Genomic DNA, 144179 nt, shown 5'->3' with positions numbered 1-144179 from the left:
TGCGGCCACCTCCTCTGCGCTAAAGATCTCCTGGGCTGTGACTTGCTCTCCCCTCAAACGCCCGAACGAGAGCCGGGCACGGGGTGCGGGACCCTTCCCCTTCTCAGGCTGCTTCCCGACTCCCTTTACCATGGTCTGGGCAGAAAGGAAGGTAAATAATAAATAACAAATAGAATAGGGAAGAAGAAAGGAAAAGAGTTTAAAAAAGTAGTTTAAAATTAACCAAAAGTAGCAGAAAACACAAAAATATAGAGCTAGAAAAATAGAGGGATAGATAATAAGTAAAATAGATTAAAAAAACTTCAAACAAGCAAAGGATGGCAGAGATTGACAGAGGATACAGAAAGCATGCCCAGAACCATAGCAATGAATGAGAAACAAGATGGCCACGCCCGTTCACGGCCACGTGGGTAAGTTTGCGCGAGATTTCCCTTGCAATCACACACAAACTTGTACTTGCGAGCCGCACACTTTGCGAGATTACACATAGCGCCCGGAAACGGAAATACGTCAACCAAACAAGCTGGCCGCACCCGTGTACGGCCGTGAGGGTAACTTTGCGCCGTTGCGCTACAAGCAGCTCGCTAAAACGCAAAAAACCTTGCAAACTAACACGCCGCAAAAAAACAAATCGCATATTAGCACGAATTCGCGGCTTCCGAATTAGATCTCGCGCAAATTCGTGCCCCGCGAATCCCGCGAAATTGCAGAAAAACGATTTTTGCAAAACTGAAAGCACTCAGCAGGTGCAAAAGTTCAAACTCATCATTAGTAACCATTCCCTGTAGTGCTTCCTGAGGGACCCCTCCAGAGTTCAGTTGCCTGCTTGTAACTATTCTATGACCCTGCTCTGACCCTCACAGCAAGCTCAGAGAATAGCTGCAAGTATGCCACAAAGGTCCTGTTAAAAAAAATTACACTGCAACAGAAAGCAATTATTACAGATAAGGAAGCAGGTGCCAGACTGGAAGTTCAAATTCAGTGACACATTAAACAACCCCTAATTCATTCATGTCAGTTGAGGTAGGGCAGGTGTGCTTATCCCTCCATAATCTACAGTGATGAACCAGAGGGTGGCAGTGGTGTACCAGAGAGTGGCATGGGTGAGACAGAGGGTGGCAGTGGTGAAACAGAGGGTGCTGTGATGAACCAGATGTAGAAACAACATGGTCGCGACCGTTGCGACCTGACAAGTAAGTTTGCGTTTGCGAACTGGTACAATACCCTTGCGAACTGGCAGAAACCCTTGCGAACACAAAAAAAAGAAAAAATTCGCAAATTTGCGAGAGTTCGCGGATTTTGCGGATTGCGAATTTTGTGAATACGCAAATTCGCAAACCGCAAATTCGCAAAACTCGCCCATACTTAGTTCTCTGGTGTACTAGGGACACCAGGTGGGGAGTGGCCAGGTGGTGCCCCTACAGCCCAAGATTGAAACCATCCTGGCTTGGGAGCCCCCAAAGACCAAGACACAGGTGAGAGCCTTTTAAGGACTCGCGGGTTATTACAGGAGGTTTGTTAAGGGGTATGGCAACATTGTTGCACCATTGACTGAGCTGACTTCTAAGAGGCAACCAAGATTTGTGAACTGGACTGACACCTGTCAGAAAGCTTCTGACGCCCTGAAGACTGCCATGTGCACCGCACCGGTACTTCAGGCACCCAACTTTTCAAAAGAATTTGTTGCCCAGACAGATGCTTCAGAGCATGGTGTGGGGGCCGTTCTGTCCCAGATCAATGAGGAGGGCCTAGACCAACATGTAGCCTTCATTAGTAGGAGGTTACTTCCACAGGAACAGAGGTGGAGTGCAATTGAGCGAGAGGCATTTGCTCTGGTCTGGGCACTGAAGAAGCTGAGACCATACCTGTTTGGGACTCACTTCCGTGTTTAGACAGACCACAGGCCCCTCAGATGGTTGATGCAGATGAGGGGAGATGAGGGAGAGAATCCAAAGTTGTTGAGGTGGTCCATTTCCCCACAGGGTATGGACTTTACGGTGGAACACCACCTTGGTACAGAACACGCCAATGCTGATGGTCTGTCCAGATTTTTCCACCTTAGTGATGAGAACTCCCAAGTGGGTGGGTAGTTCTCCCCACATTTCAGCCGGGAGGGACGCACACTAGACTTGGCACCATTGGCAAGGGTCTCCCTTTCATTTTTTGCTCTGTGTTTGCTGGTGTTAGATGCTCTGGGTGCTGTGCCACTGCCATTCAGTGCCACAGCTCGTATGCTGCCTATTGTAAATTGACTGTATGAATTGGTATAAAATTAACTGACCCAAGGAACATGATAGGAAAGTTGGGTTTAGTGTGCCTCAGCTCCAAATATTAAAGTGCATCTTTTAGTGACGATTATTTTAATATTCTGTGTTTAAAACTACCATTTTTGTGAAGTAGGTATTTTCTTGCCTAAGCCTTCCAGTGTGCTCTGCTGTTATGTGTATTGGCTATCTGGTTTTAGAGGGTCAGGGCAGGCTGAGCCCGACCTGGGTTGAATAGAGAGATCTGAGTTGGAGTATGGGGAGGGGTGACCCTTTGATCTGAGCAGGGCTGTGCCTGGCAAGGTGAATGATGGCTCCACCTCCCACTGTGCATCTAATGGTAGACCCCCTCTTCCTGAAAGGCAGGATGCAGCCTCGTAAATAAAGTGCTCCAGGACAACACCAAACTGGTTCTGGCTGGGTTCAGTGATTTGTGACTTTTTGAGAACAAAGACTTTTTGGGGTATAAAGATCTGTGCTGAAACCCCTACAGGGTGTGTTACTTCCGTATGTCAAGACGAACCTCTGTCCGTGTAACTAGAGGGAAAGGACTTTGAAACTTTCATCCATCTTGCTGCAGCAACTACCCAAGGGCCTGATTTGAGCTTGCCACCTGCTGAAGTCTCATGGACATTCGTCTTCATCCATCAGTCGTCCAGATTCCTATTTGAGGGGGATTCTACTCGCAGGTAGAGGCCTCTATTGAGAATTCCAGAGCCCCTAGTTCTACAGCGGGGAAAGCGGGCTAAAAGTTATCGCATTGCTACTGTGGCCCGCCCCAGCTGAGGAGCTGTTGCCGCTGAGAGTCCTCATTTGCCTGTGTTACCAAAGTCATTGTTATCGCTATTTTGGGCCGCTGCAGCTGAGGAGCTGTTGCCGCTGAGAGCCTGCATTTGCCTGTGTTACCAAAGTCATCGTTATCACTATTGTGGGCCGCCGCAGCTGAGGAGCTGTTGCCGCTGAGAGCCCGCATTTGCCTGTGTTACCAAAGTCATTGTTATCGCTATTGTAGCCCACCGCAGCTGTGGAGCTGTTGCCGTTGAGAGCCTGCATTTGCCTGTGTTACCAAAATCATCGCTATCGCTATTGTGGGCTGCTGCAGCTGAGGAGCTATGCTGCTGAGTGCCCGCATTTGCCGTCCTACGAGAATCATCGCAATCACTTTTGTGGGCCGCTGCAGCTGAGGAGCTGTGCCGCCAGGTACCCACACTAGTCACCACTTCGATTACCACCTGCTTTTGCTGTGGGGTGCCCGCCTTTAAGCCCCGTCCCAGGATTATCGTGAGTGCACACCGCAGGCTGTTACAGCAGGGAGCTGTGGCTGCTGCGAGTCTGCCTGTTATCACCCTGGCTTCCTTGTGAGGCTGCGTGCCGTGCCTCCTTTAAATCTCAGGCACATTGTGCATCACCAGGTTTTGCGACTATGGCCTTGAACTAAGTTCGTTCCACGCTCTTTTTGAGTGCCTCTATTGCTTTTGAAGTGAATCTGTAATTATGTGCATTATGATTTCTTGATTGCTTTCGAGTCTTGTGTTAAGCTTATATAAAGATACTTATTTTTCTATAGCTACTTATGTGGTGGCAAAGTAAATATACGATTTTCACCAAAACTAATAAAATATATATATTTTGTAAATGAGGGAGCTAAATGGACTCATATAGGGGCTGAGTGCCGAGCCCTGTGGAACTCCTTGTTGGAAGCTTTAAAATTCGGAATGACATGAGGGGACGGTGACAGCCTGACACCAACTCGACAGATAGGATTCCATCCACCTCTGCAATTGAGGCTAGCCAAGCCACGAGGATTTAGCGGTTGACCGTGTCAACGGCAGCCGACAAGTTGAGCATAATCAATACCGTCAACTGGCCACAATCCACTCTCATCCATAACTCATCACTGACAATGAGTAAGGCTGATTCCGTGCCATGTCCAGTTCAGTCCCTCCAGGAGGGAATAGGTTTCCAGGTATTGGGATTGCCTCCTACTTAAATATCGCAAAACAGTTTGCTTCAATCCAGCAGATGGACTGTAAACATGCTACCAACAATGATTCTGGTGAAATTAATAAATGTTTACAGTCAGGGCACAGAACGTATGAAGAGCCTCTGGTGTCATTACTATCTCCCCGGCCTTCCTTATCCCATCCACTACTAATGAGCGAGTGTTGTCACTAGAAGACATGTACACAAAGCTATCTCCTGTAAAGATTTTTCCCTTTACCTGTTAATGATAACCCAATCCTTCTGGATTTGACCTTCTCTGTGACCTTTGAAACTACCTGCAATATTAAGTGAATCAGGGAACTGACGACGCAATGCTGCATTTGATGTACTGTATTCGGTTATTCCAGCAGTTTTGCGCTGAGATCTGCTCAGACAACTCACAACAGAATTACTCTGTGAACTTTGTCATTAAGGCACTTAAATTTAAGAACAGTTCAGGCAGAAGTAGTTGACTAGTTATTGCATCTCGTAATTTAGCTTATTTTTATTTCTAAGGGCAGGGTCACAAACATAATATTCTTAAAGGAAAAAAGTAAATGAAAAATGCAAAAATGTCAAAAAAAAGTCAACGTTATAAAATCAAAATCAGAAAAATGCAATCAAATGTCTCTGGCGAAGGTGGCGGAAAGACATGTGCACAGATCAATCTCTGACTTCATTGAGAATAACAATCTGTTGCACAATACTCAATCTGGGTTTCGTGCGAATTACAGCACAGAGACCGCGCTACTTGAAGTCACCACTGCCATCAGAGAGGTCTTGGATACTGGAGGAAAGGCCATGTTGGTTATGTTGGACCTGTCGACGGCGTTCGACACCGTTCCCCATGATACCCTCCTAATTCGACTCTGGGATTGTGGTCTTCGGGGGACGGTGTGGAGCTGGCTTAAATCATTTCTAGCCTGCCGTCGACAAACGATCTGGGCGCCACCTCAATCCGCAGCTATGGCACCTCTGGAAGTGGGGGTCCCTCAGGGGTCTATTCTTAGCCCCCTGCTCTTTAACATCTTCCTGGCCCCCCTTGCAGAGGTTGCGGAGTCGTTCGGCGCTCAGATCGTGTCTTACGCTGACGACACCCAGCTCTTGTTCACATATGACAAGAATGAGGTGTTCGATGGGATCCGCATCAGAGGCTGCCTAGAAGCAGTCTTTGATTGGTTCAAACGACACGGCTGAAAATGCAACTCCGATAAGTCGGAGCTGCTCTTTTTTGGATGTGTCTCTGAACCAAACTGGAAAAGTTGGTGGCCACAAGACCTGTTTCCACCTGCAAACGCAAGTACCAAGGCTAAAAATCTAGGTATCATTGTTGACAATGAGTTAACCTTTGGGCCTCAAATAGCCTGTCTTTCGGGGAAATGTTTCGGGATCCTTCGGATGCTCAGGAAATTTCTCCCCTTGATCTCTATTAACCATCGAAGGGTCATTGTTCAAGCACTTGTTGGGTCGCGTTTAGACTACGCCAATGCCCTCTATCTAGGACTCCCTAAATATCTCGTGAGGAGACTTCAAGTAGTCCAAAATTCAGCTGGCAGGGCTATTTATGGACTCCCTAGACGAGCTAGTGCTTCTGACTTGTTAAAGGAACTGCACTGGCTTCCTATAGCCAAGAGGGTTCTTTTCAAAAGCCTGACGCTGACCTACAAGGCCCTTCATGACTCAGGCCCTAGGTACATTAGGAAACGCCTTGCTCTTTACAAACCAAACAGAGCCTTGCGATCTGCCTCCTTGTCCAAAATGGTCGTTCCGTCCATTAAGCGAACCAGACACAGGGGGCGCTCTTTTCATTACCTGGCCCGTGCGCCTGGAATGAGCTTCCCATTTCTCTCAGACAGGCTTCTAGTCTGATGTCTTTCAGAAAGGCTTTAAAAACCTGGCTTTTTACCAGCTAACTTCGCTGTTCCTTATGTTCTGCAGTTATGTCTCCTCTCCCTAAAGGACTTCTTCTCCAAAGCGCCGGGACACTCCTACTGGAGTAGCCGTTGCGCTATAGAAGAATCAGATAACATAACATAACATAACATAACATTGTGGGTTTCCAAAAATAAATAATAAAAAATGCAATTTCAGACCAATGTTTTTAGAGCCCTATTCATTGAAAGCCATGTAGGCTGGCAGAGTAATTGAGCTGATGGAGTGGAACACCAGAGCATAAGCAGAAACTGTCTGACTAAACCTTGGGGTGTCCAGGCATCTCAAGTCTTTACTCCTGTTGGATCTCAGGTATTCTGCAACCTGGAGTTCACCTGCAAGGTAACTCCTCTTCATTATGATTGTGCTTTGTTCAGATCAGAAACATCTTTATATCCATAAAAGTAAATCACATTAAAAATATAAAAACAAATATAAATACAAGTTTAATACAAGGTAAAACCCCTATATCTGACATGATAAATGTTGGGCCAAAAACAATCTATAATCACTATGATTTTGTCAGATTAATTTTAATCAGTAAGCATTGTGAGTTGTGCTCAAACGTCCATTTTGAGGAATGAGCCTACATGTACACAAGTCTCCAGATCTGACATTTGCATTACAAAACAAAAAAACCCCTAAAATTCCAAATATCATGCTTTTTAATAAGAAGTAGAAAGAGCTTTATATATTTTAAATAAATACAAAATATTGCAAAGTGCAGCATAGTTTGACCAGAGCTCCCTTTGCAAGAGCACAAATCAAGATATGGTTGGTAGCCCAATGGAAAACATAATAGATATTTGAACGTGCCAACCCGAACTTGAAACAGCAAACTGTGTTCCCAGAGCCCCCTCACTAAATAGATAGATAGAAATAATTTGGTAGACGTGCTGGGAGCAACTATACTTAGATACATTGCCATGGTTGAATTCCCCCTTTCTCATTCAGTCTCATGTTCCGCTCAAAGTTAAGCCGGGGGTGATGCACAGAATTTTTATTCACATCTGCAATACTTTCAAGATCCGAATGAATATGATACAGAACAGTCTTACGAATGGCATACTTCACTTCTGCTCACCATGAGATGTGGTAAACACATCCTTAATAACATTTCTGGTTAGAGTGGCCTCTGGGTTCATCCATACTGCTAGCCACAGTAGGGGTGGACACGTGTTTTAATATAATCTGACACATATGTTAAACCCAGTTCTTCATGACAGACCACAGACAAAGATGAAGTGGGGGCCGGCATCCCCCTTCTACAAAACCTGTTTTCTTCAGTTTGGATGGGATCGCTGTTAGAGGACCCCGTATCCCTGCCCCATACATTGCAACAAGAATATATATTTGTTTTCATAAATGTGCCCCCTCAGCGGCTGGTGAAGATTGTATAATGAACATGACATCTTAGACATACTCTGAGAAACACTGGATATCCAGGATCCTGATGCAGAGAAACTAACCCGATATAAGAAAAAGTGCTGGTACATCTTAAGCTGTTTGCGCCAACAGCAAGGGTTGTTAGCTGCTTACTCCTCGGGCCACATGCCATAAAATAGGATTTCGAGAAATTGGTTTGCAAGTTCAGAGTGCCCATAAAGTTCACAAGGGCATTCACTAACAATCGCAGAGCCTTTGTGGGCTAGGCCATCAGCACGGCATAGTCTGGATAAAGAAGGGACAGGAGCGGTAGGCCTTTGATTTTGGGTACACCTGGGGTAGCATTGACTAAATAGGGGTGAAGCATGTCAATATATAAAGTAAATAAAATAGGAGCCACAATACACCCTTGCCTCATCCCCGTGAAATTTGTATATCATTAGACTTCTTTCTGACCATATTGATTCTGACTCTGGCCTTCATATCTCTGTGCAAATATGCTAAAAAGTGCGCCAGTGCATCATCTATCCTACGAGAGAGAAGGGTATCCCATAATTTTGTGCAGTTAACTTAGTCGAACGATGAAGTCAGGTCCATAAACGCCGAGTGTGAAGGAGTATACCATTCCCACCTGACTTCTAAAACCCTATTGACAGGGATATAAGACGGACGAGACCTGTGCTCACTTTGATTCTGTTATACAGCACTACAGCACTCTCCCTAAGATCTTGACAGATGAGTCTATCAGGGAGATCAGCGTGTAGTTTCCCGGGAGAAACTGGACTCTCCTCAAAAAATATGTCGGAGTTTTTCCAAAAGCCAGGTAATGGGGAGGTAGCAAGATTGTTAAAAACATTAGGCAAAAGGGGTGGCCAAAATTCCAAATCAGTTTTTATGAAGTCAATTAATGCCCCATTCAGGTCCAGTGGATTTGCACCGATACTCTGGCTAATTGTGTCCTCGAGTTCGGATACAATTTCCTGGATGTCTGAACACTTAATAGTGGCCACAACGGGGACCATATCGGCTGATGTAGAGCCACAGACTTTTGTGAATTGTGCCTACCATGACTCACTAGGCAAGTGACAACTCATTGGGCTCACAGTTAGATTTGGTCATCACATTTCCGCCACAGTGGACAAGAAGGCTTTACTATTCATCCAGTCTGCAGCCTATATAAGAGAGTCCCATTGCTGTAATGTCTCTTCCCTCCGGCACTTGTGGAAACTAACTTGTAATACTTCCACCGACTGGCCACTACCAAAGGAACCTGAGTATTTGCCATGAGTGCCTGACGAAGATGACGATTTGCCTCTCCGCATTCGTTGGTGAACCACCTTAGAGTAGAGTGTGCAGGCAGAAAGGTTTCAATATAGCTTTCCCAATGTTTGTGCACAAATCAATAAAAGCACCCACCACTTGCTGACTGAAATCTGCGTCTACCAAACAGGGTTCTACGAATCCTAAATTCTCCTTTATCACTTGAAGAAATAATTGGAGTGGCTCGCTTAATCTTCAACCCATCTAAGGTTATCTGTCAACTGTTGTAAATTCCTCACCCCACTATCCACTCTATACTGTGCTTGGGTGACATTAAAAAGACAACTTCAATGGGACTGTGGTCTCAAGATTCTGTACGGACTACTTTCCCATACACAAAGTACTCTGTTAAAGGAGGCAGGATGAAAAAGTAATCGATCTAAAGGTTGGCACGAAGCGACTATTAGCCTCCGTGACTTGAGGAATGTAATAGGTGTGGCCTGTGCTAAGTAACTCTGACACTCCAGCCCTTTAGAATGGCGACTTTCTGAGATGTTTTCTGGCAGGCTAGTTCAAGCTCTTGTAACAACATAAGATAGACTACTCTGCATAGCGAGCTTTGTATTACAATCCCCGGCTACACACAGAAATACGTCCTGCCCTTTATTAACAACATCACCCAGTACTGAACTGATATAATCAAATAAAACTGGGAATTTAGAGTTAGGGACATTAATGAAATCATTATTATTAAAATTAATTAGGTAATGATTCATTCCAATGAGCCAATTATCACATAAGTCATGGCAAGGTAGGATAATCTTCCCAAATTCCAATGTCAGATTGTACCCCAATTTAGACACCTGAGGGGAACAGATATGGTATTCTTACATTTTCACTGAAAAAATATGCAAATTGAATGTTAGATGGCCAAAGAATATTTTCATTGCCCAATAATCACAAGCTATCAGCATATGTCACACAACTTAGGGGCCTAATATGATGGCGGACGGCTAGCCCCCACCGGCCCGGCGGGGCGATCCGCCCGCCATCCTACCATGAATGACCCTCCACCACATTAGGATGGCTGGGGGTCCACGGTGGACAGAAAGACCGTCCACCGATTTTCGGCTGGTCGACTCGTCGACCGGGCGGAAAGCGTGTTTAATATGGTGGCGGTGTCTGCAAGACACCGCCATCCATATTAGGATCATGGCGGTGAGCAGCCTTTCCATGGCGTTGCTGCCATGGAAAGGCATGCAGTGTCTGCTTTTGGGGGCCCGTTGCGGGCCCCCTGGGTATTGGGGGTGCACTTAAGGGGTACCTGTGGTACCCCCCCTACATTGGCATGGACAAGGTGGCAGGCGCCAAGCGGTGCCTGTCACATTGTGCATGCCAATGCACAAAGTGCATTCTCAGCATTGTGGTGTAGTAAATTAACAGCGATTAGATTAAGCATTAGCAGAAGACATTCGGTATTTTGAGACTATCTTGCCTGTTTTACGGAATCCATTTTGTATTTCTGTCGGCCGTTTTATATGCCATGTGCTCTGTCCTACCTTCCTGTCAACTGCTCTTGAAATCTGCCTAGAGACAAGATATGTTTAGTCTCCTTTGCACATGCCCAGTAAAGCTTACAGCTGTCCCTAACTTGTAACTGTCAAGAGATGTCCACCAGAATTAGGTTACTGTCAGCCCTTCCCACTTGTTGCTAGCACACTCTCTGTATGTCCTTATACGTATTTGAAACCAATACTCTGTGCCTTGTACCGCCTTCATTTCAGCCCCTGTGTGGGTATTAAAGGACCAAGCTCCTTCCAGTAAGTGTGCTACCTCATACTATACCGAAGGGTGTTGTGTGATTGTAGTTCCACCTCAAGAGGTTTAATAAATTCTGTCTTTTCTATTCCAGTTTCTGTGCCAACTTCTTACCATTGGTCTAAGGACTCTAAGCAGAGAAGGGCGAATCCCTTGCACTAGTAGGCCTGGTTGGGGCTTGCTACTACAAATTGGCGCATCCAACGTGGGGATCATCTGCGACTCGGATGGCCGAAGGATCGGTCGAGACGAAGGATTATAATCTCGCTTTGGATGTGATCACTGCCAGAGGAGACCAAAGTCTTGGCATTCACAGCGTTTTCCCTTTCTTTCTGATCTGACCATCCAGGAGGCGCCGGTCTTCGACTGAGATCTTTTCTGTTGATTCTCTGTGTAGTGACCGTTTGGTTGATTTGAGAACTTGGCAGGAGGAACCTGGACCATTTCACTGGTAAGAGCCGTTTTATGGCACTTGCTGCAAGTATGACGCCTTGTAATTAGTAAGGTAGTTTAGATACGCTTACTACGGCAATTTTCCATGTATTGGCCAAAAGTTTGAAATTATTCTATGTAAAGTTTATATATATCTTGCAACACATATAGGCAGGTAATGAGGAGATTTTTCTCTACTCCGATGAAATTCGAACTGCGCAACGTACAAAGAGTACTTTAAGCGCTTCTTTTTTATAATACTGCATATTTTGCACTATTTTCTGCATGCCTGTTTTTAGCACACTTCATAAGTTGTGTTGCTTTTCTAGTGGTACTAATTTGAAACTTGATGAAGCACAACCGCTCCACCCGGAGGGGACGCCTAATAAGGATATGTATATTAAATATGGTATTTCGTCCATAATGTACAGCAAATTGTGGAATAAATACACTCGCAAGGATCCTGAGTTGCGTTGGCCTATGCATGGGTCATTTGATTTGCGAAAGATTCAGTATGTCGAGCAACAAATGTTTAAGCGAAAGACTAGGCAAGATATGTTTGACTGTGTGTGAAAGTGGGAGAAAGAAGATCGTGAGCGAATGAAGCGTGAACAGGCCTTGATTGAAAAAGAACAGCGTAAAAGTGTGCATGCAAAAGCCGTAGATATGAAAAATAAAGAGATGAGAGAAACTAAAGAAAGGGAAGATAGGGAATGTCAGTTACAGGTAAATGGCCAATATGCTATTCGTAGGCCTCTCTATCCTATTCTTAATAAACCCCAAGATGATTCTTTCTTATTAGATCGTTCTCCACCTTCGTATATCTTCCCTTCTGCTCCTAGTGAGTCAGATGAGGACTCTCCTACAGATCAGGATAAAGCCCGAGACATTCGCTCAATATTAACTACCAAACGTTCCTCTGAGATTAGATCTGCGGTGCGAAAAGCCGATCGTGGTACTCTCACTGCTTCTGAACTTCTAGATACTATTAAGAATTGATCAAACAACATTGATCAACAAAGTGCTTTGTTTGTACTAGCGCAACGAGAGTGTGCTGCTGCTTTATCGGCTCCTACCGACGGACTGTGTTTCTACCTCAAGCTTCCCACCTCTCGCGGCCCTCGCTTCGCGGGCGCCGCTCGTCAAGCCATCTGTGTGGGAGTGCTGCTATCGAGTCCCAGAGGTAGTGAGGAATTGAATCAGCCAAGAGACTACTCTTTGGACGCTCAGCGGGACTGCGAGGACCAGCGTGCTGTGCGGCTGGGATCTGCCGCAGCTGGTCCTCTTCCCGCCCTTCCCTGCAGTTTAAAAATCTCGCCAGGACTGTGAGTCACCGGGTGCTTTGTTTGTACTAGCGCAACGAGAGTGTGCTGCTGCTTTATCGGCTCCTACCGACGGACTGTGTTTCTACCTCAAGCTTCCCACCTCTCGCGGCCCCCGCTTCGCGGGCGCCGCTCGTCAAGCCATCTGTGTGGGAGTGCTGCTATCGAGTCCCAGAGGTAGTGAGGAATTGAATCAGCCAAGAGACTACTCTTTTGACGCTCAGCGGGACTGCGAGGACCAGCGTGCTGTGCGGCTGGGATCTGCCGCAGCTGGTCCTCTTCCCGCCCTTCCCTGCAGTTTAAAAATCTCGCCAGGACTGTGAGTCACCGGGTGCTTTGTTTGTACTAGCGCAACGAGAGTGTGCTGCTGCTTTATCGGCTCCTACCGACGGACTGTGTTTCTACCTCAAGCTTCCCACCTCTCGCGGCCCTCGCTTCGCGGGCGCCGCTCGTCAAGCCATCTGTGTGGGAGTGCTGCTATCGAGTCCCAGAGGTAGTGAGGAATTGAATCAGCCAAGAGACTACTCTTTTGACGCTCAGCGGGACTGCGAGGACCAGCGTGCTGTGCGGCTGGGATCTGCCGCAGCTGGTCCTCTTCCCGCCCTTCCCTGCAGTTTAAAAATCTCGCCAGGACTGTGAGTCACCGGGTGCTTTGTTTGTACTAGCGCAACGAGAGTGTGCTGCTGCTTTATCGGCTCCTACCGACGGACTGTGTTTCTACCTCAAGCTTCCCACCTCTCGCGGCCCCCGCTTCGCGGGCGCCGCTCGTCAAGCCATCTGTGTGGGAGTGCTGCTATCGAGTCCCAGAGGTAGTGAGGAATTGAATCAGCCAAGAGACTACTCTTTTGACGCTCAGCGGGACTGCGAGGACCAGCGTGCTGTGCGGCTGGGATCTGCCGCAGCTGGTCCTCTTCCCGCCCTTCCCTCACCTACTATTTACATCAGCACTTCTCCGCGCACGCGGGACGCGCGCGGGCGACGCCAGGCTAAGCCCGGGCAAAGGGCGGGCCGTCTGTGGCCGTCCGTGGACGATCGAGGACGGGACGGGCCACCCTACTAAGTACCATCAATATAAGTGTCTGGTATGTACTTAGGTTTGCCCAATCATAAATTGACACATTTGCTAATTGTGAGTTCATCTGGGATCTAAGCCCCCCGAAAACTCTTCTCAAATATAACAAACCCCAACAGTACTAGAGCCGATAAAAGGGATCCATTACCCCTGTCAACTATCGGTGCTCAAATGGGCTTCAAGAAGTTAAGATCTCGGACAGTTTATATGAAAAGAATGGGTACTGAAAATGCAGTACGAATCACCACGGATAAGGCTGTTAAACAAGGTCGCTTAACCCATACACCAGCTATTACAGCTTATTTTTCCACACTCATACCTAAAGAGATCCATGATACTCAATTATTAAGCAACGACACTAACCCCGAAGTAAAAGTCTCCGTTGGGGAGTCAAAACAACTCATATCTAAATCTACCCAAATGAAAAATAGCTCACAAACAAAGGAGGGATGTTTGGACTTAGACTTAAGTAACAAACTCTCAAGCACTCCGAAAGACTTTCTTCAGTCATTTCTTGAAACGAGCGACCTGAAAACTGTAACCCCTATAAAAAACAGTGGGGGTGCAAATTTATTTAACGATCTAAACCTTAGCAAACAATCTTTTACAATAGAGAAAAAGGATCTAGGAACAACTAATAATACCTCTTCACCTAATGTTTTGCTTGCTCCCTCTCTTGGTCCCTTCGATCTCAGAAATAAGAATAATACTACTGATAACGTCCCTCCAATATCTAGAGCTTTATTCTCTCTACAAGAGATACTGGAATCTGTTCTTTCATTTCTCAGTAACATTCTTGCAAACTCCGATCAAACATTGGATGTCCAAATAGGTATTTTAAAGCACTTGGTAGAAGAAAAAAAGAACAAAGATTCCCACGTAGCACAGAAAATCAATACGCCACACAAAACTCACCTTGAACCGCAGAGAATCCAGAAAGACTGCGAAAAACCTCAAAAGAAAAAAACGTGTGACCAAAATACTCAAACTGTAGGCATCCAAAAGCAAGAAACACAAAAAATCGACAGCTCAAATGATTCAGTGATATATTCTTTAAAAAAATTATTCAAAGAAAAACACCAGCAGAAATCAAAACACTTTCCAATATTTTCCAAGACTGTGGCAGAGAATAAATCAACAAACACTATTGCTCCTGATATTCAGGAATCCAGAACAAGTATCACTAATGAAATGAGTGAAAGAAATGAAGAAAAACAAAACAACAAGAACCAAGAAAAGAATATGGCATCAGGGACAAAAAATATAAGAAAGCCTCTGAGAAGGATCCAAAAACGGAATAATCGTAAACTAAAATTTCAAAAGCATGTAATCTCAAATGAAACCAAAGAAAATCAATGCGATAATAACAGAGAATCGCAAGACGATAAAAAACCAGTTGCAACCAGTAACAACTGTGAAAAGGAGATGCTTCAACTAGACCCGACAGCAAAGGAATACATCCCTACCAAATGTTTCAAGCAATTAGATCGAAGCAAAAATATTTACACAGAAGAAAACAACAGCTACTTTAGAAAGGGGGAAGGACCATCTACTAAAACTCTACAAATTGAGGAACTCTTCCCCATTGACGCGGCACCACTTAACAGAGGAAGGATTTTAAACCTACTACGACATATAAGGGCGCTAGATTCAATGACTAGCAATGAAATCCATCTTGTGTCCTTTCCAAAAAAACAAAACAACAAATTGACACTGGTTACCTTTTGGTCAACAGTTCTCCCAGGCATAATATTAAAGGAAAAAGAAATATTACACAAACACGGTTACGATGTAGTGGAAGCAAAAGAACCAACGGACTTTAATACCCCAAACGGGTATAATGCTCAAATACAGGCTATCACCAGCTCTGTAGTTAATAATTACCAGCGAACAAATAACACGACTGAAGATCGAGATATTTCAAATCTCAAAATTCTGGTGAATAAAGGCCATAGGGCAGTATGGTGCAAAACTGATAAGAAGTCTGAAGAGCATACAACTACTGAGTCCTGGGCTTGGGTTTCCGAGATTCTAAATAGCAATAAAATTTCTAACCTTGGTCAACATTCTGTTTAGCACGGGACTAAGGATAATATCGTGGAATATTGCTGGCAGAACCGCAAACAAATTGTCCTTGGTTATGAGAAACCCCCCAGACATATTGCTTCTACAAGAAACATGGGGCACTGTATCTTTCACGCCTAAAGGGTACTTTTTATATGAAAATTTAGCACTGTCAATCAACCGAGGTCATGCAAAAGGAGGTTTAGCTATACTGCTAAGAGAAGATTATTTGTGGGATCAAGAAATAATAGACACAAAATCTAACAACTTGCAGTGCATTCAGATATCTGTAAAAAAACACAACACTGCTCTATTACAGGCAATCTTAATATTTAATGTCTATGCTCCTCCCGGGAATGAAAATGACATCATCTTTCTGGATATTATAGAAACGATCTCGCACATCATGGAGAACCATACCGATGCATCCTTTTTAATAGCGGGGGATTTTAACAGTAAAATCTCCGATTCAGAAATTAATAGGTGGGCAAGTTTGTATGCAGAAGTAGGTCAAGACATCATAATCCCACTATTCCCTGAAGGTCTAGTAACCAACAAAAGAGGTAGATTGTTATTATCGGCAATAATAAATCTTAATGGATCACTACTGAATGGAGCAATTGAGGGAGATACTCCTGCAAAGTTTACCAGGCAAGGCAATGGGTCTTCATCCATTATAGACTACATCATAAGCAGCAAGGACTTGTTCGATACTGTTTTGTTATTATCCAACCAATTTTGTATGGAGAGTGATCACGCAATTATGCAATTGACAACTAATTGGATACCTAAAAACTCCGAACCTAGCCATATGATTTACATCAAAAGTTCTGTATTAATGGAAAGTGTACGGAGACGTATCTATTGGAATTCTTCGACCATGGAAAAAATCATGATAAAAATTGATCACTCTAAACTTTTGGAACAAAGATTCTCCAAAAATCCTATAGAAAATTTTGAAACAATAATTAAGGATTTTAAGAAACTTATCCAAAGTATGATTTCACCAGGTGCTAAAAGCAAAATTAAAAAGAAGGAGGGAAAAAATGGATATTCCCACAAGAACTCCGAGATCAAAAAACAGTTAAACAAACTCATCCGTGCCCAATATGTGAAATCTTCAGTAAACGTTAAGAAAGAAATAAACAGATTAAAGAACCAACTGAGGCGGGAGAACCAAAAGGAAAGAAGGGCTATTGAGGATCATAATTGGGTGGAAATTCAGACCGCTGCAAAAACATATAATCAACGTAAATACTGGTCCTTAATCGCGAAAATAACAGGCACAAAGAAAAATCTACAATCGATCCCGGTTCCCCCGAATGATTGGGAACTATATCTCTCAGATCTCTATAAAGCAAACCCAACAAAACTCGAAGTAAGCAGCAAAGATTTGAAATATGAAAATGCCGAGAGTTTTTTAATACAAACTACAATCATTTCGGTGGAATACAATATACGTAAAGCAAGATCTACAGGCGCATCTGGTCCAGATGAGATCCCGATAAAGGCGCTACAAGTTGCACCGAAAGAATGGAGCAAATTATTATGCCCTCTCTTTAATTACATCTTTGAGACTGGACAAATTCCAAAATCCTGGCAGGGGAGCATAATTATCCCAATTCATAAAAAGGGAAGCAGAACCCAAGCTGGAAACTATAGACAGATCGCGCTCATGGACGCAGTCGGCAAAGTGTTCGCGGCAGAGGTGTTAGATCGCTTGAAAGAATGGGCCTTTACGTCAGGATTGATACCCATGTGTCAAGCGGGCTTTAGGCCTAAGCATTCGGTTACGGATAATATAGCAGTAATTCAGGTAATCTTTGATAAATATATTACCCTGAAATCCCAGGTAGTCTATGCCGCATTTATAGATTACTCAACGGCATTCGATCGGGTCGATCGACCTACCCTATGGAAAAAACTTAGGGGGCTTGGAATACAAGAACAACTGTTGCAAGCAATAATAAACCTTCATACTACTACCTGGTGCCAAGTCCAGATGGGGGGAGAAAAAGGACTTACAAAAAGAATTCCAACGGAGAACGGTTTAAAACAAGGGTGCCTTCTCGCCCCGCTCCTTTTTTCCCTCTACTTAAGTGATCTGCCTAACCGATTGCAAACTGGTTCTAATTTACCGCCAAAGATCGCCCAACAAAGTGTAATTTCATTACTATACGCTGACGATATAGTATTATTAGATCTAACTCCTTTCGGACTGCAGACATCATTGGACATTTTGTTTCAATATTCAAAAGAAAATTACCTCATACCTAATATAAAAAAAACCAAAGTGATAGCTTTCTCAGGAAGAAAACGTAGCGCCAAGTACACCTGGAAGATCGGGGAAGAAAAGTTAGAAGAAGTAGTTAATTATCCTTATCTCGGGAGGATTCTTTCCAAAAATCTAACGAATACAACCCAGGTTACTAACCTGCAAAGGAAAGCTGATATTCATGTCTCTGCTCTTTTGAAACTATACAGTGCAACAGGGAATAGACATCTTTCTGCACTGTTGGGGACATATAGAGTAAAAATACCTCCTGTGTTAACCTATGCGACAGAATACATTCCCATTAAGCAATGGGCTTTCATGGATCTAAAAGAGGGGAAAATTCTTCGAAGGATCATGAAAGTTTCCGATGCTGTTCCTGTGCAGGCACTGAGACTAGAATTATCAGTCGTAAGCTCTTACGCAATAGCTATCGCCAACGTAATAAGATGGGCCTACAATTTGATACATGCAAAAGAGAATACTTTAAGGTCCGCCTTAAAAAAAGAGACTTTTTGTGTAGAGCCGAAAAAACAAGTATTTTTGGAAAATTTGGCTGTGGCATTTCGGCTGGCACACATTGATATTGAAATGTTGAGCTTTTGGACTCCGGCGCAACTAAAATTGTTCTTAAAAACTTTTACCCCTAAACTGAGCTACGAACTGGACTGCTCACACTGCAACAAATTGTCTATTTATAAGCCATTTGTGGAAAAGCTAGAATATAAGCAGACCCAAACTTATATTGGGTTTGCTCTGCCACATGGAGTAAGAAGAGCAATCACAATGTATCGGTTGGGCATTCTACCTGTCCTTGTATTTACTTCCAGATGGCTCCCAGGAGGATCTCCTATGTGTACCTTGTGCACTGGTGGTGATCAAAGTATAGAACATTTGCTGCTTGTGTGTCCCAACCATAAAGTAACCCTAGCTCGTACCAGATATCTTAATCCAATATTTCGCTCTTGCAGAATTACTAGGGGGAGAGAACTTTTGGATTTATGTGGACAACCTTTGAATGAATTTGTTTGTTACAACTTGTATAAATTTTTAAAAGAATTTTTATCTTTGTACTAATTGTGCAGCATTTTTTGTATATGAAATGTAAAATTTTATTGTGGTCCTCTGTTGAGTACCAACACAAATAAATTTTTGACTTTGACTTTGATCAAACAATAGATTGAGGACTTGCACAGCGGTAATTCAAATTCTGATCAACAGTGAGATTCTGTAGCGTGCGAACAGGGTTGGACGCTGTCTGTGCCTTCCAGCGAAAGTATGAACTAATGCAAAGCACCTCCCATTTGGAAGGAGACACACTGTTGCACAGCTTAAAGTTCAGACGAGTAAGTCTTTACAATTGGTCATCAAAATTAATTCCACCTCATATTGGGGTTCCAAAAGTATTTAATTTTTCATCAAAGTTTCCACAAAACTCAAAGTTCCGGTAGTATATCAAACATCAACATAATCCAGTATAATTCCTTCCCCAATGCATTTCGGGCTGATTAGAAAGCCCTTCCTCAGGGGACAACTCTACAAAAAAGGAACAAATCAACATATCACTATGTGTGTCAAAGATGGTTTCTATACACTAATCATTTAGCATCATAAAATTCATAACGTTCACTTCATGTCAGTCAGAGAGTGCCAGGATATCCATACAAACGCTAAGGTGCCATGCGTGTATTGTGAATTTCATATCGTGTTTCTAGGTCACCCGGTAAACAAATGCCAAAAATGTGCGTCCTCGAAATGTGTCAAACAAATAAACGTACGTCGCGTACAAAAATAACCACATGCCCCGATCACCGAATAGTGTAACTAAACAGATCCAGATTTTCTACAAAGACGCTAACGTGAGACGAATACTCACGGACTGTTTCAAAGAGCTGCGACGCGGTATCTGTAACACAACAGAACAGCGCGTGTTACCATTAAAATGTCTAGCTCGTGTGCTCATATAGTAACGTGGTCTCCTGAATGGAGTACTTACATGGTGGTGAAGCTGAAAGAGCGCATAGCCGTCTCTATGTCGGGAACCCCAGAAGTGTTCTCGCTCAATGGTGTATTTACCGGCTCGTGTTTGCATGCAAAAAGTGAAGACGGACTTACACAGTGAAAAACAGGCTCAAACAAAAACGCGGCGGCCATATTGAGTGAGGAATTTAAAATGCAAATAAAAAATATTGGTGTGAGGAGAGTATATGAATGGTGGCATCACATAGAATTGATGGACATTCACACAACATGAAGAAATGCATGTAAAACAGAACATTATGGATTACAAGTAACACAAAAACTCCATCCGATCATTCAGACCGTGTGGCTGCATCGATGCCATATAGCGAATCCAAAAGTTTTCTCTTTTGAGCAATGTCTGTTTGTTGTTGTGAGTGGGTGTGATTTGTTCTAGTATCACATATTTAAGTTGGGCTACAGAGTGTTTTTGTTCAACAAAGTGTGCAGCAACCGTAGATTTCATATTTCCAGTCCTTATATTACTTTTGTGCTCTAGTAGACGGATCCTGATCTTCCTCTCCGTGTGTCCAATGTAGCACTTGCCACATGGGCACTTGAGCATGTAAATTACATTGGTTGAGTTACAGGTGGCATTCACTCTTAATTTCACAGGATGACCCTTCATGGGGTGACTGATGGTGTTCCCTTGGATGCAATTGTTGCAATTGCTGCAATTGTAACAAGGACGTAAGCCTCTAAATGTGGTTGGCTCACTGTCTTTGATGGGTTTCTTCAAGATTTCTTTCAAATTGCGACCCCTGGTATACGCAAACATGGGTGGTTGATCAAAAATACCTCGGAAGTCCGGTTCAAAGCTCAATAGTGACCAGTGTTTGCGAATGATGTTCTTGTAGCAATTACTCAGAATGCTGTATTTGGAGACCACCACCATTCTGGTGTTCACTGGTTTGACCGTGGTTTGTAACAGATCTTCTCGTTTCATGTCTCCGACAAGGCTGACTGCTGTGTCTAAAGTTTGTTGTGGATACCCACGATTTTTGAATCTTTCAACCATGTTGGTGACTTCCTGTTGCTCTACTTATTAAAAAAGGAATGCAACCAGAAATTACATGCATCCACGTTAGTGCGGTACCATCGCGCCCAGCGGATCCCCAGGGGCCTACGGGTTCTCTTGAAACCTCTTTTGTGCAAAAATAATGCGAAATTTGTTGAGCGGTGGTTCGCTATCCTCAACAAATGTTCGCTAGATCTTATACTTCTGATAGTGGAGGAACTATCTAAATCTCTGCAAGAATTGACCAAAGATATAAAAACCATTAGGGCGGAACTGGACGAGGCCATGGACCCCACGGAATTAGCCACCCTGTTGGAAGATGTGAACGCTCAACTAGAGAAACATACACGTGAAACCCAGGAACGGAAGCTACGCAAATACAAGAGGGACACCATTGATTACAAGCTCGGCGAGGTGTACACTTGGGCAGAAGTGTACGCCCGCCGACGCCCCAACCGTGCGTACAATCCCTACTCGGAGAATGAGACATCCTCCTCAGATGGTGACAACAGAACAACAAAAACCACGAGGGTTACAACTGAGGTGACACCCATTGAACAACAACCAGGTACTTCTACATCTACGGTTCATTTTTTAGAGGAGGTCCAAAATCAAACCACAGACCCAGGAGGGGCAAAACCCGTAGAGGTAGTAAAAGAACAGCCAAAAGTCAAGAAACCTTACCGTCGGAGGTGAGCACCAAGGACAATCTGGTGATTAACATTTCTTCTACGGTACTATCACAGGAAGAACTACAAGTATTACAGAAAGGACAGACATTTGTACCAACAACAAAAACCAACACGTTAGAACTCGAGGTGAGCACGTTTAAATTCGTTCGAAACATCAGACTACGTCATTACTTTGAGAACATAGTAACCTCACCTGACACTGATGATGACATGCTACGAGGACTTCGACCACGCAGTACATTTATGGCTCCAGTGAGTCACAAAATCATCGATATATTCAAAAGTATGGTGAAAAATGATCTATTGAAAATGCCATTCCAAACCAAAGCCAAACGTGAGAATTTGACGATTACCGAAAGAAACACGTTACGGAAGATTGCCAACAATTCCACCATAGTGTGCCAGACAGCAGATAAAGGTGGCGCGTTAGTCATCATGGACGCCAAATTTTATCAAGAAGAAGTATTGGCTCACACAAGTGACACTAACACATATGCCCCCTTGAGGGCTGACCCCACTAATGAATTCTTGACAACACTACTTGAAATCATAAAGAAAGCGTTCAATAAGGGAACCATCAATGATCAGACACGACGTTACCTCACACCGGAGAATCCCAAACCACCGACTTTGTATATGTTGCCCAAGATGCACAAGCATCCAACTAGACAACCGTTTAGACCGATAGTATCCACCAAAGGTTCCATACATGAACACATCGGTAAATTCTTGGACAGATACCTCCAAACATTTGTGCTGAACACCAGATCACATATAAGGGATACAACAGATTTCCTTGTGAAATTGGAAGAAGTGACCAAAACATCTAAGGATGAAGATTTATTAATGTGTACAGTGGACGTCTGTTCACTCTACACATCAATACCGCATGACATGGGCATAACGGCCATTGAACAAGAATTGGCAAATTCGGATCTGGACCCAGAAACGAAAACACTGATCATGGAATTGATGATTTTCACACTTTTTCACAGTTACTTCACGGTGTTCAACCAATGGTTTCACCAATTAAATGGGACCGCCATGGGAAATTGTGCCGCACCGTCCTACGCGAATATTGTGATGAAAGCGTTCGAAGAAACGCATATTCTCAACCAGAACACATGGTTAAGACATGGAAAAATTTTCTTGAGATTCATCGATGATATTTTCATCCTTTGGAAAGGAACAGAGTTGGAGTTGACAGAATTTCTTACTACATGGAATTGCATCAACGAACGAATACAATTTACCTGGAACATGGACAGAACATGTATACACTTTTTGGATGTGGAAATACAATGCGACAATAGAAATTGGAACACAACGATCTTTCGGAAACCAACAGACAGGAACTCACTCTTGCACCACCAGAGTTTCCACAGACCTGGGTTGAAACGCAACTTACCTTTGTCCCAATTGATGCGAATGAAACGAATAGTATCCTCGGAAAACACTTGTCAACAGGAAGTCACCAACATGGTTGAAAGATTCAAAAATCGTGGGTATCCACAACAAACTTTAGACACAGCAGTCAGCCTTGTCGGAGACATGAAACGAGAAGATCTGTTACAAACCACTGTCAAACCAGTGAACACCAGAATGGTGGTGGTCTCCAAATACAGCATTCTGAGTAATTGCTACAAGAACATCATTCGCAAACACTGGTCACTATTGAGCTTTGAACCGGACTTCCGAGGTATTTTTGATCAACCACCCATGTTTGCGTATACCAGGGGTCGCAATTTGAAAGAAATCTTGAAGAAACCCATCAAAGACAGTGAACCAACCACATTTAGAGGCTTACGTCCTTGTTACAATTGCAGCAATTGCAACAATTGCATCCAAGGGAACACCATCAGTCACCCCATGAAGGGTCATCCTGTGAAATTAAGAGTGAATGCCACCTATAACTCAACCAATCTAATTTACATGCTCAAGTGCCCATGTGGCAAGTGCTACATTGGACACACGGAGAGGAAGATCAGGATCCGTCTACTAGAGCACAAAAGTAATATAAGGACTGGAAATATGAAATCTACGGTTGCTGCACACTTTGTTGAACAAAAACACTCTGTAGCCCAACTTAAATATGTGATACTAGAACAAATCACCCCCACTCACAACAACAAACAGACATTGCTCAAAAGAGAAAACTTTTGGATTCGCTATATGGCATCGATGCAGCCACACGGTCTGAATGATCGGATGGAGTTTTTGTGTTACTTGTAATCCATAATGTTCTGTTTTACATGCATTTCTTCATGTTGTGTGAATGTCCATCAATTCTATGTGATGTCACCATTCATATACTCTCCTCACACCAATATTTTTTATTTGCATTTTAAATTCCTCACTCAATATGGCCGCCGCGTTTTTGTTTGAGCCTGTTTTTCACTGTGTAAGTCCGTCTTCACTTTTTGCATGCAAACACGAGCCGGTAAATACACCATTGAGCGAGAACACTTCTGGGGTTCCCGACATAGAGACGGCTATGCGCTCTTTCAGCTTCACCACCATGTAAGTACTCCATTCAGGAGACCGCGTTACTATATGAGCACACGAGCTAGACGTTTTAATGGTAACACGCGCTGTTCTGTTGTGTTACAGATACCGCGTCGCAGCTCTTTGAAACAGTCCGTGAGTATTCGTCTCACGTTAGCGTCTTTGTAGAAAATCTGGATCTGTTTACTATTCGGTGATCGGGGCATGTGGTTATTTTTGTACGCGACGTACGTTTATGTGTTTGACACATTTCGAGGACGCACATTTTTGGCATTTGTTTACCGGGTGACCTAGAAACACGATATGAAATTCACAATACACGCATGGCACCTTAGTGTTTGTATGGATATCCTGGCACTCTCTGACTGACATGAAGTGAACGTTATGAATTTTATGATGCTAAATGATTAGTGTATAGAAACCATCTTTGACACACATAGTGATATGTTGATTTATTCCTTTTTTGTAGAGTTGTCCCCTGAGGAAGGGCTTTCTAATCAGCCCGAAATGGATTGGGGAAGGAATTATACTGGATTATGTTGATGTTTGATATACTACCGGAACTTTGAGTTTTGTGGAAACTTTGATGAAAAATTAAATACTTTTGGAACCCCAATATGAGGTGGAATTAATTTTGATGACCAATTGTAAAGACTTACTCATCTGAACTTTAAGCTGTGCAACAGGCTGTCTCCTTCCAAATGGGAGGTGCTTTGCATTACTATTAAGAATTGGTCAGAAAAGGAACAGAAATATTTTACTGAGATATTGGCTACAGAGGTTGTTGAGCGATTAAGGAAACATTCGGTGAAAGTAGAGCCAGATGATATAGCAGCTGATTGTAAGCAATTACGTAAAGGTTCTTTTGTCTTTTCCCAGGTGACTGACACGATCAGAGGCTTTGTTAAACTACGTGATGAAGCAGTCCATTTGTGGGAGGAGAAAAAGGCCGCAGACGCAGCTGCACAAACATCTCGAATTAATATAGCACGAGCACCGACGCCTATAACAGATAAGAATGTTGTAAATGTGAAACCCATGCGGGAAGCTCCGCCTTTATATGTTCCTCCTAAAGGAACAGGCACAGGTGATGATAAGACTTCTATTGACGGGAAAGGGTATTTTATTTATAATTGGGTTTACACTCCTTGGAATAGAGCAGATGTCATGGCCCTTATGCATTGCCTGATCCGCGAAAGAATCAGACAGCCTTTTATGAAGAATTTGAGGGTGCCATTAGCTCTTGTATTATGACTTTGACATTGATTTGTTTTTTGGATTAATATTACCACCTGATATGTGGAGAACTGTGCGTAAAATTGACGATTGTGCCGTATTTGGAGCATTGTGGTCAGTTATAGAACAATCAGATAAAGATAGAGAACCTGCACAAAAACCGTGACGGCAAATTTTAGATCTTCCAGCATCTATCTTGGTTAAATTAAAGACGATTATTCCCCCTAAAAAGATAGATTGGACTATGTTAGCATCCCTTTAAGCAAAAGACGGATGAATCGGTTTCAGACTTCTTTACACGCTTTGAAGAAGCATTCCACGATTTTAGTGGTCAGACATTGACAGATGACACGGGCAGGCATCTGTTCATCAATAAATATGTCACAAACCTTTTGCCAGAAATAGCTAGTCGCCTAAAAGCTAGCGAAAGTTCATGGACTACCTCCTCTCCGGCTTCTCTCCTAACTATGGCTCAGTATTATGAACAACAGGAATTAGAAGCAAAAAGTAAGGAGGATAAAAAATCTAAAGAGTTAAAAAGAAAGTTTATAATGGCTCAAGCTTACGGCCCACCTTTTAGAGGTGATAATAGAGGAGGACGTGGATCTTATGGTTTATCTTTCCCTCCCTCTCCTCGTGTAAATGTGACTATTAATCAGTGTGCGTATTGCAGACAATTTGGCTATTGGATTTCTAATTGTCCGGTGCTACGTACCCAGCAGGGTTCACGTGGTCGGGGACAAATGAGAAATCGCTGATGATATTCAGGGCCTAGAGGAAATACAAATGATTGTGCTAGGTTTGACGCTAATACAAGTGGACAAGAGGGGGCTAATACTTTTGACAGACGGAATCAATATCGAATGTCTGATTATGAGCCGTCTGATTTGCAAGATTCTGCTTATGCATAGGATAGCCTAGGATGGGGTAAGGAATCAGTTGAAGTTCCAGTAGATCAGAAGGGTCCCTATGTTACAGCACATGTTTTGGGTTCTACTGATCAGTTTCTGGTTGATACAGGAGCTACTCGTAGCGCCTTGTCTAAACACTTGATTCCAAGGGCTCCCCTGTCTGGCTTAACTATTACATCGATAGGTTTCGATGGAACACCTCCCCTTAGCCCATTGTCACAACCACTTGCACTCCATGTTGATAATTTTATTGCTCCATGTTCATTTTTGCTTTTTCCAAATACACCTGACAACATTGTGGGTTTTGATATGCTCAAATATTTCAGGGCCACGATACGATGTTTTCCGGAAGGAGTACGGGTTATCTTAAATGACAATCACCCCATGATTGAGAGATCCAGTATTGTTAAAGAGGACATTGCCCTAGCTTCACTCCCTAGTACTTTGTGGGCTACTTCGGATAAAGATGTAGGACAAATGGTTATTCTACCAGTACATATTAGTGTCAGGGAGGGAGCTATACTGCCGAGATTGCCTCAGTACGAAATTTCCTGAGAAGGAGAAGAAGCACTTACATGTATTGTACAAGACCGGATTGAAGTGGGGGTGGTGGAAGAAGTTCCTTATAATGTCTGTGATAGTCCGATTCTCCCCTTTTTGAAAAAAGATACTGACACTAAGATTTATGGATTTATCATAGATTTGAGAGAAGTCAACAAGATTGTAGTACCACAGTACCCTGTAGTATCTGACATAACAACACTGCTTACCCTGGTCCCTCCAACGGCAACTACATTTTCAGTAATGGATTTGAAGAACGCTTGCTTCTCGATTCCTATTCATCCTGATAGCCGATATTTGTTTGGTTTCACCTTAAATAAAAGATCATATAGATATTGCAGAGTTCCTCAAGGGTACACTGAAAGTCCGAGTATCTATAGCCAAGCCTTAAAAAGACAACTCAATTCTTTTACTTTGTCTGAAGGAGTGGCTCTCATACAATATGTCGATGACATCTTGTTGGCAGCCGATACGCCTGAGCAGTGTAAAAAGTGTACTTTGTCTTTACTTTCTTTCCTTGCTACACACAATCATAAAGTATCACAGAAGAAATTGCAATATTGTAGACCGAAGGTGACCTACTTAGGTCATCTTCTGTCTAAGGAGGGACGTGCATTGACACCAGATCGCATTCAAGCAATTTTAGACACTCCAGTACCTTCCACACAGAAAGATGTCCGTGCATTTATTGGTTTGACTTCGTTTTGTAGGCAATGGATATTAGGGTTTTCACACATTGTTAAATCTCTGCTAGCGCTTTTGACTAAGAACACTCCGATCCACCTTCCATGGACAGAAGAATGTCAAAATGCTTTTCTTCAGTTAAGACAAGCTCTTTGCTCTGCACCAGTGTTAGGCACACCAGACTACATGAAAGCTTTTACACTCTATGTACACGAGAAAGATGGATGTGCATTGTCAGTTTTAGTACATACACGGTGACAAGCAGCGTCCCTGTGCATATTTTTCTGCAGTTCTTGATCGTGTTGCCCGTGCGTTGCCTGGATGTTTCCGTTCAGTTGCAGCGACAGCTGTGTGTATACGTCAGAGTGAAGGGATAGTTTTGTCACACGCTGTGGGTGCTAGGACCCCATGCAGTAGAAGCCCTTTTGAATAGACTAGAACGCAGCATTTAACTAGTGCTCGCTTGACAGGATACAAATTGACATTCTTAGCACCTCATATTACATTGAAGAGATGTGCTACACTAAACCCAGCCACTTTGTTGCCATATCCTGTGACTCAGTACCAGTCAAAGGAACCTCATGATTGTATATTCCTTACTGAGCAACAGTCGCATCGATTTGCAAGATACGCCCCTTTCAGATGTAGATGGGAAACTGTGGGTTGATGGGTCTTGTTTGAAGTTACCAGATGGCACGACCTCACCCGCATATGCAATCACCACACTTGAAACAGTAGTGGAAACAGCTCGCATACCTCAGAAGTCAGCTCAAGCAGCAGAACTAATAGCTTTGACACGAGCGTGTGAACTTAGCACTGACGTATGTGTGAACATTTGCACGGACAGCCGCTATGCTTTTGGAGTGGCCCATGATTTTGGCCTACTTTGGAAGGAAAGAGGCTTTCTTACATCCCACGGAATGCAGATAATGCATGGGGAACTGGTACATAACCTTTTGACTGCACTGACAGATCCAAAAAAGATAGCAATTGTGAAGGGTAGTGCACACAAGAAGATCACTGACAAAATAGGACAAGGAAATGCTTTTGCAGATTGTGTAGCTCGTGAAACTGCGATGCAACGAAGCACTACTTCCATGTATGTAGTGAAATCTCAAGCTGAACGATGGCATGATGTTAGAGAAGAGGTATTAGATGTACAGAGATCTGCCTCTGTAGCAGAACTTGAGCAATGGTCCAAAGAAGGAATATTGGACGATGAAGGTTATTGACGCAACAAAGATATGGATACGTGGAAGTTACCTGCAGCCTATTTACAACCTATGGTTCAAATGGCACATGGGCTGGCACATGTTGGAGCTCTAGCGATAACGAAACTACTTACACGAGTTTGGGAGCATCCTGAGATTGCCAGCACAGCTAAGAGAGTAGTACAGTCCTGTTTGATCTGTTGGCAGTACAATCCTGGAAAAGGGACACAAACCCCTACAGGAGGGTTTGCTACACCAACCGCAACTTTTGAAGTTTTACAGATGGATTACATCCAGCTTGAACGCTGTAATAATCTAAAATATGTCCTAGTGGTGGTATGTGCCTTCAGTAAATGGATAGAAGCATACCCTACGAAGGATAATACAGCACTCACTACAGCCAAGGTGCTTTTAAAGGAGTTTTTCCCACGGTATGGTGTTTGTAAAATTTTGTGGAGTGACAACGGACCTTATTTTATTGGGCAAGTTGTTGCTTATGCCATGAAAGGATTAGGGATCAAACAGAAATTCCATGCAGTCTTTCACCCACAATCAGCAGGGTTGGTGGAAAAGTATAATGCGACCTTGAAATTGAAGCTGGCAAAAATAGTGGCTTCCACGTCCCTAAAGTGGCCGGATGTATTGCCTTTGTTATAAGAAAACAGTGAAACCTAGCTTATTCAACTAATATGGTCGTTTTAAAACTTCAAAGTCCGTCTATGGGTGGCTGCACTTTAAGTCTCGTGCTAGCATCGGAACCTGAAGTATGGAAACATCAATGGTGCCATACTTTTGTATCAGAATTTCCAACTTTTATTCTTTTGAAGTTACAGTATTCTGGCTTGCCTAGCCCTGGGCTTCAACAATGTGGATAACGGGAGTTCGTCAGGATATGACATCCGCCTCTCCCAGGGGTGCTCGGTCGATGCCGGATTCCTTTGAAGTTTTAAAACGACCATATTAGGACAACCATCAAACTCCTTATAAACGTGTGTGTAACCTCAACCACATGGCTTTGCTCATTCAGGCATGTTTTGCTACTTAAATAAGTCCTGATGATGATCCCGTGCATCTATTAGAGCGTTTAGGGATCGAAACGTCGACACCCAAGAGTGGGTTGACACTTGTAATATTCTCAAAAATTTGGTGTAAATTCCACTCCAGGCGACACTGGCAGCAATCTTTGCATTCTTTGCAGTGCCCTGTCTTTGCTCTCTTTCATTGCCTGAAAATCACCCTCTTTCTCACCCTATATCTTTTTCCTTCCTCTTTGTCAGTACGGCACAGGCTTGTGTCTTGAAAAATTGTATTGTATATTAAACATTGTTTGTAGGTAATAAACTCCTGTCCCGGCTGGGTCAGGACAACCTGAATTGTATAGCTTCCATTGAGTTTCTATACTATATTTTGTATTTGTTGAATAAGCTAGGTTCCACTGTTTTCTTATAACAAAGTTATACCCATGGCTCTTAGCTATCCGTTGGGTTCCCCTTGTTTCAAATAAAAGGATGTATTGCCTTTGGCACTGCTATCCATAAGATCTGTACCACATTCACGATCAGGTCTCACACCATATGAGGTGGTATTTGGAAGACCGATGAACATTTGGGGAGTTCCTAAGCCACGCCCTATACATGATGTACCTTTGGTTCTGTTGAATGATTATTTGGCACAGCTAACTGACAGTTTGACTTCTATTCACCAACAGGTTAGAGAAGCCCTTCCTGATAGTTCTACAGGTGAGGCCCATGATCTACGTCCCGGTGACCAGGTGATGGTCAAGGTCTTTGACAGATTGAACAGCTTGGAGCCGAGGTGGCGATGTCCGGAGCAGGTGCTGTTGGCCACAAGGACAGCGGTTCGAGTGACGAACAAAAAAAACTGGCTCCATACCACGCACTACAAGCATGTATCGCCCGCCTTAGTGGAACCTGCTGTGCTGACCGACCATCGAGAGATTCTGGAAACGGAGAAGGGTCAAGCTATCTCATCTGATGAGTCTACGGAAGTCTTCCCGGACCACACGATTCCTGGAACAGAGCAATATAATTTGAGACCGAGGAAAGAATCTGCAGTTTTGAACGAGACTGGTTGAGCTACCGCCCTGGGTTTGTGAAACGGAGAGCCAATGAGGCAGGGGGGGGGGGGGATCATCCCTGCATTAGTGAAGTGACACCGGTCTTGGCCCGTGGTGAAGAAATCAGCGGCTACCCGAGGGATAAGAGCTCCAATGATTGTTTTTCAATAGGTTCTTAGGAAGATCGAGTATTATTTTCATCAAAAAGAATAGGAAATTGATTTGTGCTGTAGGGTTTGTTGTTGCCCTGGTGGTTTTGGCAATAACCACTTGGTTCATTGAGAAAGAAGTTCCTGCTCGACAGCTTTTTGTTGCAACCACTCCAGCTCCACTGGAGCATCATTACTACACTCTTCCTTATCATGAGCAGAAACATCGACAGTCCTATCTGAATAACACATTCATTCAGATGTTGCATCATACCCATAATGCTACAAATACTACCAATTGTTGGGTGTGTGGGATGATACCTGCGCACCAGAAGAAAGGAGGAACACCTTTTATTCCTCTACCCTTTTCCCATAAGGGTTCATGTCAAGCTCGGTATGCCTTTTGTTTGCTTATGGAAAGCCTTCAGTAGGTGGAATCATTTTTCAGTTGAATAAAGAATGTTACCAAGATGAAAACGGTTCTCCTAAAGCCAAAGGGACTAAATGGGAATGGTATGAATACCAACCGGACAATATTTCAACACCATATGTCTTCACAAATGTGAGGAATATGAAGAACATTGGACCCTTTGTGATTTCTGTAACCAGAGCAAAAGCAGATTCATGTATTAGCAGTACTGGGAGAATTCCTGTAGGACGAAGCAAATGTACTACTGTCTTAAACATTGAGAGTGTTAACAACAGTAGCTTTGTAGCGTCTCACAATACCTACTTCGTATGTGGTAATAAAGGATATTACCAATTACCTATTGGATGGTCAGGAATATATTACATACCATTATTGTTACCCCCTGTGTTTTTAGCGCCTGCATCATATCATTTTAACTTGAAATTGTATAATGACATTTCCAAAAATAGATATAAACGGACAACAAGTACTGATGAGATTGATCAGACAGACACCACTCTGCAACAATATGTTGATTTCAATTTGGGTTTGTTTTTCTTCATGGGTGCTGCATTAAATAGTAGAAAGATCAGACAATTGACTCGTGTAGTGGAAGCTGTCACCAATCAGACAGCTATGGCACTTGGGACCATTACAGAAGAACTGCAAATTGCAAGAATTGTAGCACTTCAAAATCGGATGGTGCTCGATGTGATCTTGGCTGATCGTGGTTGTGCATGCCGCATCATCGGTAGCAGCTGTTGTGTCTTCATCCCAGACCATTCGCCTTCAGTTTATGACGCAATCTCTAAACTGCATAAGATTGCTGCAGACATTCACCTAGAGACTGGTACATGGACATTTTCAACCTGGATATGGACACTCTTTGTTGCTTGGGGCTGGAAACTACTGACTTTTCTATGTATACTACTGATGACACTATTTACATGCTGTACTTGTATACAATGTGGTCCCATGATTTGCTCTATGTGCATTACTGCTTGTACACCTGCCAAGAGAAGAGTTACAAAAGAACAGCAAATGTTAAGCAAAGAGTTTTCTGATATGATGAATATCAATGTACAAGATGCAGATCCAGATTACCCTAGACCTGTGGTTCCCAAACTGTGCGCCGCGGCGCCCTGGTGCGCCGTGAAGGGAAACTAGGGGCGCCGCGCACGATGTGGGACGAAGTGTTTAAGTCTAACTAAGAATGTGTCACTTTCGCCCCCCCCACCTCCGTGATAAATAGGTTGCTCTGCCCCTAGTGTCTGCCTTTCTGAAGCAGAGCATCACGGCGGCGGGGGGTGCACAAACAGCGCACACAGGACTCTGCTACAGATCCAGGCACTTCTTACTCAAAGGCAAAAGATGATGCCCATAATCCCGCATTTTGGCGCCTGGCAGTTCTAACCATTAAAAAAGGCAATTAACTCTTTCGCTGCTGATGAGCTGTGAAAGAGATGCTGGTCAGTGGCAGAAAGGAAGGTGTTGCAGCACAGGAGGGGGTCATGCTCCTTGTGGAGCCATGAGCACCTTCGGTTATTTAGATGCAAATAGCATTGAAAGATTAAATTAAACTAATGTTTTCATTTTTCCCCCTCAATTTTGATATAGAGCAAACCCCACCCAAACATATTGGAGTGCTTTATATGAGCACCAATGACATGTTACTTTTTTAGATACAGTGGGTCTCATTTATGAAGGCCTTGCGCCACTGGTGCGTCACTTTTTCCCATTTTAAAAGTGACGCACTGGCGGCGCAAGACCTTCATAAATAAGGCCCGGAGAGATTAAGTTATTTGTCCAGGATCACAGGATGTTGAGCCAAAACCAGAATCAAACCTGATTCCTCAGTTCCAAAGTGGTAGCTCTGACCTCAAGCTCCATCTTCTCCCCTCCTCTACCCATGCTCAGGACCTGTCCAGGGAGTACACTCTTAATATCTATGTAATACATCTGTGGTTCCCAAAGTGTGCACCGTGGCACCCTGGTGTGTCGTGAAGGGAAGCCAGGGGCGCCGCGCCGCTGTGCAGGATGTGGGTCTGAAAAAAATATATAATTATCCTCAAAATGTAATGAAACTGCGAGCTGCCAATTTTGGAGCTGGGGAACCGGCTTCGACCCTCAACGTCGGCTCAGAATCCTGTGTCATTCTGGGCAAATCACTTAATCTTCCAGCGCCTACAAAAACAGAATACATGAATGTATCCTTGTGTAACGTGACTGGTGCTCTTCAGGTTGAGTTTGCGCTATATAAATCTGCAGCAAAAAAAAAACAAATCCATCCGACCAAAACACAGAAAAAGGGTAAAACTTTTCAACTGTCAAATGACATTCACGAACGTTCCTATTATGACGGCTTTTTCAAATTCATGGGCAACGTTGTACCAAGTCCATTATCAAGCAGAAAAATCACATTATTGATGACATATATTTTGGATTCTTTAAATGGTGGAATAATTTAATGATTGGGAGAGAGAGAGGGTGTTCGTGCGCGGCTTAATAAACCTGTGGCGGTATCCCAGTGTTCTCTCTGGGAGCACAGATACACATAAAATGACTGTCTTTAACCTCCATTGGGTGGGTGGATGCAGGTCAGCTCAGGTCCTTTTGGAGAGCATTGGGTGGGTGGGTCAGGGGCCTGGTAGGGAGCGTTGGGTGGGTGGGTGCAGGGTCAGGGGCCTGGTGGAGAGCGTTGGGTGGGTGGGTCAGGGGCCTGGTGGGGAGCGTTGGGTGGGTGGGTGCAGGGTGAGAGGCCTGGTGGTGAGCATTGGGTTGGTGGGTGCAGGGTCAGGGTCCTGGTGGAGAGCGTTGGGTGGGTGGGTTCAGGGTTAGGGGCCTGGTGGAGAGCGTAGGGTGGGTGCAGGGTCAGAGGTCTGGTGGAGAGCGTTGGGTGGGTGCGGGGTCAGGGGCCTGGTGGAGAGCGTTGGGTGGGTGGGTGCAGGGTGGGGGGCCTAGTGGAGAGTGTTGGGTGGGTGGGTGCAGGGTGGGGGACCTGGTGGAGAGCATTGGGTGGGTGCAGGCTCAGGGGCCTGGTGGAGAGTGTTGGGTGGGTGGGTGCGGGGTCAGGGGCTTGGTGGAGAGCGTTGGGTGGGTAGGGGGCCTGGTGGAGTGCATTGGGTGGGTGCAGGCTCATGGGTCTGGTGGAGAGTGTTGGGTGGGTGGGTGCAGGGTGGGGGGCCTGGTGGAGAGCGTTGGGTGAGTGCAGGTTCAGGGGCTTGGTAGAGAGCATTGGGTGTGTGCAGGGTGAGAGGCCTGGTGGAGATAGTTGGGTGGGTGCCTTATGCCCTGATGCAGCCGCACTCTGCCAGCTTCTGTCTTTGCCTCATTCCTTGTTGAGGGTCATCACTAGTGACTGCTGCTTGTTGGAGAGTGTGAGGGGAGAATGGTGCAAGGCAGAGGGGAGAAGGGTGCAAGGCAGAGGGGAGAAGGGTGCAAGGCAGAGGGGAGATGGAAGGGTGCAAGGCAGAGGGGAGAAGGGAGGGTACAAGGCAGAGGGGAGAAGGGTGCAAGGCAGAGAGGAGAAGGGTGCAATGCAGAGGGGAGAAGGGTGCAAGGCAGAGGGGAGAAGGGTGCAAGGCAGAGGGGAGAAAGGTGCAAGGCAGAGGGGAGAAAGGTGCCAGCCAGAGAGGAGAAGGGTGCAAGGCAGAGAAAAGAAGGGTGCAAGGCAGAGAGGAGAAGGGTACAAGGCAGTGGGGAGAATGGTGCAGGCAGAGGGGAGAATGGTGCAAGGCAGAGGGGAGAAGGGTGAAAGGCAGAGGGGAGAAGGGTGCAAGGCAGAGGGGAGAAGGGTGCAAGGCAGAGGGGAGAAGAGTGCAAGGCAGAGGGGAGAAGGGTGCAAGGCAGAGGGGAGAAAGGTGCAAGGCAGAGAGGAGAAGGGTGCCAGGCAAAGGGGAGAAGGGTGCAAGGCAGCGGCGAGAAGGGTGCAAGGCAGAGGGGCAAAGGGTGCAAGGCAGAGGGGAGAAGGGTACGAGGGGAAGGGGGAGAAGGGTGCAAGGTGGAGGGGGAGAAGGGTGCAGGTGGAGGGGGAGAAGGGTGCAAGGTGGAGGGGGAGAAGGGTGCAAGGTGGAGGGGGAGAAGGGTGCAGGTGGAGGGGGAGAAGGGTACAAGGGGAAGGGGAGAAGGGTGCAAGGTGGAAGGGGAGAAGCGTGCAAGGTGGAAGGGGAGAAGGGTGTAAGGCAGAGGGGAGAAGGGTGCAAGGGAGAGGGGAGAAGGGTGCAAGTCAGAGGGGAGAAGGGTGCAAGGCAGAGGGGAGAAGGGTGCAAGGCAGAGGGGAGAAGGGTACAAGGGGAAGGGAGAGAAGGGTGCAGGGCGGAGGGGGAGAAGGGTGTAAGGCAGAGGGGGAAAGGGTGCAAGGGGGATGGTGATGAAGTTAAAAATTTGCCCCCCCCACCGAAAACATTTCTGCGGATACCCATGATCAGAGCCCACCTCACGTAAACTTCTTGTAACGCCACAGAGCTCCTCGGGCCTTTCTCTAGCCTGGTTACTTTTAGTGGGAGTGCTTTATACTACTCTATGTATGCATTGAGATGTACTTTATAAGATCTTTGTGATTGCAAATATAGATTTATGACCGTGATGGCGACTCTCTGAATCCTTCATCACGTCTAGGCTTGATTCTTTATGTAGACCAGTGGTTCCCAAAGGGTGCGCCGCGGCACCCCAGTGCGCGGGTAAAAAAATGGTGGGGAGCCACGGCCAACTGCCAATTAGGTCATGGGAGCCACAGGTCGGAAAAGTTTGGGAACCACTGCCCTAGACAGACAAATGTCTTCAGCAAATGCTGAAAGGGTCATTTGTAGTAAATTAACAGCAATTAGATTAAGCATTAGCAGAAGACATTCGGTATTTTGAGACTATCTTCCCTGTTTTAGCGAATCCATTTTGTATTTCTGTCGGGCATTTTATATGCCATGTGCTCTGTCCTACCTTCCTGTCAACTGCTCTTGAAATCTGCCTAGAGACAAGATATGTTTAATCTCCTTTGCTTTGCACATGCCCAGTAAAGCTTACAGCTGTCCCTAACTTGTAACTGTCAAGAGATGTCCACCAGAATTAGGTGACTGTCAGCCCTTCCCACTTGTTGCTAGCACACTCTCTGTATGACCTTATATGTATTTGAAGCCAATACTCTGTGCCTTGTATCACCTTCATTTCAGCCCCTTTGTGGATATAAAAGGACCAAGCTCCTTCCAGTCAGTGTGCTACCTCATACTCTACCAAAGCGTGTTGTGTGATTGTAGTTCCACCTCAAGAGGTTTAATAAATTCTGTCTTTTATATTCCAGTTTCTGTGTCAACCTCTTACCATTGGTCTAAGGACTCTAAGCAGAGAAGGGCGAATCCCTTGCACTAGTAGGCCTGGCTGGGGCTTACTACTACAGTGGCGGGTGGTGCTGTAAGCACGGCCTGCCACAGTGCTGAGAATGGGAGATTCCACGGTGGCATCCTAATTGCAGGTGTGGGACCGCAGCAAACCTGGCAGACAGCCTGGATACCATTACGGTGGCAGACTGACTTTGTCCGCCCACCATCGTAATGGTACCCTTAATCTGGAGTCCAGATTGGCCCATATGTCCTAACATTAAGACCAAAGTAATTTTTTTTCTCAGATCACCTAGTAACGCTCTTCACAATTTCTCCCACTAATTCGATACAAAACCATTCTATTGGGGATGCTCGGTGTAATCTTGCGTTTATATCAAGTGTGCATTCCGTTCGCTTCTTCAAAATCTATCCTGCTGATTCAATAGAAAACACTCCCAGCCGTGTCTTGAAATCAGAAAGTAACACTCCATCTATTATGCGCTTGTCGGTAAATCCTCACAGGCTAAAATCCTCAGAGATGGATAAAAGGATCGGTAGTGGTGTATCCAAAATTGGAAGAAACCGCACATACACTGGTGATAGTATATTGGAAAACAATGCTGGAAAAGTCAATACAATCTTTTGAGTATCAAAGACGGAGTGATACATAGACCGCTATCCCTCACTACCAAGAGGGATCAAAATGTCAAAACAAGAGATTCACAAATGAACAACTAGACAAAAGAGGTCAAAGAGAGCACAATCCTAAAGTACAAATCCATATGAGACTAGTGGGTTATGTAGTCATAACAGTATTAATTCTAAATATAATATGTAGCTTGTGATGCAGGACAGAACAGATCAATAGATAAAGTTCATATTTGTGTAATCTTTTTCTTTATTAGAAGATCCATAAAATATTCTTTTCTCAGTTGATAAAAAGACAGCCGACACCTGTTTCGTCCGAACTCACAATAAGTACTGAGACTTTTTCAAGGCTGTAAATACAAAGGTAGGGAAATATATACAAGGTATTACAGCACTGCAAAAAATAAATTTTAAAAAGTCCAGCATTCAGCGGGCCTAAACATTACATAAATGAGAAATGTTTTAATGATGATAGATAAAGCATAAGTCCCCACAAGAAAACAAGAAACGTGCTGAGTGATGATGAAAAGTGGATCAAGTGGTTTTGTAGAAAAGGAGAGAAGAGGAGATGAAGATCAACTATCAAGTAAAAACAATAATCTGTCCAGTAGAAAATAGAACACCCAGTGTAAGCATGCTATGGAATATAGTGTTATGCAGTGCAAAGTAAGACTCTCACCAAGAAACGTACCATATTCAGAAAAAAGAGACTGACCTAATAAGAATGGATTAAACAGCACATGTGTCATCAAATACTACGATTGTGGACATGATCATAAAGCTCCTGTATCAAATGGGAAAAGAGAAGTATGCATAAACACCAAGTCAAGCGAAATATAAGTAAACCAACAGAGGACACAAAGGTGTCCGGAAGTTCGATTGGTACACACATCATTTTATCAAGAAGGATTGTAACACGTCTAGGTCAGATAAGTATATAAACCTTAATAAAGAAAGTTGTAGTTAAAAAATAATATATATGCACAAGTGAAAAAACATGACTATAATAATAACATGTTGAGTACAAGAACTCTCACCAAAGTGAATAACAAGAGTCCAGAGTATCCAAATGAGTCAAACGCGGTGAACTAACGTGGTGGATGGCAAGGTAAGGTAACCAATTCGAACTCTATGAGGGAAAATATAAATTTAAGTGAAAAGCATGATGTGGTGTTAAATACACTTGGATATATCCCACAAAAAAACATCAGTTCATGATTCGATGACCAATTAGTTAGGCTAAAGTCTAGCAGAGAGTGCTATTGGTGTGGCTAGTTACTAGAGGTGGACATCACAATCAATCAAACCGTAGTCAACTATATATAAAAATAGCCAGCATAAGTATCTCGACTCCAAAAGCTCTATCTTAATCAAGTATGCTATCTTAATATATCTATTTCACAATGTAAAAAGGTTATGGAGTCTAATGGTAAAGAGACTGTAAGGGAAAAGAAGCTAGTAGCTAATCTATAACGTGACCATATTGGTGGTCAGGTATAAGAAGCCAAACGCATGGGAAACTTACCAGCACAGGCTAAATATATTCCTCATTTGGAAAAAAAATTAGTCAAAGAAGAGCATTATTCATGTACCTGTGTGAAGAAATAAGTTGACAATAATAAACCACCGGTTTGAAGAGCCCGAGTTACAAGGTAGATCATAGGTAGCAGGCTGAAAAGTGCCTAGAACATAATGCATTAATGCCATATGACCTGGGTCCATATGTAGCTATCAAAAAACGTTTTTAGAGACATAAAACACCCATGTTTTGTATACTACTAGTAACAGCGCAAAAACAAAATAAGTGTGACTGGTAGAGTATATGAACAAATTACGTAGTAAGAGTGCATACCAAGTAAGTAATGATCAATAGACTTCCAGAATCGTAATAACGACCCAATCCTGGGTCGCAGTGGCGTGTAGTAAATAAGCTGTTGCACAAGCGTACTGCAAAGTAATAAATAAAACACACAAAATAAGAAACGTAAATGAATCAGTCTCAACAATAACAAGACTCTATAACCAGGGGCCAGGCTTACCTATAGAGTCGCCTCGGTTCTACCTGAGGCTGTTTGGAAAACAAAACAAACACGCCTAAATGAAATACTGAGTATGAGCAATGGCAATACTCCGTCTCAAGAATATCTAGCACTCCGCACACAAGCGCGCTTACCAAAGAGATGTGTCCGGCACCACCTGATACTGGCACCCTGCGAGAGGCCAAAATCCGTTAAACAGCCGTAATATATACGGAAGAAAAAGCGGGCATCGGTTATTGTAAAATCCCGCGCACGACTTGTAAAGTATCGTCGCAGTAGTTAATGGTGACTGAAAATAGAGACGAGTGAAAAATCACCATATTGAAATGTATAAACAAGACAAGTTCTATATGCAAGAGCAACAAACAAACGCAAAAATAATATAAAGCTATCAATTATAGCTCATAATAACAGAAAGAATGATAAAGTATTTACAATTGGTGGCACGAAAAAAAGTATATTGAGTTGGATTAGATAAATAAAAATAAATAGAAAATGCTAGATTCATAAACCTAGCCAAGCGGCTCGAATATTGAAGACAGTAAAAGCCGGCAATGTAGGTTCTGGCTGGGATGGCTAAACTGAATTGAATTTTACTAAAAGTTGACAGTCTAAATCGTATAAGAGCGCTCAATGGTGAAGCCATGTGAATTGAGAAAAGTAGAGAATTGATTGCAGGATATAGACAACTTCAACCCAAGTGAACAGACATAAGTGATTAATACATTATCCCATATAAATAAATCATTGCAATAATCATGTAATTGCAATTAGGTTGGATTCATAAAAAGCATTATAAGCATATTATTTTAATTTCACATCAATATATATTATAGGTACAAGAGTCATTTAATAACAATGTAGTTTTAAATGTTAAAAAGATTTGGGTTCATAATTTCAATTCTACAAACTTGGTATGAGAATAAAAAACATTGAAGTGTGGACTAATATCGGTTTCATCTAGATCAGCACAAGTATATGTAATCTAGCACAATATTATCATTATCCATCCAAATGAATTAAAAAAAACAGCCAATTGAGCATGAATCAGATAATATGTCATGCTTAGATAATAATAAACAGTTGCAGATATTTACTAACAGAACTCCAAGGAACAAAGATACAGTACTCGTGACATATGAAGGTAAGTGGGCGAGATGGTTTTTTAGCCAAAGACATGCATTTCTCTGTCAATATTTGACCCCTGATCTACTGCTCTCAATTTAATAGGCCATTGTGTTTTCTAATTTCCTGAGGGCAGTTGTTTTATTACCGCCGATAGAGTCATGTTTAAGAATAGCAATGCCATGAAACTTGATATTATTTAATTCAGACAATTTGTGTTCTGTATTATAATGGACTGCTAACGAATAATTAGAATTATTATTGCGGGAATGCCCTAATGTGTTCCTGTATGCTTTCTTTAAGTGGACGGATAGTACTCCCTATGTAAATCTGTTTACTTTGGCATATAATACAGTAAACAACAAATTTCGTATTACAATTGATGAATTCATGTATTTAATAAGTTTTCTTGGTGTTATAGCAGAAAGCCGTAGTTTTATTACATGCAAATTGGCAAACATTACACATGGTGGAACTAAAGAAACCTTTAGGTTTCAAGGGAAGCCGAGTCTTAGAAACAAGAGTGTTGGTATTGCAACCGGTTGGTCCCAACAGATTGCGTAGGGTTTTGCCTCTTCAATATGTCATTTGTGGTCTCTTTTTAATGAACGGATCTAGATCATGGTCAAGTTGGAGCAGGTGCCAGTGTTTACGCAATATACAAAAGATCTCATTACTGTAGCAGTGATATTGTGTGATGAAAGTTGCACGACTCTGGTTGGTAGTATTGTCCTTTCTGCTGTTGTTTTTAAGTAAATCACTTCGTTTACTTTGTTTAATCCTGGTATTTGCTTTTTTTTTAATTTCAAGACCATAACCCCTTTGGAAAAACCGTTTAGTGAGTTGATCTAGCTCATTTTTAAAATCATGATTGCTACTGCAATTCCTCCTGATGCGAGTATTCTCGCCAAAAGGGATGGCATTGATTTGACTGGTGGGATGGGCACTGCTCGCTTTCAAAACCGAGTTACACACTGTTGTTTTACGAAAAAGTTTCGTTTGTAAAATTCCATCCGTGACATATGTCACATCAAGGAAATCAATTTCCTTTTTATCATGGCTATAAGTAAAACCCAGATTATAAGTATTGTTCTTGAGATATTCAACAAAGTGGACAAGAGAATCAGCATCACCACTCCAAATTAGTAGCACATCATCAATGAAACGTCCCCAATAGATGATGTTATTAGTTAAGTGATGTGGACCGTCTCTCCAGATATGATGTTGTTAAAAAAAAACCATGTAAAGGTTTGCAAATGAAGGGGAAAATATAGCCCCCATTTCCACCCCAGAGTGTTGTTTAAACCAAGTAGACTTGTGTTGGAAGTAGTTGTTGTTTAGTGTCAGTTCAGTGAGTTCTAATAGCATTCTAGTGTGATCATAAAGAGAAGCATCCCTTTTGGAAAGAAAGAATCTAAGGGCCTCCATTCCTTTATCTAGTGGTATACTAGTATATAAAGCGTTGACATCAAGAGTGACCAGGGTGTATTCGTCAGACCAAGGAAATTGTTCCAATTTGTTGAGTATGTCTTTGGTATCTTGGATAAAAGCAGGAAGTTGAATGACTAGAGGCTTGAGAAATATGTCTATAAATTCGGAGATATGTTCTGTGAGTCCACCTATCCCCGAAATAATGGGTCTACCCGGGGGTCGGGTCATGCTCTTATGGACCGTGGGAGTATATATATATATACTGCCCTGGGCGTGGGATTGAATAGATATTTGAATTCCAAATCGGTCAAAAGACCAACACTAAGCCAGTATCGAAGGGTTTTCTCTATTAATAAAATGGTGGCAATAGTGGGGTCGTGTGGCATCATTGTATAAGACTTGGTGTCCGCTAATTGTCTCTCAATCTCGTCAAAATAGAGGTCATTGTCCATAAGGACAATGTTTCCTCCCTTGTCTGCCTCTCTGATGGTCAGGTGTGTATAACTTCTGAGTTGTTCTAATACATTTCTTTCCCCAGTTGATAAATTGTCTTTGAATTTCCACGATTTATTCTGTAATTTATCCTCTAATTTATAAAGATCTGATGTCACTGCTTTATAAAAGCAATCAATCATGTTATCAGGGGTTAGAATAGGAGTAAATGTGGACTTGTTCTTAAGTCCACTATTCACTTGAAAGTCAGTAGCGATGTTGAGGTCAGCTAAAACGTCTTCCATGTTGGGTAACACGTCAGAACTATCATCCAGCGAGAGTCTGGTTAGTTCAATGTCTTCAATGGTTTGACCACATTTAGCAGTATTATATATAGGCATGGGACACTCATTGTTTTTGTTTGCACATTTTTTTTACATTTTAATCCACGAACAAACCTAAACAGATCTGCATGAATTTGAACATAATCCGGTTTTGAGAGAGGACAGAAGTTCAAACCTTTTTTCAAAACTCCAATTTCATGTACATTCAACATTTGTCCAGATTGATTGAGACATCATCTATGACATTGTTAGTATCATTAGCAACAATGAATGAGTTAGTACTATCAATCACTTTCTCTAGTTCTTTGACACTGATCTGGTTACTCTTTTGTCGTCCTCTTGATCTGTGTTTCCTACCCCCCTCCTGGTTCTCTTCTTGGCAAGTCCTCAGAGCTAGAACAAAATTTCAATATTTATAACCATCCAAACTCATGGACTCTTGGTGGCCGAAGCCACCACCAACAAGCCATGGAACAAACTGATCAAGTGCTACTAATCAGCACTGAGCGATATTTCAAGATGTTGCAACACATTTAATTAAAGTACACATTATGCAACATTGTATCTAACAACAACACACTAGCCGTACTATAAAGACCCAGAGACTTCAATATCCCAAAAACATGAGGCTATATTACCAGCCGTAATGTAATAAAGCACATGTATTTTATTTATTTATTTTATTTTGAAAGGTTTATATAGCGCGAACAAGATCTTTGCAGATATCAGAGCGCTTTACAAGGGCACGGGGGTGATAGTCAAGGTACAGGTGCATAGTTACATAGTTGAGGTAGGTAGGTACAAGGTGCATAGTTACATAGTTATATAGGTAGGTCAAAAAACAAACAGGAGGTAGGTCACAGGTGAGGTAGTGTCTGTACAAGGTGCATAGTCAAACAGTTGTGCCAATAATATAGAAGTACAAAAGTAAGCATATACTCGTTTAAGCCTGCTTAACGTGTTTTAGGAGATAACATAAGGTGTGCATAGTTGAGGTAGGTGAGTGCAGGATGTATAGTCGCACAGGTGCATCAGTAGTATAAAAGTAGGGATAGTTGCGGTGGTGTAGGTACGGTGTGCAAAGTCAGACAGGTGCCTCAACAACATAACAATATACATAGAGGGAGCGTATACAATCAAATAAGTCATAATACAAGTAGGTAATTACGGAGCGGATACATAAGAAAATACCGAGTAATAGATCATGTGTATTTAGCCATGAGGATCGCTTTTACTTCTTTCTTAAACAATTTGTTGGAGGAGATGAGCCTGGTTTCAGGAGGGAGTGAGTTCCAGATCCTAGGTGCCATTCCTGAGAAGGAGCGTTTATAGGTTTTTTCCTTCCGGAATCTTCGAGGTTTCAGCAGAAGATTGTTTGTGCTTCTAGTAATTCTAGAGCCACCCGAGATTGTCAGCTTTTGAGTGAGGTAGGCGGGTGAGTTCATGTGTACAGCCTTGTGAGTCATGCAGGCTATTTTCAGATGTATTCTGGCTTCAAAAGGTAGCCAGTTCAGTGATTTAAAGTCAGGGGAGATGTGCGAGTGCTTTTTTGAGCCAGTGATGAGTCTCACTGCAGCGTTAAGGGACGTTCTTAAGGGAGCCGTTGTAGTTAGGGGGAGCCCGCAGAGGGCGGTGCTTCCGTACTCTATGTGTGGGATGACTATAGATTGTACTGCAGTTTGGAAGTCTTTGGCTGGGAGGAAGGGTTTAAGTTTTCTCAAGGTGTTGATTTGAAAGTTCGCTCCTTTGGTTGCCTTGCTGATGTGCTGCTGCATGTTGAGATTGGCGTCAAGTGTTATGCCTAAAGATTTTGCTGAGTCTACGACGGTAGGTTGTACATTTAGAGCCGTTAAGTGCTTAAGCCATGTTTGAGCCGTAGAGATTTTTGCGGGAGGTGAGATCAGGAGGAACTCAGTTTTCAGGGCATTGAGTTTGAGGTGGTTCTCGGCAAGCCAGGATTGGGTGTTTCTGATCGTGGTGTTCAGAACCATGATGTCCTTGGGGGATTGTATTTTGAGATAAAGTTGGGTGTCGTCGGCATACATGTGAAAGTGAACATTGGATTTCTGTAGCAAAGTAGTGAGAGGTTCCATAACTAGGTTGAACAGTGTTGGGGAGAGGGAGGATCCTTGAGGGACGCCTAGCGATACAGGTACCGGAGAGGACATTGCGTTGTTGCTTTTGAATCTTTGTGACCGGTTGTGTAGAAAGGAGGTGAACCACTTAAGAACAGTCCCTGATATGCCCATTCTTGTGTTTAACAGTTCGAGTAAGTTCTCATGTTTAACTGTGTCGAATTATGAGGAGAGATCCAGAAGGATGAGGAGGCAGGTATCGTTTTGGTCTAGTATTTGGAGGGCGTCGTCCACTATGTGAGTCATGGCAGTTTCGGTACTGTGCCCTGCACGGAAGCCTGATTGATGAGCGTTGAGGAGATCAAACTTGTCTATGTGTTTAGTCAGTTGTAGCTGTACGCATTTTTCCAACAGTTTAGCGAGGGTGGGAATATTTGTAATTGGGCGGTAATTATTTAGATCAGTGGGGTCTGCTGTTGGTTTTGTTAGTAGAGGTGTGACTTGTCCGACTTTGAGGGCGTCAGGGATGGATCCTTGTTGAAGAGAGCTATTGATAATTTTAGTCCAAAGTGGGAGGAGCAACGGGGTAAAGTCTTTTACTGCGTTTGCAGGAAGGGGGTCAGTGAGGTGATTGGATGGTTTCAGGGTGCTGAGCAATCTGCCAATTTCTTCTTCGGAGTAGGTGCCAAAGGATGACCATGTAGCCTTGTTCTTTGGTTCAAGCGCTGCTGTGTGTTGGGGGTTGGAGTAAAGGATTGCGTCATTGAGGAGATCGCTTCTTATGTTGTCGGTTTTTTGGTTAAAGAAAGCAGAGAAGTCTTCACAGGAAGGTGCAACACCCATGGTGCTGAGTGTCTGTGGTTGTTCTTTGGATTGTGTTCTAATTAACTCAAACAATTTTCTTGGGCGGTTTTTTGCTTGGGCGAGCTGGAGGCTGAAGAAATCTCTTTTTGAGCGTTTTATTTTCCTGAAGTAGGCGTTTCTCTGTTTTTTCAAGTTTTTTAGGTGCAGTGCAGAGGGGGCTGACCTCCAAGTGCGCTCTGCCATTCGCAAGGCCCGTCTATCCTCATTGAGGCTCCCGTCATACCAAGGGTTGGAGATCTTGGACGAGCCTCTTTTCAGTTGCATGGGCGCAGCCTCATTGATTATTGTGGACATAGCATTTAGATAGTGGTCAGTCAGGAGTTGAACATCCGTAGCGCCGGACGGGGGTAGTAGGAGATTGCAGCTGTTAGGCGGTAAGGAGTTTGGGTTGAGTTTCTTCATGTCCCTTTTCCAGACTTTGGGCTCAGAGAGTTGTACTGTGTTAAATTTGATTTTTTCATTTATAAGGAAGGAGACAATATGATGATCTGACCAGTCACAAGGTTGGATTGACTCAAGTTGAATAGCGTCCTCTTTGGAGATGATAAGGTCGAGAATAGAACCTTTCTTATGGGTCGGGCTATTGCATATTTGGGTGAGATCAAGGGCGTTGAGGAAGCTTTTGAGGCTATTTACCACCGTGTCACTGCTGTCATTCCAATGGAGATTGTAGTCGCCAAGGAAAATTTGGGTGTTTTGCCGACCTGAATTGGTTGATATTGTGTCCATGAGTTGTTGGCAGAAGGAGAGCTTGTCCCTAGGTGGGTGGTATATGATGTGTAGTGAGCAAACCAGTTTGCTTTCGCTGATGACATCAAGGCAGAGGTATTCACAGGAAGTAAGAGAAGGGGCGGGCGCTTTAGAGACTGAGAGGTTGCTTCTGTAAATACAGGCAATTCCACCGCCTGTCTTTTTGGTCCTGTCAAGTCTAGTGATACAGTAGTTGGGGGGGACTAGGATATCCAAGATAGGTGTAGAAGAATCAGACAACCATGTTTCAGTCAGAATGGCTAGATCCGGTTCATGAGACATGATGAGGTTGGCGACCTCCGCGGAATGTCTTTGGGCCGATCTGCAATTGAGAAGTATGCATTTGAGGCTAGGGGCGCAGAGGGTGGAGGAAGCTTCTATAGTGATGGGTACATTAGTGAGGTTGTTGGGGACGGCGCCCCTGTAGTTATCCTTTTGGTGCCTGAGAGGGTTAGGGATAATCGTCGGGATGGACAGGTGGTTGGTGGCTAGGCGATTTTGGGGAGCCGAGGCGTAGGAGTGGAGAAGGGCGAGTGTGTCATGGTCTGAGATCGTATTGGTAGTGCGTCTGGGGCGATTGGTGGTATTGCGAGAGGGGATAGAGGTCCAGTGGGGGGGGAGTTGTGTGATGAGGCGGGAAGGAGGTGAGGAGGTAGTGTTAGGTGTAGAGGGAGTATTCCGGTTGGTGGTGATGCGAATGCGATTGGTATTGTGATTGTTGGTATTGCGAGAGGGGATAGAGGTCCGGTGTGGGGAGTGTTGTGTGGTAAGGCGAGTAGGAGGCGCGGGGGAAGTGTTATTAGGTATAAAGGTGGTAGTGGGAGGGGGATGTCTGGGGCGTGCGATGAGCAACTCTTTGATGGAATGTAGTTCTTCTTTCAATTGGAGGAGGGTGGACATAATCATGTCCAGCGTGGTGTTGGGCGCGGAGTTGAGGAGGGGTACGGGCGGTGAGCAGGCGAATAGGCTGCTGGAGACGTGGGGGGATCGGGGTGAGGAGGAGCTGGTGAAGGGGTTGGGAGTGTTAGAGAGAGGATAGGTGTTAGGGGTGGTGATGGCGTTATTGGGAAGGGCACCAGTGCTAGGGGGGGAAGGGCAGAAGAGGGCGGTGTGGTGGCTGGCAGTTGCGGGGGAGGAGGTGGGATAGTGGGGAGTGAGAGTGGGGGGTGAGAGGTTGAAGGAGGGGTGAAGGCTAGGCGTGACGGGAGTGCTAGGAGTGGGGGAGTTGAGTTAAATTACATATAAAAAATAAAGTGAGGTTGGTTTTTAACCATATCATTTATAAACCACCCCGGACCTTGTTAACATGTAAAAGTAAGATAACGCAGTGAAGGGACAGACATTATTGTCAAGTACTTTAAAACCATATTGTGTAGATAGCCCCCTGAGCCACGTTAGTGTCTCGGTAGCTCGTTAGATCTTTCACTATTGTGTGGGGTTTTTACATCCACGATTGGTTGAAGAATTTAACATTGGGAGGGGCAGATGATATGCCCATCCCTTGGTTGAGTTTGCTTTGATATATATTTTTTTGGAGTTATTTTAATTGTTTTTGTGGTTATGGTTTTGATTAAGTCATTTTTAAACTTGTATGTTTTGTCTTGCATATGGATTATAATACATGTTTACTTATGTGTTTTTACATGTATTGTTTACAGCCCTGAGAAAGGTCAAGTCTATTGAACGAAATATATTGGCTGTTTGGCTGTGTTGATATATTACTTGTTGATTGCACAGGCTCCTGCCCACACACTCAAAGTCAAAGAAAGCTTTATTTTATTGCTTTAGCAAACAATCATAAAAGCACATAAAATAAACACATCAATCATTTCATAGGTTAAAATAGCAAACAATTAAAAATATTATCCATAATTCATTATAAAATTTTAAACATAATTGAATTATCATAGTTCCAATTTCCAATAAAAATTGATTAAATAAACATACATTTCCTTTGACTCAATACTCGCTTTAAAAAAGTTACATTCCTAAAAACTCTATGCTCATCATCCAACAGGTGTAATGCAAGGAGAGCAGGTCAACATTGGCAAAACCTCAATGATTTTTAAACTGGTAGTATACAAACTTTCCTAACAACAATATAAACCTGCAAAAAAGAACGACATGTATCGTAGACTGTGCTGAATAGTTTTCACAAGGACACATTTTAAGATCTTGAGCCTAGTAGTTCATTTTTGGAAGGGTAACAAGTCTTTGAAAAACCCCCAACCTAAATCTGGTCAATAGAAATCTATCAAAAACACCTGGTACAAAAATTAAATTAGGTTGATATTAAAAATAGTTAAAATCAACTGATTGTGCAGGACAGATTGTTTTGTAATCTTGATGACATTCTAATAGTATCCAATAGCAGAAGGCCCTCTTTTTTTTAATTCCTTCCTCGTTATCATCTGAGTAGTTCTTGGATTGGTAAAATATTGTATGCGACCTAAATCTTGTAAAAAGTCTCAAACATATCCTTCCCATGGAATCTTTAGGGCCCCTTCCAATTTCATACTATCTGTAAGAATGTCTCTATTTAACTCTTCTTCTTCTTTAGTCCAGAGCCTGTGACATAAGAGAACAGGCTCTAGCTTTATTAAATCAAAAATGAAGGGAAGGCCCAACTCACCATGACATATGTATGATGAGGGGTAAACAGCCATGACAACGTGGGCTTTACCACCACTGCCATTACGACGCTGCCATCACAACGCAAGTTGTTACAACGACTTGCGCTGGAGGGCGCTCTTGGTAAAAGAATAGTTTTGTTTTCTTTTCCAACAGCTTCCCTACTGTTACGTGGGGTGGAGTTAGAATAGAAAATTAAACTATTCGACAATCCAGCGCCTACAGCGCAAGTCGTTGTAACGACTTGCGTTGTAATGGATGCGTCATTGTGGCAGCGCGGGGTAAGGCCTGCGTTGTCATGACATACATCCATGATGAGGTACTATTCGGTACAGATAGCATATATCTTAAAAAATAGTTTTTCACTTGTTGAATTGGAAGCAAATCAGCAAAGTTTCAGAACCCAGCCCCATACACCGCAGTGGAGACACACTTTGCTTTATAGATTTTGATAAGCTCTTCAGGTGATCTCCTGCCCAGTTTTCTTGCAAAGTTAGTAAGGGTGTTTGTTGTTCTTAAGAGAGCTCGTTTTTTCGCTGAATCTACTTGTACCCAGGTGTCATTTTAGTCGAAGAGACTTCCCAGATATAAGAATCTCTTGGTGACCCCAATCTTCTGACCTGTCACAAACATGTCCTTAGAATTCTAAATACCATGGCCGCACCGCAGAATAAAAGTCTTCAAGAAGTTCACTCTTAGACCGAGATCTTTCATAAAGTAAGAAAAGCTAGCTAAAGCCCTCTGGAGGCCTACTTGTGTACGGGACATCAATGCTGCGTCATCCGCATATAGGAGAGCTGGTATTTGGCGTCCAGCTACTTGAGGGAAATCTTGATTGTCTTTCAAGAGTGTCTCACCCAGACCATTAATATAGAGACTAAAAAGAAAGGCGGCCAGGACGCAGCCTTGCCTGACCACCCCTCCTTATTGAAAATGAGGCCGAGCACTCTCCATTCAAAGCACAGCGTACACGTGCCTTGGCATCAGTAGAAAAACGCTTATGAAAATAAATAATCGGAACATCAACCCCTATAACTTCTAGTATTGACCAGAGTTTGCTGTGGATCACACAGTCAAAAGGGGCTGTGAGATCCACAAATGCTAAAAGCAACTTCCCCTTCTACGCCTGTGTGTATTTCCCCACTAAAATTGATAGATTTAAACTCTGTTCATACTCCCCAAGCCCGCACGAAAGCCATACTGTAGATCAGATAGGATCGCGTTACCCTCCGCTCAGTCCTGAAGACGTTCTAGTATTATTCAACCTGCTATTTTTGTGAGGGCTTCCAATCAAGAAATATTCCTATAACATCCAGGATCCTGTCGATCCCCCTTTTTAAAGATTGGCACAATGGTAGATTCTACCCGAGTGGATAAAAAAGGGGTACGGCAGCAAGCAGCAGTCACCTGGGCGAATATTGGCCCCGCATTACCTAGGCGCACACACTTAACTTAACAGTTGTCTCAACTCCTGTACTGCTATGTTTATAAAACTGCCAATAAAATTGTTTTTTCATTAATACAGGTTATTAAGATTTTGAGTTTACCAAAGAAGAAAATTGGCAGAGAAAATAAAACAACTATGTAGTGGAATATTAGGAGACATAGTTAATGCTCAGGCACAGCACAGGTGGAAGTTGGAACTAAGGATGGGCAAAGAACTCCACTCCGCCGGGGGAGTTCACAGAGTTTTGCCCACTCTGCGCAGAGTTTAAAAAAACTCAACGAAGTGACATGGAGCGGAGTTTTTTCTCTCAAGCGGCTTGCCAGAAAAAATCACGCTTTAGACTTCATCCCAGCAAGATTTCTCATCACGCAAGGTTGCATCTGCTCGCGTTGAGAAATCTGCAACTCGCATTGAGGAAGCTGCAGCTCAAGTAGAATGTCTGCTCAAGCTGGCAGAAAGCTGCAGATTCCTCTGGTGCGACACGTAGTGCCAGTCATTCTGATTTTGATGCACAGGGCAAACTCTTGGCACTAAAATCAGTAGGAGCAGTGCAAATTAACAGACTTTGCCATGGGCGGAACTATGCTGCAGTGTTTTTCGCAGAGTTCCGCCGAGCAAAACTCTGCAAACTCCGCCCAGGCTTAGTTGGAACCTCAGTGTAGAAAATGAGTTAGAACCCACAAGAACAGGTGGAAGCTAGAACTCCTGTGCATAGTTGCCAGTTAAATCCACTAGGTAGAACTGAAGGTTACAACCCTAAGCAAATCTTTAGGTAAAAAACCCTAAGCACAGGTAGATAGTGGAAACTGTGGAACCACTGGCCAATGGTGGAGGATAAAATCACCAGCCAAAAACAGAAGCTAAAATCCCTGCATACAGGTAAAGATTAAAACCACTATTTACTTGTGGATGATGGACCCTCTCTGCACAAGTGGAGGTTAGACTCTCTGAGCACAGGTGGAAGATAAAACCCTGATGCAGAGGTGGTGGATAGAATCTCTTTGCACATTATGCATCACAGGGATTCATACAACTGAGAGGCAGTAGAAGAACGTCGCCATCTTCTACCTTATTTACAATCAGACACAAAGTGGAAAATAATTTTCTTGTACCAGTTTTTTAAATTGATCCTTGTGAAACTCATTTACAATTATGGAGCAATTGCCCGTGACCAGTAGATGGGTCAGTGCCGTCTTCTTGATCCTGTGTTCTTTGGGGGTGTAGTCTGTCTCAATTTGCAGTTCAAGACCTATTCGGTGTGGCTTCAACTCATTTCACACTCTCTATAACACCTTGTGTGCATGGACAGCAACATATGGGTGCAATGATTGGAACACTGGATTAATGGAAAATAAATGAACAGCTTTTTTTTTACTTTTACACAAGGGCTTAAAACAACATATTTTCAGTCTGTCTGGTGTCTCCCACTGAAAAAAAAAATCAAACAATTTAATGAGGCAGTTAAAATTCAAGTTAGTCAAGTACAGAAGAACAAATAAATTCTGAATAAGAATGCTTAGGGTCAGATGTAGGTGGCCCATTACCGGTCGGTAAACCCGAAATTTGATAAATTTCAGGTTTACCGAATGGTATTGAGCCATTTGCTATGTAGGGGAGATTCGGTAAATACCGAATCGGTAGTAAATGACATGTAGGAAGCAGTTTGAAGAGTGCTTCCGTGCTTTAAGGATTCGTTATTTACCACCAACTATTAGTTGGTGGTAAATAACGAATACCTCTGTAAATGCAAATCTGTGCATTTACACCAATGCCATGTGGCAGACATACATGCCCTTAGGGCATGTATGTGTGCCACATGTGCATACAAGCACTATTCAGGGGTGCAACAGGGTGTCAATGTGACACCCTGCCACCCTTGACTCTTTCCCTGTTTTAGGTCAAGAACCCACCCTCCACTTAACACCTCCCACTCTTATCCACCTACCCCATCGCCTCCACAGATAGAACCATAAACATTTAGCAATTTCACATAATGATCCCACATATCAGACTGCATGGGCAAACCCTGAGATAAACCGTTGTCCCACTCAACCATGTCCGTCATCCAGGCACTCAGTGAAGGGAGCCGCATACCCATCAAGTATATGGATATCCATATTTTTGCCACTGTGAGGCGGAGCATGGCACACCACCTAAGCTTCTTCTTAGGGTTTTCTGGGAGGAGTCCCAGCAAGCAATTCTCAACCATACAGTTCATTGCTCATCTGTCGCCCTCTCTGGATTTGTAAAAACCTGAACCCCAAAGGGCACCAAAGGAGAGGAGTACCACACCATTTATAAAAAACCATAGAATGCAACCGCTTTGGGGAAAAGTAGGTCATGTGGACCACGTTATACTGGATCAGTTTGAATTGAGCACAGACCGCTACTGTGCGCACCCCCTCATGAATTTTGGACTAGTCTTTCAGGCTGAGGGGCACATCTATGTACTGCTGCCATGTTGTCTATATTTTGAGCATCTAAAGCAGTCTATCAGCGGTAAGTGCTTGATATAAATTGGAAATGAGCCTGCGTCCCCCGCCAGAGCCAAAAGTGTTACCAAGGTCTGTGAGGTATCGGGTGCCTCCGGGAAAGGGGGCCACAACTGCTGGCCTATTGCTCCTATCTTGACATATTGCAAGAATTGGCCATGTCCTAAACCAAACATGTCAATAGCGTCCTTAAGGGAGACAAAGCGTCCCTGTGGATACAAATCAGACAGCATTATACAACCCCCTGCCTGCCATTTTCCGACAGACATCACTTTAGACACCTGAGAAAATTGGTTGATTAACCAAAGGTCAGCCCAGGCACATATGGCACCCGAGGACCTGCCTCGCCACTCATTCCCAGATCCCCCTAAAACGAATTAGGGGCATCCCTGCAGCAGGAGGACCTCTAGCTGCTGGTCCCCATGAGTGCCAGCAATAAAGGACCGTTCCCAATTGGTATCAGCATCTAGCCAATGAACAGCATGTTGCAATTGTGCTGCAACGTAATAAAGTCCTAGGTCTGGGACCTCCATACCCCCCTTATTCAACTCTCGCTTCAGGGTCGACAATTCACTTGCTCGCCTGCCTTACCACACTGTAGTAATTTATCAGTCTCCTTGAATACTGTCCAGGCAGTTCATAAAAACATTCTGCATAGTGTACAGGCACCATGGGAATGCCACCATTTTTATAAGACTTATTTTTCCTACCAAGGAGAGGCTCAGAGTTGCCAAAAACCTGGGTCTCAAGTTATCCAGCACTCTTCCCCTATTGTGGACATAGAACTGGGCCCAGTCAGAGGTAACATACATACCCAAGTACTTCACGCATTCATCCGCCCGGGCAAGCCAAAGCTCAGGAGTTGGGCAAGCTCGGATTAAGCCTCAGTTCCCAAAATTCAGACATCACTGCTAACATTTTTGGAGCAGATATGTCCAGCTGCCGTAAATAAAGCATGGCATTATCTGCATAACACAGAGAAACTATATGTTCCGCCAACCCAACCAGAATTCCCCAACCCTTAACCGCATATCAAAGTCTGGAAGCACAACGCTCCATAGTCAGAGCAAAATTCAATAGAGACACAGGGGACAACCCTGTCTCGTGCCCCGCTGGAGAAGTCACTCCATCATCACTTAATGCATAGCACGCACCCTTGCCACAGGGTTCTTGTATACTATCTGAACCCATTCAATAAACGGGGACTGGGCGCAACATCACCTGTCACAGGTAGTCCTACGACATTGAATCAAATGCCTAACAAGATCTAAAAAAGCAAGTGCAGATGGGTCCTCCTGCAGCCCCAGCAAATGCAGAATGTGGGCCAAGCGCTGCGAATGTCGTAGTGTATTTCTATGAGGAATAAATCTGGACCGATCCTTCTGGGTCAGCCAAGGCAAATAAGCCATCAGATGGCGTGCCTGGAGGTGACTTATCAATTCGAGGTCATCATTTAACATGGATAAAGGTCAGTAAGACCCCAGCTCCGGAGGATCCATGCCTGGTTTCAGGATCATAGCTATCAATGCCTGATCTTGTCAGTGGACTGCTCCTTTCCCAGCACAGCTCTGCCTGGGAGCCGCTATACCCGTAGCTGCTGTTGATCCTCTGGTCAGTGGTTTGAGGTCCTCTTCCACCCGCAGGCTCCCGCCTGTTACTCATCCCTGGTGGTCCATTGGTAGAGCATCTCTGCTCGGCTGCTGCTCTGCCCTCTGTCGTCTAATCTCTTTTTTCCTCCTTTTCATCTTTCTTTGATTTTCTTTGCTTCTTTTCACTTTTTTCTTTTCCACTCTTGCCTCTTCTACTGCCTTTACCCTCCAGGGCCCTGCCGCTGCTTGTCCCCCGCAGCCCCGCCCCCCTCCAGGCCAATTCATGCTTCCCGCTTTCCTGCCTCCCAGCTGTCTAGCCCTCTCCCTCTCACTACTTATGGCGGCCACTGCACGGTGAAAGTGCAATCCACTGATCTTTTCAGTGGACGGCTCCCTTCCCTGCTCAGCTCCGCCTGGTAGCTGCTGGTCCCATAGCTGGCGCTAACCTTCTGGTCAGTGGTTCGAGGCCCTCCTCCACCGTAGGCTCCCGCCTGTGCCTCATCCCTGGTCGTCCAGTGGTAGTGCATCTCTGCTCTGCCGCTGCTCTGCTCCCTTCCCTGCTTAGCTCCGCCTGGTAGCTGCTGGTCCCATAGCTGGCGCTTATCATCTGGTCAGTGGTTCGAGGCCCTCCTCCACCGTAGGCTCCCATCTGTGCCTCATCCTGGGTGGTCCAGTGATAGTGCATTTCTGCTCTGCCACTGCTCTGCTCTCTTCCTTATGATCTCTTTTTCCCTCCTTTTCAATTTCTTTGCTTCTTTTCACTTTTTTATATTTTTCCCTCTCTGGCCTCTTTATGCACCTTTTACCTCTGTGTCCGTGCCGCTGATCGATCCCCATGGCCTCACCCCCTCCAGCACAGATTACCACTTTCCCGCCTCCTATATGTCCAGCCCTCCCTCTCACACTACTTATGGCAAAGTGAAGGTGCAATCCACTGACTTTTTCAGTGGATGCTCCCTCCAATGCGCAGCTCCACCTGGTAGCTGCTGCCCCTGCCCCTGCTACAGACCCAATAATCAGTGGTTCAAGGCCGTCCTCCACTCGCAGGCTCCCGTCTGTACCTAATCCCTGGTGGTCCACTGGTAGAGTGTCTCTGCTCTGCCCCGTCTCACTGCCTTCTGATCACTTTATCCCTCCTTTTCAGTTTCCTTTGCTTCTTTTCAATGTTTTCTTTTTTTCTCTCTTTTACGCCTTTTTCCTCTGTGTCCCTGCTTTGCCCTCACAGCCTCGCCCCTCCAGCACTGATTCCCACCTCCCAGTTGTCTACCCTCCCCTTCACACTACTTATTCCGGTCGTTGTGCAGCTGCTATGCTGGCGTGCCGAAGGCACACCAAAGGCAAGTCCGTTCGTGCCCGCTTGTGCCTGGACCAGAATCAGGGTGAAGGGAACTTGGTCATCCATCGATATGATGCCAGCACCTTTCACGCCCTCAACACTGGACGCAACACCGCGGCCGCTAGACATCACCAATGGACACCCAAGGCCCTTTTTCCTACCGGTACTGCAGGTGTGCCTATGCCTGGCACTGCACCTCAGCCCCAGCCAAAGCATGACCGACAAACACCGGACCCAAAGTTACCTGCCCAGAAGTTAGAACAAGGTCACCGAAGAATAGCTCACCACCTCTCTCAGAAAAAAACCTCCACTGACATCCACAGACGCCAACACCTCAGCATGCAACCTCCACCGATGGATGTCCGGGCGCCGAATCTTTGGTTCCCCTGAAGAAAGCAGAAACAAGCAACACACCAAGAAATCCAGCTGGTTCTCTCCCGCCCTTCATGAGTCCAGACACACCTGTAGACGGCTTGAGAAGAGATGGAGGAGCAGCAAGACCCCAGAAGACCACTCAGCCTTTGAGTCCGCTGTCATCGCACAACACCATCTCATCAGAACAATGAAGAAAGCAGCCCTACAAGAAAGCCTCAAAGCCAATGCACTCAATAGTAAAGACATTTTCTCTGTGGTCAAAGCATTCGCCAGACCCAGCACAGAGACATCAGACATCACTCCTTCCAAAGACCTCTGCAACAATCTTGGCACCTACTTCCACTGCAAGATCAAGGAGATGCACGACAGCTTCAACAGCCTCGATACCCAAGACCCTCCCACCCCACCCAAAATCTCACGATACAGCGCCGAACCCCAACATACCCTACTCAGCTGGAATCCCCTCTTTGCGGACAACGCCCTCAAGATCATGAAGAGCATCCAATCCAGAGCACCCTCAGACCTGCCCGCATCATTCTTCAACAAATCAAGCACCACCATTGCCACAGAAGTCTGCCGCACCATCAACTAAGCCACCTTCCTAGAAGACTGGAAACACACGGAGATCAATTCCCTGCTGAAGAAACCCTCTGCTGACCCCACAGACCTCAAAAACTTCAGACCCATCTCTCTTCTTCCCTTCCAAACCAAAGACATCGAGAAGGCAATCAACACCCACCTTTCTGAGTTCATTGAAGCGAACCACATGCTGGGCCTTTCCCAATCCAACTTCTGAAGCAACCACAGCAGCAAAACAGCCCTCCTTGCTGTCACATGTGACATCCGAGCCCTCCTCGACTGAGGCAAAACTGCAGCGCTCATCCTTCTGGACTTCTCTGTCACCTTCAATACCGTCCCTCACCGCACCCTATGCACAAGATTCCATGATGCCTGCATCGGTGACAAAGCCCTGGAATGGATCCACTCCTTCCTCACCGGCCGTACACAGAGTTTGACTACCTCCGTTCCTCTCTAAACCACAGAGATCAGCTGCAGAGTGCCTCAGGGCTCCTCCCTGCGCCCCAATCTTTTCAACATCTAAATGGCCCCCTTTGCAGCCAGCGTAAGGAACCACAGACTCAACAGTATCTCCTACGCCGATGACACCAAGCTGATTCTCTCCCTCACCAACCCACAGTCGCCAAAAACAAATTTCACGATGGGATGAAGGCTATCACCCTTCAATCAAAGGTGAGGGAGGTAGAAGTATTAATCCATTCAACTTCCACTCTATATATCCCAAAATCAATGGAGAATGGATCACTTGTAGACTACAGCACCAGGGTTTTTATTCAGGGCGCCCTTCTTAAAAAACCTTCATACACGCACGTTTTCGATAAGGTGGTATATCTTGATTCTCCACTAAGTAACGTGGCGTGGGTGCATCATCATACGGTTTGACTTTATCAATCAATTCTGATGGACATAATACAATGAGAATTGACCTACTAAGCAGGCAACAATGCCAGTTTATTGTACAATTTGGTGAGTAGCGCAATGTTTTTTAACTCCCTGCGCAGAAGCTTAAATGTCACGATACGACAGCAAAGAAGCATTATTTTACATGCTATGGATACAATACAGTGATAAGTTACTTACTAAGCTGGCTACAATGTCAGTTTATCGTAATGACACAGATTTGATTGATAAAGTCAATCTTTATTAGTGATACCAGACCAGACAAGCTTTTAATGCCTTGGTAACTAGTTCGCCGACACACTCCCACATTCTTTTTATAAATAATAATTTACAATTAGAGATGGTTTAGATAAATACCATAGGGCAATATGCAAAACAAAAATAACTACATAGTTATTTTTTCAATTACAGGTACTACTGACCTTGTAAATCGAGTCTGTGGAGAACTGCTCCACTGAGATACTACACAAATCGTGGAAGTATTATTATACTTTTAAAACACTCCATCTCGGTCCTGACGAAAGCCTCATAGACCTGGCTGGGCACAGTGGGGCTGAATCATGTTGACCATTTCTTATGTATAGGGGTCTAGTAACTCGACCCTTCATTACACTATATTTTTAAGTATCCTTGATCTATATCTTTAAATAAAATCATTTCCTTTTTTGAGATTGAAGGATTTTTAAAATCTATCACTTTTGGGAGCACTATTTCTGGAGCACTGCTACAATACCAGTGGGTACCTCCAGGAGGAGGTTGCATATACACAAAAAAAACCCCTATGATGATGCACCCACACCACGTTACTTGGTGGAGAATCAAGATATGCCACCTCATCGAAAACGTGCGTGTGTGAGGGTGAAGGGTGGCCTGAATAAAAACCCTGGTGCTGTAGTCTACAAGTGATCCATTCTCCATTGATTTTGTGAAGGCTATCACCACCTTGATGAAAAACAGCTGCTTTAAGCTTAATTTGGACAAGACCAAAGACCTCATCATTGGCTCCATCCCCTCTGCCTGGGACGACTCCTGGTGGCCCGCAGCATTGGAACCCCCCCACACTGCACGCACAGAACCTCAGCCTCATCCTGGACTCCTCACTCACCATGGGCCGCCAGATCAATTCAGTCTTATCATCCTGCTTCCACACGCTACACCTGCTCTGAAAGATCTTCAAGTGACTTCCACTGAGTCCATAAAGATAGTCACCCACACACTCATCCATAGCAGAATGGACTATGGCAACGCACACTGTGACGGCATCACCTAGAAACTCTTCAAGAAACTTAAGAACATTCAGAACGCCTCCGCCAGACTCATCCTCAGCATCTTCCGCTGTAGCCACATCACCAGCCACCTGAAAGACCTTCTCTTGCTCCCAATCAACAATAGAACCGCCTTCAAGCTCCCCACACACACCTACAAAGCCCTACATGACATAGGACCAGAGTACCTCAACCACTGCCTCGCATTCCATGAACCCACCACGGATCTCTACTCCCCCCAATTGGCCCTGGTTACTAGCCCACATATCCACAAGACCACAACCGAAGGAAGATCTTTCTACCTTGTAGCAAAGACCTGGAAGACCCTGCCTCTCCACCTAAGGCAATCACATTCACTGCCTCGATTCAGGAAGGACCTCAAGACCTGGATCTTCAACTGAACTACAGCGCCTTTGACGGACCAGCAGTCCCCCCCAACACATCGAGACTCTTACGGGTGAGTAACTGCGCTTTGTAAGTCACTTAATTGATTGAACCCCTCGCTCATTGGACCCAGAAGAACACCCCTGTCAAGAGCCTTCGCAAACACCTCAAGTAGCTTATCCAGCAGTGTCTGGAGGAAACATTTATGAAATTCCACCAGCAAACAGTGGCTGCCCGGCAGCTTTGCAGGCTTCAAGGCAAACAAGACTGCCAGCATTTCCTGCTTGGAGTCTGGAGTCTCCAGATCCTTCCTACCTCCAGGGTCCAAGGACTGCAGAGGGAGTGCATCCAAATAATCAGAGAGATCTTGTGGGAGCAACGCCCACAAAAATGTTCCACAAAGGCGTTATTAATGGCCTGTTGAGTATGGTAGTCCACGCTCGAAATGTCAAGCAAGGCAGAGTCCTGTCCAGGGTCCGGTCCAACGTATAATTAGTATCGCCTGCAAATAGTACACCAGCATCTGGGAACAGCTGCATGGTTTTACTGCCAATCCCAGAAACCCCTCATCATTATTGTTGGGTGTCTACCAGACAGAAGTCATGAGCATCCAGCATCCCCTCAAGGTTAACATATCGCCCCTCGTTATCTCGGAGAACCCAGGTGGGTTTAAATGGGACCCCTGGAGCCAACCATATCAAGGCTCCTCTAGCATTTTCAGAGGAGGTGGTAAAGAACTGGCCCCTTCTTCAAAGTGGTGACACAATCCCCCTATGTATGGGTCTCGTGCAAGAGTGCTATCACTACCCCATATCTCTTAAGAAATTGCAGCACTCTGTTGCACTTCTATGGACTATTTAGCCCCTGGACATCCACGTCATGAACTTATACTTGGAATCCATAAGAACCATTCAAACACACTACAGGTCCGACCCTGGCCATGTCCCTTGAGCACAGACCTCCCTCCTAGCCCAGTACGTTGCACATCTGTGGAAACCTCCCTCCCCCAACTGCAAAACACATTTCCACACAAACTCTTGGGGCATGTCAACAAACCTTAGTGACAAACAGCTTACAATGTACCCCACCTCCATCGGGGCATTAGGCACCACCGCCCCTGGCACAACCTGCAGTCAAGGGGTCGCAACTCCTGCCCCAATCACCCACCCCTCTCATCCAACATCAGTAAGTATTAGAAGTCAACAGTGTGTGTATACACTGATTGGGACCGCCATACCTCTGCTGGTCACAAGCCCCAAGACAGTGCTCGGCAACTCAGCTGTCTGGGTCCCAGAACTCCCCAGCCCGGGAGGAAAAAAAACCCACATCAACAGTTTCAGCAACTAGTACATCAAATTGCATGCCCCCTCATGGCAACCTAGAAAGGTAAAGGGTTAATTTAAACATCACTTTTCCCTACACCTGTCTCCAGCCGGTAGCAGCAAGCAGGACCTCAGCAAAGGCAATCCGTTTTATCGTGCTTCTCCCCGAGGGCATACCATCACTCTGAGTCTCCGGAGCCCTTGTCCAAAGGTGAGTTTGAGTTCTTCGTCTCAGGGGCTGGCGTTCAGATCTCAATGTACCATCCTGATTAACTAGGATCTGTCACCCTGCACGGTCTGAAGTTGATCCATTCTTTTGTGCAGAGGGCTCGCATTGGTGTTGCAATCGCCTCATTCCCCTGCGTCTCAGTTCCATCCATTCAAGGTTCTGGTCCTGGTGTGGGAGGCCAAGCGAGTCCATCCAGTCGAGCACATCCTGGGGAGTCTTGTAGAAGAACACTTTACTCCCATATTGAACTCACAGTTGGCCCAGGAATAGCAAAATGTACTTGATATCCTGTTCTCACAGACCCCGCTCGACCATCAAAAAATTCTTGTGCAGTTCCTGGACTTTCAGGGCCCGATTCATAAAGGCAATCTGAGACAAAAGTATAAGGCCCAGCTGCAGAGAGTATGGTCCGAATGCAGAGATTCCGGGTCAACTGCAGATGTAAAGATACTACTCGTAAATGATCTCTGAGAATACCAAAAGTTGTAAAGTTAGACTTTTGTCTCAGATTGCCTTTGTAAACTGTATACATTTGGATTGGGCTATCATCTTAGCAAGGTAGGCCATGGGCTAGAACATGCTGCAAATTATGTCTCTCTTCTGATAATCAAACAAACAGGTGACAATAGCCCGGGGCATGGCAATGGGCCCAAAGCCCTGTGAGCATACTCAATAGTGAAAAATCTGGATAATTTCAATTATCGAAGAGCTGAGGGGAGCCAGTGCTCCAGGAACAATTTGGCCAAAGGTCCCTCCGCTCCCTCCAGGAAACAAGAAAATGCTAATTATTGTGCTGGGGCCTCCCCTCTGCATCCTCCTGGCGCCAATCAATTTGCATTGTACTGTATTTGAGCCCAGTCACTTGAGATTGCAAGTCCTGAAGTGTGCTTTTCAGGGCTCCATAGTCGTGAAACTCTCCACCACCCCGCGGAGTTCACTCTGCAAAAAATGAATATCAATGGCCATCGACTCAATTTTGGTCTTCATGGCGACCCTGACCCTTGGATAGCCTCCAATATTGCTGCTGTTCCCTGTGGCGCCCCCTCTTCCTCTGTCTGGGGTGACATCACCTGATCGGTCCCTGAGGGGCCCACCCCAGGGATCATGTACCGTCAAATTTTGTTAGCAGCCCTCCCCCTGGGTTTAACTTTCACCATACTGTTGTGCAAACAGGCACAGGAGGCTCCCCAAACGTGAGGAGGAGGGAAAGCCCCAATCCATAGGTCTCACTCGAGTCCTCCACCCAGGTGCCCAAACCAGTCCACCAATGCAGATCACTCTCTGTCAGCTATCTCAAGGGCCTCGGTCTCCAACTCAGCCTCCACAACAGTCAGGTCACACTCAACAGCCACTATACTCTCTGTAGCGAGGAAGGAGTGGCCTTCCCTAAAGACCTCCAACCAATGCAAGCATCATGGTCGGGCAATTAACACTTCCAGGCAACTCCAAACGAACCGACTGCAGCAGCAACAGCGTCTCGGGCAACCAGGCAGGCATAAGTAGATGGCAGTCTAGCAGCTCTGTAGTGTAGTTCCTATATTCCCAATAGGCTCTGCGCATTGGAATAACATAAACAGCAGTATAGACGTAGGACTGAGGTCATCTAGGTCTCTACTGACTATGTTAGACTTAATTAGTTGTGCCAGCTAGCTCAGTGGTCACTAGAAACTTTCTCGAATGAATAGGGAGGGGTTAACTTCCCTGATTTAGACAAGAAGGGATTAGCTTCTGACAACCATACAACATGACAACTTTGCTCCCCCAGAATAAGGAGTATATCTCCAGTGTCGTGTGAAAACAATAGACAGCTATTTCATCTAGTCAATCGTGCATTCTTAATTTCACCAGGGTGCAGAGAAATAGAGAGACGGGAGTTTTCAATAAAAGGTGTTATTTTATTGATCAGTCTTCTTTCTCATGCAAGAGAAATGAATTGCCACAATTGCAATACTTAGTATAAAGTAAAGTGCGTACAGTAAAAGTAGTATTATGAAATAATACTGTAAAAGCATTGATATGGTTTCTTAGCCATATGATACTTTAAAATGGATAAAATATATACATACATAAAAACATTGACTAACTAACTCAACTGGTGCTTCTAAGATACGCCTACCCCAGTGTACCTGACCTAAGCCTAATACGTGGGAAGGAGTAAGTTGCAGTTTTTAAGTTAAGTTAAGTTTTGCCAAGTATCGGAATCAAGAATTCTCTCTAAGGTTTTAATCAGCTCCGTACCTTGGTTATAGAATGAAGAAGGTCTTGTATCTCGCTTCTCAGGACTCGATCTCCCAGCAACCCATGAGGGTGACTTGGGAACACCGGAGCTGGATTTTCTCGGCTGGAGAAAAAGACAGCATCTCTCTCAGTGCCTCAAGGGGAAGGGCGGTTTCCTTTGGCTCTCCTAACAGCTGGGCTCCCGGGCAAGTAGAACGTTGCTCTGCTCCCAACCACCGTGTGTTTGCTTAAGTCAACGTTGGTATATTTATACCTGAAAGGTGGCGGGTTTGACGTAAGGTTGGACATAAGACGTCACTAGGAACGAACAGTTCTTTCTGGACTTCAGGAGTTCTTGTGCAAATCAAAACAAAAGCAGGGGGTTTTCCCGGGCTGCTGGAGGCTTGGTTTGTTTAAAGAACGCATTGTGCTTTCTTGGAGTCTATGGGAGTAGCCGTGCCGTGTTTTGGACTGCATGGGCTATTACTAAATATGGATATGATTCCTATGCCTTTATAAGGATATTATTTGTTATAACCACATAAAGGCATGAATCGGGAATATCGAATTAGGTTCCTAGATAGAAATACAACAGCTCCAGCTGCTTACTTCCAGGGACCAGACTGTCCATCTCGGAATGGGTTGCCACGTGGTCCCCTGCACTTGACCTTTGGTGTCACTCAATGGCTTCCAATGGCCTCCAACTCCTGCTGGCCTCAACACATCACCGGCCCTCACTTAAGGCCCAGGACCTATCTGCTTTCTGTCCGGCTTCCTTTCTCCTCCACCAGAGCAAGGTAGAACCAACAGGAGTCCAAGGGAGTCCCAAACAATAGTCCTCTTTCTCTCCACTTGGTACCACCACCTGGGTCGAGCCGCCACTATGCCACTGTGCGATGGCAGCTCTGAAAGCCCCTCCAGACAGACAGCCTTTATGGTGTGCCTCCCCTCATTGTCAGCAGCATCACACGGAGTCCCTGCCTGGCACCCCGCTCTCATGTCTTATGTCGCCTTTGAGCCGATCCAGCTCCGAAGGATCACCAGAGGCCTGCTGAGATGCAGAATGTCATGCCAACCCCAGGCTCAACTCCAGCAACAGTTTCACAGGGCCCCCTGGAGCCAAAAGAGAACTGAGGGGTCTCACTCTCACCATCTCCAGCTGCTGCACAGGGAAGGACTCACCCCCACCCCAGTGCAGGTTACAGGCAGAGGTCAAGTCAGGATGGTGCATGCCCAGCCTAACACCCTCCAGGTCACTCCGACTAAACTATGGGCTGAGTCCATCCACTGGCTCCAACAGGCCTCTGCAATGGCTGGCTGCCATCCAGTCACTAGCGGTTGTCTCTGGTTCTGCCGCAGCCCCCAATCGCAGGCAGGGCTCCTGTGTCCAGCACTAGTATATTATCAGGACAGGATGACGCTCACCTGAGAGGACCCACTCCGTGACCCTCCACCACTTACACAAACCGAGCCCGCCTACTGACTTCAGCAGGCCTCAGCCACATTTGTCCACCGACTCCACTCCCTGTGGCGTGTTTTGGCTTTGCCATGGTCTTCAGCCTTTAGTTGGGCACACGCATCCCTCGTTGGTGCTGTTAGCAGGAGTTATGCTGATAGATTTCTGTCTGTGTATAAGGATAGTGCAGGATTATCATGCCTGGTCCGGGAGCCCCACATAGGCACATCTAGTCTGCCATCTCATCAGGCCATGCCCCTAAATGAATGCGTTTTTCTGTCCCAGTGCAGAATCAGTTAGAAATCTCAAACAGATAGCAATCTGCATTACATATAATATGGAGCATAAAGGCTGCATTGAATTCCCCATATACCCTAATTTCTGTGATTTCTATGCTGACGAGTGCTGTCAATTGATGAGTGCTCTCAATTGAGCTATTCTGTGCTCTTCATTCGCTCTAAAACTATTAGTTCTACTTATATATTTGCCACATTTCCCAGAGTTCGGTTTTTAATAATTTGGTCATCCTACCCTTCATCCATTGTGTGATATGAGATAACCCACTAGGGTGCACTTTGTAGTAAATACTTTCTCACATTCATTTCATTCTAGTGGTTTCTGTCTGGTGTGAACTTACATGTTACATTATATATTCCCTTCTAATGAATCACTTGTCAGAGTCAGAAAGCTCATGGTTTGTGCCTAGTGGGGACACTGATCCTTGTCACATTCAAATACATTCATAAGGTTTCTCTCAGGTGTTGACATTCTGATGTACTAGTATGTTTCCTTTTATAATTAAATCTTGATCATATTTGGTACATTTGTATGGTTTCTCCCCAGTGTTGGTGTCCTGCTATTGCATTAGCTTATAATTTCTAAATCACATTGTCACATTCAGCAAGTTCATATGGTTTCTTCCCGTTGTGGAGATTCAGATGTTTATTTAGTGATGAGTTTATAATGAAAGCCTTTTCATATTCAGTAAATTTATTATGGTTCTCACCAGTGTCAGATTTCAAATGATATTATCGCCCAGTCTATGTAATGTATGCTGTGTCACATTTAGTACACTGATGTGGCTTCGCCCTGTGGAAAATGTCAAATCAGAAAACATTCTTCCTTTTGGTGAATAAATGACTTGTCACATTAGGGCTCATTCCGATCAGCGGAGTGGTTTCCACCCCGTATGAACCTACCAATCTAAAAATAGTCCTCACTTTTCAAAAAATGCTTTGTCAGATTGAATACATTGATAGAATTTCGCCCTGGTATGAATTCACATGGTTTCCCTTCTGTTTGGGTTCTATGATATTGCAGTGTTGTTTCTAATGAATGCCCTATCACATCGATTACAAGCAAATGGTTACTTCCCGGTGTAGATTTTCTGAGATTGTTCTAATAGGTGCTTTAAATCGAACGTCTTGTCCTATTCAGTAGATCCATAGGGTCTTTCCCCATTGTGGACTTTTTGATGCTGCATTAGGATGTTCTTTGCAACAAATGTCTTGTAACATTCTGCACATTCATATAGTTTCTCCCCAGTGTGGACTTTCAGATGTAGCATTAGGCAGTCCCTTGGAAACCCCTTCTCACATTCACTTCAATCGTATTGTTTCTCGCCAGTGTGGATTTTCTGATGTTGCACTAGCTTGTACTTTAAAGTGAATGCCTTTTCACATTCAGTACATTCATATAGTTTCTCTCCTGTGTGGACTTTCAGATGATGCATTAGGTGTGCCTTTCTCCTAAATGCCTTGCAACATACAATACATTGATATGGTCGCTCTCCTGTGTGGGTTTTCTGATGTTCCAGTAAGTGGTGTTTTCTACTGTATGCCTTGTCACATTCAGTGCATTTATATGGTTTCTCTCCAGTGTGGGTATTCTGATGTACCATTAAGTGTTGTTTTCTGAAGAATGCTTTGTCACACTCACTACAACAATAGCGTTTCTTTCCGGTATGGATTTCCTGATGTTGTTCTAGCTGGTGCTTTAGAGTGTATGCTTTGTCACATTCAGTACATTTATACGGCGTCTCTCCAGTGTGAACTTTCTGATGTCGCGTTAGGCTTCCCTTTGCAAAAAATGCCTTGTCACATTCATTGCATTGATATTTCTTCCCAGTGTGGGTTTCTTGATGTTGCATTAACCGCTGTTTTGTAATAAACGCCTTCTCACATTCACTACAACCAAATGGTTTCTTTCCAGTGTGTCTTTTTTGATGTAGTATAAGGGTGTGCTTTGCAGTGAATGCCTTGCCACAGTCAGAGCAATCATATGGTTTCTCTCCAGTGTGAATTTTCTGATGTTGCTTTAATTCCCCTTTTGTAACAAATGCCTTCTCACATTCACTACAACCATATGGTTTCTCTCCAGAGTGGAATTTTTGATGCTGTTTTAATTGCAATGTTGTAAAAAATGCCTTCTTACATTCACCACATCGGTATGGTTTCTCCCCAGAGTGGAATTTCTGATGTTGGTTTAATTGCAATTTTGTAACAAATGCCTTTTCACATTCTCTACAAGCAAATGGTTTCTCACCGGTGTGGATTTTCTGATGTCGCAAGAGATAGGTTTTTGTAAAGAAGGCCTTCTCACATTCACTACAACCATATGGTTTGTCTCCGGTGTGGATTTTCTGATGTTGCAAGAGATAGCTTTTTGTAATGAATGCCCTGTCACATTCAGTGCATTCATATGGTTTCTCTCCAGTATGGCATCTCTGATGTAGAATAAGGGCTCCTTTTGTAATGAATGCCTTGACACATTCAGTGCATTTATATGGTTTCTCACCAGTGTGCACTCTCTGATGTCGTATTAGGGATGCACTTGTATTGAAAGCCTTGTCACATTCAGAGCATTCATATGGTTTCTCTCCAGTGTGGACTCTCTGATGTCGTATTAGTTCTCTGTTAGTAATGAATGCTTTGTCACATTCACTGCAACCGTATGGTTTATTTCCAGTGTGGATTTTCTGATGTTGGTTTAACAGTGCTTTTGTGAAGAATGCCTTGTCACATGCAGCACATTCATAAGGTTTTTCCCCATTGTGGACTGCATAATGTCGATGTACCTCTCCCTTTGTAACAAATGCCTTGTTACATTCAGTACATTTATATGGTTTCTCCCCTGTGTGGACTGTATGATGTCGAATTAGCTCTTTTTTTGTAATGAATGCCTTGTCACATTCTGTACATTTATATGGTTTCTCTCCAGTGTGGATTTTCAAATGTCGCATTAGAGATTCCTTTTCAACGAATGCCTTGTCACATTCAGTACATTTATATGGCTTCTCTTCAGTATGCATTTTCCGATGTCGCATCAGGTTTGCCTTTGCAGCAAATGCCTGGTCACATTCTGTACATTTAAATGGTTTCTCCCCAGTGTGTATATTCAGATGCTGCATTAGGTTTGTGTTTGAAATGAATGCCTTTTCACATTCAGTACATTTATATGGTTTCTCTTCAGTGTGAATTTTCAGATGATGCTTTAGAGCTCCCTTAGCAACAAATGCCTTGTCACATTCACTACAACAAAAGGGTTTCACTCCAGTGTGGAATTTCTGATGTTGCTTTAACAACTCTTTTCTATAGAATGCCTTGTCACATTCTGTACATTTATATGGCTTCTCTCCAGTGTGAATTTTCAGAAGTCTCATTAAGTTTGCCTTTCTGATGAATAACTTGTCACATTCTCTACATTCATGGGGCTTTTTCCCAATGTGGATGTTTTGTTGTTGTATTAAGTCTGTCTTTGTAATGAATTCTGGATTACATTCAGTTAGGTTAAAAGGTTTCCCACCAGAATAACCACTCTGATATGCCGGCAAGTTCCCTTTTGCAGTGAATGTGTTTTCCTCAGCATGGCTTGTCTGTTGTACCGGTAGGTGTCCTTTTGCATGCATTGCCTTTTGACATTCAGTACATTCATATAACTTCTTCCAGGTGTCAAGACTCTTTTGATTGAATGTCTGCCCACATTCCCTACATTTACATGTTCTGAGTCTTGCGTGGGCAACCTTGTATAATTTTAGACGGCCAGTGGCCCTGAATGTTTTATCACATTCTGAATATTTATCTCTTTCCATTGTGTGTGCTTTATGTTCAACCCCTTCTTATAATAAATATATTTTGTCTTTCTTCTATGCTGACTTCATCCACTCCTTATAGAATGCTATAAGAAACAGGTTTGAGTGTTTTAGTACATTTAGAAAGTTCTCTATTCCCTAGTGTCTCTCACGTTAGTCTTTTCAAGCAGAGTATTTGTTTTCATGCTACTTCAGTGTATAGATTAAGATAGCTTTTTGTTTTTTGAACGGATCTTCATGGGATGAATTTTCAATGCCCAGCCTTGCAGAATTTTGCTTTAAAAAATATATCCTAATGTCCTTTCCATCTTCCATTCCTAAAGCATTCCTTTCACCTGTAACAAAAAAAGGCAAGTCAATATAAAGAAACTATAATTATGACCTAATCTTATCTAGAAAGACTTATACTGCACATTTAAAACAAAGTGAAAGAAACTTTGCAATACATTCAGTCTTTCCTGTTTTCAGTTTTTGATGTCAACTGCAGAGGGGGTTTGTCAGTATAAAATCAGTGGTTATTAATGTTTAGGTGTTTTTAAGCAGTGCAAATTCATTTGCACAGTTTCTATCTAGTCTTTTTAGAGTAGAGATCACCAACCTTTTGTGTACTTAGAGCTACTCATGTTCAATTAAAATCATTGTGAGCTACTAATATTATTTGTGTTGAAATAGTGACCACATCAGACAAGATCACATTAGTAGCCACCCCATGCAAGATTAATCACAGTGATCACTTCCGTACATCCGACAAGACTGCCAGTAGTAAAGGAAAAAAAAACTTTTCAGATTGAAATGCCTCAATACGGTTAATATGACATCCATAGCTGCAATGCCCCTAGCATTAAGGTATAATATCAGTAATAGTGTATTATTTATCACTTAGTTATTATTAGCTTTACATATATTTTGGACATTCAGACATTTTTGTCTCCAAACATTAACTTATGAGTTCTGAAAACACACTTTTTTGTCTTGAATACACTCATTAGGTCTGTAGATATTAATTCAAAAAAGCAAAACGTTCCAAGTTAGTAGGCTGGGATGCACATAAGAGAGCTACTTCTATCTAGTTGGAGAGCTACCAGTAGCTCACAAGCTACTAGTTGGAGAAGCCTGTTTTATAGACTTATGCTTTAATTGTTTGCTTTGTGCACGGACATTGTAGGATAAACATTGTGTATATGAGGGTCCCCATGCTGTGGGTATGCCACGGAACAATACTATTCACTTGTATTACTTTTGCCCAGGACCAATTCTGGCCAAAGGGGAAAGAAAGAGATTCACTCACTACCACAGTACATGCCCGGAGCAGCACATGACCAAAACCTCACCAAGACCTGCCCTTATGAAGAAAACAAAGTATGAAACATATCAAATGTGACCAAGCACTGGGCTGCAACTTGTCATGCAAGAAAGCACTCTACAGCGAGTAAAAGATGTGTTTGCTTTCATGTAGCATCATGCATTGTAAATGGCTAGGATAGTCTTGCCAGAACTAGTGTGCAACTCAATACCTTGTTAATATTTTGAGCTCATGGTGCTAACGGTTTGTTCTAGGCCAGTCATCGCTGACCGACACTGGGTTCATTCACAGAGACTTACTTAGTTCTTAGTTTTAAGCCTCAGATTCTACATGAGAGCACATTTATGCTGAAACATAACAAAATAAATACACATAACCCAGAAAGGTGGGCTGCTCTAAAAGTAGCTAGAATACTGAATTTGGTAAGCAGTCATTTGTGTAGATCAGTGCAGTAGATCAGTTTTCCACGATCCCTGAGTAATCAGGGTTGTCATGTTCTGTGGTTACCAGAACCTACCTACAGCACTGTAGAATACATGGGGTTGGAAGTGGCACTGTAGAGCTAGCTGGTCTAATGGCTGACATTTCCTGTGGAGGGTTTCAGAAGCGGTAGGGACACCAAGCCCTCAGTTTAGGTCATCCAAAACACGCAGGTCCTGGGGATTCCTAGGAACTACATGACAAGAGGTCTTACGCTGTGATTAGACAAGTGAATACCAAGTCTGTTACAGCACATAAGCATGACAAACTTTCAAGTCATACGCAGCACTTTATTAAACAATCTGAAGGAATATCCTGCACAATGAGTAAATATGACAGGATGAAGAATGGTAGATGCCGGGAGATTACACAGAAAGTAAATGGGCACACGGTTAAGGGAGAAAATATTACAGTCATTTTGGTTATTATGATTTGCACAGTGTACTATTGTCTAAAGCAACGATACTTTGATAAACCTTTCAGATATATCAACAATAATATGAAATGACAGCGCAATTTAGAGAAATAATTAGATTATGATGCTGGGTGCTAATGGGTTAAATAACAAATTTAAGGCTAAAGCAATAGATATATGGCTGAGAGGACACTCCCCGGATGCAGTATTGATTCAGGAAACACACTACATCGAGAAAAAGGAACAACATTTCAAAATGTTCACGCAATGGGCCGGATATCATGTGTTTATCATGTGTAAGTGCAACAGAACAGGGGGGTGTCACTGTATGTGAAAAAGCATTCCCCCCTACAAGTTACTTTTTTCCTAAACAGATACAGAAGGCAGATGTGCTTATATTTTAGTGGATTTCTTAATAAAAGGATTATGATAGCTACAATATGTGCCCCAATAACTGATAATCCATCCCCAATTATAGATTTAGATAAGGTCCTACCTCATATCCAGGTTTTTTTTTGTAGGGGGGGGGGGGGTTCATTTTCTGCGATAGCCGGAGGTGGATTCATTCACAGGGAAGCGTAGCCAAAATAAACCCTGAATGGCAGTACCCATTTCAGAATGTAAGCAAGGGCTAGGTTTATGGAGGGGAAAGGTCCCATATAAATGGGAATACTCCTGTTACTCAGGCAGGCATATGTCAGCGGCCAGACTCTCTACACAAAATCTGTGGCTAAAAACATACTCTCACATGTGAAATGCTTTGTCAGATCATGCCTTAGTTTAAATGGAGGAAGTAGGAATAAAGGTAAAAAGACTGGATGTAAGTTGACATTTAACAAAGTGAATCTCGAAGATCAGGAATGGTGTAAAGATATGGAGATATAGACAGTTAATTATTTTAAAATAAATAATAACTCAACTAGTATTGAAATTGTATGGGAGGCTTATAAGGCCATGATATGTGGATATATTACATTGAAAGAGATTGTAAAGAAGAGGGAAAAGTCGACATTAAGGGCCGAGCTTGAAACAGAATTAAATCAGGTATGTTTAAAAGTACAATGCTCAGCAACAAAAGCTAATAAAGACTTACTTAGGAAAGCCAGAATATGCGAATATGCATGCAGGAGTATTATGATGAACAAGAATACACAGCTAAAAACATATCTTTACAAAAGGTATTCGAAAAGAGCGAGTATGGGGGTAAGCTACTGGCTTGGCAGACAAGAGATCTCCCAGAGAAAAATAAGGCAATATCAATAATAGATCCAGAGACAAAGACAAGTATCAAAGACCCTGAAGAAATTCAGAAGTAATCTTTTAAGCATTATAAAGCAATATCTGGTACCCAACATCAAGGGGATATAAGAGCACTTACTGATTTTTTAGTTAACCTAGACATCCCAAGATTGAAAGGAAACCAAATACAAGCATTGGTAGCAAAATTTACCCTTAGTGAGATTGAGACAGTTGTAAAGCCCTTAGCAAATGGTAAAGCCTGTGGGGAAGATGGCATTCCGGCAGAGTCGTATACAAGTTTTACGTCAGTTTTAAACTCAGACCTACTAAAATTAGCCAATCATGTTCTGGAGGGTGGAGAGATTCCGGATTCATTTTGTTTAGCAACGGTAGTCAGTTTTTTAAAAAAAGGACAAGATAATGAATACATCAAATCATATAGACCATTCGCCTTTTAAATGCGGATTATAAATTATGAAGGTTTTAGCTAACCAAATCAATACGGTCATGGGAACTTTTATCCACTCCAAACAGTGCAGTTTTAGAGCCTGTAATACAGTTATCTTTTAATACGAGCTTTCTAATTGAAGCTTTAGATTATTTTGCACGGAAAAACATTCCTGCACAGGAGATGATTTGGTAAGCTGGAAGAGCTTTTTTATATTAATTCTTTAAAAAGTTGGATTTCCTATTAGATTGATTCAGTTAGTATCTAGTATGTACAAGAGGGCAAAAGACCAAATATTTATAAATGCTAGAAATAGTGGAACACGCATGATAAATAGGGGGAAAAATCAGGGCTGCCCTTTATCACGCATTCTTTTTGCCCTCTTCATTGAACCTTTAGCTATCGCTGTTCGTGATTCACTAAATATAAATCCACCTGTAGATGGTATGACTCCCATTAAATTATACGCGGATGATATATTGTTGTTTTTAAAACCATATATTGAAAATCAGAAAATAGTTTTTTCAATCTTTCAAATGTATCAAGACCTGGGAGGTTATAAGATTAATAAATGTAATTGCAAACAAGACACTATAATGCACACATGTTATCTATTAATTCCAGACCCAAGAGATATCTGCGGGTGTATTTCACACAAAAAATTAATATCTTATTTGAACTAAATTAAACACCCTTTACCAGTAAGGTTAAGGCACTATTCGAGAAATGGAATAAATTGCCTCTCTCCATTATGGGGTCGAATTGCGTGAATTCTCGCCTGCTCCCTGATCACCTCCTGCCCCTCCCCACCCCAGAGGGCCCCATAGAAACTTTTACCTCTGTATCACCTCTGCCAGCTCCTTCCTCTTCAATATTTTCAAGGTGACCCATGATTCACCACAGCCTGGGTCTAGTTCAGCACTTACTAGTGTATGTGAAATCTCATAAACAAAAACAGTGATAACGCCTGCACTTACTCCAGCACCGGGGATCCTATCTGCAGCAAACCCTTAGGTCACATACAAATTTACTTCTGCACCACCCCTGCTGCTCCCTAGATCACCCCTGCCCCTCTCCACCCTGAGGTCACACCCAGTTTTACCACTTCACCACCCTTCCTGATCCCCCAAATCACCCTCTGCTCCTCTCCACCCTGAGGTCACACAGAGCTTTACCTCTGCAACGCCCCCACCTGCTCCCCAGATCACCCTCTCTACCCTGAGGTCACACACAGCTGTACCTATTCATCACCTCTCCTGCTCCCCAGATCACCTTCTGCCTCACTCCCACGGAGGTCACATGCAGGTTTACCTCTGCACGGTCCCCTCCTGCTCCCCAGATAACCCTGTGCCCCTCTGCACCCTGATGTCACACCCAGCTTTACCTCTGCACCGGCCCTCCTGCTCCCCAGATCACCCTCTGCCCCGCTGCACCTGACTTATACACAGCTTTACCTCTGTACCGCCCCTCCTGCTCCCCAAATCACCATCTGCCCCTTTCGACCCTGAGGTCACACACAGCTTTACTTCTGCATCACCCCTTCTGCTCCCCAGATCACCCTCTGCTACTCTCCAACCTGAGGTGACACACAGCTTTACGTCCATCACCACCCCCTTTTGTACCGCTTTTGGCCACCATAAGTGTGGCAGGTTATGCTCAGACGTGAGTCCCTTGCTCACTTTGCCACTGGATCCAAGCAAGCCGGGCTGAAGACGGCTGGAATGCCAGAAACCGGTCCTCGGAAGCTTGTTTCCGGTCCAGGGAAGAATGGCTTGGCAGTTCCGGCTGGACTGTTCCCATGAGGCACAGGGTCAGACTGATTTGCATATAGCCATGTCTGAACTGGGATGGCGGAGTGGGCTAAAGAACGGTGATGGATTAAACCCAAATCTTTTGACTGGGTGTGAGTGTTTGATTGATTCAGATGATCCATCCATCACCACCCCCTTTTGTACCACATAGCTTTACTTCTGCACCACCCCTCCTGCTCCCCTGATTACCCTCTGCCCCTCTCCCCCCTGAGGTCACACAGTTTTACCTCTGCACTGGCCCCACCTGCTAACGAGATCACCCTCTGCCCCTCTCTACCCCGAGGTCCCACACAGCTGTACCTCTGCATCACCCCTCTTGCGCCCCAGATCACCCTCTGCCCCTCTTCACCCTGAGGTCACACACAGCTTTACATTTGCACTGCCCCACCTGCTCCCCAAATCACCCTCTGCCCCTCTCCACCCTGAGGTCACACAGCGCTTTACCTATGCAACCCACCTCCTGCTCCCCAGATCACCCTCTGTACCTCTGTACCCTGAGTTCACACACGGCTTTACCTCTGCAACGCTCCCTCCTGCTCCCCAGATCACCCTCTGCCGCTCTCCACCCTGAGGTCACACACAGCTTTACCTCTGCACCAGTCCTGCTCTCCAGATCACCCTGTGCCCCTCTGCACCCTGAGGTCACACACAGCTTAAAGACTGCACCATCCCATCTGTCCCCTGATCACCCTCTTCCCCTGTCCACCCTGAGGTCACACACAGATTTACCTCTGCACCGCCCCTCCTGCTACCCAGATCCCCCTCTGCCACTCTCCACCCTGAGGTCATACACAGCTTTACCTCTGCACAGCCCCTCCTGCTCCCCAGATCACCCTCTGCCCCTCTCCACCCTGAGGTCACACACAGCTTTAGCTCTGCATCACCCCTCCTGCTCCCCAGATCACCCTTTGCACCATGAGGTCACAACCAGCTTTACCTCTGCACCGCCCCTCCTGCTCCCCAAATCACCCTCCGCCCTTTTCCTCCCTGAGGTCACACACATCTTTACCTCTGCACCAGATCCACCTGCTCCCCAGATCACCCTGTGCCCCTCTCCACCCTGAGGTCACACACAGCTTTACCTCTGCACTGCCCCACCTGTCCCATAATCCCTCTCTGCCCCTGTCCACCCTGAGGCCACATACAGATTTACCTCTGCACTGGCCTTCCTGCTCCCCAGATCACCCTCTGCCACTCCACCCTGAGGTCACACACAGCTTTGCCTCTGCACCACCCCTCCTGCTCCCCAGATCACCCTCTGCCACTCCACCCCGAGGTCACACACAGCTTTGCCTCTGCACCACCCCTCCTGCTCCCCAGATCACCCTCTGCCCTCTCTACCCTGAGGTCACACACAGCTTTACCTCTGCACCGACCCTCCTGCACCGCAGATCACCCTCTGCTCCTCTCCACCTGAGGTGACACACAGCTTTACCTCTGCACCGCCCCTCCCTCTCCCCTGATCACCCTCTGCCCCTCTCAACCCTGAGGTCACACACAGCTTTACCTCTGCACAGCCCCTCCTGCTCCCCAGATCACCCTCTGCCCCTCTCCACCCTGAGGTCACACACAGCTTTAGCTCTGCATCACCCCTCCTGCTCCCCAGATCACCCTTTGCACCATGAGGTCACACCCAGCTTTACCTCTGCACCGCCCCTCCTGCTCCCCAAATCACCCTCCGCCCCTTTCCTCCCTGAGGTCACACACATCTTTACCTCTGCACCAGATCCACCTGCTCCCCAGATCACCCTGTGCCCCTCTCCACCCTGAGGTCACACACAGCTTTACCTCTGCACCGCCCCTCCTGCTCCCAAGATCACCCTCTGCACCCTGAGGTCACACACAGCTTTACCTCTGCACCGCCCCACCTGCTCCACAGATCACCCTCTGCCCCTCTATACCCTGAAGTCCCACACAGCTTTACCTCTTCACCACCCCTCCTACTCCCCCAGATCACCTTCTGACCCTCTCCGCCTGAGGTCACATACAGCTTTACCTCTGCACCGCCCCCTACTGCTCCCTAGATAACACTCTGCCCCTCTCCACCCTGAGGTCACAAACAGCTTTACGTCTGCACCGCCCCCTCCTGCTCCCCAGATCACCCTCTGCTTCGCTGCAACCTGAGGTCACACACAGCTTTACCTTTGCACCGCCCCTCCTGGTACCCAGATCACCCTCTGCCCCTCTCCACCCTGAGGTCACTCACAGCTTTTCCTCTGCACCGCCCCACCTGCTCCCCTGATCACCCTCTGCAAACTGGGGTCACACACAGCTTTACCTTTGCACCGCCCCTCCTGCTCCCAAGATCACCCTCTGCACCCTGAGGTCACACACAGCTTTACCTTTGCACCGCCCCTCCTGCTACCCAGATCACCCTCTGCCCCGCTGCAACCTGAGGTCACACACAGCTTTACCTTTGCACCGCCCCTCCTGCTCCTCAGATCACCCTCTGCCCCTCTCCACCCTGAGGTCACTCACAGCTTTACCTTTGCACCACCCCACCTGCTCCCCTGATCACCCTCTGCAAACTGAGGTCACACACAGCTTTACCTCTGCACCAGTCCTTCTCTCCAGATCACCCTCTGCACCCGGAGGTCACACACAGCTTTACCTCTGCACCCCTCCTGCTCCCCAGATCACCCTCTGCCCTCTCTACCCTGAGGTCACACACAGCTTTACCTCTGCACCGCCCCACCTGTCCCATAATCCCTCTCTGCCCCTGTCCACCCTGAGGCCACATACAGATTTACCTCTGCACTGGCCTTCCTGCTCCCCAGATCACCCTCCGCCACTCCACCCTGAGGTCACACACAGCTTTGCCTCTGCACCACCCCTCCTGCTCCCCAGATCACCCTCCGCAACTCCACCCAGAGGTCACACACAGCTTTGCCTCTGCACCACCCCTCCTGCTCCCCAGATCAACCTCTGCCCTCTCTACCCTGAGGTCACACACAGCTTTACCTCTGCACCGCCCCTCCTGCACCGCAGATCACCCTCTGCTCCTCTCCGCCTGAGGTGACACACAGCTTTACCTCTGCACCGCCCCTCCCTCTCCCCTGATCACCCTCTGCCCCTCTCAACCCTGAGGTCACACACGGCTTTACCTCTGCACCGCCCCACCTGCTCCACAGATCACCCTCTGCCCCTCTCCAACCTGTGATCCCACACAGCTTTTCCTCTTCACCACCCCTCCTACTCCCCCAGATCACCCTCTGCCCCTCTCCGCCTGAGGTCACATACAGCTTTACCTCTGCACCGCCCCTCCTGCTCCCCAGATAACCCTATGCCCCTCTTCACCCTGAGGTCACAAACAGCTTTACCTCTGCACCGCCCCTCCTGCTCCCCAGATCACCCTCTGCCCTGCTGCAACCTGAGGTCTCACACAGCTTTACCTTTGCACCGCCCCTCCTGCTCCCCAGATCACCCTCTGCCCCTCTCCACCCTGAAGTCCCTCACAGCTTTACCTCTGCACCGCCCCACCTGCTCCCCTGATCACCCTCTGCACACAGGTCACACACAGCTTTACCTCTGCACCAGTCCTGCTCTCCAGATCATCCTCTGCACGCGGAGGTCACACACAGCTTTACCTCTGCACCACCCCACTTGTCCCACGATCCCCCTCTGCCCCTGTCCACCCTGAGGTCACACACAGATTTACCTCTGCACCGGACCTCCTGCTCCCCAGATTACCCTCCGCTACTCCACCCTGAGGTCTCAACAGCTTTGCCTCTGCACCGCCTCTCCTGCTCCCTAGATCACCCTCTGCCCTCTCTACCCTGAGGTCACACCCAGCTTTACCTCTGCACCGCACCTCCTGTCCCCTGATCACCCTCTGCCTCTGTCAATGCTGAGGTCACACACCGATTTCACCATGCACCTCCCCTCCTGCTCCCCAGATCACCCTCTGCCACTCTCCACCCTGAGGCCTCACACAGCTTTACCTCTGAACCGCCCCTCCTGCTCCCCAGATCACCCTCTGCCACCTCCCCCCTGAGGTCACACACAGCTTTACCTCTGCACCACCCCTCCTGCACCCCAGATCACCCTCTACCCCTCTCCACCTGAGGTCACATAAAGCTTTACCTCTGCACCACCCCTCCTGCTCCCCAGATCACCCTCTGCCCCTCTCCACCCTGAGGTCACTAACAGCTTTACCTCTGTACCGCCCCCTCCTGCTCGCGAGATCACCCTCTACCCCTCTGCACCTTGAGGTCACACAAAGCTTTACCCCTGCACCGCCCTTCCTGCTCCCCACATCACCCTCTGCCCCTCTCCACCCTTAGGTCACACACAGCTTTACCTCTGCACCACCCCACCTACTCCCCTGATCACCCTCTGCCCCTCTCCACCCTGAGGTCATACACAGCTTTACCTCTGTACTGCCCTACCTGCTCCCATGATCACCCTCTGCACCTTGAGGTCACACACAGCTTTACCTCTGCACCACACCTCCTGCTCCCCAGATCACCCTCCGCCCCTCTCCAGGCTGAGGTCACACACAGCTTTACCTCTGCACCGCCCCCTCCTGCTCCCAGATCACCCTCTGCACGCTAAGGTCACAAACAGCTTAACCGCAGCACCACCGCTCCTGCTCCCCAGATCCCCTTCTGCCCCTCTCCAGCCTGTGGTCACACACAGCTTTACCTCTGCACCACCCCTCCTGCTCCCCAGATCACCCTCTGCCCCCTCCACCCTGAGGTCACACACAGCTTTACCTCTGCACCAGTCCTGCTCTCCAGATCACCCTCTACTCCCTAAGGTCACACACAGCTTTACCTCTGCACCACCTCACTTGTCACCTGATCTCCCTCTGCCCCTGTCCACCCTGAGGTCACACACAGATTTACCTCTGCACCACCCCTCCTGCTCCCCAGATCATCCTCCGCCACTCTCCACCCTGAGGTCACTCACAGCTTTACCTCTGCAGCGCCCCTCCTGCTCCCCAGATCACCCTCTGTCCACTCCATCCTGAGGTCACACACAGCTTTACCTCTGCACTGCCCCTCCTGCACCCAAGATCACCCTCTGCCCCTCTCCACCTGAGGTGAGACACAGCTTTACCTCTGCACCACCCCACCTGTCCACTGAACACAACCTGCCCCCTGTCAACGCTGAGGTCACACACCGTTTTCACCTCTACACCTCCACTCCTGCTCCCCAGATGAACCATCGACCACTCTCTACCCTGAGGCCACACACAGCTTTACATCTGCACCGCCCCTCCTACTCCTCAGATCAACCTATGCCCACTCCCCCCTGAGGTCACACACAGCTTTACCTCTGCACCGCCCCTCCTGCACCCCAGATCACCCTCTACCCTTTTGCACCCTGAGGTCACACACAGCTTTACCTCTGCACCACCCCACCTACTCCCCTGATTTCCCTCTGCCCCTCTCCACCCTGAGGTCACACACAGCTTTACCTCTGCACCGCCCCACCGGCTCCCCTGATCACCCTCTGCACCCCGAGGTCACACACAGCTTTACCTCTGCACCACGCCTCCTGCTCACCAGATCACCCTCCGCCCCTCTCCAGCCTGATGTCATTCACAGTGTTAGAATTGGGGGTCCCTGGTTGGCACAGGTATACACGTGCTGACCCTCTAGGTTGCGTGGCACGAGCAGTCAAGGCTAATCCCAAGAGCGTTTAGTCAGTTAAGCATTTATGATTACACACAGTAAATCCAATGATCCCCCACAAATGGACACCAGGCTGTAGATTGTGTAAAAATACATAATCTTTATGTAAAAATATATGTAGGTAAGTAAAGTTATCACAAGACCTTCTATAACATTTTAGAATTGGGGCCACAACATTCAACAATGGCAAGTGTTTCTTTAAAGTTCATAAAAATGCTTAATGGTTAGAGTTGGTGTTGGACAGGCCACATGACGGGCCGCTCTCCCCCGGCTCAACCAGGCCCGAGCCCAGACACGCAAGTACCACACACCACCATTGCACGTCCTCCGTCCCCTCAGGGACCCCTGCCCTCGAACATGTTAACCTCGTGGGTCCGATCCACTGCCGGCCCACGCGCCCAGCCCGGGCCGCCATCTTGGACACTTCACCACGAGGCCGCCTGGCCCCCGATCGACCTCAACCCTGGGCCTAGCCCGGCCTCAGACATTCCGGCACCACCCTCCACCCAGGAGGTGAGCGGGCTACTTGGCAAGTCAATGGGAGAAAGAGGTGCCGATGGCTCTCCCCCGCCCAGTGCCGCTCGCCCATCGCCTCCCCGGGCGCTGGCTCCACCCCCCTGCTGGGTGTCTGGACTCCCTCATCCCGGACCTCCCGACCTCCAAGTGCGAGGGTCCGGACATCAAAGCACGCCAGCCCTATAACTGGGGCAGCTCCAGAGCAGGAAGGCAGTTGTATCTTGGAGTCGAGAGACGTAAAGAGGAACTCATCCTGGACGGACTACTGGCGCTGCCGTAGCTCTGTCCTGTGCACCATCGTCCTGCCTGTTGGCGCTGCCACAGCCGTCGTAACCTTCATCCTTCATCGTCGTCGGGATCTGCTGGCGTGGCCGCGGACCGTTGTAACCGTCATCTTTCACCGGGACCTGCAGGCTCCGCCGCGGACCGTCGTCCTTCCTTCATCCATCTCGGGACCTGCTTGGCTCCTCCACGGCCCGATCATCTAGAACGCCGAGCTCGAGGATTGAGAGCTATTTTGTACTCATTGGTAACTAAGACTGTCCCGCTACCCTTTTCCTCAGCCAGAGATCAGAACCGAGGGGACCCCTGAGTCCAGACCTCCTTGTATCATATCAACGTAACCTAAGAATTGCATATAAAGTCTCGTTAACCTTCAATCTTGTGTGGTGTCCGTCTGTGGGGGGGAAGTTACTTGTCTGTACAGTCGTTGGAGACGGCTCTCCCTGGAGACCTCTCCCCGTAATCTCGGCCGACCCTCCCGGTCCGTCTAACATTGGTGGCCAGCGGCGCGATCCGAATCACCGCATAACGTACAGAGAGTAGCTCACCCCACAACGAACCACAATGTCAACTAAAGAGAGCGGATCAACTGAGAAGTTCCAAATGGAAAAGCTAGAGGAGTACAGCCATCGTGAACTAAAGCAGTTCTGCATCGAACTAGGTATCGCTACCACCGGACTAAGCACCAAGGACGATTTTAAGCATGCCCTAGAATCTTGGGCAGAGACCGGGGATGTCGAAGCCCCTGAGCAAAGCACCGCGAAAAATACCAACACGGCCCCTGAGGGGCAAAGAACCAGTCTCTCGCAAGACGAGATCCAAGAAAGAGAAAAAGCCCGACTACACGAACTAGAAATGGCCCGACTCAAGATGGACGTAGAACTCAAGTTGGCCGAACAAAAAATAAACTTAGAGCACCTACGTCTCCGAGAAGAAAGAGAGGAGAAACAGAGGCAAAGGGAGCTCGAGGAAAAGAAACTAGCGTACGAGCACGAACGGAACCTAGCCGAGATCAACCTGCGCAAGCAGAATAAAGAGTTAGGGGTGCCCGACAGACCACACACCCCAGGGACCACGGAGAAAAAAGTACACATCCCCAAGGATGTGGTCCGAGAATATTTTCGAGAAGACGACATCCAGCAATGGTTTAAGGCCTATGAAATCGCGATGACTGCGCACCGGATCGATAGAACCGATTGGGGAGCCGGCCTATGGGGCAAATTCCTCAATGAGGGCCGCGATACCCTGTTACAGCTCCCAGACCACCAGATGACCTCCTACGACCATATGAAAGCGGCCCTCCTCACCCGCTATGGCCTCACGCCCGAGATGTACCGTCAGAGGTTCCGAGACTGCACACGCATTCCGGGTACAACTTGGGTGGACTATGTAACGTACTTTAGCCGAGCCTTCGAAGGCTGGATCAGAGGGAACAACGTCACGACCTACGAGCAGCTGTTCAATCTGATGGTATGGGAGCATCTGTCCAACAATTGCTTCATTGAACTACGCCAACACCTCCTCGACAGCAAGTTAACCGATCCCCGGCAGCTCGCAGCCGAAGCTGACCGGTGGGAGATCACCAGAGTGGGCCGGAATGGGTCCTACGAGCAGAACAGGAACAACAATGGTCACCACCGACCCAGAGGAGGAGGAGGGGGCCAAGGCCGAGGAAGAGACAACACTCCGGCCGCCCCCACTACCAGCACCACCCCCCCGGCCAACCGGGGCAGCACCCCGGCGCGACCGGGGTACAGAGCCAATGTTACATGTCACCGATGCCAACGAGTCGGCCACTATGCAAACGACCCAAGCTGCCCGCAGTATCAGAGTCCAAAACCCCGCCATGTGGCCGCCGCGGCACTAGGGGAAGAACAGATCTCCGAGGAACAAGAAACAGACGAGCAAGAGTATCAAGAGTGGGAGCCAGCAGCCATGACTCTCGCGTGCTTAGGGGGAAGAGACATGGTCCCGCGGGTCCCCCTACCCGCTAACACCCAGAAGTACAGCCAATGGGTGAGCATCAATGGACGACGGGCCGAAGCCCTTCGAGACACCGGGGCCAGTGTGACAGCCGTCCGCTGTCATCTGGTGACCCCAGAACAATATCTACCGAACATTCTCTGCCCTGTGCGATCAGCCGACAACTCGGAAAGTCTGTGTCGGATGGCCTGCGTCCCCTTTGAGTGGGGAGGGGTCTCCGGCATGTTGAAGGTAACGGTCCGAGACGACGCCCCCGTGGACTGCCTCCTCGGAAATGACCTGGAAAGCTCCCCGTGGGCAGCCGTGGAGCGAAAAGAACACTTGGGGATGTTGGGCGTCCCTGACTGGGCGTGCGTCACCACCCGGTCCATGGCCGCCCGTGCCAACCATCACCCGGAAGAACCAGAATGGCCGGCGCCACCGCCTCCGGTCGCCCCAGCCGAGACCCCCGACCATGACATCCCCCTCGAACTTGCTCAACCTTCCGACCTCGCTAATCTTGACCAGTGGGCTCAAGAAGGGGGACCCACACAAGAACAATTTCGTCAGGAACAGAAGACCTGTCCCTCCCTCGAGGGACTCCGACAACAAGCGCTCGCCCAAAGCGCAGGGGATACCTCCGGAACTCATTGGGTCTACTGGGACAATGATCTGTTGTACAGCGAGCAACGAATCGCCGAGCTGGGGGCCAACCGAGTACTAGTAGTGCCCCTCCGCTTTAGAGACTTCCTGCTAAATCTGGCCCACGATGTCCCCCTGGCAGGGCACCTGGGACAGGATAAAACCTACAGCCGCCTAGTGACCCACTTCTTCTGGCCCAAAATGAGAAACGATGTGCACCAGCATTGCCGATCTTGCCCCACGTGCCAAGCCAGTGGAAAGAGCGGCCGCAAATTAAAGGCCCCCCTGCAACCCTTTCCAGTAGTCACGACCCCATTTGAGAGGGTCGGAATAGACATTGTGGGACCCCTGGACCCGCGTACAAGACAAGGCCATCGCTTCATCCTGGTACTAGTGGACCACGCCACCCGCTACCCTGAGGCTATTCCTCTCCGGACCGTGACAGCCCCAGTGGTCGGCCGGGCCCTGATGGGGATCTTCTCCCGTGTGGGGTTCCCCCGAGAAGTCGTCAGCGACAGAGGCACGAACTTTATCTCTAAATACATGAAGTCCCTCTGGCAACAGTGTGGGGTCACCTACCGCTTCATGACCCCCTATCACCCCCAAGGAAACGGACTTGTTGAGCGGTTCAATCGCACGCTAAAAGGGATGATCGGGGGATTGGAAGAGCCCCTCCGTCGCCAGTGGGACGTGCTGCTGCCGTGCCTCCTCTTCGCCTACCGGGAGGTCCCACAGAAGTCCCTAGGCTTCAGCCCATTCGAACTGCTATATGGGCACCCAGTGCGGGGGCCGCTCAGCCTGATCAAAGAAGGCTGGGAGATGCCTCCGGCCAAGAGTCCTCCAGATGTCTTCCGGTACCTCCTCACCCTCCGCAACCAGTCCCGGCGGTTCAGAGACCTAGCAAAAGCCAACCTAGAGGCCAGTCAAGAGGACATGAAGAAATGGTATGACCAGAACGCCTCATCCATTGAATTCGAGCCGGGGCAACAGGTCTGGGTAATGTCCCCCACAGAGCCATGCGCTCTCCAAGACAAATGGACGGGACCCTTCAAGGTAATCGAGCGCAAGGGTCCTGCCACCTATCTGATCGATATGGAGTCCTCCCGGAATCCACTCCGAGTCCTCCACACCAACAGACTGAAACCCCACTTTGCACGAACAGAACTCAGCCTCTTGATGGCCACAGACAATGGGGTTGAAGACGACTCCGAGCCTCTCCCTGACCTCTTGCGGACCCAGGAGCAAGACGGCTCCGTGGATGGGGTCCGACTCTCGGAGACCCTCACCCGAGAACAACGCCAAGAGTGCCAAGCCCTCCTGTCACGGTTCGCCAGTCTGTTCTCCCTCACCCCAGGTGTCACTTCCTGGTGTGTGCACGATGTGGACACCGGAGACAGCCCTCCTATCCGCCACCGGGCCTACCGCGTACCTGATCGGGTACGGGCCTGCATCCAGGCGGAAGTAGCTAAGATGCTCACGCTCGGGGTCATCGAGCCCTCAGACAGTCCATGGGCCAGCCCGGTCGTACTGGTCCCCAAAGCAGCCGCCCCCGGAACCACACCAGAACTCCGGTTCTGCGTCGACTACCGGGGCCTGAATGAAGTCACCAGAACGGACGCACACCCCATCCCCCGGGCAGATGAACTGGTCGACCGAATGGGCGCTGCCCGCTACCTCAGCATCTTCGACCTGACAGCAGGTTATTGGCAGATCGGCCTCACACCCCGAGCACAAGAACGTTCTGCCTTCTCCACCCCCGATGGCCACTATCATTTTACGGTCATGCCCTTCGGCATGAAAAATGCCCCAGCGACTTTCCAACGGCTCGTCAATCAGGTCCTGGCGGGGCTCGAAGAGTTCAGCGCCGCCTACCTGGACGACATCGCTGTGTACAGCCACCATTGGACCGAGCACCTCCACCACCTCCGAGCAGTGCTGCAAGCCCTTCAGCGAGCTGGCCTCACGATCAAGGCCAGCAAGTGCCAAATTGGACAAGGGTCGGTGACCTACCTCGGACACCAGGTGGGAAGCGGCCTAGTGGCCCCTCTACAGCTGAAAATTGCCGCCATCCAGAACTGGCAGCCCCCTATCACCCAAACCGAGGTGCGAGCCTTCCTGGGCCTCACGGGCTACTACCGAAGGTTCGTGAAAGACTATGGTACCATAGTGGGGCCTCTCACCGAACTCACGTCAAAGAATCAGCCCAAGAAGGTGAACTGGACCCCAGAGTGTCAAGCGGCATTCGAACAGTTGAAGGCCGCCATGTGTTCCGCTCCTGTGCTCCAGGCCCCAGACTACAGCCGGGAGTTCGTCGTCCAGACGGACGCCTCCGACCAGGGCATTGGGGCGGTCCTGTCTCAAGTGAACACCGAAGGCCTTGATCAACCGGTGGCCTTCATCAGCCGGAGACTCCTACCACGGGAGCAACGCTGGAGCACCATAGAGAGGGAAGCCTTCGCTGTGGTATGGGCCCTCAAGAAGCTCCGGCCCTACCTTTTTGGCACCCACTTTCGGGTACAGACTGACCACCGACCCCTGCAGTGGTTGATGCATATGCGGGGGGAAAACCCAAAATTGCTACGCTGGTCCATCTCCTTGCAAGGTATGGACTTCACAGTCGAACACCGGCCTGGGTCAGACCACGCCAACGCGGATGGCCTGTCCCGGTTTTTCCGCCTCGACGAGGAGAGTCCCCAAGAGGATGGGTAACTCTCCCCGCCTTCAGCTGGGGGGGACGCATGTTGGACAGGCCACATGACGGGCCGCTCTCCCCCGGCTCAACCAGGCCCGAGCCCAGACACGCAAGTACCACACACCACCATTGCACGTCCTCCGTCCCCTCAGGGACCCCTGCCCTCGAACATGTTAACCTCGTGGGTCCGATCCACTGCCGGCCCACGCGCCCAGCCCGGGCCGCCATCTTGGACACTTCACCACGAGGCCGCCTGGCCCCCGATCGACCTCAACCCTGGGCCTAGCCCGGCCTCAGACATTCCGGCACCACCCTCCACCCAGGAGGTGAGCGGGCTACTTGGCAAGTCAATGGGAGAAAGAGGTGCCGATGGCTCTCCCCCGCCCAGTGCCGCTCGCCCATCGCCTCCCCGGGCGCTGGCTCCACCCCCCTGCTGGGTGTCTGGACTCCCTCATCCCGGACCTCCCGACCTCCAAGTGCGAGGGTCCGGACATCAAAGCACGCCAGCCCTATAACTGGGGCAGCTCCAGAGCAGGAAGGCAGTTGTATCTTGGAGTCGAGAGACGTAAAGAGGAACTCATCCTGGACGGACTACTGGCGCTGCCGTAGCTCTGTCCTGTGCACCATCGTCCTGCCTGTTGGCGCTGCCACAGCCGTCGTAACCTTCATCCTTCATCGTCGTCGGGATCTGCTGGCGTGGCCGCGGACCGTTGTAACCGTCATCTTTCACCGGGACCTGCAGGCTCCGCCGCGGACCGTCGTCCTTCCTTCATCCATCTCGGGACCTGCTTGGCTCCTCCACGGCCCGATCATCTAGAACGCCGAGCTCGAGGATTGAGAGCTATTTTGTACTCATTGGTAACTAAGACTGTCCCGCTACCCTTTTCCTCAGCCAGAGATCAGAACCGAGGGGACCCCTGAGTCCAGACCTCCTTGTATCATATCAACGTAACCTAAGAATTGCATATAAAGTCTCGTTAACCTTCAATCTTGTGTGGTGTCCGTCTGTGGGGGGGAAGTTACTTGTCTGTACAGTCGTTGGAGACGGCTCTCCCTGGAGACCTCTCCCCGTAATCTCGGCCGACCCTCCCGGTCCGTCTAACAGTTGGTCACTTAAACTACTGTCCCACACCAACTAATGCAGATTCTGGTCTTTTGTTATGGTCCCCGGAGGTTGTGCGCTCCGTAATACCCTGGCGTACTCTGGCCGCGTCGATCGGAGAGGCCCTTTCAATTTGCAAGCGCCTCGCGGTGTGCAGAGTACGTCTCCAGTGGGTCTTCTGAGGTGTACGGGTCGTACCACTCTTGTACTGGCCGTACGCTGGATCGAACAGAAGGTTCCTGCCACAGTACGCGCCTCACGCTATCAGGCGTACAGCACTGGGAGGTAGGAGCGTACCCAAACTAGTGCAGGCGCACAGTGTCTACCGGGAAATAAGAACATTGCGGGCCCAGAGCCCGTGACAAGTACTGCGCTTAAAGTTGGGGTAGTTGCTTGTGCGCTCCGGCCTACGCGGTGACGTCAGGGGGACGAGTCGTACTCGCTGAGTACGCACCGGTGGGGGGAGCGTATCTTGGTGTCTTCTTGGAGCGCGCGATTTCCACAGGGCAGGCGTGGCACCGGGGCCTCCAGTACGGTCCGTATGGGAGGGGGTCCTTCGAGGTGCGGCGCGGCCCCTTCCGGAGGTCAGTGGGCAAAGCGGGGCGGCCGGGTATGATTCACGTATGGGCGTCCGTCCGAGGCTTAGGAATGCGCTCCGACCGGGATTCCGGCGGGAGGGGTGAGAGAGCACTCTGTGTGCTCCAATAGCGGGCGGGGTGGCAGAGGAGCAGGCGGCCTGGCCCAGCGAGGAGAGAGCGGCTCTACACGAGAGGGGCTCTCAGTGGGCAGGAAGGCGGCCAAGCTCCCGAGTACCACGGCCCTAGGAGAGGGCACCTTCTCAGCTCCGGCGGGAGGAAACACACGCTCAAGTTGCAGACGAGCCAAGGCACAATGAACCCACTGGTCCTGGGGTTCAATTCTCCTCTCCTTCCTCAGCAAGGCGCCACAGCAGGTCAGCCCTTCAGCTTCTTCTTGGTCCTTCTAGTTGGGCAGAGGTTCGTTGTGGGAAAACAGGATCTGATTTGTTAGGAGCTGGGCTCCTACATTTATAGTCAGTTTCTTTTGTTCTTATAGGCCAGGGGGGCCTTTGCATAGTCCATTTCATTCTCTGAGCACTTTGTTTTGATGTTCCTGGCTTCTTCTTTCAGTGTGGAGGGCAGGGACAGCAGACGCTCCGCAGGAGGTGGAGCCAGCATTGAGATGACAAGTCCAGTCAGGAGCACTCTGTTGACAGTCCTCCCTCTTCCTGGGCCAGGTGTCGGGCAGAGTCATCAGTCGTTCCCCAGAAGGGGGAGCCAGCATTGTGGTGGCAGAGCACAGCCCTATTCAGAGTCAAGGGGCACTCCCACCCCCCACTCTGGTGTAATCCCTCCATTCACCACCTGTCATCCCCAGCCCTGTCACTCACACAACCCAGACAGCAGATACACATCCTGGCAGAGGCGGGCAGAAATGGTTATGCAAGCAAAGGCTAACTTTCTAAAAGTAGCATTTGCAAACACAGGATATTAAAATAAACTTTACCAAAAGAAGTATTTCATTATTCTGAGTTCAGGCATACTAAACTTGACTTTCTACCATGCTCTCTGAGTCTGCTGGGATTATAGAGTGTAATAATTCCAGCAGCCCATTCTGGCCTATGGAGAGTAGGTAGCCTTACAATAGTGAAAAACGAAAATGGCTGTAATTCACTATTAAGACATGCCACATACATCAGGGCTTGTCCTACCTTATGCTTGCAATGCACCCTGCCCTAGGGCCTACCATAGGGGTGACTCACACGAAGTAAAGGGAAGGTTTAGAGGCTGGCAAGTGTGTGCACTTGCCCAGCCAGCATGACATTACCAGGCTGCACGCAGGTTCTGCAATGGCAGACCCTAGACATATTTTAAAAGGCTGCTTCTGTGGGTGGCGCAAGCAGCGCTGCAGGCCCACTAGCAGTGTTGGTATTTACAAGCCCTGGCACTCCTGGTGCACTTTATTGGGGACTGACAGTAAATCCAATGAGCCGATCATGGAAATCAATTAAAGGTACACTTTACAGTAGGGAGGGCATATGCACTTTAGAATTGGTCAGCAGTGGTAAAGTGCCCAGTCAATAAACCAACAAAAACAGGTCAGAGAGAATATTGGAGGAAGGCAAACAGTTTAGGGATGGCCCTGCCAAGATGGCCAAGTCCAACACAACCCCCTTCCAGCCAAAACACAGGGTAGACCAATCACTACCGTGATGGGCTTCCCTGCTTAGGGCGACAGAACATGGACCTGACCCGCAACAGCAGGGGCATATCTGCTTACGCATACGCCAATCTGAACCTATTTCAAATCCTCTGTCCATACTCTCAGGGTCCACCAAGCCAATCCATGGGGCACCCTTCTCTTCCTCTGTGGACACCACCTGTGCAGCCTCTAACCTTATCTTGCTCACAGGTGTGTCCCAACAGACAGTCATCAAATCACAGTGGCCACTGACAGTAGTCAGGGCTGAGACCCAGGCCTCATACCTCTCAGGGCTCTCAAACCTCTGTGGCCTCAGAGAGCGGGGGGCAGTAGCTTCAGGTGTTTGGCACCCTTTGTCCACTCTCCCTCCTCTCAGGTCAGGTATGGCATCCTGGCACTGACCCACCAGCCCCAGGCCTGTACCCGGCGGCTGGACCAAAGACTGGGGTTGGCTCTTCCACACCCAGTCCTCTTTCTTGGGGCTCTGTACCCTCTCACCTGGAGTGGTGCCCTCTTCCAGAATTGTCAGGGCACCTGGGGCAGTTGACTTGCACAATTCACCCTCCAGTTCAGGGGTGCTATCCTGCAACTGGGGTACCAGGTCAGGGGGGACACCCTGCACCTGGTCCTTAAACGTAGGATCTAAACCCTCTAGTTGAACCGGGGTCAAAGGTGAGGACTCCCTCCCTCTGCACCCCTTCCAGACAGCATTACCCTCCCACCTGGAGTGGCGCACAAAAAAGACAGACTGGTAGGGACAATGATTACATTGGTCCCACCCTCCAGGTCAGACAGCCTCTGAACCTGGCTTCCCAACTCAGGGACCCAACCCTGCAGTTTAACACTCACCTGGTGCACCAGGACTTCCTTGGGAGCACGCATCCCCCCCTGAGGGTAACACATACTTCCTGTGTTGTTTGACAGTCTGCCTGGCACCGATCTCCCGTCCCCTGCCCATCTGACAGTGCGCGAAGATCCCCCAGGACAGAAGTGGTGTGACCATGGTCACTTCCTGGGGACTTAGCCCTTCTAGCTGGCCCCTGACCCACTGGTTCTTCCACTGGGGACTCTTTCCCCCTCTCACCCCTCCATCTGGACTTCTGCACCCTCCCAACTGGAGTGGTACTGCCAGATACCAGAACTACTGGAGCTCTGCTTATAGAGTCTCCACGTTCTCTAGCCACTGGGAGATCCTCCTCAAATGGCCCACAAGTACAGCCTAGGCCCCCGGCCTGATGTTCCCTCAAGAAACCATCCAGGACCTGCGACTGGGTTTTGGGTACCTTGGGACAGAACCCACACTCACTCCTTCTCCTCTGAGACAGGACGTGAGCCCCTACACCCCTCCCACTACACTGAGACCTAGCTGGGCTACACTGAACCTCTTCCATCACACAGGACTGGAAGTTACCTGAGCCACTCTTGTTGGAATCACTCCCCAAAGCTGCTTCAGACCCTCTGGAATCCACCAAAGGGTCAGCCTCCAATGTGAGCTCCCTGGGGTCAGAGAACTCACTCTCAAACAGGTGTTGGCATAGCTCTGGAAAACAGGGACTTAAAATATGCTCTCCCAGAATTGGATCACACAGCCCCCTACAAGGGTTAACCAAACTATCCTTCACCTCACCATCCAGTGCCTCACACACATACTCCACACTACTCTCCTGAGACTGGCAAGACAGTATCTGACTATCTCTGTCCCACAACTCACACTCTCCTGGGTGGTCTCCATACTCACATCCCAGGACTTCAACGGTGGGGGATCCCCTCTCCCTGTACCTCTCATCTAGAGTCAGTAGAGTGTCCCTCCCACTACTAGGGCCATGAAGCCCTATGGCAGTTACCCTATTCCCTTCAGGGACGCTGCGCACTACTGGGGCTACCTCATGCCCTTGAACATCCTTGTGTATGTTAACCCCCTCCAAGTCAGGTGCCACATCTCTGGGTGTGTGTACTACTCTCTCAGCACTAGATACCTGAATGTTGCTGCCGCCATCTGAGCTGGAATCTGCCCCCAACTCAGCAAAGCTCAATCTCCGAGCTACAGACATTTCTTGTTGCTGGGCTGAAACCCTCCTCGCTTCAAGCCACTCGAGCTCCAAATCAAGTTTCCTCATTTTCAAGTCATGTTCCAATTGGAGCTTTTTTTTTCTTCCATTGCCAACTTTTGTTTTTCCATTTCCATCTGTCCATTCAATCTTGCCATCTCCATTTCATGTGCCCTGGTTGCTGCCCTGTCTGCCAACTCCTCTGGTGACAGACATCTGGTAGAAACACTGCTACCCAATGGAGAGGTTGAACCCCTCCCTTCGGGACCCAGTGGTCCCTCCAGCTGCTGTTCTGCATCCTCAAATTCACTCTCATTTCCAAGGGCATTCCTTGCCTCGATCCAGGCCCTCAGCGCCTTTTGGAACTGCTCCCTTCTGGAAAGTCTGGTCATGGAAATTTTGACATTTTTGCAGAAGCTCCTGAGCTGTTTGCTGGTGTAGTTTTCTAGGCTCTCCCAATTGCAGTTACTAGATGAAATGGATGCTACCTTTTCCATTCTCACTGAACCAGGCATGACTTTTCAAAAACACATGGAGATCTCTCAGCAACACTAAAAACAATAAATTTGTGGCTGCGTTATAGGTCTGCACTCACTATGTGGTGATCAATAATTTACTGTACATAAATCACAAATGCAAATTCGAAAATCCTCACCGCTGCCTCCAATGTTAGAATGGAGGGTCCCTGGTTGGCACAGGTATACACTTGTGACAAACAGGGACCCTCTCCTCTAGTCAGGGCAAAGGAACTACCCTGTAAGAATAACCCCTGCTCACCCTCTAGGTTGCGTGGCGCGAGCAGTCAAGACTAATCCCAAGAGCGTTTAGTTAGTTAAGCATTTATGATTACACACAGTAAATCCAATGATCCCCCACAAATGAACACCAGGCTGTAGATTGTATAAAAAATACGTAATCTTTATGTAAAAATATATGTAGGTAAGTAAAGTTATCACAAGAACTTCTATAACGTTTTAGAATTGAGGCCACAAGATTTAAAAATGGCAAGTGTTTCTTTAAAGTTCATAAAAATGCTTAATAGTTTGAGTTTGTCACTTAAACTACTGACCCACACCACCTAATGCAGATTCTGGTCTTTTGTTATGGTCCCCGGAGGTTGTGCGCTCCGTAATACCCTCGCATACTCTGGGTGCGTCGATCGGAGAGGCCCTTTCAATTTGCACGCGCCTCGCGGTGTGCGGAGTACGTCTCCGGCGGGTCTCCTGAGGTGTACGGGTCGAACAGAAAGGTCCTGCCACAGCGCGCCTCGCGCTATCAGGCCTACAACGCTGGGAGGCAGGAGCGTACCGAAACTAGTGCAGGCTCACAGTGTCTACGGGGAAATAAGAGCGTTGCGGGCCCCGAGCCCGTGACGAGTACTGCGCTTAAAGGGGGGGAAGTTTGTTGTGCGCTCCGGCCCACATGGCGACGTCAGGGGGACGAGTCGTACTCGCTGAGTACGCACCGGTGGGGGGAGCGTATTTTGGGGTTTTCTTGGAGCGGGCGATTTCCACAGGGTAGGCGCGGCACCGGGGCCTCAAGTACGGTCCATACAGGAGGGGGTCCTTCGAGGTGCGGCGCGGCCCCTTCCAGAGGTCAGAGGGCAAAGCGGGGCGGCCGTCTGAGGCTTAGGAATGCGCTCGGACCGGGATTCCGGCGGGAGGGGTGAGAGAGCACTCTGCGCGCTCCAATAGCGGGCCGGGTGGCAGAGGAGCAGGCGGTCTGGTCCAGCGAGGACAGAGCGGCTCTAAACGAGCGGGGCTCTCAGTGGGCAGGAAGGCAGCCAAGCTCCCGAGTACCATAGCCCTAGGAGGGGGCGAGGGGGCACCTTCTCAGCTCTGGCGGGAGGAAACACACGGCTCAAGTTGCAGACGAGCCAAGGCACAATGAACCCACTGGCCCTGGGGTTCAATTCAGGGGGCAAGCTCAGACAAGCCCTTGGAGATAGTTCTCAGCACAGCAAAGCAAAGTCTGGTCTTCTCCTCTCCTTCCTCAGCAAGGCGCCACAGCAGGTCAGCCCTTCAGCTTCTTCTTGGTCCTTCTAGTTGGGCAGAGGTTCGTTGCGGGAAAACAGGATCTGATTTGTTAGGAGCTGGGCTCCTACATTTATAGTGAGTTTCTTTTGTTCTTTCAGGCCAGGGGGGCCTTTGCATAGTGCATTTAATTCTCAGAGCACTTTGTTTTGCTGTTCCTGGCTTCTTCTTTCAGTGTGCGGGGCAGGGACAGCAGACGCTCCGCAGGAGGTGGAGCCAGCATTGAGATGACAAGAACAGTCAGGAGCACTCCGTTGACAGTCATCCCTCTTCCGGGGCCCGGTGTTGGGCAGAGTCATCAGTAGCTCCCCAGGAGTGGGAGCCAGCATTGTGGTGGCAGAGCACAGCCCTATTCAGAGTCAAGGGGCACTCCCACCACCCACTCTGGCGTAATCCCTCCATTCACCACCTGTCATCCCCAGCCCTGTCACTCACACAACCCAGACAGCAGATACAAATCCTGGCAGAGGCAGGCTGAAATGGTTAGGCAAGCAAAGGCTAACTTTCTAAAAGTAGCATTTGCAAACACAGGATATTAAAATAAACTTTACTAAAAGAAGTATTTTATTATTCTGAGTTCAGGAATACTAAACTTGACTTTCTACCATGCTGTCTGAGTCTGCTGGGATTGTAGAGTGTAATAATTCCAGCAGCCCATTCTGGCCTATGGAGAGTAGGTAGCCTTACAATAGTGAAAAACGAAAATGGCTGTAATTCACTATTAGGACATGCCACATACATCAGGGCTTGTCCTACCTTACACTTACAATGCACCCTGCCCTAGGGCCTAGCATAGGGGTGACTCACATGAAGTAAAGGGAAGGTTTAGAGGCTGGCAAGTGTGTGCACTTGCCCAGCCAGCATGACAGTACAAGGCTGCACGCAGGTTCTGCAATGGCAGACCTTAGACACATTTTAAAGGGCTGCTTCTCTGGGTGGCGCAACCAGCGCTGCAGGCCCACTAGCAGTATTGGTATTTACAAGCCCTGGCACTCCTGGTGCACTTTACTAGGGACTGACAGTAAATTCAATGAGCCAATCATGGAAATCAATTACAGGTACACTTTACAGTAGGGAGAGCATATGCACTTTAGCACTGGTCAGCAGTGGTAAAGTGTCCAGAGTCAGTAAACCAACAAAAACAGGTCAGAGAGAATATTAGAGAAAGGCAAAAAGTTCAGGGATGACCCTGCCAAGAGGGCCAAGTCCAACACACAGCTTTACCTCTGCACCACGCCTCCTGTTCTCCAGATCACCATCTGCCCCTCTCCACTATGAGGTCACACACAGCTTTACCTCTACACCGCCCCTTCTGCTCCCCAGATCACCCTCTGCCCCTCTAAACCCTGAGGTCACACACACAGCTTTACCTCTGTACCGCCCCACCTGCTCCCTGATCACCCTCTGCACCCTGAGGTCAAACACAGCTTTACCTCTGCACCACGCATCCTGCTCCCCAGATCACCCTCTGCCCCTCTCCAGCCTGAGGTCACACACAGCTTTACCTCTGCACCACCCCTCTTGCTCCCCAGATCACCCTCTGCCCCTCTCCAGCTTGAGGTCACACACAGCTTTACCTCTGCACCGCCCCCTCCTGCTCCCCAGATCACCCTCTGCACCCTAAGGTCACAAACAGCTTTACGTCTGCATCACCCCTTCTGCTCCCCAGATCACCCTCTGCCCGTCGAGGTGACACACAGCTTTACCTCTGCACTGCCCCCTCCTGCTCCCCAGATCACCCTCTGACCCTCTACACCATGAGGTCACACACAGCTTTACCTCTGCACCGCCCCCTCCTGCTCCCCAGATCACCCTCTGCCCCTCTGCACCCTGAGATCACACACAGCTTTACCTCCGCATCACCCCTCCTGCTCCCTAGATCACCCTCTGCCCCTCGAGGTCACACACAGCTTTACCCCTGCACCGCCCCTCCTGCTCCCTAGATCATCCTCTGCCCCTCGAGGTCACACACAGCTTTACCCCTGCACCGCCCCTCCTGCTCCCCAGATCACCCTCTGCCCCTCTCCACCCTGAGGTCACACACAGCTTTACCTCTGCATCGCCCCTCCTGCTCCCTAGATCACCCTCTGCCCCTTGAGGTCACACACATCTTTACCCCTGCACCGCCCCTCCTGCTCCCCAGATCACTCTCTGCCCCTCTCCACCCTGAGGTCACACACAGCTTTACCTCTGCATCGCCCCACCTGCTCCCTTGATCACGCTCTGCACCCCGAGGTCACACACAGCTTTACCTCTGCACCGCGCCTCCTGCTCCCCAGATCACCCTCCGCCCCTCTCCAGCCAGAAGTCACACACAGCTTTACCTCTGCACTGCCCCCTCTTGCTCCCCAGAGCACCCTCTGCCCCTCTCCAGCTTGATGTCACACACAGCTTTACCCCTGTACCGCCCTTCCCGCTCCCAAGATCACCCTCTGCCCCCTCCACCCTGAGGTCACGCACAGCTTTACCTCTGCAGTGCCTCTCTGGCTCCCCAGATCAGCATCTGCACCCTGAGGTCACACACTGCTTTACCTCTGTACCTCCCCTCTCGCTCCCCAGATCACCCTCTGCCCCTCTCCACCCTGAGGTCACACACAGCTTTTCCTTTGCATCACCCCTCCTGCTCCCCAGATCACCCACTGCCGGTCGAGGTGACACACAGCTTTACCTCTGCACCGCCCCCTCTTGCTCCCCAGAGCACCCTCTGCCCCTCTCCAGCTTGATGTCACACACAGATTTACCTCTGTACCGCCCCTCCCGCTCCCCAGATCACCCTCTGCCCCCTCCCCCCTGAGGTCACGCACAGCTTTACCTCTGCAGTGCCTCTCTGGCTCCCCAGATCAGCCTCTGCACCCTGAGGTCACACACAGCTTTACCTCTGTACCTCCCCTCTCGCTCCCCAGATCACCCTCTGCCCCTCTCCACCCTGAGGTCACACACAGCTTTACCTCTGCACAGCCCCTCCTGCTCCCCAGATCACCCTCTGCCCCTCTCCACCCTGATGTCACTCACAGCTTTACCTCTGCACTGCCCCACCTGCTCCCCTGATCACCCTCTGCACACTGAGGTCACACACAGCTTTACCTCTGCACCACGCCTCCTGCTCCCCAGATCATCCTCCACCAATCTCCGCCCTGAGGTTACACACAGCTTTACCTCTGCACCACCCCTCCTGCTCCCCAGATCAGCCTCTACCCCTCTCCAGCCTGATGTCACACACAGCTTTACCTCTGTACCGCCCCTCCCGCTCCCCAGATCACCCTCTGCACCCTGAGGTCACACACAGCTTTACCTCTGTACCGCCCCTCTCGCTCCCCAGATCACCCTCTGCCCCTCTCAACCATGAGGTGACACACAGCTTTACCTCTGCACCGCCCTCACCTGCTCCCAAGATTACTCTCTCCTCCTCTCCACCCTGAGGTCCCACTAAGCTTTACATCTGCACCACCCCTCCTGCTCCCCAGATCATCCTCTGCCCTTCTCCACCATGAGGTCACAAACAGCTTTACCTCTGCACCACCCCACCTGCTCCTCAGATCACCCTCTGCCCCTCTCCACCCTTGAGGTCACACACAGCTTTACCCCTGCACTGAACCCTCCTGCTCCCCAGATCACCCTCTGCCCCTCTGCACCCTCAGGTCACACACAGCTTTACCTCTGTACCGCCCCAACTGCTCCCCAGATCACCCTCTGCCCCTCTCTACCCTGAGGTCACACACAGCTTTACCTCTGCATCACCCCTCCTGCTCCCCAGATCACCCTTTGCCCCTCGAGGTCACACACAGCTTTACCTCTGCACTGCCCCCTCCTACTCCCCAGATCACCCTCGGCCCCTCTGCACCCTGAGGTTACACACAGCTTTACCTCTGCACTGCCCCCCTGCTCCCCAGATCACCCTCTGCCCTCTCCACTCTGAGGTCACACACAGCTTTACCTCTGCACCACCCCTCCTGCACCCCAGATCACCCTCTGCCCCTCTCCACCTGAGGTGACACACAGCTTTACCTCTGCACCACCCCACCTGTCCCCTGATCACCCTCCGCCCCTGTCAACCCTGAGGTCACACAGATTTACCTCTGCACTGCCCCTCCTGCTCCCCAGATCACCCTCCGCCACTCTCCACCCTGAGGCCACAAACAGCTTTCCCTCTGTACCGCCCTTCTCGCTCCCCAGATCACCCTCTGCCCCCTCCACCCTAAGTTCACACACAGCTTTACCTCTGCTCTGCCCCTCCTGCATCCCAGATCACCCTCTGCCTCTCTCCACCTGAGATCACATACAGCTTTACCTCAGCACCGCCCCTACTGCTCCCCAGATCACTCTCTGCCTCTCTCCACCTTGAGGTCACAAACAGCTTTACCTCTGCACTGCCCATTCCTGCTCCCCCGATCACCCTCTGCACCCTGAGATCACCTACAGCTTTACCTCTGCACCACCCCTCCTGCTCCCCAGATCACCCTCTGCCCCTCTCCACCCTGAGGTCACACACAGCTGTACCACTGCACCACCCCACCTTCTCCCCTTATCACCCTCTGCCCTCTCTACCCTGAGGTCACACACAGCTTTACCTCTGCACTCCCCCTCAGGCTCCCCAGATCCCCCTCTGCCCCTCTTTACCCTGAGATAACACACAGCTTTACCTCTGCACCGTCCCAACTACTCCCCTTATCACCCACTGCCCCTCTCTACCCTGAGGTCACACACAGCTTTACCTCTGCACCGCCCCACCTGCTCCCCTGATCACCCTCTGTACCCTGAGGTCACACACTGCTTTACTTCAGCACCACGCCTCCTGCTCCCCAGATCACCCTCCGCCCTGAGGTCACACCAGCTTTACTTCTGCACCACCCCCTCCTGGCCCCCAGATCACCCGCTGCCCTTCTCCAGCCTGAGGTCACGCACAGCTTTACCTCTGCATCACCTCTCCTGCTCCCCAGATCACGCTCTGCCCCTCTCCACCCTGAGGTGACACAGTTTTACCTCTGCACCACCCCTCCTGCTCCCCTGATCACCCTCTGCACCCTGAGGTCACACACAGCTTAACCTCTGCACTTCCTCACCTGCTCCCCAGATCACCCTCTGCCCCTGTCTACCCTGAGGTCACACACAGCTTTACCTTTGTATCACCCCTCCTGCTCCCCAGATCACCCTCACCCCTCGAAGTCACACATAGCTTTACCTCTGCACCGTCCCCTCCTGCTCCCCCGATCACCCTCTGCCCCTCTGCATCCCGAGGTCACACACAGCTTTACCTCTGGACCGCTCCCCCCTGCTCCCCAGATCACTCTCTGCCCCTCTCCACCCTGAAATCACACACAGCTTTACCTCTGCACCAGTCCTCCTCTCCAGATCACCCTCTGCCCCTCTGCACCCTGAGGTCACACTCAGCTTTACCTCTACACCACCCCATCTGTCCCCTGCTCCCCCTCTGCCCCTGTCCACACTGAGGTCATACACTGATTTACCTCTGCACCGCCCCTCCTGCTCCCCAGATCACCCTCTGCACCCTGAGGTCAAACACTGATTTACCTCTGCACCTCCCCTCCTGCTCCCCAGATGACCCTCCGCCACTCTCCACCCTGAGATCACACACAGCTTTACCTCTGCACCGCCCCTCCTGCTCCCCAAATCACCCTCTGCCCTCTCCACCCTGAGGTCACACACAGCTTTACCTCTGCACCGCCCCTCCTGCACCCCAGATCACCCTCTGGCCCTTTCCACCTGAGGTGACACACAGCTGTACCTCTGCACCACCCCACCTGTCCCCTGACCACCCTCTGCCACTGTCCACCCTTAGGTCACACGCAGATTTACCTCTGCATCGCCCCTCCTGCTCCCCAGATCACCCTTCGCCACTCTCCACCCTGAGGCCACACACAGCTTTACCTCTGCACCACTCCCTCCTGCTCCCCAGATCACCCTCTGCCCATCCACCCTAAGGTCACACACAACATTATCTCTGCACTGCCCCTCCTGCCTCCCAGATCACCCTCTGCCCCTCTCCACCCTGAGGTCACACACAGCTCTACCTCTACACCGCCCCCACCTGCTCCCGAGATCTCCCTCTGTCTTTCTCCACCCTGAGGTCACGCAGAGCTTTACCTCTGCATCACCTCTCCTGCTCCCCAGATCACGCTCTGCCCCTCTCCACCCTGAGGAGACACACAGTTTTACCTCTGCACCACCCCTCCTCTCCCCTGATCACCCTCTGCACCCTGAGGTCGCACACAGCTTTACCTCTGCACTGCCCCTCCTAATCCCCAGATCACCCTCTGCCCCTCTCCACTCTGAGGTCACACACAGCTTAACCTCTGCACTGCCTCACCTGCTCCCCAGATCACCCTCTGCCCCTGTCTACCCTGAGGTCACACACAGCTTTACCTTTGTATCACCCCTTCTGCTCCCCAGATCACCCTCACCCCTCGAGGTCACACATAGCTTTACCTCTGCACCGTCCCCTCCTGCTCCCCAGATCACCCTCTGCCCCTATGCAATCCGAGGTCACACACAGCTTTACCTCTGGACCGCTCCCCCCTGCTCCCCAGATCACTCTCTGCCCCTCTCCACCCTGAAGTCACACACAGCTTTACCTCTGCACCAGTCCTCCTCTCCAGATCACCCTCTGCCCCTCTGCACCCTGAGGTCACACTCAGCTTTACCTCTACACCACCCCATCTGTCCCCTGATCCCCCTCTGCCCCTGTCCACACTGAGGTCATACACTGATTTACCTCTGCATCGCCCCTCCTGCTCCCCAGATCACCCTCTGCCCATCCACCCTAAGGTCACACACAACATTATCTCTTCACTGCCCCTCCTGCATCCCAGTTCACCCTCTGCCCCTCTCCACCCTGAGGTCACACACAGCTCTACCTCTGTACCGCCCCCACCTGCTCCCGAGATCACCCTCTGCCTTTCTCCACCCTGAGGTCCCACACAGCTTTACCTCGGCACCGTCACTCCTGCTCCCCAGATCACCCTCTGGCCATCTCCCCCGAGGTCAAACACAGCTTTACCTCTGCATTGCCCCTCCTGCTCTCCAGATCACCCTCCGCCCCTCTCCACCCTGAGGTCACCAACAGGTTTACATCTGCACCGCCTCCTCTAGCTCCCGAGATCACCCTCTGCTCCTTGAGGTCACACACAGCTTTACCCCTGCACCTCCCCTCCTGCTCCCCAGATCACCCTCTGCCCCTCTAAACCCTGAGGTCACACACACAGCTTTACCTCTGTACCGCCCCACCTGCTCCCCTGATCACCCTCTGCACCCTGAGGTGAAACACAGCTTTACCTCTGCACCACTCCTCCTTCTCCACAGATCACCCTCCGCCCCTCTCCAGCCTGAGGTCACACACAGCTTTACCTCTGCACCGCCCCCTCCTGCTCCCCAGATCACCCTCTGCACCCTAAGGTCTCAAACAGCTTTACCTCTGCACCACCCCTCTTGCTCCCCAGATCACCCTCTGCCCCTCTCCAGCTTGAGGTCACACACAGCTTTACCTCTGCACCGCCCCCTCCTGCTCCCCAGATCACCCTCTGCACACTAAGGTCACAAACAGCTTTACGTCTGCATCACCCCTTCTGCTCCCCAGATCACCCTCTGCCCGTCGAGGTGACACACAGCTTTACCTCTGCACTGCCCCCTCCTGCTCCCCAGATCACCCACTGCACCTCTCCACCCTGAGGTCACACACAGCTTTACCTCTGCATCGCCCCTCCTGCTCCCTAGATCACCCTCTGCCCCTCGAGGTCACACACAGCTTTACCTCTGCACCGCCCCCTCCTGCTCCCAGATCACCCTCTGCACCTCTCCACCCTGAGGTCACACACAGCTTTACCTCTGCATCGCCCCTCCTGCTCCCTAGATCACCCTCTGCCCCTCGAGGTCACACACAGCTTTACCCCTGCACCGCCCCTCCTGCTCCCCAGATCACTCTCTGCCCCTCTCCACCCTGAGGTCACACACAGCTTTACCTCTGCACCGCCCCACCTGCTCCCTTGATCACCCTCTGCACCCTGAGGTCACACACAGCTTTACCTCTGCACCGCGCCTCCTGCTCCCCAGATCAGCCTCCGCCCCTCTCCAGCCAGACGTCACACACAGCTTTACCTCTGCACCGCCCCCTCCTGCTCCCCGGATCACCCTCTGCACCCTAAGGTCACAAACAGCTTTACCTCTGCACCACCCCTCTTGCTCCCCAGAGAACCCTCTGCCCCTCTCCAGCTTGATGTCACACAAAGCTTTACCTCTGCACCGTCCCCTCCTGCTCCCCAGATCACCCTCTGCCCCTCTGCAACCTGAGGTCACACACAGCTTTACCTCTGGGCTGCTCCCCCCTGCTCCCCAGATCACCCTCTGCCCCTCTCCACCCTGAAGTCACACACAGCTTTACCTCTGCACCAGTCCTCCTCTCCAGATCACCCTCTGCACCCTGAGGTCACACACAGCTTTACCTCTACACCACCCCATCTGTCCCCTGATCCCCCTCTGCCCCTGTCCACACTGAGTTCATACACTCATTTACCTTTGCACCACCCCTCCTGCTCCCCAGATCACCCTCTGCACCCTGAGGTCACACACTGATTTACCTCTGCACCTCCCCTCCTGCTCCCCAGATGACCCTCCGCCACTCTCCACCCTGATATCACACACAGCTTTACCTCTGCACCGCCCCTCCTGCTCCCAAATCACCCTCTACCCTCTACACCCTGAGGTCACACACAGCTTTACCTCTGCACCGCCCCTCCTGCACCCCAGATCACCCTCTGGCCCTCTCTACCTGAGGTGACACACAGCTGTACCTCTGCACCACCCCACCTGTCCCCTGACCACCCTCTGTCCCTGTCCACCCTGAGGTCACACGCAGATTTACCTCTGCATCGCCCCTCCTGCTCCCCAGATCACCCTTCGCCACTCTCCACCCTGAGGCCACACTCAGCTTTACCTCTGCACCGCTCCCTCCTGCTCCCAAGATCACCCTCTCCACCCTGAGGTCACACACAACATTATCTCTGCACTGCCCCTCCTGCATCCCAGATCACCCTTCGCCACTCTCCACCCTGAGGTCACACACAGCTCTACCTCTTCACCGCCCCCACCTGCTCCCGAGATCAACCTCTGCCTTTCTCCGCCCTAAGGTCCCACACAGCTTTACCTCGGTACCGTCACTCCTGCTCCCCAGATCACCCTCTGCCCCTCTCCTCCCTGAGGTCACACACAGCTTTACCTCTGCACCACCCCTCCTGGTCCCCAGATCACCCTCTGGCCATCTGCCCCGAGGTCACACACAGCTTCACCTCTGCATTGCCCCTCCTGCTCTCCAGATCACCCTCTGCCCCTCTCCACCCTAAGGTCACACACAGCTTTACCTCTGCACCACGCCTCATGCTCCCCAGATCACCCTCCGCCCCTCTCCACCCTGAGGTCACCAACAGCTTTACCTCTGCACCGCCCCCTCTGGCTCCCGAGATCACCCTCTGCTCCTTGAGGTCACACACAGCTTTACCCCTGCACCGCCCCTCCTGCTCCCCAGATCACCCTCTGCCCCTCTAAACCCTGAGGTCACACACACAGCTTTACCTCTGTACCGCCCCACCTGCTCCCTGATCACCCTCTGCACCCTGAGGTCAAACACAGCTTTACCTCTGCACCACGCATCCTGCTCCCCAGATCACCCTCCGCCCCTCTCCAGCCTGAGGTCACACACAGCTTTACCTCTGCACCACCCCTCTTGCTCCCCAGATCACCCTCTGCCCCTCTCCAGCTTGAGGTCACACACAGCTTTACCTCTGCACCGCCCCCTCCTGCTCCCCAGATCACCCTCTGCACCCTAAGGTCACAAACAGCTTTACGTCTGCATCACCCCTTCTGCTCCCCAGATCACCCTCTGCCCGTCTAAGTGACACACAGCTTTACCTCTGCACTGCCCCCTCCTGCTCCCTAGATCATCCTCCGACCCTCTGCACCCTGAGGTCACACACAGCTTTACCTCTGCACTGCCCCCTCCTGCTCCCTAGATCACCCTCTGCCCCTCGAGGTCACACACAGCTTTACACCTGCACCGCCCCTCCTGCTCCCCAGATCACCCTCTGCCCCTCTCCACCCTGAGGTCACACACAGCTTTACCCCTGCACCGCCCCTCCTGCTCCCTAGATCACCCTCTGCCCCTCGAGGTCACACACAGCTTTACCCCTGCACCGCCCCTCCTGTTCCCTAGATCACCCTCTGCCCCTCGAGGTCACACACAGCTTTACCCCTGCACCGCCCCTCCTGCTCCCCAGATAACCCTCTGCCCCTCTCCACCCTGAGGTCACACACAGCTTTACCTCTGCATCGCCCCTCCTGCTCCCTAGATCACCCTCTGCCCCTTGAGGTCACACACAGCTTTACCCCTTCACCGCCCCTCCTGCTCCCCAGATCACTCTCTGCCCCTCTCCACCCTGAGGTCACACACAGCTTTACCTCTGCACCGCCCCACCTGCTCCCTTGATCACCCTCTGCACCCCGAGGTCACACACAGCTTTACCTCTGCACCGCGCCTCCTGCTCCCCAGATCACCCTCCGCCCCTCTCCAGCCAGAAGTCACACACAGCTTTACCTCTGCACCGCCCCCTCTCGCTCCCCAGAGCACCCTCTGCCGCTCTCCAGCTTGATGTCACACACAGCTTTACCTCTGTACCGCCCCTCCCGCTCCCCAGATCACCCTCTGCCCCCTCCACCCTGAGGTCACGCACAGCTTTACCTCTGCAGCGCCTCTCCGGCTCCCGAGATCGGCCTCTGCACCCTGAGGTCACACACAGCTTTACCTCTGTACCTCCCCTCTCGCTCCCCAGATCACCCTCTGCCCCTCTCCACCCTGAGGTCACACACAGCTTTTCCTTTGCATCACCCCTCCTGCTCCCCAGATCACCCACTGCCGGTCGAGGTGACACACAGCTTTACCTCTGCACTGCCCCCTCCTGCACCCCAGATCACCCTCTGCCCCTCTGCACCTCTGCACCCTGAGGTCACACACAGCTTTACCTCTGCACTGCCACACCTGCTCCCCTGATCACCTTCAGCACACTGAGGTCACAAACAGCTTTACCTCTGCACCACGCCTCCTGCTCCCCAGATCATCCTCCGCCAATCTCCGCCCTGAGGTTACACACAGCTTTACCTCTGCACCACCCCTCCTGCTCCCCAGATCAGCCTCCGCCAATCTCCGCCCTGAGGTTACACACAGCTTTACCTCTGCACCGCCCCTCTTGCTCCCCAGATCACCCTCTGCACCCTGAGGTCACACACAGCTTTACCTCTGTACCGTCCCTCTCGCTCCCAGATCACCCTCTGCCCCTCTCCACCATGAGGTGACACACAGCTTTACCTCTGCACCGCCCTCACCTGCTCCCAAGATTACCCTCTCCTCCTCTCCACCATGAGGTCCCACACAGCTTTACATCTGCACCACCCCTCCTGCTCCCCAGATCATCCTCTGCCCTTCTCCACCATGAGGTCACAAACAGGTTTACCTCTGCACCACCCCACCTGCTCCTCAGATCACCCTCTGCTCCTCTCCACCCTCGAGGTCACACACAGCTTTACCCCTGCACTGAACCCTCCTGCTCCCCAGATCACCCTCTGCACCCTCAGGTCACACACAGCTTTACCTCTGTACCGCCCCAACTGCTCCCCAGATCACCCTCTGCCCCTCTCTACCCTGAGGTCACACACAGGTTTACCTCTGCATCACCCCTCCTGCTCCCCAGATCACCCTCTGCCCCTCGAGGTCACACACAGCTTTACCTCTGCACTGCCCCCTCCTACTCCCCAGATCACCATCGGCCCCTCTGCACCCTGAGGTTACACACAGCTTTACCTCTGCACTGCCCCTCCTGCTCCCCAGATCACCCTCTGCCCTCTCCACTCTGAGGTCACACACAGCTTTACCTCTGCACCACCCCTCCTGTCCCCTGATCACCCTCTGCCCCTGTCAACCCTGAGGTCACACAGATTTACCTCTGCACTGCCCCTCCTGCTCCCCAGATCACCCCCCGCCACTCTCCACCCTGAGGCCACACACAGCTTTCCCTCTGTACCGCCCCTCCCGCTCCCCAGATCACCCTCTGCCCCCTCCACCCTAAGTTCACACACAGCTTTACCTCTGCACTGCCCCTCCTGCACCCTAGATCACCCTCTGCCTCTCTCCACCTGAGATCACATACAGCTTTACCTCAGCACCGCCCCTACTGCTCCCCAGATCACTCTCTGCCTCTCTCCACCTTAAGGTCACAAACAGCTTTACCTCTGCACCACCCACTCCTGCTCCCCCGATCACCCTCTGCACCCTGAGATCACCTACAGCTTTACCTCTGCACCGCCCCTTCTGCTCCCCAGATCACCCTCTGCCCCTCTCCACCCGGAGGTCACACACAGCTTTACCTCTGCACCACCCCACCTACTCCCCTTATCACCCTCTGCCCCTCTCTACCCTGAGGTCACACACAGCTTTACCTCTGCACTCCCCCTCCTGCTCCCCAGATCCCCCTCTTCCCCTCTCCACCCTGAGATCACACACAGCTTTACCTCTGCACTGTCCCAACTACTCCCCTTATCACCCACTGCCCCTCTCTACCCTGAGGTCACACACAGCTTTACCTCTGCACCGCCCCACCTGCTCACCCTCTGTACCCTGAGGTCACACACTGCTTTACTTCAGCACCACGCCTCCTGCTCCCCAGATAACCCTCTGCCCTTCTCCGGCCTGAGGTCACACCCAGCTTTACCTCTGCACTGCCCCTCCTGCTCTCCAGATCACCCTCTGCTCCTCTCCACCCTGAGGTCACGCACAGCTTTACCTCTGCATCACCTCTCCTGCTCTCCAGTTAAAGCTCTGCCCCTCTCCACCGTGAGGTGACACACAGTTTTACCTCTGCACCGCCCCACCTGCACCCGATCACCCTCTGCCCCTCTCCACCATGAGGTCACATACAATTTTACCTCAGCACCACCCCCTCCTGCTCCCCAGATCACCCTCTGCCTCTCTCCACATTGAGGCCACAAACAGCTTTACCTTTGCACCCCCCTCCTGATCTCCCCTTGCCCCTTCCCCCCAGGGGCCCCATAGAACCCTTCACCGCTGCCCCCCCTCTCGGGTGTCCAGTGACTCCCCTCACCTCAGTCTGGGTATGGTTCATCTCTCACTGGTGGTCGTGAAATCCCATAAACACAGACAGTGGTGACGCTCCGTCTGCAGCAAACCCCGGGGTCAGGGTCGGCTTACAGGGTAGCACACTGGTCGCACTGCGCATGCGCATACCCCTAAACGTCGGGCTCGGGTCCAAAGTAGTAGCTGAACATCCGCGCATGCGCCGTTGTAAACACGAACTTTTTTAACGCGTGGCTGGAGTTCAGCGCATGCGCAGGTCTACGCCTCTACTACGCTCTCTTGTCCCGTAAGTCCGTAGCCAGTGCTTTGCGTATGCGCACATCTGCATTAGGGCTTCCGGAAGTGACGGCCCTTCGACCTGCACCTCAGCCAGGAAGTGTGACCCCGAGCTGCAGCCCCGGGGGCGCCTCGAAGCGGAGGCTTCACCTCCAGGCGCTGTGAGGCTTGGTGAGACAGAGGGGAGGCTGAGGGGGGAGGGGGTGAGTCCCCGCTGGAGAATGGGGGGAGGGCTCAGTTTACTGGCAGTGTTCACCCCGCATCAAACAGCGCAGAGGGTCACGGGGCCTCTATCCCGCCCCGCACTGTGCAGATTGATCTATCACGATCTCGAGCCTTTACATGAGCGCCGGTCACGTTACACAAGGACACCAGGAGGTGAAGTGATTTGCCCAGAATCACAGGCTGCAGAGGCGACGCCGAGACTCGAACCAGATCCAGAGTCTGCAGCTCTGGCCGTCAGGCCACATCCGTGCGGCATTTGGCACCCTGACCACAGATGCAAACATCTGGGGAGGCACAGACCACTGTCCCTTCTAATGACAGGAAGCTCAGGAGGCAGGAGATCAGCTCCAGCTCTGCTGCCTCGAGCAGGAAGCACAGAAGGAAGGAGCTCCAGGAGGAGATCAGCAGACATGCCAACCCTCCCGATTCAGGCATGAGACTTTCGATTTGAAGGCTAGTCTCCCGCCTCCCGATTCCTACAAGCAAAAACACGATTCGTCAGGGGTTTCAGCTGACATGGCTTGGTATTGTGTAAAGTGCTAATTCTTGCAACAAAGAGTGGCGATGCAGGGGCTCTCGAAGGGGTGAATAACCAACAAAGTGTCATTAACTTGGGAATCGTCTTTTATAAACCTGCGAAGTACTAGGGGGGGCTGTATCAGCCCGGGCTGCCACAGGAGGGTGGGGGGTGCATGCACTGCCAACAACCTGCCAGGCCAGTGCCCAGCACTTCCATCACCCTCTTTGCCTGCCATTGCGCTCCATGCTTCTTAAAGATAAGAAAAAAATGTGCATTTGCGTTTCAAATTTCCGATTCTGCAGCAGCCACTTCCAAAGCCCATACATGCCAGAAACCCAATTCAAGGCCCCATTCTCCCGTTTTTTTTTTTTTTAAATCTCCCACTTTGCTCTCCTGAAATGTTGGCATGTATGGATCAGGTCCAGCTCTGCAGCCTCGGGCGGGATTCACAGAAGGAAGGAGCTCCAGGAGGAGATCAGGTCCAGCTCTGCAACCTCGAGCAGGAAGCGCAGAAGGAAGGAGCTCCAGGAGATCAGCTCCAGCTCTGCAGCCTTGAGCAGGAAGCACAGAAGGAAGAGCTCCAGGAGGAGATCAGCTCCAGCTCTGCAGCCTCGGGCATGAAGCACAGAAGGAAGGAACTCCATAGGAGATCAGCTCCAGCTCTGCAGCCTCAGGCAGGAAGCACAGAAGGAAGGAGCCCAAGGAGGAGATAAATCCCAGCTCTGCAGCCTCGAACCGGAAGCACAGAAGGAAGGAGCTCCAGGAGGAAATCAGCTCCAGCTCTGCAGCCTCAGACAGGAAGTACATAAGGAAGGAGCTCCAGGAGGAGATCAGGTCCAGCTCTGCATGCTCGAGCAGGAAGTATAGAAGGAAGGAGATCCAGGAGGAGATCAGCTCTGCAGCCTCAGGCGGGAAGCACAGAAGGAAGGAACTCCAGGTTAGCGCTCTATAGTTCCCGCACGTTCCCCTTTTCCTCGCCCACATAAAACTCCGGATGCAGAGACTGCCCATCCGGTAATGTGTTTGTGGGAAGAGTGCTGACAGAGGGCTGGGGTTTGTTAGCTGTTATTTTAAAATTGTATTGAATTTGATGGACTTTTATCTGTTTTTAATCACCTCGTCGCTAGTTACTGTGTAATTGCGGTGCCCGCCTGTCAGAGAGGACCCGCACAGAAGTTAGCGCTCTAGTTGCCGCACTGCCCCCTTCCCCCTCACCTACATAAAACCCCGGATGCAGAGACCGTGCAGCCAAAGGCAAGCCCGTCAGCGCCTGGAGCGCGACTAGCGCCAGAACCCCTGCCTATATGGGCCACCGATACATTCGAAGCGAACTCATCAGTCTTAATACGGGTGAGTGCCCTCATCCCATATTGAAGCTGGATATAACAACTGTAGCCCCACCCGGTGCAATATGTGTGGACTAACGGCCCTAAGTTTAAGCATAAAACGTACAAGCAGGGATAGGGAGGGTATCCTGCCTCCCAACACAAAGGACAACAATGCCACCCAGAACACTAAGTGTTCCCTACCTACTGTCACAACGTAAGATTCCTCTAATAAAACCCCCAAATCCTTAAGTTGCATCTTACTCCATACCAGATCGATGGTCAAACACACCATGACTTAGAGTGTTTGATTCTAGCAGAACATCCAGACCTGTTTTTTCTTACTGAAACGTGGGCCACTGAAGCCAATGAGTCAGACTGGAATGCTGCAGTAGCGGCAGGCTATTTGCTGCCAATCGTGTTAGGGTAGGAGCATAAAGGGGGGGAGGGATAGCATTAATCCATAGATCCTGTTATTCGGTGAGATTCATGTCAGAACCAACTCTGGATACGGAGGCAATCTCATCCAGTATTAAAAATAACCATGAACTTTTCCCGGGGTTACTTATCTGTAGACCCTCGGGCTCCCGAACTTCCTTTATCAAATCCCTACAGACTTATCTGTAATCATGTTTAGACACTGTTTCCTTGATGGTGTTAGGTGATTTTAACTTTCATTGAGAAGCCAAGAATAATCTTGATACACTACATCTGACAAATAGCCTAGCTAGTTTTGGGCTGAAGGAGATTGTTATAGAGCCTACACAACAAGCAGGCCACACGCTAGATGCTATCTTCACCAACAATGAATATATTGAAGTAAAAACTGTTCAGCCATTACTTTGGTCCGACCACTCCACAGTTTACTTTGTTGTTAGAATTACTCCAACTAACACTGGTCATAGGAACAGACCAGTGCTGCTTAAAACGCGCTCCTGGAAATCTGTACAACAAAACAAACTGATCATAGCGCTGCAGGAGGAGCCTCCAATCCTGACTGATCCCAATGTGGCAGCGACCAATTTTGACAATTGGCTGAGCCAGGTAGCAAACAGGTTGGTGTCGGAAACTACTAAGCAATCAAGAAGTAGGCAAGTATCATCCCCTTGGTATTCAGCCGAGCTTAAACAAATAAAAATTAAATGCAGGCATAAGGATTACATCTGGAGATCCGAATACAGTATGGCACATAGGAAAGACTACTGTCTAGCTTTCAAGGAATGTAAGACTGCTGTAAAACAGCCTATTTTACATCCAAAATTCAGGAGGCCTCAAATACTTCGAAGGAGTTATTTAAAATGGTAACGGCTCTGTCAAGATGCCCGAGAGCTGCTGTATTTGCACCTGACCAAAACTTTGTGAACAACCTGACTGTGTTTTTTCACAACAAAGTCTAGAACATCTATAATGAACTCCTAAATACAGCAGAAGTATATGGGAGGATCCACTAGGTGAGACACACAGACAATGAACCCAAAGGTAGTCTAACTCAATTCTCCATATTAGAAGAAGGAAAGGTAGAAGATCTACTGCTTCAAACTAAATCTGGTTCTCCACTTGACCCCTGTCCCACACACATTTTACATTTGGAATCAGAGGAGATCAGTGTATCCCTGACCCCGTTGTTAAACCACATCACAAGCTCTGGGATTTTTCCATCTGACTGGAAAATGGCCTGCATAAGACCTATTTTGAAAAAGCCTACGCTTGATCCCTTAGAGACAAAAAACTATCGCCCGATTTCCTGTCTTCCTTTGTCGTCCAAGGTCCAGGAGAAAGCCATGAACTTAGAACTAACAGCATATTTAGATCAAAACAACATCCTTGATTCTACCCAGCATGGCTTCAGATCTCGGCACTCTACAGAGTCAGCCCTGATCTTGGCGACAGAACAGATCTGCAAGTCAATGGACGTTGGTGGGAGGGCTGCCCTCATATTGCTTGACCTCACTGCTGCCTTCGATAACGTGAACCATGAGGTATTAGTACGAAGGTTGCAGGATGTTGGTATCAGCGGCAAAGCCCTCGCCCTATTATCATCATTCCTGTCATCTAGGGTACAATTAATTCACTGGAATGGACTCCAGTCACAATTGTTCACTCTTCCAGGTATAGTCCCCCAGGGCTGGGCTTTGTCCCCATCCATGTTCAGCATCTACGTTGCTCCCTTAGCCAGTCTAATAAAGAGCCATGGCTTCACGCCTGTGTCGTACACGGATGACACTCAGTTAGTGGTGTCCGTAACAGACAGCATAAATGCGACAGCTGAACAGTTTTGCAAGTGCTTCACAGCACTGATGACCTGGATGAACTCCAACTTTTTAAAATTAAATTCAGAAAAAAACGATGTTGTAGAGTTTGGTCAGAAACCCTCAATTTGGAGCCAATTATGGGGGCCCTCTGAAGCCTGAATCTGCCCGCTCCAGTGTCTAAAGCCAGGTACTTAGGTTTCCTGATAGATAAAGACCTCCCGCTTGCCCCCCAGATAAACCAGGTGTGTTCAGCCTGCTTCTTCATATTGAAGGTTCTAAGGAAGATCCCTCCCTTTCTCACTGAGAAAAATGGTGGTTGGAGCTTTAAACTTGTTGAGAGTGGATTACTGTAATGCCCTGTACTTGGGAGCAGGTGTAGCCCAGTTCTCCAAACTTCAATCTCTTCAAAACGCGGTAGTGAGAGTATTGCTCAATCTTCCTAAACACCACCCCACATCTGCCAGCATAAAGCAACTCCACTGGCTTCCAGTAAGTCGGCGGGTGGATTTCAAGGCCCTTTGTGTAGTACACAAAGCCCTTTATGGAGGAGGTGCTCATGATCTACAATCTCTATTTCCTTGCTACGTACCATCACATTGTCTAAGATCATCGAATACTGGACTGGTACTTCACCCTAAGATAAATAGAGTAAGGTGGGGGGGAGCGCTTTTTATTTCAAGCAGCTAAACTGTGGAACTCCCTCCCTGTACAACTCCGACTTAAGTCCAGTAGGACACTTTTTAGGAAGCAAATAATAACATGGCTTTTCTCACAATGTTAATTCTGTCTCCTGTACCGGCCTGCACATACATTAGCGCCAAGACGCCTTGGCACTAGTGCTCTTTATAAATATCTAGTCTGTTAGGAGGAGATTAGGTCCAGCTCTGCGGCCTCGTGTCAGGCGGACAGCACTCTACGTGTCTGTGTTTCTTCTTTATCTCTCCCTGGTTCTCGTCCATGTTTCCCCATCTCTGTGATCGACCTTTATCCTACGAGCATTGGCCCCACTGACCCTGTGTTTTAACAACTCCTGATGTGCTCCTCCGAAGACCTGGGCTTTTACTAGCCACAGTTTGTTATGCATTTTTATAAACCATTTGTGAATTATGTATCTATGTACTCAGAGCACAAGTCCTGAACAATCATTGGCAAAGCCAATAGATTTCACCTATGCAAAATCTATTGCCTTTGTCTATGTTTGTTTAGACATGCTGCACAGCACTACGGGCTGCTGTGAAATACAGCTTAAAGTAAAGTAAAACAAAGCACTGTGACACAGCAGAGTGCACAGTGTACTTTGTTATTCTTGCATACTTTGCATTATGTCTAAATAAGCCTTGAATAAAGCCAAATAGCTCTCGTTCTGTGAGAGCTATTTGGCTTTGTGAATGTTTTTTAGTGACGATGCAAGGACTGTTGGCTGCAATATTCCGCTGTGTGCAACCGGCAGAGTAAGGTCTCTGTGCGCTGCAGCCAAGGCTATGTGCGCCAAGAACCTGACCACGCATTTAGACCAGGGCTTTAAGTGGGATGAAAAAAAGAGGGGGTTTCTCTAAAGGCGTGAACAATGCAATTAAGGGTGTGGCTTAAAAGCAATTAAGCTAGAAATCTGCGGGTTGAGTTCACACTTATAAAACATGCTTCATTTCTTTTCTAAATACGGGGCTGATGGTTTGCCTATTGAAATAATTTATGTTAAATACAGTCCATGACGGACGCTGTGATCAGGGGAGCAACTAGACCTGACCTTCGGGAGGGGGCTTCCACTCCCAGCCAGGGCTAGTCCTAGCACTGGTCGCACTCTGTGCAACAGTCATTTTTGGCACCCCATCTCCTTCTTCTCCATGAATTCCCTTACTACCACTCACCAAGAATGCACCTCATCTCTCTATAGCACCTTTCTGACAAACATTTCATTTTTTAATAGCGCTGCTCATAGTTTACTCACACTCACTTCTGTGATCTGCATGGTACACATTCTTTGTAGCAGGCAAATTAACCCTCTGCGCTGTGTGGGTGGCAGGAGTGCCCTTGTGAGTGCACAGTGAGCGATGCAACAGTATGAGAGTAGGGTAAGAGGAGTGACTGCAGAGTGAGTGAGGTGACCAAATTAATTTGGGTGTGGATGTAAGTGCACAGTGGGACGAATAAATGCATGGTTAGTGAATGGCTTGTTTGAGTGAGATTGCAGATTGATCAGTGACGGAGACTGGTAAATGAAGTATCACGTGAGTGCACAGTGAGTAGTGTGCTTGTGTGACTGCAGGGTGAGGTACAGGGTGGTCTGAAGCCATTTTAGCCCTTTGGGCATTGCAGTTTAAAATCACAACGTGTGCTTTCAGGATCCAGGTTCATCTGAAGCACACGTTGTGCTTTTAAATTTCCTGCATTTCTTTTCTTAATGCAGCGCTGATTGTGGGCCTTTTGAAAGTATTTATGTAAATCACAGCTTCTGTCATGGACTGCATTTAGCAGAAATACTTTCAAAAGACAAACAATGAGCCACACAACCGTGATGTATTTAGAAAATAAATGCATCAAGTTTAAAAGCACAAACGTGTGCTTTCAGATGATTCTGAAAGCACACCTCATGTTTGTAGACTTGCTGCATTTCTTTTCTAAATAGAGCACAGCTGTGGGGCTGATCGTATGCCTTTTGAAAGTATTTATGTTAAATGCAGCCCTTGATGGTCACTGTGATTAACATAAATACTTTCAAAAGGCCCACAATCAGCCGAGCTCTACTTAGAAAAGAAAGGCAGCAAGTACATGTTATGTTAATTAATTCTTTAGAGCGCAACCGTTACCCTGAGGTGTCCTGGCGCTTTGCACTGCCTACTGGCTATCAGGAGAAATTGTGTCACGGTGTAAACAGTCATGTTTTCAGCCCCCTTCTAAAAGAGAGGAGATCTACTGAAGTTCTCAAATGGAACAGCAGATCGTTCCCGGCCTTAGATGTGCAGGCGATGAAACTCCTATCTCCCCAACTGGCTATTTTAAATGTAGGAACTAGGACTTGTTTTGCTCCCCTGGACAGAAGAATCCTTCCAGGAACATACCATTTGAATCTTTGCCTCAGAATGTCGGTGCCTATTCCATTGAGGGCTTTAAAGACCATACAGAGGGCCTTAAAGCCTACCCTTTGTTTCACATTGAGCCAGTGTAGTTGTGACAAATTTAGGTGTCCCTGTCAACAACTTGGCAACCACGTTTTGCGCGATCTGAAGCCTGTGAATGTGCTGTTTTTGGGTGTTCAGATAGAGGCTTTTGCAATAATCCAGACATGCCGTAACAAGTGCTGTGACCACCGTCCTGAGACTTCCTTCTCGAAGATAAGGCTTTATTTTTCATATGATTCTGAGTATCAGAAAACAAGCTGACTCCACTGTGCTTATGTGGTCACTAAACGTGAGTTTGTTATCCACTAAAACCCCCAGTTTTTTGCTTTCCGGATGGGAGCAGGGCAAATACCCAAATCTTCTGGCCGCCAGTCTGGTGTCCATAGGTGTGGGCTATTCCGGAATATAATTACCTCTGTTTTGCTTGAATTTAGTTTCAAGCAGTTGGTTGACATCCACCCTGGGATGGCTTTCATACAATCGTGAACATGTGCCCCAGTTTCCTTTTCCTCCCCATCTCTAAGAGATAACACAATTTGAGTGTCGTCCGCATAGGAGGTGAGTTGGAAGCCAAAAGATCTTATCAAACATGCCAGAATTATCATGTATATAATAAAAAGTGTTGGGCTTAACGGTGAGCCCTGAGGCACCCCACAAAGGAGGGAAACGTCTTTGACTTGTTGTTGTCTTGATAGACTGTGTTCTTTCAGATAGAACGGTCAGAAGGACGTTCCGAGCAGCACCCTGTACCTCTGTTTCAGACAGCCAGTCCATCAGAACTTCATTATGGACCGTGTCAAAGGCCGCTGACAAATCTAGCATAATCAGTATTGCCTTGCCTCCACAGTCCAAGGCCTCCCTCACTTCCTCTGTAGATTTAATTAAGGCCAGCTCTGTGCTGTGCTCGCCTCTAAACCCGTATTGAGATGGGTCGAGTAGATTATTGGTTCGGAGAAATACACTGAGCTGGGTATTCATAGCTTATTCAGCAATTTTTGCAAGAAGCGGAAGCCGTGAAATTGGCCTTTAACTACTTGGGTCCTTAGGATCCAGAGCCGTTTTTTTAATAAGGTTGGGAGAATAGAGGCCTTCTTCCAGTCCCTGGGAAATATGCCGGTGGTGAATATGGTGTTGAGCAAAGGGGTAAGAGCTGACCCCATGACTTCTGGGATTAATTTCAATACAAACTCCGTACATGGGTCCATGGGAGGCCCTGATCGAATAGAGTTCAAAAGTTTGATTGAGTCTGATGTTTCTCGCAATGAGAATTTATCTAAAACTGGTGTAGGGTTGGGTTTATTAGGTTCTATTTTAGGTGGCTGCACTCTTTCACCTTTTTGGGCTAAAGTGAATGTAGAAAAAATACATTCCACCTTTTGTTGGAAAAAAGTAGCATATTTTTTGCACAATTCAGGACTACTTAAGCTCTTAGGAGCTGGTGCGGCAAGTTTAGTAATAGTTTTAAAGAGTTCTTTGAGCTTGGATTTAGCTTGAGAAATTTGTTCTGTAAAGAACTTATTTTTTGTTTCCAGAAATAGTTCCTTATAGATTCTGAAACTGTGCTTATACATTTTTCTAATCTTTTACAGGCTGTTTTTAAAAAAAATCATCTGAGTGCCAGGGGGCTGAGGGTTGGGCCCGTTTAGGCGTCCAATGTTTAACCGGAACTAATTTGTTGCATGCTGCGTCTATCCAATCTGTATAGGCCGATGTAGCCTTGGCCACCCCAGATGGGAAAGGGTGCAAGGTTCTCTTCAGTGCCCCTTCTAATTCTAAACAATCTGCATTTTCCAGGCTCTTTTTGCAATCTTCCTCATGGGTACAGGTTTGGGTTGAAGGCCTTTTGACTCTTTCAGTTCAAATAAAATGGCACTGTGATCGGACCACGACAATGGAAGTACCACAGTGCAGGTCAAATTTGGATTATTAGAAACTGTCAGCATATTACAGGACTATATTTTATGTGGATAGCTGCAGTCGTCCATTGCTGCAGTCCATTGCTGCAGTCCATTGCTGCACTCCATTGCTGCACTCCATTGCTGCACTCCATTGCTGCGGTCCATTGATGCACTCATTGCTGCAGTCCATTGCTGCTGTCCTTTGCTGCAGTCCATTGCTGCAGTCCTTTGCTGCAGTCCATTGCTACAGTCGTCCATTGCTGAACTACATTGCTGCACCCCATTGCTGCAGTCTATTGCTGCGGTCCATTGCTGCGGTCCATTGCTGCAGTCCATTGCTGCAGTCCTTTGCTGCAGTCCATTGCTACAGTCGTCCATTGCTGAACTACATTGCTGCACCCCATTGCTGCAGTCTATTGCTGCAGTCCATTGCTGCTGTCCTTTGCTGCAGTCCATTGCTGCAGTCCTTTGCTGCAGTCCATTGTTGCAGTCCATTGCTGCAGTCCATTGCTACAGTCATCCATTGCTGCACTGCATTGCTGCACCCCATTGCTGCACCCCGTTGCTGCAGTCCATTTCTGCAGTCCATTGCTGCACCCCATTGCTACGGTCTATTGCTGCGGTCCATTGCTGTATTCCATTGCTGCACTCCATTGCTGCGGTATATTGCTGCAGTCCATTGCTGCACTGCATTGCAGCACCCCATTGCTGCACCCCATTGCTGCAGTCGTCCATTGCTGCAGTCCATTGCTGCAGGCCATTGCTGCAGTCCAGTGCTGCAGTCCAGTGCTGCAGTCCATTGCTGCAGTCCATTGCTACACCCCATTGCTGCGGTCTATTGCTGTGGTCTAGTGCTGCGGTCCATTGCTACTGTCGTCCATTGCTGCACCCCATTTTTGCGGTCTATTGCTGCACCGCATTGCTGCACCGCATTGCTGCACCCCATTGCTGCACCCCATTGCTGCAGTCGTCCATTGCTGCAGTCGTCCATTGCTGCAGTCCATTGCTGCAGTCCATTGCTGCAGTCCAGTGCTGCAGTCCATTGCTGTAATCCATTGCTGCAGTCCATTGCTGCAGTCCTTTGCTGCAGTCCATTGCTACAGTCGTCCATTGCTGAACTACATTGCTGCACCCCATTGCTGCAGTCTATTGCTGCGGTCCATTGCTGCGGTCCATTGCTGCAGTCCATTGCTGCAGTCCTTTGCTGCAGTCCATTGCTACAGTCGTCCATTGCTGCACCCCATTGCTGCACCCCATTGCTGCAGTCTATTGCTGCAGTCCATTGCTGCTGTCCTTTGCTGCAGTCCATTGCTGCAGTCCTTTGCTGCAGTCCATTGTTGCAGTCCATTGCTGCAGTCCATTGCTACAGTCGTCCATTGCTGCACTGCATTGCTGCACCCCATTGCTGCACCCCATTGCTGCAGTCCATTTCTGCAGTCCATTGCTGCACCCCATTGCTGCGGTCTATTGCTGCGGTCCATTGCTGTACTCCATTGCTGCACTCCATTGCTGCGGTATATTGCTGCAGTCCATTGCTGCACTGCATTGCAGCACCCCATTGCTGCACCCCATTGCTGCAGTCGTCCATTGCTGCAGTCCATTGCTGCAGGCCATTGCTGCAGTCCAGTGCTGCAGTCCATTGCTGCAGTCCATTGCTACACCCCATTGCTGCGGTCTATTGCTGTGGTCTAGTGCTGCGGTCCATTGCTACTGTCGTCCATTGCTGCACCCCGTTTTTGCGGTCTATTGCTGCAGTCCATTGCTGCACCGCATTGCTGCACCCCATTGCTGCACCCCATTGCTGCAGTCGTCCATTGCTGCAGTCGTCCATTGCTGCAGTCCATTGCTGCAGTCCATTGCTGCAGTCCAGTGCTGCAGTCCATTGCTGTAATCCATTGCTGCAGTCCATTGCTGCAGTCCAGTGCTGCAGTCCATTGCTGTAATCCATTGCTGCAGTCCATTGCTGCACCCCATTGCTGCACCCCATTGCTGCGGTCCATTGCTGCGGTCCATTGCTGCACTCCATTGCTGCACTCCATTGCTGCACTCCATTGCTGCACTCCATTGCTGCACTCCATTGCTGCACTCCATTGCTGCACTCCATTGCTGCGGTCCATTGCTGCACTCGTTGCTCTGGTCCATTGCTGCACTCCATTGCTGCACTTCATTGTTGCAGTTGTCCATTGCTGCACTCCATTGCTATGGTCCATTGCTGCAGGCTATTGCTGCGGTCTATTGCTGCAGTCCATTGCTGCACTACATTGCTGCAGTCCATTGCTGCGGTCCATTGCTGCACTCGTTGCTCTGGTCCATTGCTGCACTCCATTGCTGCACTTCATTGTTGCAGTTGTCCATTGCTGCACTCCATTGCTGCACTCCATTGCTATGGTCCATTACTGCATTCCATTGCTGCGGCCCATTGCTGCAGTCCATTGCTGCACTTCATTGCTCTCCTTTTATCAGGGTGATGCCAGCAGCAAAGATCAAACTGGGGTGCTTGTTTCAACATGTAGGGGCTTGATGGGGCAGGGGGCAAGGGAAAGTGGAGAAGACTATTTGTAATAACCCATCTGGGTTATTGGCTACGCCGTATTCTGTTTTCTGTTACATTTACTATTGCGAATCTGTTAAGTAGCGCCTATCACCAAGACCCAGCACTATATAAATTAGTATAAAAATACAGTGATTGTGTTTTATTTTAAATTTATCCAAATAAGATTTACTGTCCCACCTTTACATAAAATAAATGTTGTCTGCTAAAGCTTCATTTTCTTTTGTGCGTTTGCTTGAAGGGAGGGTGGGTGTAGTTTCTCTTGCCTGTCAGTTGCATGAATCTGATCGCGATCACTTTCGCACCACGCACACAACTCCTGGTCTTCTTTTCATGCACTTGAGGCGCCCACTTCTTTTGAGCGTCTTTTCACTTTCAGCCCTGCCACGCTTCAGCTCCACCCTCCTCCCTCACTGCAAAATCATGTGTATTTTCACTTTCAGCCCGCCCGCGCTTCAACTCCCTCCCCCTCCCTCACCACAGAGTGCGTCTTTGACCAGGGTAACTTGTTATCTGAGTTACTCGAATTGCCCTCCAATCGGGTACAGGCCACGTGAATACATCGCAATAATGAATCTTTCACGTTGTTCTGAACAAAATGCAGCTTTTAAAAAGCGCCTGCACAGCCTGGGAGCCAGTACTCGGCGCCACAAAGGAGCAATGTCCGATATGTTTCTTCTCACAAGGCTGTCAAATACACGCAGTGGAATGTCCAGCCTATATGTTGCCACAGTAGCCAGCGGCTGCTTTTCATACTGGCTTTGCCTTTCACAGACTAGATTTTGGTTTTTTATTGAAAGGTCTGACGGTCTGTTATCAGGTGGCATCCATTGCGGTTACTGGAACACATCCCTTTGTATGTGGTCACATTTCAGCACATACTGTGTTCTGAACGAGTTTGACATTTTTAAGCGCCATTAAAAATCTATTGCTGTGTTTCTTCTTCATTCCAACTTCTGTTTTGGCACAAATGTATGCCTACAATCAATATTCAATGTTACTTCTGCCACAGGAATGTGAGAATTTTGAATAATTCATCATCCTTGATCTTTGTTTCATTCTTGAGATGAATTGGTGCTAACTGTGAACTCAGGCTTCGCTTGAAAAATCAGCAACCTTCGTAGTGTCAGGCCCTGCCTACACAACCAACCACCCCTGAAAACAAGCATTGGCATAGCTAATTGGTCTCGCTTTTGGGACCACATAAGTATTTAGTTATGCAGCACAATAGCCTAGGTGCAACAACATAAACAGTTGCATGGCTAAACACTTATAAGGTCCCAAAAGAGAGAACGGTTGGCTATGCTGATGCTTGTTTATTAACCTAATTGTAGCAGGGAGATGTATAGTGTGCACTCTGTCAACATGTGGACAGGCTACTCTGTGTTGCTTCTTGTCCAAATGCTGTTATGTTTGGATTGGTGTACGTTGTGGGAAACCTGGCATGCATCTGATGCCTTGGGAAATATTTTATTAAAAATCAAGTATTAAAAGAACTGGTGTGGGGATTTCTTGTTGGAAATTGAACGGCTGCTGTGGCGCATTCCTGCAACGTCACTCAGATCTATGTTTACACAGAGCTTCTAGTAATGGGTTCACTGTCTGTCTAATGTTGCGTTGCTGGTAGCCTCCCCTCACATTCATATGTGGGTCAAATGGGCATCTGTTCATTGTCATGAGACTTGGGCGTCCGTGGCATGAATTCCAAGGCACGTCACTCATTCTGCCAGACTGAGATGCTGCTTGTTGACATCCTTCTCCAGCGTTTCACTCCCTCATGGCCTTCACTGACCTTCCACGTCACACATTCCAAACCTACGCAGAAACACAAACCTGGACCAGGGTCATTTTTGGATTCCTCTTCTTTGCATAAATCAGTACATTTCAAAATCTAAGTATTTTTAGTATGTGTGTGTTTTATTTTTTCACATACACTATTAGCGCATCCCAGTGTTGGTAAACACTGACAAAACAAAACACACACCACTGTGAGGACTAGCATGCTATGAGGACCGATTTCCCCATGGCATTTATGTCCACTGTACATAAATCCACCATTGCATTCCTTGATTTAAACATCAATCATGACAAAGGGAGACTATATACTTCCCTCCATAGGAAACCCACTGAAACAAACACCCTCCTTTCCTACCAAAGTCAACATACACCTGCACTAAGGGATGGACTGCCCTTCAGCCAATTCCTTAGGATTCGCCTCAATTGCACCCTTCAAACAGACTACATGCGAGAGTTGGAGATACTAAGGACCAAACTAGTCACAAGAGGGTACCCCAGTAGACTTGTATAAAAGTCTCTCAAACGTGCCTAGCACTGCCCCAGGGAAGAACTTCTCAGGACAAAATAGAAACCCAGTCTTAACAAGACTGTATGTGTCACCACTTTCGGCACACACACCAATCAAGTCCGCAACCTGATCACCAAAAATTGGAATATTATCCAGAGTATTGATCCTACAATAGACACACCTCTGTTTGCCTACAAACAAGGAAAAAATCTAAAAGATCATCTGATCAGGTCATCAACAGACTTAATCACCAACAGGACAAACACACTGACTACTGCATGGGGCCTACCCAAAATGAAAGGACACCACAAATGTGGCAACTGTGTTTCCTGCAATTTCACGTTCAATACCAACACATTTGAACATGGTAGTGTAAAACACGATTTACATTCATTCTCTAACTGCAATGCAAAGAATGTTATTTATTGCATATGGTGTCCATGTGGCCTCCCCTATATTGGACAAACACAGCAACCGGTCAAGGCTCGCATTGGCCAACATCGCAGCCGTATAACCAGATCAGTTGAAAAAGCACCACTTGTGTCTCATTACAATGTAAAAGGTCATACTGCTGATGAAATAAAGTGGCATGTAATTGAGATCGCCACTCTTCCAGAAAGAGGAGATGACATCCTTCAGATACTCCAACTGAATGAATGCCGCTGGATAGACAAGGTTAATTCAATAAATGAAGGGCTTAATTCTCCTGAGGAATGGAGAGGATATGTAACTACCCTTTGCTAAACAACTGTCTATGATATAACATTTGTGGCCTGAATACACCTGTATGTCAACTGACACCGACTATGCTTGCTCCAACAGCTTTATTTCATTCATTTTTGCTGTGACATTTGAACTGTATATATTAGATCTACTCTCATGAAAAACGTGTTCACTAAGAATTACAACTGTTAAATGTCTGCACGCATACAATGTTCACACTCCATGAAGTGCTCAGCATGCGTGATTTTATATTACAAATACCGGCGAAATTTTGAGTTTTATAAATATATAAAGTATATATGTGATGTTACCCGTTCTTCCCTATTTAGTACCCATCACTGATATTGCGCCTTAATTTCCACCTATTAACAGAGAATTCACCACTGTCATTAGTGCGGCAACACCACCCTTGTGCCACACCTTCTAGTTCTTCATCTCCCACTGAGGTCTTTTTTCACTCTTTACTGATCATGGAACCGGAGCACCGGATTGCTCAGTGCAGCAGTTTTTCCTATCTAGGTCTGCCGGTTTCCCTTGGCAAAAAGAGCGGGAAACGTTGTATATAACAATCCTCTCTGGATGAGGATCTCTGTCATTGTACCCGATCTAGCTGACTGACGGTGCTTTTTCTTAGTCTACACGCAGAGCGCTGTCCCGCTTTTCTAATCTTCTACCGAGGTAAGAAATGACACATCCAGGCCGCTTAGCCCTTGCGCTCAGCCCATTTTTTCATACTGACCCCTATATCATTATTATTTGAATTTCCAGAGAAACTCCCAGTGCATTGTCGCTGTTAATTCACAAAGGGATTTTACAACAATACCGCTGTGGCGTAAAATTAATTGAGCCCCTCTGGCCTACCTACATACCCGATTGGATTGACAGCCTGTCCTCACATTGAGGTAAGAACCTCGGTGACACTTGCATTTGATTATACACAGCTCATTGTCCAATCATCAGTAATTGCAACATTCTTCTTTGCTTCTTTTCTCACAATCATTGTTCCCGGACGGGTCCTTGTGTGAGTAAACCCTTTTCCTCTATTCTTCACGTGTGGAACATCATTTTCACAAGGCTACACAATCATAAATTCAGATACCTTTTATCCAACTGCCTTTATTTTCTTTTTCTCGCATTTGTGCCAGTATATGGGCCTTATGCTCTTTTTATTTCATTCCCATTTAGATATCCCTTCATCAATAGTCCTGAAGGGACCCCACATTGTTTTGAGGGTCGAAACGTCGTCGGCAAACAGAAGCGAACCATTTTCCCAGCACATATCCTTGTATATACCTGCTGTTCACATGGAATTATTTTGATAATGGTCGACTTGTACAAACTGTAGAAACCTTGTATATAATATGCACATTGTCACTTAGGTTTAGGTTACCTTTGTCACTTGGGACACTATGCGCAAATGTTGTTTTGATGTATAATGTTTACTCCTAACTTTATTGTTTAAAAAATCCATAAAATATACTACACTGGAATCGGTGTGTTAGTGGTTCCTTCGCGCTCTGCTATTATCTAACCCTCTATATTACGATTGTGCTGATGTATCATAACCTCATAGTATATCATTCCACAGCAACCACTGTTTTTCCTATATAACTATTACCCTGGTTCCTTAGTGAGTAGGGTTCCCCTATTTCTCTTGACCTCTTTGTTGTGTGGTCCATTCACTGGAAAAGGCTTTGTTAGATCTAACAGGCTTATGGCGGTCTTTCCCCAACCGTTTTACCTGCCTCCCTCCATTTTCTGTGCTCGTTTTTGCTGGCTTTAGGACTCTGCACCTGTCACCACTGCTAATCAGTGCTAACATGTTTGTTCTCTCTCCCCTAAACATGGTTACATGGGCTCATACTCAGTTGCCATATTTAATTTGCTTATGTCCCTAGTAAAGTGCAGTACATGTGCCCAGGGCCTGCTAAATATTTGCTACTAGTTGGCTGCAGCACTGACCGTGACACCCACACATGTAGCCTGAAATCATGTCTCTGGCCTGCCACTGCAGTGCCTGTGTGTGAAGTTTACTGCCGCATCGACTTGGCATTTAAAGCTACTTGTCAAGTCTAAAACTCCCATTTTATTACATATAAGTCACCCCTTGGTAACCCAAAGGGCAGGGGGCTGTACTTCCATGTTTTACATGTCCTGGTAGTGACAAACAGCTAAATTACTTTTGCACTGCTGTGGGGCCTATTCCTCTCATTGGCTAGAACTGGGAATTCCTAGAATACCTTTAAGCTGTAATTCCTGATTGGAAAGGAGTAGCCTTTTCATGTTTTATATCTTTGTAATTGGTAATGAGAAATCCTCTTTACTGGTAAAGTCGGATTTAACATTTTAGAAAAGCTACTTTTAGAAAGTGGACTTTTCTCTGCTTGTACTGCTTTTTGTGCCTTACAGCCTGGCTTTAGTACACGTCTGGGCTAGGTGACTGACACCTTTGTGTATTCTTTCTAGAGAGCCACAGACACTGCAAGGGTTGGGTGTGATTTAGGACTTCTCTGCATCCATCTGCATCCCAATGGGTCTTTCTGGGCAGATGGGAGGAAGGGGCCCACTCTTACCCTCCACAGGGTAGTAGACTGACCACATACAAAGGAATAATAACTCCCTTTGGTAGTCTGGAGTGAGCGCTGGGATTGAAGGAGATACTGGTGCACTTCAAAACCACTCTTTGACAGGGGCAGCTAGTGTTAATGAGCATAGGGGGCGTTGCCCTACCACCCTGAGGCCGGGAGAGGAAAGATGAGCATAAATGCCCTGCAGCTAGAAACAAATGGCCACTTGCTGATGGGCAATACACACCAGTTGAATTGTATACATGTCCTGCTGTGAAGGGCGAGGTATTACTTGACCTGCAGGCACAATCTGTAGCAGTGACGTCATTTTAGAGGGAGTGGTGAATTACAATGCAATTTAATAGGATGGCTTTGGGATGCACAATACATTGGACCTGGAAGAAGCTAATAAAATGGTATTGATTTCAATGGGAGGGGTTGGGCCAGACTGCAGCCGAAGGAGACTAAGAGGTAGTGGATTGGTCATCCCAAGAGGGGCGGGGTGTAGGACGGTGCCACTCTTCCCGAATAATTTGCAGTATCAATGTGTTTAAAACGGCATGGTTTCACTTTTGAAAACAGGAAGAAAGTAGCCTGAGCCGGAACCTGTCGCATCAGACGGGGCCTCATATTGTTTCTCACGCCTGAAAGAAGGAACTGCCTGTGAACGGAATACCCATTGATCGGTTTAATCTGCCTGTGATGCCAGCCTTTCAGCCCGTAGCACGCTGCATGCATCAGGTCAGAAACATCATCATAAGCTTTCTAACTGTTGTTTTACAGAGGGGGGAAATCATTTAACAAATATCCGATCAGATTATGAAAAATCTCTTTAGAATTGAAAAATCCTTATTTCTTTAACACATGGGTACTCACAAACTTTCTCTCGGGGCCAAATTTACAGTGTGGTTTGTGTCTGAGGGCCGCACTGGTGGGGGTGGGGTCAGTGGGGGAGGGGGCGGGGCTAGAGGGGAAAAAAACTGACCATGTGGTTGATTACAGGTCCCTGCGGCTGACTCCTTCGTCCACTGAGCCACCAGACCCGGCATACACACATTTCTCTCTCTCTCTCTCTCTCTCATTCTTTCTCTGTCACTCTCTCTCTCTCTCTCTCTGTCTCCCTCCCTCCCTCTCTCCCTCTCTCTACCGCTCTCTCCCTCTGTCTCTCTGTGTCCCTCTGTCTCACTCACTCTGACTGTCTCACTCTCTCTCTGTCTCCCTCTCTCTCTCTGTTTCCCTCTCCCTCTCTCTGTTTCCCTCTACCTTCCTCTATTTCTCTCTCCCTCTCTATCCTTCCCTCTTCCTCCTTCCCTCTCTTTCCCTCACCCTCCTTCCCTCTCCCTCCCTCCCTCTCCTTCCCTCTCTGTCTCCCTCTCTCTCCTTCCCCCTCCCTCACTACGAGGTCTCCCTCACTCTGATGTCTCCCTCACTCTGATGTCTCCCTCACTCACTCTTAGGTCTCCCTCACTCACTCTGAGGTCTCCCTCACTCACTCTGAGGTCTCCCTCACTCGCTCTGTCTCCCTCCCTCGCTATTTCTTTCCCTCGCTCTCCCTCTGTCAGCCTGTCTCCCTCCCTCGCTCTCCCTCTGTCTGCCTGACTCCCTTCCTCGCTCTCCCTCTGTCTCCCTTGTTCTCCCTATGTCTCCCTCGCTCTCACTCGCTATGCCTCCCTTGCTCTCCCTCTGTCTCCCTCGCTCTCCCTCACTCTGCATCCCTCGTTCTCCCTCTGTCTCCCTCGCTCTCCCTCTGTCTGCCTCTGTCTCCCTCCCTCGCTCTCCCTCTGTCTGCCTGTCTCCCTTCCTCACTCTCCCTCTGTCTGCCTGTCTCCCTCCCTCGCTCTCCCTCTGTCTGCCTTCTCCTTCACTCGCTCTCCCTTTAGCTGCCTCTCTCCCTCGCTCTTCCTATGTCTCCCTCGCTATGCCTCCTTCGCTCTCCCTCTGTCTCCCTCGCTCTCCCTCGCGCTCTCTCACTCTGCCTTCCTCGCTCTCCCTCTGTCTCCCTCTCTCTCCCTCACTCTCCCTCACTCTCCCTCGCTCTCTCTCTGTCTCCCTCGCTCTCCCTCTGTCTCCCTCGCTCTCCCTCCCTCTGCCTCCCTCGCTCTCACTTTGCCTCCCTCGCTCTCCCTCTGTCTCCCCCGCTCTCCCTCTGTCTGCCTGTCTCCCTCCCTTGCTCTCCCTCTGTCTGCCTGTCTCCCTCCCTCGCTCTCCCTCTGTCTGCCTGTCTCCCTCCCTCGCTCTCCCTGTCTGCATGTCTCCCTCCCTCACTCTCCCTCACTCTCCCTGTCTGCCTCAGTCTCCCTCGCTCTCCCTCACGCTGCCTCCCTCGCTCTCCCTCTGTCAGCCTCTGTCTCCCTCCCACGCTCCCCCTCTCCCCCTCTGTCTACCTGTCTCCCTCCCTCGCTCTCCCTCTTTCTGTCTGTCTCTGTCTCCTTCCTCCCTCCCTCTCCCTCTTCATCTCACCATGCCTGTGTGTGCCCGGGCTGACACAGCTTCTGGGCACACACACACTCAGCCAGCCAGCCGCACCCGAGCACTTCACACCTCTTTAAGAGACCATTCGCATGCTAATGAGGCTTTGTTCAGCTCTTAGGCCCCTGCAGCCCCACTCTTACGGAAATCGCCCGGCCCTCACAGAGAGTCTCTGCATCGCGCTGCCGCAGGTGTGTTTGCTGAGATTCTTTAAAAAAAAAAAAAAACACGGGTACGATGTCAGCACGGTCCGCGGGCCACCAGGGAAGGTTTGCCGGGCCGCCCCTGGCCCGCGGGCCGTACTATGAGTACCCGTGCTTTAACACATTGAAGTGCTTCAGCTTAATTCATAAGATTTTGTGAACTTTACTCTTTGTTAGACCCGTCTGCTTCTGAGTCCCCTCACCACTATGATTTCTTTTGTTCCCCCGTACCTCCCAAAATTTGTCGTTTTTCTTTGTCTGCCAGGACTTTTTATGTGCTGTTTCATGGGGCAAGATGTTCCTTGACGCCCAGTTGCTCACAAGGTTTTTGGCACCTATTTACAAGGTGCCTGGTGGAACCTATGGCATTACAAACTGGGGTTGTTAACCTGTATGAGTTGCCCTAAAATGGTGGACACCCTTTTCCCTCATGTGAGTGACTCCCATTGGAGCCTCCCTGAACTCTGGCCTTTTGAGGTTTTGGCGCCCTTTGTTTGATGCACATTCCTGATAGGAATCCCTTTGTTTTCCTCAGATACACAAAATGGCTGCTCTAGAGCCACAGTACGGTGGCTGCTACTGACCAAGATACACCTCAAAAGTGCCAAGGCATTGTCACAGCCAGAGAAGGTTCTAGAACCTTCTGGCTTGTGCCAGCACTCCAGGGCATTGGCTATAAAAGGCCCAGTCCCTGGCGGCCATTTTAGAAAGAAGAAAAGAAGAAGGAGATTCCAGACTTGACACCAGATTGACACCTGCCCTGTTGCCCCCCAGAGGTGGCTGGTAGCGTAGGCAGTAGAGTAGCAAAGGTTGCTGGCGTTGTTTCTGACTGGTGTTCCAGTCAGCTGCGTGAGTGGTGACCTTGCGCCTACAGCGCCTGCCCAGCAAGTGCCTCATTGCCCCAAAGACTGTGGCCATACTAGTAGTGCCTCCCCGCCCCCCCGGTGGTGATATTGTGACTGATACTGCGTGTCGCGAGGCGAGAGCAAGTTCGCCGCGACCGCGATCTTCAGAAGTGCCCCCTTTGCGACAGGTGCCTCCAGGGGGGAGCTCGGACGTCTCCGAGCCCCACCACTGTAGAGCGCTTTCTGTGCGGACTGAAGGTGAGGTGGTTCGCCGGGGCGGGGAAAGGCCGGCCTTCATTGGGCGAGACTAGCGTCTCTGCCCCTTCCACAGTGAGCCGAAAGCTGTAGCTGTGGGCGGGATCCACCCCGTATGAGGAAGTCGGAGGGAGGACCGTGGAGCCCCTGAAAACCCTGTCGCTGGCGTGAGAAGTGCTGTGCCCTGACTGAATCGCTTACCGATTGCAGCCGATGCGAGGTGGGCCCGTTTCTTCAGGTGGGGTGCAGCGTTGTGAAGGAACTGTGAACCGGCATTCATCTGACTGAGCACGAAGGTTGTGTGACCCCTCCGGCAGCCCGTTCGTCAGTCTAAAGACTTTGAACTGGTGCTGCCTGTGTGCTTGCGGTGTCAAAGCCTGTAGGCGCGCATAGACTCCACCGGCAAGCAGAGATCTCATCCCGGTGGCAGCGGAGTGCAAATGCTGTATTCACTGTGTTTCCTTGCCTTTTAGATACACGCGCATTACTCCCTGAGTGAACCCTAAAGAGTCTGAAGCTTATTTTGTGCCTAGGGAAGCCCGTACTCGTTATCCTTGAAACCAACGTGAACTGTAAGAGTTATCTTTCCAAGCTGAAACGTATTGCAAGTGTAATCTTCCTAAAGCATTTAATTGGTGGCAGCGATACCAGCATGAACATGTGGTTATTTATTTAAATGAACCAGTATTTATTCTGCTATATAAAAGTGATATTTATTTGTGATATTTATTCCTGATATTTATTCTATTTATCTTCCTATTTATTACTGAAGATCTATTTACAGTATTTATTTCAGTAACTGAATCCCAGAGATTTGTGACTAAAGAAATGTGAATGTGCTTCCCCAACTGAACCCTATTTACAACAGAGAACTTTTACATAAAGGAATCGTATTTTTCTACAGCAGTGGTGTGGTGTCCTTCTTTTTGGTGTGACTGCGCAGGGAGTTATTATTGGGTCAGAGCCGGCTTAACACTAAAGCCTTCACTTGCCTTGTCACTTGAGCCAAGCTACCCCCCTTTGTGCTGGGCTTGCCCATCGCAGGTCCAACATAAAATCGGTGCTCAGCGGGTGGGATTACGAGCCGTGCTTGTTTTGTACCCCATAATAATTCAGTGTGCACCACAGGTACACACCCGGAGTTTTCTCCCAGCGGCCCTCTAATCCAACATTTTGCTTTTTCTAAATTCTTTTCTGGAGGTGGGTGGAGATGACCCTCAGAGTTTCCTATCCTTGTAACCTACTTCGGGGTGGTTGTCCACACTTTTCACTGACAAGATGGAACTCGAAATGTCAGAGCTGGAGACCTATACTGTGGCACAGCTCAAGCATTTCTGTCAGGAAAGGGGAGTGTTGGTTAGGCGAGGGGCCAAAAGAGAGGAGCTCCGTACTAGTCTGCGAGCCTGGGTGGAAGCGCACACGGAGGGAACGGTGGAGGAGGAGGAGTCAGACAGAGGTACTGTCATTGAGGGGACTGCGGAATGTCCCCCGGGGGTGGGTGAAATGTCAATCACCCCCAAGGTAGCCTCACAGGAGGGCAGCAGCGTGTCATCGAGAGGGTTGTCAGAGACCGAGTTAGCTGACAGGAGAGAGCAAAGACAGTTAAGGTGGGAGTTGACCAAGCTGGAGATGGAAGGGAGGAGGATGGAACACGAGTTCAAGCTTTGAGAACTCGACCTCAAGGCCCATAACATCTCTCCGGAGGGTGTCGAGTCAAAGGAATTTGCCAGGGAGCCCAGGCCCCATTTACCAAAGGACGTGGTCGCCAGTTATACCGCTGGAGACGACATAGCCAAGTGGCTAGCAGCCTTTGAGGTCTCCTTAAGAGCCCATGGGATCCATGAGAAGCATTGGGGTGGTGGAATGTACCGGTACATGCCTCCGACAGGTAGGGATGCCCTATTGGCCCTAGACCGGGAGGAGCAGGTAGATTACCCCGCCATGAAGGTGGCGCTTATCAGGAAGTTTGGGTTGACCCCAGAGAAATACCGGCAAAGGTTTAGGGGCAGCCACAAACTGAGCTCACAGAATTGGGTTGACTTCCTGGATTATGCCAAGAAAGCCCTGGATGGGTGGGTCCAAGGTAGCTAGGTGGAGGACTATCGAGGGTTGTACGACCTAATACTCAAGGAACATCTACTCGAGAAATGTCTTCCCGAGCTGAGGCAACACCTGGTAGACAGCAAACTTACTTGCCCCCGTAAGCTTGCTGAGGAGGCGGACATTTGGGCAAGTACCCGAGTGTCCACGAAGGGGATGGGAGGAGATTCTCAGAAGTCCGGACAGGGCGCTCCCCAGAAGAAAGAGGGGGGAGATAACAAGAAACAGGAGTTCTCCAAAGGCCCCCAAAATAACTTTAAGGGGAAAAGTTTATTTTCTAATTCTAAGGCTAACCCGCAGAAGAACCCTAATCCTGTCCAGAGTCAGCAGCCAAGGGTTGTCCATTGCTTTGAGTGCGGTGGTGTTGGACATTATAAGGGAGACGTGAAATGCCCAAAGAGACCACCCCCTCAAACTGAAGGAAAGGCCCCGGGAGTCGCTAGTGTAGCGCTCGGGGAGGAGATGCCCTTAGTTAAAGGGAGGGAGTGGGTGGGTGTCACCTTAGTGTCCCTGGGTGATCGGGAGATGGTTCCAAAGATCTAGGTGCCCTCAAATACTACCAAGTATGGGCAATGGGTCACCATCAATGGCCATAGAGGGGAAGCTCTGAGAGATACAGGAGCCAGTATGACTATGGTAAGGAGTCATCGGTGTCCTCAGAGCAGGTGATTCCAGGCGTACTTCATCCAGCCGCAATGGCTGACGGCAGAATGCGCCACTATCCTGTGGCCAAGGTTCCCTTTGAGTGGGGAGGGGTTGCAGGTTCACTTCGAGTTGCCGTAAGCCCCTCCGTGCCAGTCGATTGTCTGCTGGGTAATGATATGGAGCACAATGCTTGGAAGGAGGTGGACTACCGGACTCATTCTGAGATGCTGGGTACACCTGATTGGGCCTCTGTGAGTACCAGGTCTGCGGCTGCTCGGGAGGAGAAGTCGCGTGGGTTGGAGCCTGGAACAATGCCCCACCCAGCTGCTGATGAGGGAGCATCTCGAGGACAGGAAGAGCCTGCCTCGATGTCCGTGCCTCGTGAGACGGATAGGCCACCTGCGGAGGTGGACCCGGAGTTCGCGGAGGAGGACATGGTTCTGTTGGAGGATTTGCCTGTCCCTGCTGAGTGGCGAGTGGAGGGAGGACCATCCAGGGAGGAACTGAGCAAGGGACAGAGGGAATGTCCCACCCTTGAGGGTCTGAGGCAACAGGCTGAAGCCCAGGCAGCAGGTAACGAGTCTGGGAACTATCGTGTTTACTGGGAGGATGGTCTCCTCTACAGTGAGCCCAGGGCGCCAGTGGAAGGGTTGTCACGGGCCCTGGTAGTCCCACAGTGTTACCGAGCCTTCCTATTAGAGTTGGCTCACGAGATTCCCTTGGCAGGACACATGGGTCAGGACAAGACCTTTGTCCAGCTTGTCCCCCACTTTTATTGGCCTCAAATGAGGGTGGCGTCCGACACATACTGTTGGTCGTGCGTGTCATGCCAAGTGAGTGGGAAAACAGGGATGAAGCTGAAAGCTCCCCTGGAACCACTTCCCGTCGTTGGCACCCCCTTTAAAAGGGTGGGCATCGACATTGCTGGGCCCCTATATCCACCGACATCATCCGGTCACAGGTTTATCCTGGTACTGGTGGATCACGCCACAAGGTATCCAGAGGCAGTTCCTCTGAGAACCATTACTGCACCAGTAGTGGCAAATGCCCTGATGGGGATCTTTCCCCAAGTGGGATTCCCCAAAGAAGTTGTGTCTGACAGGGGGACCAACTTCATGTCAGCATATATGCAGGCAATGTGGAAGGAGTGTGGAGTGACCTACCGGTTCACCACTCCTTATCACCCACAGACCAATGATCTCGTGGAAAGGTTCAACCAAACCTTGAAGGGTATGATCAGAAGTCTACCCGAAAGCCTGCGGAGGAAATGGGACGTCCTCCTACCCTGTTTGCTCTTTTCCTACAGGGAAGTGCCACAGAAGGGAGTGGGCTTCAGCCCCTTCGAGCTTTTGTACAGGCACCCTGTACGCGGACCTCTCAGCCTGGTGAGGGACTCCTGGGAAAAGTCTCCCCGGAAAGTTCCCCCGGATGTGGTGAGCTACATGCTGGCCTTCCGGAGCCAAATGGCTAAGTTGTGGAAGCAAGCTTCTGACAACTTGGAAGCCAGTCAGGCAGTCATGAAAGCGTGGTATGACCACAATGCTCACCCAGTGGAGTTGGAGCCTGGCCAGAAAGTGTGGGTGATGGAGCCTGGAGAGCTGAGTGCCCTCCAGGACCGTTGGACAGGCCCCTATGAGGTGTTGGAGAAGATGGGCAAGACTACCTATCTGGTGGACGTAAAGACCCCTCGGCATCCGCATCGGGTGTTACACGCCAATCGCCTCAAGCCCCACTACGAGAGGCCAAAAGTCATGCTGGTTATGGTGACTGACGGATCGGAGAAAGAGGACACTGAGCCTCTCCCCGACCTCTTCGCGTCTCAAGAAAAGGATGGGTCAGTGGAGGGAGTGAAACTCTCGCCATCTCTGACTCCTGAGCAGCAGGAGGAATGTCCCCAGGTCTTGGGGTCATTCGCTCCTCTGTTCTCCCTTGTCCCGGGTAAGACCCACCTGTGTACCCATGACGTGGACACAGGGGACAGCCCACCTGTGAAGTCAAAGTCTTACCGGCTGTCTGACAAGGTGAAGGCCAGCATCCGAAGCGAAGTAGCTAAGATGCTGGAGCTAGGAGTCATCGAACCTTCAAGTAGCCCTTGGTCTAGCCCGGTGGTTTTGGTTTCGAAAGCTGCCCCACCTGTCGCCACACCAGAATTGCGATTCTGTGTGGACTACCCAGGACTAAATTCGGTAACCAAGACGGATGCTCATCCGATCCCTCGGGCGGATGAACTGATTGACCGGTTGGGAGCTGCCCAATATCTCAGTACCATTGACCTCACTGCAGGGTACTGGCAGATTCCCATGACTGATGGAGCCAGGGAAAGGGCAGCCTTCTCCACGCCTGATGGACACTACCAGTTCTGCGTCATGCCCTTCGGGCTCAAGAACGCTCCTGCCACTTTTCAGCGGCTGGTGAACACAATCCTCACCGGGATGGATTCATTCTCTGCTGTTTACTTGGATGACATAGCTGTCTTCAGTAGCAGTTGGGAGGATCACTTGCAGCACTTGCAAGCCATTCTCCAGGCCCTGGAACGGGCTAGCTTGACGATCAAGGCCAGCAAATGTCAGATTGGACAGGGGTTGGTAGTGTACTTAGGCCACTTGATGGGCAGGGGAACGGTGCAGCCCCTTCAGGCGAAGATTGAGGCAATCATGGCCTGGAATCCACCCGAAACCCACACTGAGGTCCGAGCCTTCCTGGGCCTCACAGGTTACTACAGACAGTTCGTGAAGGGGTATGGCACTATCGTGGCACCCCTTACAGAACTCACGGCCAAGAAGCAACCCAGGAGAGTCATCTGGACGGAGGCTTGTCAGCGAGCCTTCGACACTCTGAAACAAGCATTGTGTAAAGCTCCAGTCCCGAAGACTCCGGATTTCACGAAGGAATTCATTGTCCAGACAGATGCATCCGACATTGGCATTGGGGCGGTGCTATCGCAACTCAATGAAGAGGGTCTGGATCAACCCGTGGTCTTTCTGTCACGGAGACTGCTTCCCCGGGAACAGAGGTGGAGTACCACCGAGCGGGAAGCCTTTGCGGTGGTCTGGGCCCTGAAGAAGTTGCGACCATACTTGTTTGGTTCACACTTCCTTGTTCAGACACACCACCGACCCCTTCGTTGGCTCATGCAAATGAAGGGGGAAAACCCCAAACTGTTGAGGTGGTCTATCTCCCTACAGGGAATGGACTTTCGGGTGGAACACCGGCCCGAAGTTGACCACGCCAATGCAGACGGTCTCTCCAGGTATTTCCGCCTTAGTGTTGAGAACTCCCAAGGGGTTGGGTAGCTCTCCCCACTTTCAGCTGGGGGGGACGCGTGTTAGACCCGTCTGCTTCTGAGAGTCCCCTCACCACTATGATTTCTTTTGTTCCCCCCTACCTCCCAAAATTTGTCATTTTTCTTTGTCTGCCAGGACTTTTTATGTGCTGTTTCATGGGGCTAGATGTTCCTTGACGCCCAGTTGCTCACAAGGTTTTTGGCACCTATTTACAAGGTGCCTAGCGGAACCTGTGGCATTACAAACTGGGGTTGTCAACCTGTATGAGTGGCCCTAAAATGGTGGACACCCTTTTCCCTCATGTGAGTGACTCCCATTGGAGCCTCCCTGAACTCTGGCCTTTTGAGGTTTTGGCGCCCTTTGTTTGACACACATTCCTGATAGGAATCCCTTTGTTTTCCTCAGATACACAAAATGGCTGCTCTAGAGCCACAGTACGGTGGCTGCTAGTGACCAAGATATACCTCAAAAGTGCCAAGGCATTGTCACAGCCAGAGAAGGTTCTAGAACCTTCTGGCTCGTGCCAGCACCCCAGGGCACTGGCTATAAAAGGCCCAGTCCCTGGCGGCCATTTTGGAAAGAAGAAAAGAAGGAGATTCCAGACTTGACACCAGATTGACACCTGCCCTGTTGACCCCCTGAGGTGGCTGGTAGCGTAGGCAGTAGAGTAGCAAAGGTTGCTGGCGTTGTTTCTGGCCTGCTTTCCAGTCAGCTGCGTGAGTGGTGACCTTGCGCTTACAGCGCCTGCCCAGCAAGTGCCTCATTGCCCCAAAGACTGTGGCCATACTTGTAGTGCCTCCCCGCCCCCCCCGGTGGTGATATCGTGACTGATACTGCGTGTCGCGAGGCGCGAGCAAGTTTGCAGCGACCGCGATCTTCAGAAGTGCCCCCTTCGCGACAGGCTCCTCCAGAGGGGAGCTCGGACGTCTCCGAGCCCCACCGCCGTAGAGCGCTTCCTGTGCGGCCTGAAGGTGAGGTGGTGCACCGGGGCGGGGAAGGCTGGCCTTCATTGGGCTGGACTAGCGTCTCTGCCCCTTCCCCAGTGAGCCGGAAGCTGTAGATGTGGGCGGGATCCACCCCGTATGAGGAAGTCGGAGGGAGGACCGTGGAGCCCCTGAAAACCCTGTCTCTAGCGTGAGAAGTGCTGTGCCCTGACTGAATCGCTTACCGATTGCAGCCGATGCGAGGTGGGCCCGTTTCTTCAGGTGGGGTGCAGCGTTGTGAAGGAACTGTGAACCGGCATTCATCTGACTGAGCACGAAGGTTGTGTGACCCCTCCGGCAGCCCGTTCATCAGTCTAAAGACTTTGAGCTGGTGCCGCCTGTGTGCTTGCGGTGTCAAAGCCTGTAGGCGCGCATAGACTCCACCGGCAAGCAGAGATCTCATCCCGGTGGCAGCGGAGTGCAAATGCTGTATTCACTGTGTTTCCTTGCCTTTTAGATACACGCGCATTACTCCCTGAGTGAACCCTAAAGAGTTTAAAGCTTATTTTGTGCCTAGGGAAGCCCGTACTCGTCATCCTTGAAACCAACGTGAACTGTAAGAGTTATCTTTCCAAGCTGAAACGTATTGCAAGTGTAATCTTCCTACAGCATTTAATTGGTGGCAGCGATACCAGCATGAACATGTGGTTATTTATTTAAATGAACCAGTATTTATTCTGCTATATAAAAGTGATATTTATTTGTGATATTTATTCCTGATATTTATTCTATTTATCTTGCTATTTATTCCTGAAGATCTATTTACAGTATTTATTTCAGTAACTGAATCCCAGAGATTTGTGACTAAAGAAATGTGAATGTGCTTTCCCAACTGAACCCTATTTACAACAGAGAACTTTTACATAAAGGAATCATATTTTTCTACAGCAGTGGTGTGGTGTCCTTCTTTTTGGTGTGACTGCGCAGGGAGTTATTGTTGGGTCAGAGCCGGCTTAACACTAAAGCCTTCACTTGCCTTGTCACTTGAGCCAAGCTACCCCCCTTTGTGCTGGACTTGCCCATCGCAGGTCCAACACTCTTTAAAAGTGTTTGTTTTTAAACTTGAACTGAGTAACGTTCCTGTTCTTAACCTCTGCCAGGATGAGAACAGCACCACTGCTTAACTTGGGCTGTTATTTGCCAGCGAAGGTTCTTATTTTTTTTAGACCAATGCTCATTTTACTAGTGCTACGGGTGGCCATCCTGATCCATTCCTTCAAAAGTGGAAATGTTACATGGCTGCATTTCCTTTTGGCAAGGATGCCAAGGCACTATGTTGAATACTCTGCGCCAATGTGCATTAGGATGCAGTTGAGCTTGGGCAGTGTGTGTTTTTGAACAGCAGGTGCACAGACTGTACTGTGCAGTGCAAGTAAAGTATTGTGCTTGCTGCCCTGGTAGTCTTACTTTACAATGGTCATGGTGTCTCCCAGAGGCTCATACTATCCCTGGCATGTCCTCAGGAAGTACAGCAGATTGCACAGAAGGGACTCAGGAGGGGTCCTCAAAGGGAGCAGTCACAGGACTATTATATGGAAATAATGAAATAATGATCTTGCTAATTCATGCCTCCAATCATGCTCTGGTATCGCCAAATAAAACCTGAAGAGGAAATACTGTTGTCCGGCCTGGGCTCGACCTAGGGTTGTTGTGTCGAAGCAGTGTACGTACCTGCAGTACTGACGGTGCTTTCTTCGCCCATAAATCAAAGAAAAAGGAAGTCTGTTGCGACCAGGCATTACCAAAGACCATAAGTTACTGTACTCTGATCTGTGAAATTTGGAATAGTTTTACAAAAAAACATGTTAAAGGTATGGAGCATGTGAATTCTTAAATAGATCTGGTGATATTTAAATAAATATTTAAAATGTTGACACCTTTTAAATTCAGCATTTATTAAAAAATAAATAATACTTTTAACATTCACTGTACGTAAAATTAAAGTTAATTTGAAAGTCTTTATCTTTTCATGAACAAATCTTTAATGCCAGGATTATGTGGATTTTCTAGAGTTTGAAATATACTTGGGATAAGAGCAATGAAACTCTTGTTCCTAATTTTCATCCTAGGAGCTATCAAAGGATCATTCTAGGTGTGTGTTTCTAGCTTCCAGGTACATTATTTCATGCATCGTTTTTCATTGTTCTCAACCTTGAGAGCTAAATCACCTGACAGTACAATGAGGGGCTATATGAACCACCCTAAAAGTAATTTAAATGTTGAAGGAAGAGATCAACGTGTCTGTGGGTCTCTCCCTTTTTAATTTATTCAATCATTTACAGTGTTAACCTATTGAAGGCCGAAACATACAATAAAACTGTAGAAAGCGCCTGCTGTTTAAAAGTATTCTACACACATACAAGTTTTCTACTAAGATATTATGGCTATTAAGGCAGTGCATACTTGTATTTGTGTGCAGTTATGGCTAGGTAAAAATAATGCGCACTGTGTTACTGCTCTACACGTTACCATGAAATGCAAAGATTTTCATGACTTGCAGTGTGCTGTGTAATCCAAAATTTGAATCAGTTTTGTTCAAAAGTTTTCTTGGGGGAGAGGGGGCAAGAAATACACCTGCATAACTCTTTTGAGTTTGGCTGGCTTGCAGCGCTCACACATTTTCATCAGACCTACAGGTTTCGCCTCACCATGTTTAAAATCCACCAGCCGCCACTGCTCTTTGAAGTTTCTCTCACATCAAAGGTCCATTTGGACGTAAGTGCTGAGTCTCTGGCCCCATCAAATCTGACTCTTATGGATCTACACAGAACCGCTGTCAGATGAACTGTGGTGCTACACAAAAGACTCAACTGGAGTCTAGGTTACTCCTTGAGTCCACACGCCGCGATAGGAGGGCGTCAAGGAAGCATTGTGTGCCCTTGCTCTGCCTATTGCATCTTCACATTGAAAGTGTAATCTAGAATTTCTCCAGTGCACTTGTCTATGTGGTCAATTAAATGTCTCATTAAATACCAATACATTTTCGTGATGAACCCACCATTTAAGCTTATCTAGTGTCTTTTTTCCAACAGGTGAAATAAATGCAGTAATGAACAAAAAAGGTGAAGGCATTAAACATTACTTGTGTAGGACGTTATGTAGAAACATTACACCTAGAAATTTCTTCCCTTGAAGGCTAATGCCTCGCCAAAGTCATTTTCTACAGCAGAAAATCCAAACTGCCCAATGTGGTCTGTACTTGGCTCTTAGGGATCACCTGATATACATTGACGAAATAACTCACTGACATACTGAAGCAAGTCTGATAAGGTTCTCACTAAGAAAGAAGAGCTAACCTGGATCACAGAAGAGAAACCGTATGAATATCTAGAAAGTGACAACACATTTATTAGGGAGAGAAAGAGCAAGTGCAACATCAGAAAATCATACTGGAGAAGAACCATATTGATGGATTGACTGTGAAAAAGTTTTCTTTGCAATGAAAGACCTAATGCATCAGCGTGTCCAGGAAGAGGAGAAACCATATCAATGTACAGAATGTGACAAAGTATTTACAACAAATGGAGACCTACAACAACATAAGGAAATCCACACTGGGGAGAAACCATATAGCCCGTAGCACGCTGCATGCATCAGGTCAGAAACATCATCATAAGCTTTCTAACTGTTGTTTTACAGAGGGGGGAAATCATTTAACAAATATCCGATTAGAATACGAAAAATCTCTTTAGAATTGAAAAATCCTTATTTCTTTAACACATTGAAGTGCTTCAGCTTAATTCATAAGATTTTGTGAACTTTACTCTTTAAAAGTGTTTGTTTTTAAACTTGAACTGAGTAACGTTCCTGTTCTTAACCTCTGCCAGGATGAGAACAGCACCACTGCTTAACTTGGGCTGTTATTTGCCAGCGAAGGTTCTTATTTTTTTTAGACCAATGCTCATTTTACTAGTGCTATGGGTGGCCATCCTGATCCATTCCTTCAAAAGTGGAAATGTTACATGGCTGCATTTCCTTTTGGCAAGGATGCCAAGGCACTATGTTGAATACTCTGCGCCAATGTGCATTAGGATGCAGTTGAGCTTGGGCAGTGTGTGTTTTTGTACAGCACGGGCACAGACTGTACTGTGCAGTGCAAGTAAAGTATTGTGCTTGCTGCCCTGGTAGTCTTACTTTACAATGGTCGTGGTGTCTCCCAGAGGCTCATACTATCCCTGGCATGTCCACAGGAAGTACAGCAGACTGCACAGAAGGGACTCGGGAGGGGTCCTCAAAGCGAGCAGTCACAGGACTCTTATATGGAAATAATGATCTTGCTAATTCATGCCTCCAATCATGCTCTGGTATCGCCAAATAAAACCTGAAAAGGAAATACTGTTGTCCGGCCTGGGCTCGACCTAGGGTTGTTGTGTTGAGGCAGTGTACGTACCTGCAGTACTGACGGTGCTTTCTTCGCCCATAAATCAAAGAAAAAAGGAAGTCTGTTGCGACCAGGCATTACCAAAGACCATAAGTTACTGTACTCTGATCTGTGAAATTTGGAATAGTTTTATAAAAAAACATGTTAAAGGTATGGAGCATGTGAATTCTTAAATAGATCTGGTGATATTTAAATAAATATTTAAAATGTTGACACCTTTTAAATTCAGCATTTATTAAAAAATAAATAATACTTTTAACATTCACTGTACGTAAAATTAAAGTTAATTTGAAAGTCTTTATCTTTTCATGAACAAATCTTTAATGCCAGGATTATGTGGATTTTCTAGAGTTTGAAATGTACTTGGGATAAGAGCAATGCAACTCTTGTTCCTAATTTTCTTCCAAGGAGCTATCAAAGGATCATTCTTGGTGTGTGTTTCTAGCTTCCAGGTACATTATTTCATGCATCGTTTTTCATTGTTCTCAACCTTGAGACCTAAATCACCTGACAGTACAATGAGGGTCTATATGAACCACCCTAAAAGTAATTTAAATGTTGAAGGAAGAGATCAACGTGTCTGTGGGTCTCTCCCTTTTTAATTTATTCAATCATTTACAATGTTAACCTATTGAAGGCCGAAACATACAATAGAACTGTAGAAAGCGCCTGCTGTTGAAAGTATTCTACACACATACAAGTTTTCTACTAAGATCTTATGGCTATTAAGGCAGTGCATACTTGTGTTTGTGTGCAGGTATGGCTAGGTAAAAATAATGTGCACTGTGTTACTGCTCTACACGTTACCATGAAATGCAAGGTTTTCCATGACTTGCAGTGTGCTGTGTAATCCACAATTTGAATATCTGTTTTGTTCAAAAGTTTTCTTGGGGGAGAGGGGGCAAGAAATACACCCGCATAACTCTTTTGAGTTTGGCTGGCTTGCAGCGCTCACACATTTTCATCAGACCTACAGTTTTCGCCTCACCATGTTTAAAATCCACCAGCCGCCACTGCTCTTTGAAGGTTCTCTCACATCAAAGGTCCATTTGGACGTAAGTGCTGAGTCTCTGGCCCCATCAAATCCGACTCTTATGGATCTACACAGAACCGCTGTCAGATGAACTGTGGTGCTACACAAAAGACTCAACTGGAGTCTTGGTTACTCCTTGAGTCTACAGGCCGCGATAGGAGGGCGTCAAGGAAGCATCGTGTGCCCTTGCTCTGCCTATTGCATCTTCACATTGAAAGTGTAATCTAGAATTTCTCCAGTGCACTTGTCTATGTAGTCAATTAAATGTCTCATTAAAAGCCAATAAATTTTCGAGATGGACCCACCATTTAAGCTTATCCAGTGTTTTTTTTCCAACAGGTGAAATAAATGCAGTAATGAACAAAAAAGGTGAAGGCATTAAACATTACTTGTGTAGGAAGTTATGTAGAAACAGTACACCTAGAAATTTCTTCCCTTGAAGGCTTATGCCTCGCCAAAGTCATTTTCTACAGCAGAAAATCCAAACTGCCCAATGTGGTCTGTACTTGGCTCTTAGGGATCACCTGATATACATTGACGAAATAACTCACTGACATACTGAAGCAAGTCTGATAAGGTTCTCACTAAGAAAGAAGAGCTAACCTGGATCACAGAAGAGAAACCGTATGAATATCTAGAAAGTGACAACACATTTATTAGGGAGAGAAAGAGCAAGTCCAACATCAGAAAATCATACTGGAGAAGAACCATATTGATTGTCTGACTGTGGAAAAGTTTTCTTTGCAATGAAAGACCTAATGCATCAGCGTGTCCTCGAAGAGGAGAAACCATATCAATGCACAGAATGTGACGAAGCATTTACAACACTTGGACAGCTAAAACAACATCTAAAATTCCACACTGGGGAGAAATCATATAAATGTACAGAATGTGACAAAGTATTTGTAACAAATGGAGAGTTAAAGCGACATCAGAAAATCCACACTGGGGAGAAACCATATAAATGTACAGAGTGTGACAAAGCATTTATAATAAATGGAAAGCTAAAGCTCCATCAGAAAATCCACACTTGGGAGAAAACATATAAATGTACAGAATGTGAAAAAGCATTTATAACAATTGCACACCTAAAGCGTCATCAGAAAATCCACGCTGGTGGGAAACCACATCAATGTACAGAGTGTGACAAAATTATTAGAAAGCCACATCTAATGGAACATCAGAAATTCTACACTGGGGAGACACCATGTCAATGTACAGTGTGACAATGCATTTATAACAATTAGACAGTCAAAACAACATCTAAAATTCCACACTGGGGAGAAACCATACCAATGTACAGAATTTGACAAAGCATTTATAACAATTGGACAGCTAAAACAACAACTGAAATTCCACACTGGGTAGAAACCACATAAATGTACAGAATGTGACCAGGCATTTATTATTAGTGGAGACCTAATTAAACATCAGAAAATCCACACTGGGGAGAAACCATACCAATGTACAGAATGTGACATGGCATTGATTAGAAAGTCATATCTAATGGAACATCAGAAAGTCCACACTGGGGAGAAACCATAGTAATGTTCAGAATGTGACAAATCATTTTTAATCAATGGAGAGTTGAAACAACATTAGAAAATCTCCACTGTAGAGAGACCATTCAACTGCACTGAATGTGAAGTCATTTATTAGAAAGTAGCATATTATCCAACATCAGATAGTCCATGTTGGAGAGAAACCCCATGAATGTGCATAATGCAACAAGACATTTATTACTAGGCAAAGATAAATACTACATCAGAAATTAAACGATATGGCTGTACTGAATGTTACTTAGCAGTTATTACAAAGCAAAGTTTAAAAAGCAAAGTTTAAAAATATATCAGAATGTTCACACATGAAAGAAACCATATAATTGTACAAAATGTGACGAAGCACTTATTCCAAATGGAGGGTGACCATTCAACTGCACCTCATGTGACGAGGTTTTAATTATGAAGGGGGAGTTAACGCAACATCAGTGTCCACACTTAGGAGAAACCACATGAATTTATAAACTGTGACAAGGGATTTTTTACAAAGCAAAATGTAATACAAGATCAGGAAGTTCACACAGGGGAGAAAACATATGTATGTACTGAATATCACAAAGCATTTATAATAAATAGGAAACTGAAGCGACATCTGAAAATCTACAAGGCAAGAAATCCAATGTGTGCACAGAGTTTAATAAAGTCTTCCACAGGAAGAATAAGTTAATGCAGCATCAACAAATCCACACTAGGGAGACACCCTATTAATGATTAGAATTTGACAAGGGATCGATTACAAAACAAAATGTAATATATCAGAATGTTTGCACAGGAGTGAAACTCTATAAATGTACTCCCGGTGAAAAAGGCCACCAAGGGCCAGAACGGGGCCCCTGTCTATAGATTCACACAAGACCTGAGAAAATTTAACAAAATAGTGTTGCCCTCTTTCCTAGTGGTCCCAAACCCAGCAACAATATTATCCAACATCCCAGTGACAGCCACCACCTTCACAGTGATGGATCTTAGATCCGCCTTCTTTACCATCCCCTTGCATCCAGACAGCCAACATTTCTTCTCCTTTATTTTTAGACAGAAGAGATTTTGTTGGACAAAGCTCGTGCAGGGCTATACAGAGTCACCCTCCATCTTCACACATGCCTTAAAAACAGATTTAGACTCCCTGGAACTTAAGGAGGGATCCACGCGTATCCAGTAGGTTTCAAGGTTTTTATTAACTGTACAATTATATAAAATCTTTACAGTAAAAAAGAGGTGAAGTGCACTCGCAGATGAAAGAATGATATAAGCGAGAGAGCGATATAAGAAGGGAACCTGTATGAAGTGATTTTAAAGAAAGGTATTGATCGCATTATGATTCCTTAAATGTGATAAAGTGGGAAAGTGGACTTAATAGTGACAAGTAACAGTAGCCCCCCTGCCACAGACTTGAGTATCATTGTCAGAGTGGACGAAATAAGCCAAAGGGTATGTGTACTAACAGGACCAGCCCAAGTATGAGGACCCAACAGGGGCTTGAATGGATGTTGAATAAAGGTAGAGTTGAGAAAATGAATAAATATAGTTAGAGAATCCCGGCATGAGGAAAATAAAATTAGTCCAGCAGACAATAACTATGCAACTGCCACAGACAAGTGCCAAGCAATAAATGCAATATGAGAATGGGTATGTGTATGAATAGGATCAGCCCTAATAGGAGGAACCAACTGGGTGGTGAATGGCTAATGCAATGAGTAGAAGCTGATAATACTCAGTAAATATGCACAGAGAGGAAGGCATGATGAGAATAAGAGAGACCGGCAGATATCAAATACGTAACGCCGGACAAAGCAATAGGTGTGGGAGAATGAGGGGAGCCTGAAATGGATGAATGAGGGATGATGAAGTGATATAAGTGGGACTACAAATAGTAACAAAAAAAGGAGAGATGAATAGGTGTATTATTGTATTCATGAAATGGCAATCTAAATGTATCTTGGTGATTTTGAAAAAATCTTTTTGTATTCACAGATTTATGTGTTGGTTTTTTAAACTGTCCTGAGGAAGGTGGTGCGCATAGCAGAGTCCACCGAAACGCTTTGACAATTACCCTGTGTGGTTTTTATTATTGAT

General features: G+C 47.9%; 1 protein-coding gene across 1 annotated transcript; it reads right to left on the bottom strand.

The window, feature by feature from the left end:
- Nucleotides 1–62730: 62730 nt before the first annotated feature.
- On the bottom strand, nucleotides 62731–106699 carry LOC147709835 (uncharacterized). The gene is made up of 2 exons (XM_086928283.1): nucleotides 106596–106699; nucleotides 62731–68944 (listed from the first exon to the last, which is right to left on the bottom strand). Exon 2 carries the CDS (start codon nucleotides 68607–68609, stop codon nucleotides 66123–66125), a length of 2487 nt encoding a protein of 828 aa, XP_086784409.1. The 5' UTR covers nucleotides 68610–68944; nucleotides 106596–106699; the 3' UTR covers nucleotides 62731–66122.
- Nucleotides 106700–144179: the final 37480 nt, after the last annotated feature.

This window comes from Lissotriton vulgaris, chromosome 6 (assembly GCF_964263255.1).
Source record: "Lissotriton vulgaris chromosome 6, aLisVul1.2, whole genome shotgun sequence".
NCBI classification, from domain to species: domain Eukaryota; kingdom Metazoa; phylum Chordata; class Amphibia; order Caudata; family Salamandridae; genus Lissotriton; species Lissotriton vulgaris.
This window is presented reverse-complemented; position numbering and strand designations above follow the sequence as displayed.

Excerpts from the sequence above, each read along its gene's own strand:
- LOC147709835 (XM_086928283.1), bottom strand. The coding sequence starts at position 68,609 with ATGGAAAGAGATAAATATTCAGAATGTGATAAAACATTCAGGGCCACT.